This window comes from Crassostrea angulata, chromosome 2, assembly GCF_025612915.1.
Source record: "Crassostrea angulata isolate pt1a10 chromosome 2, ASM2561291v2, whole genome shotgun sequence".
NCBI lineage: Eukaryota > Metazoa > Mollusca > Bivalvia > Ostreida > Ostreidae > Magallana > Magallana angulata.
This window is the reverse complement of record NC_069112.1, coordinates 34,154,839-34,276,734: the sequence shown is the minus strand read 5'-3', so window position 1 is coordinate 34,276,734 and position 121,896 is coordinate 34,154,839. Positions and strand designations below refer to the sequence as shown.

General features: G+C 32.4%; 5 protein-coding genes and 1 pseudogene across 8 annotated transcripts; 4 read left to right on the top strand and 2 right to left on the bottom strand.

Annotated features, from left to right (window-relative positions):
- The first annotated feature begins 232 nt into the window (after positions 1–232).
- LOC128172303 (uncharacterized) lies at positions 233–27,165 on the top strand. The gene is made up of 27 exons (XM_052838100.1): positions 233–317; positions 2,666–2,727; positions 3,750–3,827; positions 4,237–4,311; positions 4,561–4,668; positions 4,806–4,887; positions 5,133–5,259; positions 6,880–6,961; positions 7,374–7,556; positions 9,982–10,105; positions 10,318–10,434; positions 10,633–10,760; positions 10,998–11,122; positions 12,749–12,891; positions 13,626–13,742; positions 14,278–14,372; positions 15,210–15,339; positions 15,518–15,693; positions 16,591–16,672; positions 17,149–17,271; positions 17,861–17,977; positions 18,083–18,316; positions 22,503–22,604; positions 23,028–23,156; positions 23,752–23,874; positions 24,041–24,274; positions 26,397–27,165. Exons 1-27 carry the CDS (start codon positions 233–235, stop codon positions 26,642–26,644), a joined length of 3,429 nt encoding a protein of 1,142 aa, XP_052694060.1. The 3' UTR covers positions 26,645–27,165.
- Positions 18,594–22,466, bottom strand: LOC128172302 (zinc finger protein 862-like). 4 transcript variants are annotated; one of them, XM_052838096.1, is made up of 6 exons: positions 21,164–21,288; positions 20,821–21,044; positions 20,418–20,641; positions 19,900–20,117; positions 19,568–19,691; positions 18,594–19,463 (listed from the first exon to the last, which is right to left on the bottom strand). In XM_052838096.1, exons 2-6 carry the CDS (start codon positions 20,932–20,934, stop codon positions 18,974–18,976), a joined length of 1,170 nt encoding a protein of 389 aa, XP_052694056.1. In that variant the 5' UTR covers positions 20,935–21,044; positions 21,164–21,288; the 3' UTR covers positions 18,594–18,973. The 4 variants fall into 4 exon arrangements, 3 of the variants coding, with proteins under 3 accessions (XP_052694056.1, XP_052694057.1, XP_052694059.1); XM_052838097.1 differs by having other exon boundaries at positions 20,418–20,512; XM_052838099.1 differs by lacking the exons at positions 19,900–20,117; positions 21,164–21,288 and having other exon boundaries at positions 20,418–20,512; positions 20,821–20,958.
- Positions 27,166–31,637: 4,472 nt separating the features above from the next.
- Positions 31,638–68,384, top strand: LOC128172301 (uncharacterized). The gene is made up of 43 exons (XM_052838095.1): positions 31,638–31,753; positions 35,061–35,122; positions 35,353–35,421; positions 36,288–36,362; positions 36,575–36,682; positions 37,151–37,232; positions 37,489–37,615; positions 37,898–37,979; positions 38,658–38,840; positions 39,171–39,294; positions 39,503–39,619; positions 39,793–39,920; positions 40,137–40,261; positions 41,068–41,210; positions 41,688–41,804; positions 42,172–42,266; positions 42,750–42,879; positions 43,011–43,186; positions 43,408–43,489; positions 43,687–43,809; positions 46,284–46,400; positions 47,523–47,756; positions 48,200–48,301; positions 48,747–48,875; positions 49,034–49,156; positions 49,332–49,565; positions 51,553–51,679; positions 60,334–60,410; positions 60,515–60,822; positions 60,959–61,046; positions 61,374–61,438; positions 61,543–61,579; positions 61,671–61,768; positions 61,879–62,007; positions 62,230–62,378; positions 63,421–63,556; positions 63,883–64,029; positions 64,455–64,542; positions 64,648–64,721; positions 64,831–64,965; positions 65,273–65,418; positions 67,472–67,607; positions 68,130–68,384. The coding sequence occupies exons 1-43, from the start codon at positions 31,669–31,671 to the stop codon at positions 68,208–68,210; spliced, it is 5,193 nt and encodes a 1,730-aa protein (XP_052694055.1). The 5' UTR covers positions 31,638–31,668; the 3' UTR covers positions 68,211–68,384.
- Positions 68,385–80,252: 11,868 nt separating this feature from the next.
- Positions 80,253–81,293, top strand: LOC128173506 (uncharacterized). The gene is made up of 3 exons (XM_052839208.1): positions 80,253–80,517; positions 80,619–80,759; positions 80,890–81,293. The coding sequence occupies exons 1-3, from the start codon at positions 80,304–80,306 to the stop codon at positions 81,081–81,083; spliced, it is 549 nt and encodes a 182-aa protein (XP_052695168.1). The 5' UTR covers positions 80,253–80,303; the 3' UTR covers positions 81,084–81,293.
- Positions 81,294–84,793: 3,500 nt separating this feature from the next.
- Positions 84,794–92,518, bottom strand: LOC128172869 (octopressin receptor-like). The gene is made up of 2 exons (XM_052838578.1): positions 92,441–92,518; positions 84,794–87,767 (listed from the first exon to the last, which is right to left on the bottom strand). The coding sequence occupies exon 2, from the start codon at positions 87,736–87,738 to the stop codon at positions 86,644–86,646; it is 1,095 nt and encodes a 364-aa protein (XP_052694538.1). The 5' UTR covers positions 87,739–87,767; positions 92,441–92,518; the 3' UTR covers positions 84,794–86,643.
- Positions 92,519–107,913: 15,395 nt separating this feature from the next.
- On the top strand, positions 107,914–113,919 carry LOC128173803 (uncharacterized; annotated as a pseudogene).
- Positions 113,920–121,896: the final 7,977 nt, after the last annotated feature.

Here is a 121,896-nt window from a genome sequence, read left to right as displayed (position 1 = left end):
GTGTAACTTTCCTCTGACAATTTTTCCACATCGTTAAATGACTAAAATCAGCAACAAAAAATTAACAAAGGAAAAAAATGCAGATTTTAGACACCTAAGTATGTTTACTTTGAAAATTAAAACGAAATCTACATGTAGCCCGATTATATCTATCCTTGAACTTCTCCGGTTCAGTCGATTTGTTAATAGTATAAATTAAACTTAATCGCGGGCATCAATAATAGTCGGCAAGATGTGGAGAGCAATCTTGCTCACGGCGATTCCGCTGCTTTTACTTGGGCTAATTATTCCGTCTTCAGAAAATGCTTATCTAAGCGGTGAGTTTAAAGCATTAAGATATCATTAAAGTAAAGTAATTTGCTTTAAAGTAAGAAAATATTCCGTTTTCATTTATTTACTTATTCATGTAGGAAAGATCTAATTTCATTAAATATTTTCCTTCTAAAACATCAGATATCCTAACAAATAGTTCTAATTTAAAATGTGCTAAAGGACATATTTTCTTTTTCTATTTACTATTTGGTATTTAACATATTTTGATTTAACAGATGTAATATAGTTTTGTTGGAAAATAACAGTAGAAACAAGAAATATATATACTCTATAACATTACATATTGAATAAATGAAGAAATAGCTGTCTTAGAAATAAAAAATATAAGAGAAATAAAGGCAGTTCTTTTTTCTCATTTTTTTTGTTTTTTGTTTTGTTTAAAGTAGATCCGGTGTTCTGTGATGTCATACTTTATTGTAAAACTTTGAATTCTTTAAAATTTGTGCAAAATAGTTTTATTTACTTTATGAGAATACAATCACATGGATGTAATTAGAAATAATCTTATGTTCAAGATATTTTTGCAGCTAAATTTTATCCTAAATTTTCAATTTTTTAAAAACATTTTATCTATGCTAAGGGGAAATAACTCTTTTTCTGACTTTTCTTTCAGTTGTATATCTGAATGCTACAATTTTTTCTAATCCCAACAACCAATATTAAAATGTGTTCGTAGTTTTAGTTTTCTAACACAGTTGACAAAAAAATTAAAAAAGATAAACAAGTTTCTGCCTACAAAGATTTTACTTTTAACCAAAAAGTACGGTTTTCTTATGCTAAAATATGCTCTAGTTCATGTTTATCTGACTTCTTAAAAAGTGTGATGACATATATATTTTTCCTAACAATTGATGAAATTTAAGTCCATTAAGTTGAAATCAGTTCTTTTTTCAACTTTCATCAGAGAATTTTACGAGTATGAAATTGCCTTAAAAGAGATATCTGATCAATTTAAATAAAATTTTTAAAGCTGTGAAATCAGTGTAATAACATTAGTAATATTTTTTTTTCTCGGAGAAGTTAACAATATAACAGCCAATTTGAGTCAATCTACGAAAAAAAAACCTAGAAAACCTGCATGGATATCTAAACTGGTCTTTATCGATGTAATTTTTTATCCACACAATAATATCTTTTACTAATGTAACTCTCGATGCAACAGAGTTTTGTTTTTTTAACCAACAAGGTGAAAATATCCAAAAATTAACAACACTTGCAACGTTGTTTGCGTTTACTTATATTTTCTATTGCTTGTAATTACATATGCGTGTAAGGTGCATGTATATCGGGAAAATGATAACCCTACCTTTACAATTTGTGCAATACTGAAAGAGAGTTTACAATTGTTTTCAGATGTGTAACGTTGATGCTAATTTGTAACCACAAATAAAGGAAAATGTGACATTCACCATAATTTTGCAAATTTAACGCAAAAATAATGCTCTATTGCGTGGCGAAATAGGTTTAATTGGTTGAGAAAGTGCTTTGGTAATATAATCATGTAGATTTTTTTTAAAGTTATGAGTATTTACCGAGATTATGGATAGAAGAAAGATTCTACGCCAATCAAACATTTTATTAAGTTTTTTTGATATATTCGATGCCGTAGATAACGTCTTTTAAATTCATAATATTAAAAATAAAACAAAAAACTATTAAGTGTATGTATATTAAAATCTACATTTTGAACGATTTGAGACTATTTTGTTTTGCTTACAATGGGATTCTTTTTATGTTTACACATTTTTCTTTCTATCCCTTTTGTTTTTAAAAAAATCGCTCAGTCAATTCAAATTATTTTATGTCGGGAGGGGATTGTTTTCAATGTATTTTATTATGAATAAGCTTAATTTTTTTATGTTTTTTAAACCTTGTAGTATTATCATTTTTGAGACCGTTGAAATGAAAAAAAATATTGTTTCAGCAGATTTTGGAAAGCAGTCGGCCTAATTTGTTTGTCACCTTGAAAACTTTATAAAATGCACGCAGATGCGGTTATGTAATCATACTGCAATTGGGCACTCTTAATATCTTTTCATTTAAATTATTTGGGCTTATCAAAAAATACATTTAAAAAAATGCATCAACAACATAATAAAGAGTTTTGCAAACCATACAAATGTCATTAGAAATGTTTTGTTATTTTTTTTTTTACAAAAGAGACACTTTGCATATTCTACACAAGCAAATGGTTTGATAAATAGTCGCAATGTCTACAGAAAAATTACATAACATTTTGCCGATCCAATCAAAAATTTAATGTTTCACGAATAGGATAACAATTATATAAGATATTATCAAGCTAAAAAAAATCGTGTATATTTTTTTGTAGGTGAAAGAAGAGAACTATTCAAAGAAATAGAGCGAGAATTGGAAAGATACGACTTTTTCAAGGTAAAATGTTTTACACATTAAACGAGAACACGACAATTTGTCACGGTTTATTTGCATATACATGTTACATTAGGTAGTAAAAACCTATTTTGTATATCAAAATAGATGACTATACGTAATGTTAAAATGCACTTGCTTTTTAAAATGTTAACATACTTCAAATAAGCTCAAACTTTCGATTGAAATAATGTATGAATAATAACAAATTTGAATTTAAACTGTCTCAGGATACCTATATCCTAGCTCCAACTTCTAGCCTGTAAGTTCATAAAAAAAGGATTGGGGAAAAAGAATGATCATTATTTTGTTCATATTTTTTTCCTTCACTGTAAACCAACTTTTATTCACGACGATATTAATCTACGCTTCAGTGGACATCAACTGGTTCGCGACGACAAATTTTAGCGAGTAAGCCTTGTAAGACATGTACTGTTATAATAACCATACGACAAGGGCTGCTTCGCGGCAAGTAATTTTCGCGACGAAAATATTCAATTACATTTGACTTTCCTTTGTTTTTTAAACTCGGAATATTTCTGCAGTAATCTGACTCACGGTATTCGATTCAAATTCTTTGATCTATGATTTGTTTACAATCAAGAAAAATGCATCGCCTTAAAAAAAGGTACATTCAAATGCATATACCTATTTACTGACTACTGTGGGCTCATTAGATTTTAGTGTTGGCTTAATTTTCGTAGGATTCGTTGGTATCTCTCATCCACGAATTAACGTCCTAAACGAATTAATAGATTAGGGTTATAAAGTCATATTTCTTTTTTTAGGAATAAGATAAAGCACAAAATTACGTCCCCACTAACCTGTAAAACTTCAGTAATCTACTGAAATTTGGCTCCACAGTATACGATAGCAATTATTGTTTCCATTCGACAGCATTCATTGCTGTCTCATGGTAAAATAAACATGCTATCGTCCTCATTTCTAGTTATAATCTATTCTGAATGTCATTTTATGTTTTATCATAACTGATCAATTTTGCTATTTTATTGCATTCTTTACAGAGGGAGAATAGCGAAGATAACGAAGATGAGAAAAAAGAAGGTGACAATGACGAGAATGCAAGTGTTATAGATGATGAGGTATGTTGTTGTAGTTGAATATTATGTTGTGATATAGTATACAACAGCAGCTATCCTTAAAGTTTACAACTGTCTTTTGAAAAATTCTTTACTCATTTTTAGTTTGATAAGAAAGAAGTTACAGTAAAACACCCTCATAACGAAGTGTCAGGGAGGGATGATTGTTCCTTAATAAATAATGCTTAACAAAATCATAGCCAGGATTGATGCACCATGCTTTTAAAAGGAGAATCATCTCTTCTTTTTCAATAAGATAAACTTACCATATCATATTAGATACATGTACATACATTTAATTCATTACTACATGTACCAGTTATTCAACATTTAGTCACTGAACTCCAAATTGTCATTATTTCAAAACGATTATACACTCAGAAATAAAATCTTTCATTTTTCTTAATTTAAGGATGTCGACCCCGATGATCCAGATATGCAACTTTTACTAAGCATGGGAGTTGTTGAGAACGGAGTTCTAAAACATGTAAGCTTCATTCTGATATCTTGAACGTAAATGCAATGTGAAACAGTTTATAGGAATGTAACTGTTTATATATAAAATTTTATAGATTGTTTTTACCAATTAATATATTTTTAAATATATTCGTTTGATTTTTTAAAAACAATCGTTTTAGGAATGACTGATTACAGCTTTTGCAATGCCTTCAAAGAGTGTTATAATATTTAATTGATAACAACAATCTATAATTGTCTATAATCTTTAATTGTCCAGCCTGAAGGACTTCACCCTGAGGAATCAAAAAGGGTCAAAGCAGAGGGTTTATATAGAACAATCGAAACAGAGGAAGAAAAAGATAAAGAAGGGGAGCCGGGAAAAGAGGTTCATATGTTTGATTTGTTATTACCTACATTTTTTGTATTATCTTGTCTATGCTATTGTTAAAATGATATAGCAGTTACAATAATTCTGTAGGAAGAGAATGTCTTTTTTTGAATTGATCTGAAAAATTGTTTTAGAAACGCAAGAAAAGAAACTTTGGGCCAAATTGGCCAAACTGGCCCAAGGGGATAGTTCCATTTGTAATAGATTCCAGTCTAGGTGAGTACAAAATTCTTGCGGTGACTGAAACCATGAATATTTCTCACAAATCGAACAATCTTAAAAATGAAGAACACTAATACATTGTAGTCATGATGTGTTAGGTAAAAAAAAAATTCTTGTTATATACATGCAAATTGTATATACTGGGCATAAATTTTCAATGCAAATTAAAAGAAAAGTGAGTTAAAACTAACGGATTTTCAACACAACGAAATTGTATTTTATTGTTTAAAACTGTTTAGTTGCCAATAGAAAGTATTTTCTACAAGCGGTCGAGCTTTTTCATAACTTGACCTGCATCCGGTGGAAGCCGAGATCACCGGAAGTGGAAGCTGAAGTTGGACACAAAGGATACACTCTCGTCAGAAAGTATGGGAGTATCAAGTTTCATTAGAAATCATTACTTTTTAAACCCAATGATGTTCAAAACGAAATAAAGAAAATTTATATGATATGGTTAAAGGGCTGCCCCCAATTTTAACCAATTTTTAGAAAATATCGTAAGAGAATAAAATCTTCATTAATCATTGTACAGAGGATGCTTATCTTTGTAATCTTGATTTAAATCATCATTGCCCTTTTGCTGTTTATCTTTGACGTCACCTTAACCAATTTCTGCAATTTTGCAAACAAATAAAAATTATTGTCATTTTTTTCCTTATATTCTGTATTCGGAAACATAGAGTGCATGTCTGCTAAGTACGATTTTAACATATGTTTTTTCTTCATATAATGATAAAAATCATTATAAAAAATGATACTTGAGTAAGCCTGCTCTCGATGTTTCCCAGACGAAAAACCAATTTACCAAAATAAGACATAATTCATGACGTTATTTCAATATCATTACGTCACTGTGGTGATAACCTTTTACACATTTATTTTTGATTACATGTAAGAAATAAACAGCAATTTAAAAAGTTCACCGGAATATGAAGTTGGTTTGTCACGTGATCAAATCCTGTGAAGCCTCAAAACATTGCTGTTTATTGCTATTGCTCTTATTTACGTTTGAAAAAGACAAATCGTCCAGAAATGTTGAAATAACCGAGATTTCATTACCATTGTGACGTCATGAAAAGTTTATACAGAATGAAACGTTTTGCTATTCTTAAAGGGGTATGGTCACGATTTTGGTCAAATTTTATTTTTCTGTTTTTATTATTTACAATGCTTTATGAATGCATTTCTAATGATCAAATGAAATTTGGGTGCCCGTCGATGAGTTTTAAGCAAGATACAGGGCCCACAATTCTTCGTCATGTAAACAAGGCTCGTTCCCTGTTTTTGTTTACATAGGTTCAACATACCAGTAAAAAATCTTTTTCAAGATGATTTGTATATATTCTTATTCATTTATGCATAAATAAAAAGTTCCTAACGATTGCCACATTTATTTAAGGTCTAAAACTGTAATTTTCACTTCAACATTCAAAATGTAAACAAAAGCTTTGTTTACATGGCGAGGAATTATAAGCTCTGTAACTCGCTTATATCTCAACAAATGACACTCAAATTTCGGTTGCCTATTAAAAATGCCTTACTGAAGCATTATAAACATTAAAATCGAAAAAATAATTTTTGACCAAAATCATGACCATGCCCCTTTAAGGTTCATATAAGGAAACATACTTGCAAATGTAAATATTAAGATTTAAACTTACTTCCACACTTTTTTTTTTAAAATTCTTTATAATACTTTATTTTTGGGGCAAAAAAATTTTACCGACACATTTTTGTAAACATATTTTACATGTATTTAATTGATGTATTCTAAATTTTGATTTTGAAAATGAACATTGAAAGTGTAGATGCTTTACAAAATTACTTGTCTACATAATATCTTCCAAATACGTTTGTCAATAACCAAATTAGATTTAACAAATGTCATTTTAAAACTAGGGATCTCATAGTTTAACTATTTCTCTATTTAAACAGTATTTTAAGACTTTAATATTAAATTATTGAAATCACTTTTTCCTATCATAGTCGAACAAGCTGTAGTTCTGGTGTTGGATTCTCTGGTGACGGTGAGCATATAATCAACTTGATGGAGCCAGGCTGTGGATCGGTAATCATTAAGAATGAAACAAACTCTTTGTTATAATATCGAATTATAAAATAAACTACAAGCCATATGAAGTACGTGTAACTTCGTTTTCTCTCCAGAGATTTCAACCATCTAATAATTTTTTTTTTAATTCTTGGCTCTTTTAACTGATTTCTTTGTCCAACAATAAATGATACAAATCTGTATCTTAAATATTACTTAATTTTCTATTGATGTAATATGTTTTATGAAGTTTCTTTTTCCTAATTCAAAATGCATCTTTCACGCATTGAATGTGTTTTAACTGAAGACAAAACTATTTTAGTGTCTATTCATTAAATGTTGTGTAAATATTGAAAATACTACTATTTAACAAAATAAGAGCAATTACATGTATAATCATAAATAAGAAGTACATACATTTATTCAATAGGTGGGTGTGGCAGTTCATGAAATGTTACATCGAATAGGGCAGAGGCATGAACATACTCGAAGTGATCGCGATCGGTATGTACAAATTAGATGGGACAGGATCGATCAAAAGAATCAGTACAACTATCATCGACGACTTACGTACAACAGAAACCCCTATGATATCGGGAGTATAATGCAATATGTAAGTATTTTACTGCAAGACTATTTTTTTGTGCTTCATAGTAACAGGAAAGGTAATTATAACCTTCATTAGTCAATAGTTGCAATTATCTAATTTTAGCTCTTTTAGTGATTCTAGTAATTGGGGAAACCTTTTCCTTTATTGTTTGCTATGATGCACTTCTTGAATCGTAAACAATTGCTGACACAAATCAGATTTAGTAATACAGTGACAAAAAATATATAGGTTATGAGATTTCTTTTTCCATGATTTAAAAAATGGTCAGAGACTTATTTATTTTAAAACTGTAAAATACAAGGAACAAATAAATGATGAAGGCATTAATAATGAATTACTAGAACGATGCTCTGAAATCGTATACTAGGTCTTCATTTTCATTAAAACTTAACATAAAATTATTCATGTCGAGTCGGACTTTGCTAAAAATAAAGTCCTGATTATAGGCATTCAAATCACCAGTGTTTCTATAAACAGCACAATTGTAACAATAAATGAAACACCTGACTGAAACTATTCATGTTGAGTCGGACTTTGCTAAAAGCAAGGTCATGGCTGTAGGCATGCAAATCACAAGTGTCCCTATAGATAGCACAATTGTAGCAGTAAACAAAACACCTAACTAAATTAGACGCTTCCGATATCCTTTATATTCACACAGAGAGACATGCATTTGCTACTTAATGTCTAATGACTTTCTAACCAATTACCAGGGTTCAGCTGGCCATGGGTTTTCTGGAGTGTGGGTTTTAGTTTCCCTGCAATTGACCTCTTTTTATGCTACGGCTATAAAGAATAATCACACTCAAGCCAAGCTGATTTTGCCTTCTGGCGTATTTATTGCTATATTTTTATCGAGAGGTCACACCTCGTACTTGTAAAAGCATGCACTTGAATTGATTCAAAGATATATGACTTGTGAAACAGAACACTTTTACCGGAAAGGGACACTGATGGTAGCCTACCGACAAATCTGGATGATAAACGCAATGACTCCAATCTTTCTATTGTTAACTTTCCTTACTTTTGTAGCAGTATACCTTCATCACCTGCATATGGAGTTTGTCTATCAGTATTTTCGGTAAGCAAGGGTACAGTCAGTTCAAGCATATCTTTTACAACATACACCATAGCATAGCATAGCATAGCATTGAAATCTCATAGCATAGCATTGGAATCTCATAGCATAGCATTGGAATCTCATACCATAGCATACAACCTCATAGAATCGCATTCGTCATATCATACTATAGCATATCATAGCATAACATACAACATTATTTTAACTCGGTTTTAAATGTTTTTATTCGAAAAAATAAATGTTCATTTGATATATTTGTGGTGAACTTTGGCTTCTTATTATTTCACTTCGAAATGTGTGGAACTCTTCTGTGTATGGAGGCGTTTTTGTTCAAATCTCATAGCATACCATAGCATAGCATAGCATACCATATCATTAAGCCCTTCATTTCAATTTCTCATAGCATAGCATACAAATCTCATAGCATACCATGCAAATCTCATAGCATATCATTAAAATCGCATACCATAGCATAGCATTAAATTGTAAAAGATATGCATGAAATGACTGTATGCTCTACGTAGGAACAGTTTCTAAGACAAGGCATGCTACATGTGTACTGACAAGTTGACAAAACAGGACTATCAACAGTCTCGATTGGAGTAAGACTTTTGGTATGCTTTATGGTCGAGGAAACGACCTTGTCGGGAAATAAAATCTTCCACTTGGTTGCATGCTGACATACTTTTTCAGCCTTGTTGTTAGACTATAGGTAATTAGCTAATTGTTTACGGATTTTGGCGTTCTTCATGATTACGACAAAGAGCACACGGCAGTTGTGACCAGTCAGCAGAGGATGCTCAATCCTTCATGCCACCTGATCTCTTATTCACATGTATGCTTGTTGCTCTGTTCCTGTTTTGTATTTCTCTAAACTTTGATTTCGAACATTGTTTGTTATCACCATATGTCATTTAGAATAAATATCCTTTTTTTCTGTAACATAAAACTGACTTATATGGGACCTGATCCTACCTCTATGTTTGTGGAGGTCCGTGTTTGTTCTGCTCCTGTTTTATATTTTTCTTGTGGATTTTTTATTTTGAACAGTTTGTTCTCACTACATGTCATTTAGAAAGAAATCTTCCCTCCTGAAACTTAAAACCGACGTATTCACAAAATTTGCATCCATAAAATTAAGTATCAAAAACCTTTAATCAATTAAAATTGACCCCTTCAGATTTAAATGATTCCCAACAATTATTTAAGAAAACAGTTCGTCGAACAAAATGTAGTATTGTTCTGCTGCATCATTTGTTATCATGCATTCGTTTACTTACTATAGGTTGTACTATATATCATTCCCTGTTGTTAATTGCAATAATACAAGCAGAATATATCAAACAGGGATATGGAGCGGGTCATGCCGTTGAACTGAGGGATAAAAATCTGCTTTTTCTGGTTTTTCCAAGCAACCAGCTGCTGTCCTTCTACGATATCAAAGACGTTTTGGATCAATACGATTGCACAGGTACATATAACAGCCATCGTAAAGCGTGAGAGAAAAGTATTCAAACATAGAACTATATGAATATAAAATTGTTATCATTTATACCTGTTAAATATCTATGATTTTGTATCAAATACATCAAGAAATAATGCAAATAAATATTATTACATACATATATTTTATATCAATTTTTTTGTTCAATGAGCTAGAACGACAATTTTCATTTTTTTAAGCTCACTGTAAAACTCCACAGAGATGTCAAAACGAAGGTTATGTCAATGCAGAATGCAAATGTACATGCCCGATGGGATTTACTGGGACAACTTGTGAAACAATCATCACAGACCCTGGTTTGTAGTTTTTTGTCAGCTGTGCTTTTGTTATCATTTTTGTCTATTCGTCAAAGGCAGTGTTAAACAATGTAACATGCCATTCTAATTCCAGTACATGTAGTAACCTTTTAGGTTTGAAAACTATTGGTCAGGTAAGTTAGATACATCGTTGAACAGTCAGTTGGACATTCTTGTTTTTTTTTTACTTTTTCCAAGATTGTGGTGGATTTGTACAACTGCAAGAAACTGATCCTTCCCTAGAACGAGATAAAGATATCACTGTTACGTCTCCAAATTACCCGGGCCCAGTTGGTCAGGACAAAATTTGTAGATGGGCCATAAAGGTTACAATTTTTATCAAAAAATAAATGTTGAATATTTTGTTTCATATGACTGCTGTGTTTCTACGTTTTGAGTAAGATTATTAATTTGTTTCCCCTATAGTCTGCAGAATATAATCATTATCGATATCATAAAATTGTTTTTATCTACAATCACGGAAAAATAGACCTCTTGAATAGTCACTGTGATTTGTTATATTATACTTTTTATCATTATGTACTTTGATGTTCAAACCATAGGCACCTGCTGGCTACATTATCAAGATGACGATAGATGACCTCCACATGGCCTATAACCCGGATACACTCCGTTGTTACCACTGGCTGGAGATTCAATACAACCTGCCTGGCCAGCCAGGAGTGAGGTATAGTTTTGCTTAGCCACAGGTCTGTAGCTCCCGTTCTGAAAAAAAATATGAACGACCTGGGAGCTCTAGTGCCATTTATTGAAACAAATTATACTTATTTCGCACAAAAAACGTACGCTAGTTTTGGACTAATTAACATTATCTTTACGCAAATTCAATGAAAACAATTGATACCATTGAATTAATCATGCATTGTACTACAGATATCGTCCCTGTACTTCGTGAAGACACTACACACTTCGGAAAATTAAGTATGTTAATTATATTGATTCGGGAATCGTCATTTTAACATGTTAACAAACTGCACCACTTAACTTTACGGGCCAGATGATGGTGTTTAAAAGAATACCAGATGCAAGTAAAGAGAGGATATTGGTAGTAAAATCCATTTTACGCAATAAATACAAAATTTTTTATCAAAGGCGGCAATTTAGCTCCAAGGTCGTCAATCCGAATTTCTTTCAGACCGAGAGCTGCAGACCTGCAGCTAAGTCTGCTTATTATAACTTTGTTTTATATTCTTGTCATTTGACAATAATTATTAAGATTATCCTGGTATTTAAATAAGGCTTAGTATTCTGCTAGATTTATGTTAAAATATAATGTAAAGACTAACCAAATGAGTAAGATGTTATTAAACGGTATTGTCATAATGGTCGATGTCTAGTACATATATAAAAAAGAAAATGGGGGGGCCTGGTCAATTGTAATGTCAAAGTGCATATACAGGGAAATATCCTTCCCTTTTTTTCGCCCCATTGGCCCTCGTCGTCGGAGAGCAAATTTGAGACTCGGCGAATATCAATATCTCAAGTTATCATTCTTTAAACTCAACGGTGTCTGGGCGAATTTGAGACGTGGCAAAACTGTTTGCAAGTGTAGAAGGGTGAACATTACACTGTTGGAAATAACCCTGTATACAGTGATTGAATTGATTTCCTTTATTTTCTACATTTTTCAGCTACAATGAATATATCTTTACATTAAAAAACTGTTTTTTGTTTCATTTTGAAACATTACCAAAGTAATAGATATAACTGAATTCATACTTTAAGAAGCAGATCAAAAGCAAGTATAAAGTATAAAGTAAAGACTATATGTTTCTTGATATTCATTTTGACTTTTAAACTTGATTTACAAAAATATCTATACCTAAAGTAAATCTAGCAATGGCATGTTTGTGCTGTTTTTGAGAATTACACTTAAACAACTGTTTTTGTTTCATTTTGAAACATTACCAAAGTAATAGATATAACTGTATTCATACTTTAGGAAGCAGATCAAAAGCAAGTATAGTATAAAGTAAGGACTATATGTTTCTTGATATTCATTTTGACTTTTAAACTTGATTTACAAAAATATCTATACCTAAAGTAAATCTAGCAATGGCATGTTTGTGCTGTTTTTGAGAATTACACTTAAACAGATCAACATTTTTTAAATATATGTTTACCACCATTTGGTATATACAATTTTAAGTCAAATCTGATACATGTAAATATATTTTTTTACCACCGATTTTCTTTAATACAGATAGCTTACAAGAAAAGAAACATTCATTGTATTAAATCAAAAGGTAAAAAAAGTAAGGGCAGCCTTTACCACATCTTGTTTCTGTTGTAGACGATGTGGTGACATTGTGGGTGAAAAATTCTTTACATCAGTGGACTCCCCAACATTGATGATTGTAACCATGGATACAAAATTCGCCGGGCACAAAGCCTCGCATAAAGGTTTCAAGCTTCATTTTGAGAAGGAAAGAGAAGGTATTCATTGTAGCAACGCACTTTGAAAAAAAATACGTAATTTGATTTTTTTTTAAAGTGCGTTAAATGTAGCATAAAATTAACGGACTGAAGAAAAAAATCAAAGTCTGCTATAAAGGTAAATCAGTATATTTTTCATTATCGAGATACTTAACGCACTTTGAAAAAAATATGTATAAATCACGCATTATGGAACTAAATTTCTAATTTGTAGCTAGTATGATCATTTGTTTACACTAGTGAATCTCATTTAACAATTTACATCCGTTAAATATAGCCTATTGAACGAAACAATTTAAAAATAATCATTTATGTTGTATAAAAGTATTATTTTTTTCTACTAAACACTAAACTTTTTTTTCCAAAGTGCGTTAATATCGACGATATCATTGCACTTTGAAAAAAGAAAAAAACATAAAAAGTTCATTGACTTAGTCTAAAATCAATGCACCTGCAGACGAATTCTTATTAATTCACGTTATATATATATATATATATATATATATATATATATATATATATATATATATATATATATATATATATATATATATATATAAACACCTTTTAAAATAAATGGATTAAAAAAACAGCGTCAGAGAAAACATATGTATTTTAAACACAAAAGTTAACTTTCATTAACTTTTAGATCAATAATATTTCATTTAGTTAAAATTAAAACATGCTGTGAATTACGCAAGCATTTTTTTTACTTGAATATTTTCTTTGATTAGTCTGCAGAGGCAACCCTTGTGTGTACGGTGTGTGTGTTCCAACTGAAACTAAGGCTTGTCAGTATAAATGTGTCTGTCAGTCCGGTTACACAGGAGAGAAGTGTGGTCAAGTTATTGGTGAGTCGATCTGATATTTTATTTTTTCATGAAATTTGATGTGATGCAATTTAGGTAAATCAGACACTTTATATTAATTAGATAAAAATGAATTGAATTATTCCTCGTTTTTCTTCAATATAAAAGTAAGAATTATATATTAACATCACTAGCTGTTTGCAGGAAGAGTAATCTTTTAGAAATCTTATTTCATAGGTTTATAACTGTTAACAAAATCTTGTGTTTTTTTTTTATTAAGAATTTTGATAGCTTACTTTCTGTTTAGATTCCGAAAATTACCGATGATTAAAACATATAGATGTAAATGTTATCCTCCTCTATTGTATGTATTGGGTTTTTATTATTTAGACCCCCCCCCCCAAAAAAAAAAATTGAAAATTTTTGTATTAAATTGCATTACGGGTTGATTACCGAAATTTTATTGTTATATACATTTCTCAGCTTATGGATTTTAGATAAGATCTTTTTATTTGGTAAAAATAAATATGTTGTCATGGCTTTGTTTACAATTTTCAAATACCTTTATTTATTCTAGAAAATGCAAAACTGAAATGTACATTTGAAAGATTCGAGAAATGTTTCTTCGACAATGTACAGCACGGAGATGATTTTGAATGGGGGCAAGGCTTTGTAAGTAGCAGTTAAAAGTAATAATAATAATAATAATTTTACGCATTGATTTTAAATTCCTGATCAAAATTCAACGTGAGTTTTACATACAACTTTACACCTAAAATTTTGGAAATATTGAATAGTCATTACACATTATAATACATTACAAATTAGAATGTAAGTAGCATATGCATCTTCATGTTCAGTTCTAAAAATATATCATATTTGGAAGGGACGTGCTGAAATATAGAAAAATAAATATGTTGTACAAAAGATTTGGTTATCTTGTTACAAAGGAGACTGTTCTGATCAATGGCTTATGTGACATGCATTGTTAAATTTTATTATGCTGCTTTATTGATCTTTTTACATCGGTTTTTGGCTGACTGTTAATTATATACACTATAAAACGTGTACAAAAAAATTTTAAAACACAACTGCTTAAAGGAGAATCCATGATATTGTAAAATATACCCATATTTTCTAGAAGACGATTTGAAAATTCCTTAATACAATTTGTGTACTTCAATATATGTATATTTATTTTGACATATGTATATCTATATATTAGTTATGTTTCTATAGAGTTCTGTATCTAGATTTTTAAGTATCGTTCCATGCTCAAAATGGCTATGTAAAATGTCCCTTTCACTGAATACCATAATTTAACTGAAGATTTTGAGATATATTTGATTTTCCTTTCTAATGTTTTTGATGGGTTCATTTCTTCAAGTAACAGTATTAAATGATTCTTTCTTTCTTGTGAATAACATCTTTTGCATAGAACTTCTTGAAATAGAGTAGCTGCACATGCATCAGCTTTTTAAATTTAAGTGTACCTTTTAAATTCAAAAGAGACACACCATATCTGAAGGAACAGGTCCAGAGGACGCTTTCAGGGGAGAGCGCTTCTTGTATGCTGAAATGTCGTTACCCAGAGTTTCTGGCAACAAAGCCATTCTACAGACAAGTGTCCCATTACCAGGTGCATAAACTAGTGTCAGTAATAAAGTATTACACAATTGAAAATATGATGAAAGATTGTTTTTTGTCAAGCCTATACAGAAGTTTTATCTAATTTTTTAATTTTAAAAGAAATTGACATATTTTTTGTAAATATGTGATATCCGTCACTAGCATTAAACTTTCTCTATCGGTTTTAGCAAAAGCAGGTTGCCTTTCTTTTGCATACAATATGTTTGGTCGTACTGTGAAGAGACTGACGTTGTATGCCGAAGGAACAAGCTCTGTCAAAAATGTTTTGTGGTCAAAGGAAGGTAATCAGGGTTCTGATTGGTTGACGGCGACAGTAGATGTCTCAGGAACCGAAGGAATGAAGGTAATTATGTTAAAGGTGTAATTAGTAGTATAAATGTACTAATGACCAACTGACACCTGAAGTGAAGGTCATTTATACAGTACGGGTAAGTCTTAGGAACTTGTGCAATGATCAAAACCTAATTAATATCGTTATGGGAAAAATGTCACGAATTAACGGATGTTTGTTAAAGAGACTGTGAAATAATTTATTTGGTGGTGGCCAATTAATATGGATTCTTGGATCTTTGCTTTAACGTGGGGATGTCATTTTTGTGGATGCGTAAGGTTTCACATAAATGTTGAACAAGTATTCCTTTTAAAGAAATGATGGGCATGTATTATCTTTGATCAGCTTAGTAAATGTAGCGCGAAAGCATTGCTGACCATGCAGTAAACATGATAAAAATGAAATATATCGCACCATTTTATTGATTTCCGAAATAGAAAGGCATGAATAGACTTTACTTTTAGTACGCGAATTATACTTTCAATTAATATTCTTACACATGTAAAGAAAAACGTGATTTGATTCATCATGTATGTAACTGTGTAAATATTTACCTTCACGGCAAATGCATTAGAATAATGTTTTAGTAATCTACATGTAGTTAAAGACTAACATGAAGCTACCATTGTAAAGTAAATAAAGTAGTGCAAGGCAAAATGCGTGCGCAAACAGTAAAATTTGCCGGATGCCTAACACAGATACATCTGTGATCCGCCGAAGCTGATCACAAAACGGACTACTTTAGGATTAGTTATCGCCCAAGTTGCAAAGTCCGGGGTAAGGGCCACCCACATATACCACAAAGACTGAGCAAACAACAAATTCTGATAACTCCACAGTACTAATCATGATAAAATAAACCTTAAACATGGTCTGATGACATCATATTTTTAATTGATATCATTACAGCTGTCCTTTGAGGCCATAACAGGAGAATCATGGGACAGTGACGTTGCTTTAGATGAGATCACGTGGGAAATTGGTTCATGTAGTGAGCAAGCATCTACTTTCAAGATATAGTTTAATTTTCTACTATTTAATATATTAATGAAGCCATTGATTTCCCCAAACAAGTTTGATATTTACTTGTTTACAGGAATTGGGTCAATTACAACGGAAAGTATTTAATTGAATTATCATTAAATGCTATTTAGCAAATTTAGCAAATCATACATAACTTTTTATTGCAGCAAAATTTGTTAATAATTACACTTGATTACTATTAAAAATTACCATTACCCCATCCATGTTTGCTCATATTGGGGAAACATACAAATTTAATTCATAAGAGTTGAAACGGGATTTTTCATTCTATTCAAGTTATTGAACATTTTCGTAAAGAAATAGAATGATATTGAAAATTTACACAAAACATGTTTAGTCATTTTGTTCTACCTTCCTTTTTCACATAACGAAGTCTTCTGTACTTATACATATTAGATGCAACAAATTAATATTTATTCTCAGGGGCCGACCTATTCAGTGATTGTGTGGTAGCTGGAAAAGAATATACAGGGACACGAAACTACACTAGGAAGGGTGTGACATGCCAAGCCTGGTCCTCTAATACACCTCATCAGGTGTATTCAGGTACGACATGTTTTAGATTATTATTCATACATCAGGAACAAACCCACAATTAATGCAAATAAGTTCAATAAAATAAGGTATCTTTAAAAGTCATAATATTTGATATTAAGGTACAATAGGATTTTTCGGTTCATTGCTTTATTGAAAATTTTTCTTAAAAATCATGTTCTAGTATGACGTCAGGGACCACGTTATATCGTTTTTGAGCACAATGTGTACAGTCTTTTAAATTGTATTTGTTTCTGATAACGTTATCTTACAACACAATCTCTGCTTACATTTATAAGTCGCATTATTCTTTTAAAAACAGTAATCTGACAACCAACCCCTTTGGTAACGTGTTTTGAAGCTGTTTATTTCTTATATTTACTTTTAAGAAATTTAAATCCTTCAAAAGTATTTACATATCGCATTGTATTGCTAACAATGATGTTACCGCCAAAATAATCAGACAGTTAGGTAATCATTGTGACGTTTGAATTGAAATAAACCTTTTTATATTTAAAAAAAAAAAATCATTTTTGGAAAGCTGTTTGCAAGTGCTTAATATTGCAGTTTATTTCTCTTACTTGTATGTCATTTATGTCAGCGTACTCCTATCTGGCATCTGAGTCGAACTACTGCCGTATAGCTGACGAGCCAAGCCCTTGGTGTTACACAATGGATAATGGCACTCGTTGGGACTGGTGTAGTGTACCGTATTGCCGTGAGTCTTATTCAATCCAAATGACACTTTTCTTTTATTTTTATACATAGAGTACGTCTATTCATAAAACACATAATTGTTTATCAACATATGCTTATTTGCCAGTTGCGACAGAGTGTACCTATACCCTCACCGGCAAGGAGTACACAGGGACTGTTAGCAACACAAAGACCGGTATTCCCTGTCAGAGGTGGGACTCCAAAACCCCCCACGCCCACGACTTAAATAACCTGTTTAAAGACGAAAACTACTGCAGGAACCCTGACGGGAGTGCAGGACCCTGGTGTTTTACCATGGACCCTGATATACGTTGGGAGCTTTGTGATGTACCAAAATGTGGTAAGAAGTTCATAACATAATTATAACCTAATTTTAGTGGCATCTAGAGACACCGTGTTGTTTCGCAAAAACATTGGACTATCTTCCTTCCAGTGTATTTCGTTTCTCTTTAATATTTATAAAATGTCAAAAGTAGTGTTTGACATATCTTGTAAAAGATTGCTGTCCCTTAGTTCTGGTAAAAAGTATGTAATGGAAGAACACGAGTTTGAAGATTGTTATATTTGCAGTAATTCAAAATATGGCTTAATTCATCTAGGTATTTTTATTTTGTTCATTGTTAATGTTATGATTATGAACATTCAATAATTATGGCTTGGTTACTTTAAAATACATTTGTAGCACAGCCACTGGAAATTTAAACCTTTTACACAGTATTTGAAACCATATCTAAGCATAACCCAAAGAATGCATATTTTTAAGATTTACATCCTTTTATGCACTTTAACTATTCATCTCTATAATTATAAATCATCTTATTATTGACGAGGAATACAAGACATTTGATGAAATGTTATAATTTTTTTAATCAATAATAAAATTACATTGTCAAAATTCAAAAACTCAAAATGAAGTGTTGTTAGTGTTAATCCATTTCATTTATTTATGATATTATACAATACTTCTAATAGATGAAGCTTTTATTGTAAATTTGTTTTAATCATATTCTTCGGAATCACAACTGTCATCATCTAAATCTGAAAAGTCTGAAGTGTAGTCTGAGTCATCCAAGTCCGAGTGTTCTTTCTCCCCTCTTTCTCCCTCTGCTTCTTCTGCAGTTTCTTCTGACTCCTCCTGCTCATCTAATTCCAAGATTTCTCTCTGAATGGAAACAGGCCTTTTCCTAGATTCCATAAAACAGGGTCTTCTCTTTGCATTTCGGTTCCAATGAAATATAGACTTTCCTGGATTCCATTCAGCTACACTTTCAGAGTTAAGCTGAATTGTCATCAAGAGAGTCATTGAGGATGACTTAAGCTTGTTCCTCCACTGACTTTTAATGATTTTCATCTGAGAAAAGCCCCTTTCACACTCTGAGGTCCCTGCTGGCAGTGACAAAACAAGGTCCACTAGGCTTAGAATGTTAGGAACACGGCTGATGTACAGATCATTTACTGTACTCCAGGACAGTCCATGAACTCTATGGCTATAAAAGGTAATGTTGATTTTAATTCATCAATATAAAAATTTACAAGAAATTTTCAATAAATTTCAAACATAAAGACTTAACTTTAGTAAATTCAAACATACTTGTTATACAAAACATTTCTTAACACTGTCCATTCTGATTCAATGAGTCCCACATCAAGCTCTTTTTCCAGCAGTTGTTGGCGGTAATGATCAACCAAAGTCTGCACCATCTCATCACCAAAATCTACAAAATTGAAAAAGAATCACATTATTTAGAAATATTTATAAAATTTCACTTCTATCCATAAGCTTACTTTAAATGATTTCTGATAATTTTGTGTATTCTGATATACCAATTTTGATTATTTGTTGTAATAAAAGCAAGCTACAGGAAGGAATATCTGCTTATTATTAGTCCTTCAATTTAATTTACACATTTAATAGTTTAATACCAGTAGCCTCTTCCAGTGATGCAGGCCAAGATGTGAGATCAGCAATTTTGGTTGCATTTTTCACTCCATCATTCACATCACTGAACCTGCCCTCCAAACTATCTGTCAAACCTTTCAACACTCTTTTTATTTGATCAGATGATAAATCGTTTCCAATGAGTGTCTCCCCTCCAAACTGATCTCCAGCATCAACAATTTTTCTAAGTTCAGGACCAGGCCTAGAAAGGTGAATGACTGGCATGCTTAGATATGAAAGCAGAAAAGCTGTGCAACTGTACATCCAATATTAGTTTGATTAGATCTTGCACTCTACTAAAGTAGTTTTAGTTATACTGGACTTTGAAAGTTATAAAAGAAGCTATGACTAAGTGGAACACACACGATTACATAATGCATGATATAGTACAAACATACATAAAATGTGCAAGCAAGCAGTGAGACAGTGAAAGGTTGCCAATGTTATATATTAATCAGCAAGGGTAAACACATATGCATGCAAGGACATACAGAAAATTTACCTGTTTTCGAGCTTCTTAATGTTCGCAATGGTACACTGTAGCTCCTGATGGACTTCATAAAAACATGTTGCTCTCTTTTGTAGACACATGGAGAACTGGGTTAGAAAACCAACAAGATCAGTCAGGAAATGGGCAAAGATAATAACATCCTTAGACCGCAGAAGTTTGACCAAATACTTTGCCTTTGACTGTGTTGCCGACTGGCCACTTCTTTTTAATGCAACCTGCATGTTAATTTTTTAAACCTCAGCAAAAATTAAAATTCTAACTTGTAAATGGGTGTACAATTTAATTAAAAATCTTAAAACTGATATTGTCACTTTGATAGCATTATTAAAATTAAAAACAAATAACCCAACATGCATAAAGAATACAACTAAATGTCTTAATTATCATTCCAAACCTGGCTAAGGTGTGTGGCGAAAGCTTTATAGCCTTTCCACAAGCTCTTTAATGCAGTCTGCACATGGCCCAACCACCTTGTTCCGCCTATTCTTGTTGGCAGCCTTTGGGACATGCCCAGGGCAATGAAAGTGTTTTTAGATCTTTGGTTTGCTTGGCACTTTTGTGATAAAATTTGAATAGTTCATCCAACAAACCATGTACTTTGGTAAAAACGGGTGCTACCTATAAATGTACATAAAACTTTTGAGCTGTTACAAGAAATTAAATAATTTAATTAAATATAATTTTCTTTAGGTAAATTAGTATATTACTGATCAAAAATTTTTTTTTAATACTCTTACCTTCAGAGCAGCTTTATAAGCCAGCTCAACTCTGTGAGACATGCACTGGACCATGATGATGGACGGACTAACATTCCTGCGAAAATGTGCTATTACACCATTTAGATGACTTGTATTCACTGATGCACCATCCCCAGCAAATGCAATAGTTTTCTTAAGAACACTATCCACAGAAATGTTTTTAAAATGCAATGCCTCTTTAATGGCATTGTAAATTCCTTCTGAATTTGCCGATTCACATTCAATCAATCCAAGAAAATAGCAATATGGAACACCTCTGTGAGCAAAATGAATGTACACTATCTCATTTTCAGAAACTGAAACGTCTGTTGACCCATCGGACATAATTGTGCAGAATTTAACTTCAGCTAATTTTTCTTCTATCTTGTATCTTTCAACCTCGGCTATGGAGACCATAAACTCCTTACAACTTTTGTGGTTTTTGTATGTACTACCCAAATCAACACCTTTCTGTTCATCGAGTTCACATAACCACACATAATCTTTGATAGGTCTAGACTTCTTTGCTACGGCATGTGCATTTCGAAAAAGTTTCTCTAATTTTGAAACAGTAGCTTTGTTTAATGAGTGAAGTATTTTTTTTGCAGAACTTTCGCCTTGTGGCTTGTTCCTTGAAGCTGTAATTTCAACAGCATATTTGTGACCTTCTGACTTTTCATGCGTTGTAAGGGCATCATGCTTGAGGTTTGTTGAACCTACCACAAACGGTCCATTTGCATATCGCTTTATTTTGTCGGATGCAGTCTTTCTGATGGCTAGGGGTCCATATACCCCCCTACATTGTTGACAGTACAGTTTCCCACTATTCGTCGCCGTTTCATCACTTATTAACCATTTAAACTCTTCTTTCCAGCTTGGAACAATCGTCCGTCGTCTTTTGTTTTTATCATAGTCTTTGTTTTTTTCCTTGGTGTCAACGATGGTTCGCTTTGCGGGAATCGGCAATCCTAGCCACTTGTGCATCTCGCACGTTAACCTTCATTAGAATCTTGCCGAACAAAATTTATATTGCAAACGCTGGTTGGCTGTGATATTCATATTGGCCAATGAGCGAATAGATTACATTTTTTACATCGTACCTAATTCACAACGATACCTAACAAATAAATAGCGTCTGTACTTTTTATGAAAGAGGTAAACGATTTAAAAATAGTAATACTCGGTTTAAAAATAGAACCCGGCTATTAAAATTTACCCGACCACCGGGCTGTCATCTGAGGTTTTGCCCCCGCCCGCCTGAGAAACTGACCGCCTCGGGCGGTCGAGCGGGCTATAATTTCCAACCCTGGATTAATGAATTTTGTAATTTTGTTAACAGAGAAGATTAGTCGAGAATGCGTAATTACAGGAAGGGGACTAGACTACTTTGGAAAGAAGAATGTCTCTAAGAACGGAAAAACATGTCTCTCTTGGAAAGGCGGTATGTGTGAAAATAATGATTAAAATAATGATTAAAGACAAAATTATTGTTTGCCCATCAAATATTTCATCATTCAGAGCTAATGTGTTTTGTAAAATCCATTTAGTTTTCTTTGTAAACATTCTCTTACAGTGTAAACCAGCAGATGTTGTAATAAGTTATTATTCCAAACTTTCAATAAATGCGCGGCCACAACATTACACTTATGAAATTTTCAACCAATTTAATTGTGTACCAAAAAGAAAGAAATATATTTTCATGTTCGTTTAAGTGGGATCAACAAAACATAAACGAGTTTCTCCATGAACGAGTGTCTTAACATTTACGCATAATAGCATTACACTAAGCATTTAAATAGATTACCTAGGCGGGTGCAATATTTCATTACAAAAAATATTGTTAAATCTGTTTGTATACTACTAGCGTATCAGCCAGTATCGATGGAGGAAGATGCTAACTACTGCAGAAATCCGGACTACTCGTCCAAACCATGGTGTTACGTTCAAGGAGATACCGGACCTGTAAAAGAATACTGTGCAATTCCATCTTGTGGTCAGTGGATATTATATAATATTATATAAATAGTGCCTGTTTGGGAGGGTACATGTAACTTTTGAAATTGACACACCGTGAAAACCATTGTCAATCTCCGCTTCGCGTCGGTTGACAATGGTTTTTGAGGGGTGTCAATTTCAAAAGTTACCCTCCCAAACAGGCACTATTAATTTTATTATACTGAATGTCTTAATTTTAAAGAAAATTTAACTGCTTTTATATAGAAATGAAGTGCATTTTAAAGCAAACCGTACGCGCATAATTTACGCGCATGTAATAATTTGTTGTGTTACCCGTTGCCAAGTGTGTTGCTAACACTGAGGGTAATTGAATGGATTACCAACTGCGGGTAATCCAATCAGATTACTGTATTTAACATGAAAGTATAATAAAATAAATGAGCGACGCATGGACATAAAATGTTTAATTTGTGAATGCGATATATCATTTCTATTTATTGTCCTATTATTATACATAGGAAAGTTGATAATGTTTATGTCTGTAAAAACTAAAGGCTTGTTTTCAATATTTTCTATATAAAGGGCTAACTAATTTTCAAAGGGCTAAGTTGGTTTCTTTTTTTCCAAAACAGCTGATTCTCCATGTTTTCCAAGTCCTTGCAAAAACAGAGGACAATGTAAGGTGGAGGGAACCTCGTTCTTCTGCTCTTGTTTACAAGGATTCTCGGGCGACAAATGTGAGATACAAAAAACTGGTTAGTGAAATATACGTGATTTTGGTTGCACGGTCTTATCAAAGTTAAAATTTCTTTTTTTAATGCACTTTCCTATGAATCATATTTAAAATAATTACAAAATATGTTACAAAGTTACAGAGTCGTTATTGTACACACATCTATTTCAAAGTGTTTTACCTAATAGGTCTTGTTGAGGAGGAATGTAAAAGATCGAGAATAGGTTATGATTATACAGGAAAGGTTCACGTCACACAATCCGGAAAAACCTGTCAGGCATGGAGTTCTCAGATTCCGCATTCACACTCCCATACCAGTCTCCCTGAGAACTATTGCAGGAACCCGGATCTTGAACCTGCTCCTTGGTGCTACACTACAGATCCGAACAAGCGCTGGGAACTGTGCAACATTTCAGACTGTGGTAATTTCTTGTTGGTCTTGTATCTAGAAATCTGCAACATCTCTGATGTGTTAAAAATAAGTTATACTACATGATATTCCTGGTCAGATCTGTAATCTGTAAATTTTCTTAAATTGTATCAATACGTCACAAAATAACGTCAGAAGTGATCTAGGCGTTATAATAAAACCATGATATGTAAACCTTTTTGGCCTACATGCCAAAGAAATCAAACACACTTTAATGTTATCTATTAACAGCGGTTACTCCGCTAATCACATATTAACCTCACAAAATGAGAACATTCTTAGTCCATTTGAAATTGCAAAAACTATTTCAAAATATTTAATGTTATATATTTACAGCGCTTACTCCGCTAATCACATATTAACCTCACAAAAAAAGAACATTCTTAGTCCACTTGAAATTGCAAAAACTATTTGAAAATATCTTTACTCAATAAAAACTGCTTTAAGAATTTAGGTGGCTCACTACAACTTGAAATATGTTCTCAAATCAGCACAAAACTACTTAATTATAATAAATATAATATAACACAAGTAGGCAAAAAAATCGGCAATATTCGATGAAAAATTACATTTTCGAAAACTTAATTCAGTAAACATGAGCAAATGCTCCAGACGAACTCGAACTAAAGATCTGCAGTTCAGAAGCCCAATACTTTAACCACTGAGCTACGACACTGCACTAGCCATTTGTACGATATAAACAGTTTAACTAAAGATTTAAATCACCATTTTGTGACGTAATGTCTTAAAAAGTATAAATCTAAGTGTAGTGGAGTACCCTTAACTATAAAATGAAACAAAATTCACTACTTTACAATTAGAAAAAGATGATAAATAGATGCTATTTAGTTGCAATTTTAAAATACCGATAGTGATCAAAATTACTTGGCAAACTCCAAAATATAATACTATATATTATATTACATAATAGTCGAGACTAAAATGTGTACATGTATGTGGATCTAGACAATGAAAGTCTGGAGCTTGGTGTAGTATAAGGTGTCCGTTAGATTATCCTTAACGAGGCCGGGTCTAATTTGCTTTGCCCTAGATTTTTGGATGAAATTTTTTACATTATTTTCTAATGATATAATTATTATTTTAAGATTACAAAATAAGACATTTACCACACCGTTTGTTTAGGGGGTCATCCCAAAGTTTGTTCATCTTTAACATAGGACCCTATGGGATTTTGCTTGAAATGTATCAATTTTGCTTTTTTTTTTTTTTTTACATTTTTTCAAAACTTCTGCCCTAGGGATTTCTTTTTCTGTTCTACATATTAAAGTTATTGCTAAAAGGCATCAAATTGTCAAATAAAAAAAGCTTTTTTACCTCCTGGTTTGTTCCAGGGGTCTTATCAAAGTTGATTTTTGTATGCCCAATTCCCCAGATTCGTCAGATAATAGCTATTTTTTATTTGACAAAGGCGGAGAAGGTGTTCTTTTTAGTATTATTAAAACATTCAGACATATTTAAGTAATAAAAAAATATATAACATCACATATTAAGGGTCATTAATATAAAATACATGGTAACTGTCTTGAAATATATGAATTAAGCTATATTTAGGCGGGTTAAGAAAACGTGACAGAGGGCTAGGATTGCTGAACCCTCTTCACGTTTTCGACCCGAGCCCAAATATAGCTTATACATGTACTTCGAGATATTTATTTTTATTCCACAATATAACATTATTTTTACGCATCAAACGAGATATTTTCAACAATTTTTGCTGAATATCTGCAGTTGAAACTATCACGCCATGGCGTCAACCAAGCAAAAAGATAACGTCACAATACAAATGAAACGCTGCGCGAAAGCGTGCTCGTTCTGTACTCGTCCTCGTTAAGAGGTCTTTGGCAATCTCCAGAAGAAAAAGAGTCCTTTTTCTCTTTTTTTCAAAATTTGACATTAATAGGAAGTGAATATTTATAAATTTTTGTATTTAACTTGCAGTAAATTAAAAGTACACTTGTTAAAATTTCCAGAAAATTGGTGCATCTAAAACAATATGTAACGATTTGAGCATGTCAAAAATATTCTCAAGTCGTGAAGTATTTGGTTATCATCTTTTCTTTTACTTTATATTAACTCTATTTTTCTACCCACAGTAACACCTCCACTGCAATGCCTTCCAACCAATGATCCTAAAGGCAAGAAATACTTTGGATCTATGACCGTGACAATAAAAGGCGACCCGTGTCAGCGCTGGGATTCACAAACACCACATACACACCGGTTTGGTGGGCTGGCTGATCAAGATAACTATTGTAGGAATCCAGACGGCGAAAAGGTCCCTTGGTGTTACACAACTAATCCAAAAAACAAATACGATTACTGCGCAATTCCACATTGTTGATCATGACTGCAAGCACATGCTTTGCCGGATATATACCAGTACTTAAAGATTAATGTTTATCTCTAAAATACTGTTTATATTAACTCAAGTTATCGCTTCTGTATTTTGAAGCTTCTATGTTAATAAGCGATGCTTGCTCAATAATTATAAATATGTCTTATGTATATTATATTTCATATATTACTTTGATTGTTACACAACAACTATAAAAACATTAGATAAGTTTCGAGATTAAAAATTGACGAACACCAACAAATATCAGATAATAGTTTTGGTGAAAAAAGATAGAAACTACACGTAACTAACAGTAAATGCTGTCGAGTAAAACGCATATTTGTCATTGGAGTTTAATATAGATAAATACCCAAACGATGTAATTATTTTGAATATAAGTAATAACATGATAAAGTTTGAAATTATTTCTGTATAACCATTTTAACAAATAGTAATTCGGCATTAGTTGCCGTTTTTGAGTCAACCTCAAAACAAGATTATGAAATATGGTGGTAGTTCAAAATATGAATAAATACATTGCAGAAGGGACAACTAACTTTGGAATACTGTAAATACAGACCGGAAAACAAGTATTCTATTATTACTTACTAGGTTTGTTACTGACTCACTACGGAAATATATTGGGTTGATCAATCTCATAGATGGTGAGGCGAAGCCGAGCCGTCTATGAGATTGGTCAACCCAATATATTTTCGTAGTGAGTCAGTAACTAACCTAATAAGTGTTTTGTTTTCCCCAGGACTATCAAGCGACATATTTATTCACAAATAGCGTCCAATTTAACTCATTTAAAAACTCTTCAAAATTTTCAATCTCACCTTTCAAATACTCTTTAAAAATCTTGGCATCACCCATGTTTACTTACAATGTTTTGTTCTTATTCAATTTTAAATGTTTTCTCCCTTTCCTCTCCAAAGATTTGAGCAAATTTCGACGCTGCCATTTTGTTCTGCTCAAGACAAAACAATGTGACGTCAATATTCTAAGGGCAACTACTCTAATTTTAAAGAATTTTAAAGGGCAACTACTCCAAATACTTTACGAACTTACGGCATGCAGTTTATGTATTAAATACTATGAAATGTCGAAATGAGTAAGCGAAGCGTCGGCCAATGACGGCCATATTGCCTAATATTATTTCTCACCGAACAAGTATAGAGATATATGAGGCAATCACGTGCAATGTTTAAACCAATGAAAGTGTGACATTTCAGTCCAAGGGAAAACAATGTTCTATATAAGTCCTTGTTGTGAGTGTTACAATATAGTAGGATTATCGTACACTTGTATAATAAAAAGAATATTGCAACTAAATGACTTCTAGATGTGATGTATCTTTGTAATTTTCAGACGATAATGATCACAACAACGTTATAAAGCATCTGAAGGAGTTGAAAACAATAAGACACTCAACAAAATTAGTTTTTTCTTTAAAATTTAACACAATGGTTTCTGTACCATGTTTGAAAAGAAAAAAAGTGAAGAGTCGTGAATATAGAATTTTCTATTCATGTTTGACCACTCAATGTAAGATGAAAGTACACTAAAATAAAATTGTGTCACATAATGTGAAAACTTGTGAATATGTTGTTAATTTTGAGTTACAATAAGAGACCTAGTTATTGTAATGGGTATATGTAAAATGTTAAACAAACCTTGAACCATGTGATAGAAGCATGACATTTCATATTTGTTTACCGATATCTTTGAATACTTCGCAGAATATAGTGTTTTTGGACAGTACATGACACAAAAAGAGGTATGTCAACGTTTGACAACAAATTACTTACAGTAGTATTTACTCCTAATCGGTTTGGCAGAAAAAACACTGACAAATCTCCCATTTGGATTTGTTTCAAGCAATTATGATGACATTTATAAATGAATAACCATCGGCATGTTTTATTCTTTAAAAAGAATTCAACGGGTATTTTGAAGAAATATCGTTTTTAGTTACTAGAGTATATGCACAAAAATAAAATACAAGGTTGAACACATTTTTTTTAACTCATGAATCAATATAACATGTAGCCAGCTGTATATATTACATGTTTAACATGTTCTTTAAAAAAATTAAAATACTTTGGGTTTGAATACTACAACCAAACACATCAATAAAAAATTCTTAAGCTAGAACATTTTATTTAAAAATCGCAAACTTATTGAAAATGTCCATCGAAGGATATATTATGTTCCTATCGTAAAAAGCTCAGGTTTACACTTATCAATTAAGTATGAATAAAAACTAAAATGCAAACACAATTTAAAAGCAGTTTTAAGCATTATTTCTGTCTTTAAAAACGCATATCATTTATTTAAATGCATTATAAAACAAATAACAAAGGAAAAATTCGCATGTATTTTTATCAGAACACATTTTCTTTTTCTCTTAAATCCTTTTTATGATGTGTATGATTGTTTTGGGGCATATTTTTAAATCATTCAATGTATAGGTGTTTAAGTGACAAGTTTCTTTGACAGATAAAAAAATATTTCAGATGTAAGCTATAATTTCTAACAATTTCACGGATATTTACATAAGACTGCGGACAGCACACTATGATTTAACTTTGAAAATTCAACTCCTTCATAAAAATTGCAAGAACTGTTTATATGAATTATTAAGTATTTCAAACAGGCAACGTACGGTTCTCAACAATTTATTAATTTTAGTTAACAAAACAATATTGAATCGGATTGAAAAGGATTTGTCGATTACTCCAAAATGACTTGAATACATTAGTTAAATATTACAAACATTCACAAATTACACCTAATTCGAAATGTTAAGCTCACTAGCTGTGCTTTGCTTGTCGTGAATTGTTCCTTACTTTATTTTTCAATAGCACATCCATAAGATAATTAAAAAGCCTGATCACATTTGCATTAACTCTTTATATTTCCTCTACTTTTTAAATCATTGTAATTAACTACCTGTTTGCAAATGAATATAGATACTGTAGAACGAAAAACCCTTAAAATTAAGTCACCACTACTGAACTTGACCTATTTCTCGATCAACATCAATTCTACACAAAAAGCGCGAACCCCGAATGTTTGCCCGGACTGACCAAATACCGGCGAGTAAGTACTGCGTTTTAGGTTTTCTAGTAACATTTACACCTAACGGAGGTTTAAAGAAAGAATTTTGCTGCTCAGATATTTCACTATCTTCTAATAAATGTTGCATAATAATTTGTTTCTCTCTTAAGGTATTTGGGATGGTTTGGGGATAAACGTTGAATTTATTTGGTGATAAACTTGCAATGTAGGTTAAGTTATAGACAACTCGGTAAACAGTGAGACAGATTTTGCGTCAGAAAAAAAAACATGTATTCAATATTCACGTTATGTTATGACTAGATAGTGCTCAAGGTAAAAATTGATTGTGTAATTGTATTCCATTCTATGTGTGTGTTTATTTAATGGAACTTAACTCTAAAAATAAGGGGGGGGGGTCAGCATATAGCAATTCAGTATTAAAAGTCGATCGCAATAACAAACTTAATCTAGGTCAATGGCTCCAGAGCTTATTCACCTTACCTTGAGTTTTTTTTGAATTTCAAATTTCGTGGAAAACCGAACGTTTCGGGGAAAACTTTTTCTATGACATTGTGTGGACTAACCTTGCATAACAAATATATAAATTTACGTATAGATAAAATATAAAAACAGGTTTTTAAATTTTCCATATAGATGATACTCCCAACCTAAAGTTTCAATATTTACTGCGTCGTAGTTCGTTTGCTGCGCAAGTGCATTAATTTTGATTATTTTAAATGCCTCCGATGTTATGCATTGGTTTGAATAGGACAAAACTTACATCTTATTAAATTTTATCAAATTTCTACAATTGAACATCTGAAGACCAGAATCCGCTCACTTACTACTTTGGAAACACATTTATTTAGTGTCTTAATGTAATGACCTAACGATTGCCGATCCTCAGCAATATTAGATAACTCTAAATTATCTGGATTTTTTTTATCCTTACCATAAATCTGCATTTTGTATAGACAAATTAAATAAGTCTTGAAATGTTAATATTACCATAAGCCATTCAACGATCTACTTTACTTAGTGGCTCCACGGAGACCTACTACATAGAGGTAAAGGATTTCGAGCCACCGTTGCACCGATACTTTTTTTTTTATCTAATCGGATCTCAGTATGCACATTTATACGTTATTTATTCCATTATATTCATCGTGGCCAAAATTGCAATAACTTAGTAAAATGCATGGATACAATCGAAAACTTCTTTTTATTTCATTTATAAAGTTTGAGGGATAAATAACATTTTAAAGATGAAGGATGTAAAGAATACTTTGAGGCGGAGGATTGGATAACCTTAATCAAAAATGTATTTAAAAGTAATATCATACCAGAAGTTGAAAGCATACGAAAAACAAAACTAAATCTATTCAACTTTGTAACTTTATCAAAACAACAAATGCAAATACAACCAATAATAAAGGTTCCAGTATCCTATTTATATACTAAGACATTTTTTTCACCCAAGTATGTGCATGCATGTACTTTATCGGTATATACCAAAAACGGCTATTGAAACATTTGTTACTTTCAAATTAGAATATATGCATGTAACTGTGTGTTGTGTAACTCAATCAACACACACACATTCTCTCCCCCTCTCTCTTTTTTTTTTAAATATCCAATACATTAATGAACATCTGCATAACGTCTCTTTAGCTCAATGATCATAAAGGTATATGTCCTGTTCGATTAAAAAAATGTTGAAAAGTATTTACAAACTCACAGATTGTGACAATTTTCCCAAATCAGTAAATGATAAACCACAGCAAAAGAAAGAAAAAAAAACACAAAAAAGAGTGGGATTTTACCCACCTAATTTGTGCTAAATTTTATACTGAGACGAAATTCGCTGAAATCAGATAACATACGTCCTTTTAATTCTCCGGTTCAGTAAATTTTTAACAGTATAAATAAAATGAAGTAGCTAGCTGGAATCAATTCAGTTTGCCAAGATGCATAGATCAATGTCCTTCACGGTGTTTACCCTGCTTCTTCTGTGGCTTGTCCATCCGTCTTCAGAAAAGGCTTATTCAAAAGGTGAGTATTAAGCACTGATAAATATATATATATATATATATATATATATATATATATATATATATATATATATATATATATATATATATATATATATATATATATATATACCCTTTTGTTTTCAGAGGGCGATCTAAGACCGTGCGAATTCTCTGTTGCAAATAATATCTCTGCTATCGCAACTGCATCTGGGCGAATTCAAGACGGGGAGCAAAAGCTCGCGAGTGTAGAAGGCCGAAAATAATCCTGTATACATTATCCAATATTCCTACAAAAAAGAAAAAAAACAATATTTTCACTAGTTGATTTAAAGATTAATGTAAGATGAATTTAGTTTCATTGTTTTTTTTTCCTCATGAAACATTTGGTACTTTACCAATACATACTTTGGTATGTTGTTCCAATTAAAAATCTTCAATTGATGACAGACATATTTTTAATTTGCTTGTTTGTTTGTTTTTATAACTTGATTTATGAATTTATTCGGAAATTAACGACGATTTAAATAACATATATTAAATTTATGAAGGAGTATCACTTTTATACATAACAATTTATAAGAAAAGAAGTTTTTTTTATCGAAAACTCATCTTAATTTTAGCAATAAAAATTGCAAAAAGTGCATTCGTTCATGTCTTTAAAACATCTACTTTTATGTTTTACATCTGGCTACAGAAAATGCATTACAAAAGCAATTTCGTTGACATCAAAATATATATATGGGTAAAGAATAAACGATTGTTTTCCTCAATATCAAGTGGCACAGTATTCTCAAGATGTATGATTCTGTAGTCGTTGCTTACGTTATGCCATGATGTTCACTGTTTTAAAGAATTAATGCACACATATTGAGACCTTTTAAACGTGGGATAAATGCTGTTTAAATGTTTATCGTGAACAAATGAAAAAGAAACATCCATTTCAATCTATTTCTTAATACTATTTATTGCGTTTATCAAAAAACACATCTGATATGGTTGCCCTCAGAGAGATACATTTAAAAGCAGTTTCTTTTAAACCACAATCACAAAAGAGCCATGTATATCTTAAATATTTCAGGGTAAAATTTGTCTTACATTGAAACATAAAAGATGGGGTTTTTTTTAATGAATTTTATTTACATGCAAAACAACATTTTCACTATCATTTGTTTTCTTTTCCTTCCGGCTCTCTATTAAGATTTTTCTTGTTAATCATTTAAAAAGAATGCATCAACTAGCCAGACATAGAGATCACTTTGCTTATGTCAAAGTCAAAATGAACGTTTGTCGATATTAAAAGGGGTAAGATAGATCTATGACCAGACAACTATTTATCAAGATACTGATCATGTCGGCCATCAGTTTATTACATAAGAGGTGTAACTGAAAAAAAACCTTGTGTTTTTAGACCTTTTATTCTTTCCTGAATATAACAAATCGCATCTGAGTGTATTTGTATCAAAATTCACATTTTAAACGACTGGTTATTACATTAATTTTGGGGCTTGCAGTTTGTTTCTATAATGTTTAAATGTATCTTGTTTTATGGGTTTTTAATGGTCTATTGAAATGATTTCTTCTGGGTCAAATGTGTATTATAATGCGTTAGCTCAAACCATTCCCTTTTATACTGTAAAATACTTCTGAAATGATTGAGACCTTGAACTGAATTAAGTTAAGTTCAAGCGCACTTGTTTTTCACCTTGATTTGTTTTTCACCGTGAAAACGTAAAAATATGTTCAAAGAGACGCTTTTAAAATTACACAAATCGCAAATAGCATTAACAACTTGAAAGGTGATCAGAGAACCAAAGAAAATAATTTAAAATGTTTTGTTATGCGTGATATATTTTAAGGATTGTTTAATTTACACCAACAGGAGCCAATTTGCTAAACTGTATAATATTTGGTGTGATAATGCGTCGTAATGCCCATAAAGAAATCAAATATCATTATGCTCAACTACCTCCCGAGTACCCAAAACTCCGTCACCATAAGCAGAAAACCTCTTGCGTTTCTCTGTAAATTATTTTTTGTGGTTTTTTATCATTTGCAATCACTAAATATAATCTGAAACAACATAATTAAAAAAAATTATTAACAAAAATATGTTTATTTTTATTCAAATAAGCCCTCTGAATTCGACGTTTATCACGCGTGCTTATTATATCTTATGAACCTAACTCTGTCACCCACATGCTCTATGATATGGCAGGGAATGAAGACACATTAACAATTTAGTTAAAACCCAATTTGCATCAAGGCTAAGTTATAATAACTACAAATGGTGCATACAATTTAAATTGTATTTAATTTCATCGAAATGAAATGATCTCCAGAAAAAAAATGGGTCCATGTAACAACAATCACAATGGCCTTCTTAGAATGTACGCGTTTGATTTCTGACCTTACATATTTCAAATATTTTATAATATTAATTAATATATTACTTATTATATTATTTATTTATTACATTTTTAGAAATGTAGCATATTCTAAATAGCGATATACCGGATATATCTATACCATGTATAAGGCAAAAATTACGGCATGAGCGATTTGACGTTATCATCAAGTGTTGTGTATATAGGCTATTGCGGACTGAAAAAATGTATTAATAACCTTTAAAAAATGTATAACGTGTGAAATGTTTTATCTTTACCTCTCTAAAAATGGCTGACCACCGTAAATGATCGAATGGGCCTGCATGTCATAAATATCGATGTATTAGTGCACCCGTGAAAAAGTTTTAGCTGATTTCACACAATTAATGGTGCATAAAAAGAACAAGGTTTATTTCTTTTAATTTTGACACATTCTTAAATTTAACCATTGCAATTTGTTGACATCGGATTAAAGATTTTTGACATATAAAAAATGACGTTATAACCGCACTTGATTTCAAACGGCGAAGAGTTTCCCGAAAGTGACGGAGTTAGGGTAGTGACGGAGTTAGGGGGCCATCCGATAATTATTCTACAAAAGAGTCTTTATAAACAAACAATTTTCCCATCGATATATAGGGCTCATAAACAATTTCAGTACAAATATCGCATCAACAACATTAAAGATATAAGTGGTTCAAAAACCAGAGCAACACTTTTCTGTGTTTTTCTGGCAGCTGCATGTACCTAGTTACAGTTTTTAAAATCTTCATAAACAAAAACGTCACTGTATAACACCAATGCAAAAAGTGTTGATACAATGTTGTTATGTCTACAAATGTTTTACATCTTTCTGCTCAACCAGACGAAAATTCCTCACACAAAGGATGAAAGTTAAAATTAAAAATTTGCATAAGCTATAGAAACATTATTATTTTTCAGCTGAAAGACGACAACTTATTGATGAAATACAGAGAGATTTGGAAAGATATGAGTTTGTCAAGGTAAAGTGACACATTGACATTTTGAAAAAAAATGACAACTTTCACGTATAAAGTGCTTTTTACTTAAAGTGTTAATACTTTTTTTAATTATAAAAGAAAACTACATGAAAGTGATGATGCATACTATTTTTAAGTTGTTGTACAGTGAACATGATATACAAATATATTTTGTAAGTGTAGTTATTTTTTTATCATTCCAATTAATTTCCGATTTATTCCGTACTCGATAGAGTGAAAATCAGGAAGATGACAAGAAAGAAGACAACAGTGAGGAAAACACTAAAGTTTTGGATGATGAGGTTTGTTGTCAAAAATTAAGTAACAGTTTACTTTAAACACTGTTACTTTTAAAAACAAAGTAATATATATTAAATGAGAAACAAAAATGTTCCCCTAAACATATATATTTTTATGTCCCCTCCCCCTTTGATGAAGGGAGGGCATATTACTTTCCTGCTGTCCGTCTGTCTGTCTGTCTGTCTGTCTGTCTGGGTCTGTCTGTCTGTCTGTTGGTATGTCGGTCGTTCGGTCCACCAATGATTTCTGTTCATTTTCTTCACAGAGGTTGCATGTATTGAGATAAAATTTGATATACAGTTTTATTATAATAATATCTAGGTCAAGTTTGATTTTGGGTACGATCAAGCTATTTTCGAAAGGGTTATACCCCTTGGCTTAGTTAAATTCCACTTACTAGCAGTTTCCGTTCATTTTCATCGCAGAGCTTTGACGTATTGAATTGAAATTTATTATAAAGATTTATCATTATAATACACTGTATCTAAGTCAAGTTTTTTTTGGGTAAGATCAAGCAATTTTAGACAGAATTATGCCCCTTAGACTTAGAAAAATTCGAATTATTTGCAGTGTCCGTTCGTGGATATTTCCAAAGGAAGGGGGTATCAGGGTCTCACAAACGTCTTCTGTTTTTAATGTAGTTGCAATTAATATATTTAAATTTTATAATTAAATATCATGATCTGCCAGTTTTGAAAGGATAGGTAATAAAGGTTTTAAAATTGACCATCTTTTGAAACGGAAACATTGACCCTGATAGTAAATAACAGAGTTATAAAACTGTCTTATATATATATATATATATATATATATATATATATATATATATATATATATATATATCAGAAAAAACACATTTCTCTTTTAGGATGTCGATCCCGATGATCCAGATATGCGACTATTACTGAGCATGGGAGTCGTTGAGGACGGTGTTGTTAAACATGTAAGAAATATTATTTTTTTATTGCGATAAATATAAAGACAAACGGTGAACAATGGTATGGTAGTTGTAAACCAAGATACCGTAATTTTAGGTCGATTAGATTTAAAGTGAAAGAAAACGGCTCAATTTACAATTTATTAAAATGATTGATTAGACCTTACTATGAATGCAAACAAATAATTGTAAATGATATAGAAATCACTTAAAATTAGCCCAAAGGACTACACCCTGATGATTCAAAAAAGGTCAAAGCTGAGAACTTGGACAGAACAATTGAGACCGAGGAAGAAAGAAAAAAAGAAGGGGAGCCTGGAAAACAGGTTAAAATGACTGATTATTATTGACGTGCATTGCTTTTATCAATATATGCATTGTACAATAATAAAATTCAACTTTAATTTGATGAATGATCGTTAAGTAGTTTCATTACCTTGCTATACTGCATATCGTTCAAAGATTAAGACTCACTATTTATGAAAATTTGCTTAAATTTTATTTAATATGATCTTACTTACTAAAAACAATACCGATATTTTTTATTGGTTAATCGATACTCACGTGCAAATCAAATAGTATATATCATATTTACGACTCTCTTGGCTGTCAATTACATATTTAGTTTGCTGCAAACGATACATATATACATGTATATACAGAACCGTACTATAACTCAAAAAGTACGTTAAACTATTATTTTTTGAAGGATTTTTTTATCTTTATTTTCTTTGGGGGGGGGGGGGGGGGGCTGGGTTGTTGTTTATCATTTACATTACTCTAAAATCTTTTAGAAACGCAAGAAAAGAAACTTTGGACCGAATTGGCCAAACTGGCCCAAGGGGATAGTTCCGTATGTGTTTGATTCCAGTCTGTGTAAGTAAAGATCATTGCGATAATTAATAGCATAACTTTTGTATTAATCACCAAACATACAACACTCTATAATAACTACGAATCACGTTGTGTTAAAATAATAACTTCGTGTTTTGTACAAAAGAATGCCATATGCTGCGTTCATTTTGAGACTATTTAAAAGAAAAGCGAGTGAGCCAAAATAAAGAACATTTTAAAATAAGCAGGGTAATTATTGAAATGAAAATAACATTAAACTATATACATGTATGTTTAGTTGCCAACAGAAAGTATTTCCTTCAAGCGGCGGATCTTTTCCATAAACTAACTTGTATTCGATGGAAGCCGAGATCGTCGAAAGTGGAAGCTGAAGTCGGACATCGAGGATACACTTTAGTTAGAAAGTACGGAATAAACAAGTTTCATAAGAAATCATATCTTAGATCAACTGATAAAGTTTAAAATCAAAACTTCTTATCAAATGATTTAGAGAAAATCTAATAAAATAATAACCAGCACCTGTAACAATCCTCATGTTACTGTGTATATAACTATTTTTCAAAGATATTTTTTTTTCATTTTCTTATTTAATACGGATATTTAGTATAGAAAAATTTTTGTCCATGTTTGTCGATTAACAAATATCGTTTGATAGTTCATTATCTGTGCAATAATTTTTTTCAAAGTCACACAAGCTGTAGTTCTGGTGTTGGTTTTGGGGGTGACGGTGAGCATATCGTGAACTTGATGGAGCCAGGCTGTGGATCGGTAATAACTAGGAATTCGAAAAATGGTTTATAATTTCGGTTTTTAATAATAAAAAACCCCAAACCTTTCAATGTTAAATGGTTATTGTTTTCTTTTTTTCTGCAGATAATTTTTTGCATTTATCTTAAAAGCTTTTATCCCTTCAAATGTAGTTTTGATTGTCAAACGATAGTTAATAATTGCTTGAATCTTAAATGCCCCTTGGTTTTCTTGATATATAATGTCTTTTTGATGAAGCTTTCTCCCTGTTGAAAGTAACATTTCTTTTACACAATTGTGTTTTCTCATTGTTAGTGCATGTAAAGGTCATTTAGAACGCACTTTCTATTTTGTTAAATTGGTATGAATATAAGGAAATTAGAATGAACAAAAAAAAATAGCATTTATAAGAATCAATCAAGAATACAATGCCTTATTTTAGGTGGGTATAGCAGCTCATGAAATGTTACAATATTAAAAGCTTTTTTCCCTTCAAATCGTTGTTTTAGGCTTTCATTGTCAAACGATAGTTTACAATTGCTTGTACTTTAGATGTCCCTTGGTTTTGTTTATTTATAATTTACTTTTAATTAACCTTTTTCCATGTTGAAAGTAGCGTTTTTTCTTCACAATTGTGTTTTCTCATTGGTGTTAAAGGTAATTTAAACGTTCAATCAAGAAAACAATGCCTTATTTAAGGTTGGGATAGCAGCTCATGAAATGTTACATCGACTAGGACAAAGGCATGAACAAAGTCGTAGTGATCGGGATCGGTATGTACAAATTAGATGGGACCGGATCAATCCTGACTTCCAATACAACTATTATCGACGATTAACGTACAACAGAAACCCGTATGACATCGGGAGTGTAATGCAATATGTAAGTATTTCACAAATACCGCATTTATCTTTGTGTTTAATGTGTGTATGAAGGTTTCTGATTTTGAAACAGTAATATTTCGTTCATTTTAGTATTGTTACTGTTTGTGTTTTTATCGAATTTTAGTTGGTTTCATATACTTATAAAAAATTGATCTAAATGGCCTAAAAAATGAAGTAGATTAAATAAACACCACCTTTATTTTTTAAAAAAAAATAACAGTTGCAAGAAGAAAATGCAGCAAAATATGTATTAATGATTTTGTTTAGAACATGGTAATCCTTGTTAGAAAACTAAATTAAACCAGATTTTTTTCTGTATTTCTATCAGGGATATGGAACAGGGGGAGCCATTGAATTGAGGGATAAAAATTTGCTTTATTTGGAATTTCCAGGAAACGAAGTGTTGTCTTTCTACGATATCAAGGATGTCTTAGATCAATACGACTGCACAGGTTACAAACGTGATTGAAATCCGGAGTTAAACAAATTAATGTTTGTTATATAAAAAGATCAAGAAAGTTTTCAAATTCATATTGTTGACTCAATATCTAAAACAAAACTAATATACTGTACAATAACTGATATTGTTAACATTTTACAAATTCGAAATAATGCACGATTACCATACCTTTAAATTGTTATGCCTTTTAACTTTTTAAGCTCATTGCACGTCTCCACCAAAATGTCAAAACGAAGGCTATGTCAATGTAGAATGCAAGTGTGCATGCCCTGAAGGGTTTACTGGGACATTTTGTGAAACAATAATCACAGACCCTGGTTTGTAGTTTTTATCAGTTGTCTGTTCTTAATATTTGTTCCCATTGAACAACCCTTGATCAAGTCTATTGCTATACTTTTTGTTGAACTAAACTTTAAAGTTCTTTTGAAATGTATTGAGATGTCATTTAATAGTTAAATTTAACAGTATAAGACTTTTTTTCTTATTTAAGATTGTGGTGGATTTATACACCTTAAACAAAACGACCCTTCCCTAGAACGAGATAGAGATATCAGTGTCATATCGCCAAATTACCCGGGGCCAGTTGGCCAGGGAAAAATCTGTAGATGGGCAATAACGGTAGTATTTTTTTTTTAATTCAAAAATCAACTTAAAATGTTCTTTTCGCTATGAATGTTCTTGACGATCTTTTTTTCTGTGTTGGTGTTCCCTTCCCAATCTTCCAAATACAATAAACATATATGTAGTTTATACTTTTAAAGAATTATAATTTTTGAGACTGAGATAGAGGTGAAAAAATCAGGGTTTTTTTTGTTCCTTTGTTTTTTAACATAGGCACCTGCTGGCTACATTATCAAGATGACGATAGATGACCTCCACATGTCCTATAACCCGGATACACTCCGTTGTTACCACTGGCTGGAGATTCAGTACAACCTGCCTGGCCAGCCAGGAGTCAGGTGTGATCTTGCTTTTAACTTTATTAAATAATAATTGATTAGAAATTAAATGATAAAAAAAAATTGGCTTAGTAGTTTTGAAATGTCATTCAATGACTAACCAACTGGAAGCAATGGTTAATTGTAGAAGTGATAGATATCCAGTTGTTACTATTGCTAGGTATTACCCTAAATACAGAGCTAGAATCTAACAATCATATTAAATGAGTTTTGTGTATGGTTTAATTCATAATTTGACATGTTGTCAAAAGTCCTTTAGGCCAAAGTCTGCAGCTAGAAAATGGATTCTTTAAGGAAAGTTGTTGGTGTCTAATCTATTATGCCTTTAATTTGATATGGGTTTTTTTTCCCATAGATTAGATGTATGGCCATAAAGGAAATAATTAAAAAAAAAACAATTTATTTTCACTTAATATCAAATCATGGGAAACGAAACCCAGATAACTATATTCAATTGATATCATTTCAAAAAATAAAACAAGAGTAATTTTAATACTGTTAAAACAGAGATTGTTTGTATCCTAGATATCTCAACATGTCATCATGAAATTTGAGATATGTTTTTTTTTAGATTTCAAGTCTACTGTACTGTAAAAGAAGATATAAGTACTCAAGTTCTATGGTCAAAACATTACGCTTGGGTATTAAATACGCAGATGCGTGTTTTTTCACATTTAATATTCCATTTGGGGGGGGGGGGGGTGTATTTTAGCCTGTTCTCAGCTTACCGCATATTTAGTGTATATTTCCCACACCTGTAAAAAAAACCACTGTACCACTACTTTAGTTTTTTTTTGCTGTTTTAGGCGTTGTGGTGATATTGTCGGTGAAACTTTCCTAACATCAGTGGACTCTCCAAATTTTATGATTGTAACAATGGATACGAAATTCGCTGGACACAAAGCCTCACACAAAGGATTTAAGCTTCACTTTGAAAAAGAAAAAGAAGGTATGCATAAAACCGGTTTTGCAGAAGAATTCTAATTGATTTATTTGATACATATGTATTAAATGAACTTTTATGATAAAAGGACAGAAAAGAACACCCGATGAGAAAACATGTACTGTAAATTTTCTAATTAAACGCGGGGGATTAATATCCGCGTAAAATCGCGAGAAGAACTCTTCGCGGAATTTAAAATATCGTTTTTGTTTTCTGAGATTTGCGCATTTTAAGAAATTAGGATAAATGTTCCGCTTTCGCGATTCTATATTCTCGCGTTTTGATACAAAACACTGGGATCTCGGAATTAGGTACTCACATAAATTAAGGAAACTACAGTTTATTTCTTAACCTAATCTTTAACTTTCACGACATACTTTTAGATCAATCGTATCTCTATTTAGGTTTAAAGATGCAATATGTAAAGCATATTGTGTTTCATAGAAACGAAACTTTTTTTTTACTTTATCATTTTTTTAACAGCTTGCAGAGACAACACGTGTCTGTACGGTGTGTGTGTTCCAAGTGAAGCTAAGGCTTGTCAGTATAAGTGTGTCTGTCAGTCCGGTTACACAGGAGAGAAGTGTGATCAAGTTATTGGTGAGTAGTTTTCCGAAATGAAAGCTCAAAGAGATTAGATAGATGTGTGTGCTTGTGCCTGAAACTTCTCAACAAACATACTTTTTGATATTTAATATTGTTTTCTTTTAACTCTTAAAGTTTTAAGTTTCTAGATTTAAAGACGTATATGATTGAAAGTAATATTTACTTTCATGAAAAATCATCATGAAGAATTAACTTCCTTAGGTGAATAATGACGGCACAAATATATAGTTTTTTTTTTTAAATACACACTTGAAGACGACTGTAGATTTTTGAGTTTTATAACATAGGTTTTTGATGTTTAGGAAAATAAATAAATTATAACTACACTTATAATTTTTTAAAACTCTGTGATCTATTTTAGAGGATGCAAAACTGAAATGCACATTTGAAAGATTCGAGAGATGTTTCTTTGACAATGTACAGCAAGGAGATGACTTTGAATGGGGCCAGGGCTTTGTAAGTAGCAGTTTGAATTTTAAATAATGCTTTAGTCAATGAATTGTTCCGTAACAGATTCAATGTGATTCTTATATCAAGTTTTACAACTTAGTAGTTACAATCGCAAAATGACTAGAAGTTGAATATATTCAGACATAATTATAAACAAATGTTAATTAGCAAGTTTTATGTCAGAAACGAATCGATCAGATCAAAACTAGATAGATAGATAGATAGATAGATAGATAGATAGATAGATAGATAGATAGATAGATAGATAGATAATCAACTTTTTAAGCAAAAAGAAAACAATTTATCTAAATCTACATGTAATAGAATTCCTAAACAGGATCCAAATTAAGATTTTGTCAGACTTCATCATCAACAGATATGACGAAGAATAAACATACCATTTGCTTCAATGTTTTATATCATTTTAATTTATTTACCAGCACAAGAATTGGCTATTTTTTCAATTAAATATTGCCTTTAATTTTATAGAGACATACTATCTCAAACGAGACGGGTCCAGAGGACGCTTTTAGGGGAGAACGTTTTCTGTTTACCGAAATGTCGTTACCCAGAGTTCCTGGCGACAAAGCCATTTTACAGACAACTGTTCCCCTTCCAGGTAAAAAATGATAATAACTGGAAATATAGTAAAAACTGTTTTTTGTTAAATCATTATAACGAAAGATTTTTTAAAAATTGATACGTTATTTGGTGAACATGTGCTACATTTACTCTCTTTGTCGGTATTAGCCAAAGCTGGTTGCCTTTCATTTGCATACAATATGTTTGGTCGCACCGTCAATAAGCTGTCGTTATACGCCGAGGGACCAGGCTCTGGCAGAGAAGTTCTGTGGTCAAAGGAAGGTAACCAAGGATCCGATTGGTTGACGGCGACAGTGGATGTCACGGCGACCGAAGGAATGAAGGTAAACATGTTTATGATTGAAAGAGAGTAATGTATAATATGTACTGCTGCTGGACTAGCTACTGATTTTAAGATTATTTACACAGTAAGAATAATTCTAAGGAGTTCTACAATGTATTTAAACAAACTTTACCCTGTAGTTGTTTAAGAAACTAACAATTAAAAGATAAGATAAAAAGTTATATGGTTTAATAGCATAGATTATCTTTCATATCATTGTAGCTGTCATTTGAGGCCATAACCGGAGAGTCCTGGGACAGTGACGTTGCATTAGATGAGATCACGTGGGAAGTTGGTTCATGTAGTAAGTAAACCTTTCATTTAAAGATAAACTGTAAATCTTCTTTTATATGGATATTTTTCATGACGACCTCGGGGAAACAAAACAAAATATTTTTTAAATAAAAAACAGAATAATATTGAAAACTTGCAAAACTTTTCCAGTGATTTGCTCTACTTTAATATTGTTCATTATCAAAATAAGTGATCGTTTATTTTCAGGAGATGACATATTCAGTGATTGTGTGGTAGCTGGAAAAGAATATACAGGGACACGTGACTACACTTGGAAGGGTGTGACTTGCCAAGCCTGGTCCTCTGACACCCCTCATCAGAAAACCCCAAGTACAGTTTGTTTTAAGATGATTAGTAAAACAACACATTTTTTAAGAACACATTACTTACTATAAGTATAAATATGTTACACGTGGATTTTTTTGCTTTGTTTGTTTTTTGAGATACTTGTTCCAAAAAAGATTTGGAAATTATTTGTAAAGATTTACATTTTTATTCATTTTTCAAGATGAGTTCACATAACCTTATAAGATTCCATAGATTGATATATTAAGTAGTTTAATTACTGACATAATTATTTATAGGCACAATAGGTCTTTCTGATTCAAAAAATAGAAAGGTTTAGCATTTGAAGATGTACGTGTACGAGTACCTGTAACAAGGGAAATTCCCTAGTTTTATATGTATTACGTCATAATTTCTGCTTACCGTGTAATTCTACAAGTTGTACAAAACGTGTATAATCAATCGTACACGGATGTGAAAAACGTAACATTTTTTTTAAAAAAGTATAAAAAAAAAAATAGATTTGTGTATATCAAACGGCGTTTTTTTTTTGTAAAGCAGACGATAAATTGAGGACGTCATTTGGTTATATCAAATTCATAGAATGTTTTCATAAGCAGTAAGAGAAACTGAACATGAAAAAAAATGTTCAAATTGCTAACAGATACAGTTTATCAAACATACCCTAAATTTTGGTACGTATACGTGTAAAAATACTTGTAGCTTCACGCTTACCAATAGACGTACAGGTTCAAATGCTTAACGCAGCAATGTGAAGGCTGCCCGGAGCTAAGTTTATATCGGAAAACGATTCTGTTTTAATTATCGAAAAAATACTTTAACAGAGCGAGTTTCTTTAATCAATATGATCAATATAATGATCAATATAAATCGCATTGACGCAAGATAATAATGACAGAATATCAAAATAATTTTTATGCAAAATCCTGCAATAATTAATGTATTTTGCAGTTCTTGCTGGGATTCATATAATCATATTTTTCATTTCAAATTGTGTCAAAACATTTTGCACTATCATCGAAATTAGGCACATTTTTACATTTCAAGCTCCATTTACACAAAATTGGATCAATTGGTAGGTTTCCCGAGCATATTTTACATTGATATGTATTTGCACTCCCAATTTCACTCGAACATACTAAGATTATACTGATGTTTCACTCGCGCCAAGCTGTTTTTTTTATTTTAAATGCATCAAAATATTCACTATTTTACATGTAGCAGGGAATATATTAAAACTTTTTGTTTAAAAATAAGTATTTACCTAATATAAAACTTTAAAATTGCTGATTTGTTGGTACTCAATATTGAAATTTGTATCCTTATTATTTACAAAAACGTCCATATAAAGGAATCAAGTAGTTTTATAATGTTATAAAAACTCACTCAGTACGTTACGATACATTACCCGAGAATGATGAAAGGGAATGTAGAACGTAACGTCAAAGTTATTTTATATCATCATAATTATAAAGGACAGACAAGTGACTTCGTACACATTGTGGTTAAATCCAATGGACAGCCTGAACATACCCACACACATCTTTAATTAAATGGTAACATTATGAACGTCTTGTTCTTTTTAATGACGTTATGGACCAAGTATGATCGATTTTAAGCAACCTTTTACAGTCTAATTCATGGAATTATTTTTTGGGGATTTGATTTTAATCAACTCTCCTATGCAGTTACTCTGGCAAACCGAAAGTGAAACAGTGTTTGGACCTAAGCACAAAGGAAACTTATCTATAAACACTTTGAAAATAGTAATATTTTATATTATACGAACAATTTAGATATTTTTGCTGTTTTATGTGTTCTTACGCCAGAGTTTAATCTAGTCTTGTTCAACCAGACACTCGGCTGTCTCCGTAAATCTTCGACAAGCAGAGAGGATCTCTTGCTTGTGGGAGATTAACGGAGACAGCCGAGCGACTGGTTGGACGAGACTAGAGTTCGATATCAATAGTGCCTGGATCCATACGATTCTTAGAATTGTTTCGATTACTAATACATAGTTTGAAATCTATCTTCAAATATTACACAACATGATTCATATGGAGTTTCTCGAAATTGTTCTCGGAAAAGTCTGAAAATTCATACAATAAAAAAAAGGGTAATTCAAATACCGACTAGAAACTAATTGTCATGCAAGATAAGTTGATTTTAAAATAAATGATAATCGATAAAATCAACTCCCGTCAGTACTTCAGTACTTTGACTAAAAAAGATATCTTACCACAAACTCCTATGTAACATCAAAATCAAATGAATCTTTAAAATGTTTAAATGTTAATTGGGACATAAACTTGGTAGGTTAAATGATCAAATCTTGTAAAAAGTTGTTAATTATTTATATTTACCTTTGAGAAAAGCACATAGTTAAAAAGTAATTACATCATTGTATTTGAACCTGCTTGATATTCTATAAATTCATATTGTGTTTGCAGATGGTGTCTTTACCGCATATTTCACCTACAATGTATATCATTTTTCAGAGTACTCCTACCTCGCATCGGAGTCGAACTACTGCCGTATAGCTGACGAGCCCAGCCCGTGGTGTTACACAATGGACAATGGTACTCGGTGGGACTGGTGCAGTGTACCGTACTGCTGTAAGGTTTTTCAAAGCAAACGACACGTGTGTGTTATGTGCCATTTGTTTATGACCAATGTTTGTTTGTATCTTTCTGTCAATATAACCGTTTACATGAAACCTATGTTACGGTGGTATGGGACATCTGTCGATATTTATGTAAATAAAAGAACATTATAATTGAAATACTATCAACGGTTTAGAATTTTCAAATTTTACAACATTTAAAGAAATAAAAAGCTTTTTAAAATATTTGGAGAGGTAAAAATTGTAAAACCCCGAAGGGGATTCGAACTTATGACTAACAGATTAGTAGTAAACTCTCTAACCTACTGCACTACGCTGTTAGGTGACAATTTTGTGAAAGAAAATAATTATGTAATTACTCTTCATTCTATTGTTTATTTCGATCAACAATATTAATAGGTCACAACATGGAAATGTTCAATACCACCTTCAGTGTGCATATAAACACGTTTTTGAAAAGAAACATGATCCATTTTATCTTGAGGATTTAAAATATATTTTAAACGAAGCGTTTGACATAATATAGAAGGATAAGTGAATCCTGTTGCAAATTAGAGTGATCGTCTACTGTCGTCATTTAGTATTCGTACAAGATTTGCATATTTTCCTTACATTATACACATAAGATATAGTGCCGATCAGACCTAACCTAACAAAAAGTAAACCCCAACATAACCCTGGGTTTAAATTCTGGGTTTACTTTGGGTTTACCTGAGTGGACCCAGAGTAATCCCAAATTAAACCCAGAATGGATACACGGTAAACTTCGATCAGAAGTATAACCCTAAAAGCCGACGCGTGCATGAGTATTTGGAATATACAAGGGGAATGTTTATAGGCACCAAGATGGTAAGATAAACTACGGTTCTGCTTCACACTTCAGTATGTACAATTGACCCTAAGAGCCATGCCCGAGTAAACCCAAAGTAAAGCCCTTTTAAACCCAAAGTAAACCACGAGTGGACCCAAATCCCAAGAGTAAACCCCAAATAAACCACAAAAGTAAACCTGGGTTAAAGTTAGGGTTTACTCTGGTGTTAAATTGGGTCTGATCGGTACTGTTTATATCGTAAAACACAGTAGTGTTTATCATCAACTGCTTATATGCCTTCAGTTGCAACAGAGTGCACCTATACTCTTACTGGTGAGGAGTATACGGGAACTGTCAGCCACACTAATACAGGTATTCCTTGTCAGCGATGGGACTCTCAAACTCCCCACAAACACAACTCAGATCACCTGTTTAAAGATGAAAATTACTGTAGGAACACGGACAATAGTGCTGGACCATGGTGTTACACCATGGACCCTGATATACGCTGGGAGCTCTGCGATGTACCAAAATGTGGTAGGTGGTTTTATTTTTATTTTAAATCTTTGTAACTACCATTCACAAAATGGTATCTTAACGATCCGTACAGTTTAGAGATGCATTGGACTATCTCGTTTTTCCAGCGTTTATTTTATTTTTATTTTTTTATATGCAATTTTGTCAAGCTATTGCATGGTTAATTTTGTCATAAATTGTACCTTAATTCTAGTAAAGAGTATCTAATGGCAAAACACGGGCTTGGAGATAGGAATGTTTTCTTTTATTAAAAATAATGTTAAATATGTGTATTATTGTCATGTTACTTATATATAGAGACGTTACTTTCATCCTTTTAAAATTTCTTTCTTAAATATACTATTCCTTCCTTCAGTAGAACCTTGGGTATTAGGCACGCAACAATAGCGTTTTGAATTAAATAATGCGAAAGTAATTATAAATGATTTTTTTACTATTTATAGAAAAGATCGAGCGAGAATGTCTAATGACAGGAAGGGGACTGGACTATTTTGGAAAAAAAAGCGTTTCTCAGAGCGGAAAAACCTGTCTCTCTTGGGCAAGTTGTATGTGTAAAAATATTATTTTAAGACAAAATAATAACCATTTTCCGTTCAATATTCAGTTAGATATTTAATAAAGAATAAATCAAGATTTTTTTTTGGGGGGGGGGGGGTGGGGGGATAATGATTTTTTTCTATTTTTTTTTTAATTGAAAGTGTAAATCACTGGGTTGGTGTTTTCGTTGTTACATGTTACCTACTTACACACTTTAAGTAAATGTTAGCATATAAACTTACACTGATTCATTCAGCTTCAAGCGAAATGTGATGCAAAAATCTTTAAAAAAAAGTGTATGCCTATGCTTTTTAAAGTTCATTATTAATAAAATATATGTTTCTTAACATTTCATCAAAATTTTAAAGTATACCTTTACATAAAAAAAAACCAAGTGAACTGAAATTAAATATTTTGCAAATCATAATAATTCATGTACTGGTTTATTCAAAGCATATCTGTCTGTATCGATGGAACATGATGCTAACTTCTGCAGAAATCCTGACTACTCGTCTAAACCATGGTGTTACGTTCAAGGAGAGACCGGGCCTGAAAAAGAACACTGTGACATCCCGTCTTGTGGTCAGTAAATATTAAATGAGAAACACGGATAATTATTTTTTTATCAGTACCTGCCCCTTTTATACAATTATATCAATTTAAATAGGGGAGTTACTAAGATGTATTACTGTACACACTCAAGAGTTTTTGAAAAGACTAAGTTTTTTTTTCTATGACAGCTGATTCTCAATGCTTTCCAAATCCTTGCAAAAACAGAGGACAGTGCACTGTAGAGGGAACCTCTTTTTCCTGCTCTTGTTTGCATGGATTCTCAGGCAATAACTGCGAGATACAAGCAATTGGTTAGTCAATTGTACAAAACTGAATTTAAGTTTGGTTTCACGGTATTATCAAAGTTCACATCTTTTTTTTCTTTAAATGAACTGTGTTATGAATCAGATTTAAAACATTTCAAAATATGTTATAGGCCTATATATTCGTTATTTTACACAAATATATAAGTATTTTGCATTATAGAATCTGCTGAAGGAGATTGCAAAAGATCGAGTTCAGGTTACGATTATACAGGAAAGGTCCACATCACACAGTCCGGGAGAACATGTCAGGCATGGAGTTCGCAGACTCCGCATTCACACTCCCTGACCAGTCTCCCAGAAAACTATTGCAGGAACCCAGATGGTGAGCCCGCCCCTTGGTGCTACACTACAGATCCATACAAGCGATGGGAAATCTGCAACATTTCAGATTGTGGTACCAAACGTTTTATTTATTTTTTTTTAAATAACTTGAACTTATCATATATGTGGAATTGGTAAAAAAAATATGTTATTTCTGAAATTCATCAATCGTCTTGAAATTTTGAAATTATCCATACGTCACGAAAAAATGTCATACGTACTTCACGCGTTATTACGTCTTGTCCGTGCCCGATCTAATTCAGACCTAAACCATGCATTTTAAAAGGTAACCATGCTAACCTAAAATTCATTTAATTATAATAAAATCTAAACGCAAGTGACTGTTCTGAAATCTTTAAACATATGACAATAAAAGGTTAGAAACATACATGTATCCACATTCTGACCAAGGTCGATTCCAGTGCAAAAAGTAGATAAACACACAGGGAATTTTTTTTACATACTTCTCAATGCTATTTAATCTGTATTCTTTACGCTTATCAACGAGAAGAAATATTTTTCCCCAAAAAATTACTTTCAGAATTTAACTGGCGTGTAAAGAAAAAAATATGTTATTCTAAAACATTTTTTTAAAGCAGTAAAAATGTTGAATAGAGCTTTTCTCTTGAAATTATATCAATTAGTTAGTGTTATTTGAGTATGTTGCCGCAAATTCTAAATACTGATTTCAATCCATAATATTTATCGATATCCAAAGAATCATGTTATGCAATTTAAATAAAAAATGATAAATTAACTGTTTCTTCAAATTATATTCATGATAAGATAAACATATCTTAAAGGGATGGAATAATTAACCAATACAAAGTTGGAATTTTACGAACTTTTCTAAGAAAGAATATTTTAAAGATTTTTTTCCCGAAGAATGCACCCATATGAGGTGCTGAAAGGCATGTGCTTAAAAAAAATTAATTTTAAGAGCCCTGAGGGGTAAAAAATACCAATATATTCTTAACAGAAATGAAATTACAAGAGCCTTCGTTCTCTTTGAAAATTTGTTTTATTTTATCTTACGTGTACTAGACTAAACTTAACTAAATTAGCCATTTATTATTTTAAAAAGGGGAGTGTAACATAAAATCATTACTTTTGATTTTTGAAAAATATTTTGAAAACTTTTGAAAAATAATGTTTACGTTGGAAATCAGTCAAAAAGTATTTTATGGAAGTCAATTTCAGGCTTACACCCATATTCTTAATGTTAAAGAAAAGCAAAAGTTTCCGCCATCTCTATATTTATAACAGCGGTCCTAGCTTTAAGAGTACCAAAGGATCAGGCAAGTTGGTAAAAAGGCTAGATATATATCATTTCAAAACAAATTTGGGAAATATGAAATATATTCTGTAAATATTTTATTTATGTTGTTAGATAAAGGGCATTACCTTGAAAAGCCCTATTTTAAGACATATAAATATATCATGCAGATCTTTAGATCACGCGTTTAGTGTAGATTGAGGTGTTTGATTGGTTGTCTTTATGAGGTCTTTAGCCAACAGGGGAAAATCCCCAGAACCTTTCTCTGAAAAATATATATTTTTGATTTCACCATGTCCTGTTATTATGATTTATTTACATTTAATTTCAGCTGAAATCACCTTTGTGATATATAATTTGATATTAAACTTAAATGACGACAAAGTAAATGGTACTCTTTATCGTTGAGGTTTAAAAAATCGGTGTCTCTAAATTGAATACAGGGGTACATTACGATTTATAACATGTCAACAAACTTATGGTATAAAATGTTAATTATTTTTTATATTCATTTTACTGTACAATTAGAAATATTCATCATAGTTTTCTTGTTTGCCCATTTCCCTCTCCTTTTCAGCGGACCAATTTAAGACTGGAATGATTCAAACATTTCAAATAACTATGTTAATTAGACAGAGTTGATATAAATATATGTTTTTATGTATGGCCAAATTGAAAACGGGGCGAAACTATTTGCAAGTGTAGAAGAGCAGAAATAACACGGGGTGAAAATAACTCTATATACAGGATTATTTCTATCATGTCTGTGTTGTCTTGCCCACAGGAACACCTGCATTGGAATGCCTTCCAACCAACGACCCCAAGGGCAAGAAATACTTTGGAACTATGACTGTGACATTGACCGGGGACCCGTGTCAGCGCTGGGACTCCCAAACACCACATACACACCGGTTTGGTGGGCTGGCTGATCAGGATAACTATTGTAGGAATCCTGACGGTGAAAGCGCTCCTTGGTGCTATACGACGAATGTCAACAACCGATGGGAGCTCTGCGCTATTCCACGTTGTTAAAGTATGACAGAGACAATTGCTATGTAAAATATAGACGAGTAGTTTAAGATACATGTTTACTTCTAGAATAGCGTAAGTATTTTAGTCAAAGCAAAATGTTTGTAATAAAAGAGGACGCATTTTCATCTTTCTTCAAATTTTTTTTTTCATATTTGCAGACAAAGAGTTAAAAAAAAGTAACGAATCAAGTAACTTATAGAGGTTCACAATGATTAGTTGATAAACAAGTAATTCTAGATATGTTATCAGCAATGAAAGGTGAGCTGCATTGATTATCCTTTATAAAACAAGATATTAAAAATGAGATCAACGTATATTTGTTTTTTTATTAAAATCTTGGGAAATGCTTAAGTTTTTGATTGTATGTAAACAACCTAACTTCATATTACATCAATTATAAAGTTCCATTTCACATTTTCAACACATTATCGTCTTTTGCAGGTTTAGGCTTCTTTATTAAAAAGAGATACTTCGATCATTATAGACATTTGAGATATTTTCAATTTGTTTACAATTTATTTTCGGCTTATCACATTCAATTGTTTCTCCATTCAATACATAAACACATAAAAAGTTTACGAAGATCTGAACATTTTTAGTGTATACGTATAAATTAGATAAAGTTATTTCATGAAACGCCACCTGTTGACAAAATATACCTATTCCATATTCATTTTGCAAAACAAGTTCTGATTAGACGAAGGCGGGGTCAAAATATCCTTGTAGTGCCGTGTGTATAGTAACGGTCGCAATACATTGTGAATAAATCCTCACATAAAGATTAGGTGTCACCATATAACACGTATTATTTGAGCCTTCCAATAATCAATGTAATAAAATTTGTAAATCAGATGTTTTATCACTCAGATAAAATCAATTCTGAACAAATATTTACCTTTGTGTTCTTTAAATGCTCTACGATTGTGCATGTAAATATACAAATATTAGAGAGTTTAAAAAATGAAAACAAAAAACTAAAAAAACAAATATCGTATTTTAAGCTTAATCTCGACACATCCAAGTGCAGAAAAGCACTTGTTATTATACCACTGAGTAAATTTTTTATGCAGATTAACAACAGATAAACATGAAATTTGATGTAACTGTCAAATAGTGCTTGTGCTAGTTGCCCGGGTGAAAAATCATAGAAACCATTTACTAGAGGCATTCAATTTGCCCCGTTATTTGTATCAGAATGACAGAATAAATTTAAAGTTCGATAACTCTTATTGTTTTACAGCATTGCCGACAATTTTATATAAAGTTTTCATCGGTATATTCAATTACCTATCCACTAATTATTCGGACGATCGCACGTTTATTGTTCCCGTCGACAGCAACTTTTTTCATCGGTTTGCCTTGTATAATAGTTGATGTCTCGGGGGGGGGGGGGGGGGGGGGGCAAGAAACTCATAGCGGATAAACAGGTAGATAAATAAAAGTAAGGCGTAAAATGAAGATGTGAAGAAAGAATTGAAGGAATTAGTATCCAAGATTGACAAGTTAGAACAGAATATTAATTTTCAGTAATACAATTATCAAGAGTTATCAGAAAAGTTAAATAACCTTGAATTGCCAAAAAAGCAAAGTGAATACAATGTCTTTTAATGTAGAACGAGGTTGCACAGACCTTTCGGGGGTAGATATAGAGGCATCAGTAGAAGCGAAGCCAAAGTAGAGGATTATATGAAAAACAGAGGTCAAGGCAATTAGTGGCCAATGTAATTCTGGCACTAGTCAGATGACACAAAATGATGTTAAAGTTACCTTTAAAGTTTTAATCAAAACAGTTAAGTCAAGACAAGGAAGAATTTCAGAAGAAACGAGATATCTGTGAGCCAATGCTCACTAGTGTTACCCCCGCTCTAATCTAATATGCAAAATAAGCAAAGTCGATATTTAATAGAAAGTTGACGTCTGGTTGGTACAAAAATATATCCAACAATATGACATGCCTAAACAAATAGTGTGATAAAATTACAAGCATATGCGATAAATAGTTGCTGAGAAAAATGCGACAAAATTTTTTTTACGGACGGACAGACAGACAGAAGGACAGACAGACAGACAGACACACACACATGGGTAAAACAGTATACCCCCTTCTCCTTCGGAGCGGGGGTATCAAAATGCTAGCCTAGCTACTTTATTACGGACGCTAGTGCTCTCTAGTGCTAACTCTATATATGTACACTACTATATTAAAATAATAGACTCGAGAAATCGGAAGAGTGCTGTCTTTTGTTTTATATATTTTAAACACAATTGGTACTTGAAGATACCAATTTGTTTTTGTTTTTTCTCAATCAAGCTTCGCGGATTAAATATCAACAAACAATCCTTTAAAATTTCCGGTAATCATCTGAATTTTCTGGATTTTACAATTTTGCGCATGCGCATTACATTCACGCTAAATCACGGAATTAAGAATCTTCATTTTATGTTTCCTTAATATCACATTTGCATGGATTAACTCAAAAACGATAATACAAATGCGTGTAAATTTTCATTGGAAATTTGCTATATATTCTATTCATCAAAGAAATTACGGGAGATACCTCTAACTCAGTGAATTTAATATGAAAAATAGCGAGAGTTGCGAATTTCAACATGGTTTGTAATGAATAATTTGACTGTTAATTTCAATGCAGTTTCATTAATTTTCCCCAAAATCGTTTCTAAGCGATTCTGCAAGTTTCTGCTACATTTCGGGTGTATGGGTGGCATTTTAACAGTGGTGAATGCCTCGAGACACAGTTCCCTTATTTAACTAAGCAGAATGTAGGGAAATTTTTTTATAGCATTATTGAAGGCTTAAAGCTTGGTTATATATTACCCTTAGCGTAGGCAACACACTTTAAAACGGGTAACGCAACGAATTGTTACATGCACGTAAATTATGCGCGTACGGTTCGCCGTAACATTCACGTCATTTCTATATTAAAGCAGTAAACAATTCTCTAAAATTAAGACATTCAGTATAATAAGATAAATAGTGCCTGTTTGGGAGGATAACAGTTGAAATTGACACCCCTCGAAAACCATTGTCAAACTCCGTTTTGCGTCGGTTGACATTGATTTCCTCGGGGTGTCAATTCAACTGTTACCCTCCCAAACAGGCACTATTTCTATAGTGTCGATGTATCTATTCTGTAAATGTCGGATATCATATGCAATGTCAACCTGTGCACGCACGGGTCACAATCTAGTATATTATCATATGAATATAATGGGAATTCGATACAACAAGATTTCAATTATAAAGGACAAAGGTTGGTATACGACCAAATAATTGTTGCGTTTGAAAAAAAAACCGGATCATGATCATTTTTATGAAGAAAAAAAACTTAAACTTTTTCACTTTACAAGTAATAAAACTCAGAATTTATTTTCAAAAAAGGGAGAGAGAGAGAGAGAGAGAATAAAATAGTTCCGTGGTTTAATTATTCCAGTCACAATAGGCAATGCAAGTAATTATTTTGAAAAGAGAGACTACAGGTAAAGCTAAAAAAAATTTTTTATATGTGCCAAAAGCGTAAGTCCATTATTTGATGTGCATTTTGATATCCCATTCAAATTACTTGTAATAAACTACATAAGTTTTCTTACTTTCTTATTTTTCACCAGGAAGATATACACAGTATATGCTCATTTATTTGTTACAGAAGATGACATAGGATATATACTGGCAAGCCAATCTTATGATTGCCTACAGGGAAATATATAAATTAATTTTGATAAGGACCTATTATAGCAGGTCCACTTTCTTCCCCTTTTTTAACTTATCAAGTTATAATATATCTTATCTGCTTAAACATATGATTAGGCGTACCATTATGGGAGATGTGCATTTGTGTCATTGAGCTATGTATAAAAAATATATATACTATTGACAACTTGTTATTTAAATTTTAAGACACACAAATATAGAAGATGCAAATGGGCATTACGAACTTCCTGAATTGTATAGAAGGAGGAAATACAAAATGTAAATGTAAATTTATAAACATATTATTTGTCCCAATTATTATTGAATTAAAAAACAAACAAACGAATTATCCAAACAAGTGTTATAAGGGCAGATTGGGTTTTTTCTAATTCTGTTGTCGTTTTACGTGCGTCGGTCGCCTTTTTCTGTATTCTATTATCGAGCTGATACGAGCAACAATAACTAGTATATTTTTGCTCGTCGTATTTCTGATTGAGATTATGAGGCATTGTTTATTCGCCATTTTCACGGTTCAAATTGTGATATACACAGATCAACTCCTTGTCTCGGGTAAGTTTAACATTAATCGGTCAGTAGCGGATTTGTCGAAAAGGACTATTTATATTTTTTTTAATTTGATAAAAGATTATATCTATGAATATTAATGAAGCAGTAGAGAGTTTTTGAAAGTTGTATTATGATGTACCTGGAAAATTTTACACATCATTCTTGTCTTTCAAATGCATACATGTAATACTAGATTTAAAAATACAAATCATAGTAAATACGATTATGATTTTCAATCGACTAAATTTTTGTGCATTTTCTTCAATAGGAAATAATTCATCATTCCCTTCAAACTATACGGTAAACTGTACGAAATGGGGATTTGATCTCAATACTTGTCCCTGTCTGAGGTGCGTTTCAGGATACCTTCGCTTAAGTTGTAGTCATGGTATGTTTTCCATTATCTTTGCAGAATTAATTGTATCAGAGCTTGCTCAAATTAATCGAAAGTCGGTGACTGATGTCTAATTTTTTTTAACGAAAATGTTAAATATTGTTTTAAGAGATTGTGCTATATAAATAGGTCATATTTTATTGTTTAAATGATTTTTATTTAATATGGTGTTGCATTATTGCATTTATAATATATTATATTGCAACTCTACAAAAAGGGGTAATTTTTGCATTCAACACATTACAGCGGGTGCATTTATTTGTTTATAATTGCTTTGTCTTTTTTTTCAATTTTGAGAGCGTGCTTCTGTAATAAACACTTACACACCAATACTAAATGTAAGAAACTAAAGGTAGACTTACTTTAAAGAACATGATTCAACGATCCGTTTTATTCTATTTGTTATTTCATTGTAGATTTTATACATTTTTTTAATATTTAGACAAAAAATGTGAAGTAAGCTACGACAACTGTAGTAACAATGATTTTTAAACTTTGTGTCTCTCTGTCAACGGGTCATGCTTTACCAAATGTTCTTCCGTGTATCAGGGACCTTTCTACAATATATGTAAATAATATTTGTATCTAAAAAAAATTCAATGCTTTCATCTAATGTTTTACAAAGGTATACAGGAAAAAATAAAACACGACCCACATCATTCATGTCCGTTTATCTCAAAACCAATAAAAGTGCGAAATAAAAGTTAAATATTGTACCAACATAAAATTCTTTTTAAATGTTTATTTTTTTTTCTCAATAATCATCGATGCATGGCGTATATCATAGATTGTCACGGGATATTTTTGCCGCATTTTTACTTGTTAGCTCACCTGAGCTGAAAGTTCAAGTGAGCTATTCTGATCACATTTTGACCGTCGTCCGTCCGTTTGTCTGTCCGTCTGTCTGTCTGTCTGTCCGTCTGTAAACTTTTAACATTTTGAACTTCTTCTCTAAAACTGCTTATCCAATATCAACCAAATTTGGCACAAAACATCCTTATGGGTGGGCGAATATAAATTGCAGAAATGAAAGTCCGATCTGTCTTCATAGCGGAGAAAACCTTGAAACTGTAGAAAAAGGGGGGGGTGCATTTTTAAAAATCTTCTTCTCAAGAACTACTGATTCCAATTCAACGTAGTTTAGCATAAATTATCCTAATGGGAAGGAAAATATAAATTGCTAAAATTTCTGTTTCAAATCTGAGTTATTACGAAAAAAATAATAAGGAAAGGCGTGTTTCAATCAGTTTAATAGCTTCGGGTTCGGCATCCGGTAAAATGGGTAGGCAAGACTTGGCCTTGGCAAAACAAAAGATTGGCACTTATTAATCTGCCAATCTCATTAAAATTTCAGGATATTTGATGGACCAGTATATTTGTATTCGCTGTAAATATTGCTGCAAAATAATGCGTGTTTGGAATTGACAATTGCCGATCTGCCCCGGCTTTTATTTTGCCACGGCCCGGGTTTGCATACCCATTTTACCAAGACTCGTATTCCATACTTCTAAAACGAGGTTCTTTGTTTAAAGCAGCCATGACATTATACGAAAAAGGGTCGATCTGACTATGATGAATTTGCTTGTTGTGCAACAGTTCGCGTATGAAGGGAAATTTTTGAAACATGCAAAATATATTGGTGCCGATTTTGTGAAGTAAATTGAGGCTAAATATTTCAATGCGTTGACAGTTTTCACACATGACGTTGGTGTTAGCTTGTTCTGATTTTCGTTTCGTTTTCAATATTACTGCTTTGTAACCTGGGAACTATCGTCTGTATTTCGTGATTTTTACGTATCAAATCAAACAGAGACTTCGGTAAATCAAACAGTTAACTGTTTACCTGAACAAATTAAGCAAAATCTGATGTATCAAAAAAGTACTGAAATACAATTCATTCTATCGGTAATTCGGCATTATCTTTTTGCGTAATGGTAGATTAATGCAATAGGTTTTGTTGGGATGCTCGGCATTTTCTCGAGTTTATTCAGTTTAAATAGAGTTTGATATCGCTGACGGAAATATGTAGGTATATATACATGTATATATATGATTCATTTCGAAAAAATAAAATGTGTTCTTTATTTGTTATAGTGCATGTTTCTTGTGTTTAATTGTTTACAATTTCTATTTACTAACAATATTTGATTGTTAAGCTTCGAATTATAGGCATTATAAGCAAGATACAGAGATTTGCTCACAATTCTATGTTTGTACACAGATCTAAAAAACTTAAGATTAAAAAAGTAAAAAATTTGTCAATATTTATTAAGATAATTTTTAAAGTCTGTTCTTCCAGAAACCAACTTTATCAACTTATTGTATTGTAAACCTAACCTTTTTTCGTCATTATTACTCCTACTGTACATGTGATCCTTGACTGTGTGTGTGTACATTTGTACAGGCACGTAGCATCGTGAAAAGGGGGGGGGGGGGGGGGGGGGGGAGTCATCCATAAAATCTAACAAGCAAAAAAAAAAAAAAAAAAAAAAAAAAAAGATTTTCCCAAAATCTTCAAAATCCTAATCATGGGGGGGGGGGAGAGATTTTTAACATCCTCCAAAAAAGGGGGGGCCAACTCCATGATAATTCAATTTTTTATATGTAAATTTACAAAAATCAGTTGCTGCGAGAAAAAGTGGGGGTGGGGGCGGGGGGGGGGGGGGGGCAGACAAGAGTAAATAAAAACGACATCTTTAAACAGTTTCCATAGTTCTGACACATTTCTGTTGCGGGGATAAAGTAATTATCGCTTTTTATAAGAAAATATCACAGCGGAAAATTATCCTGGTTTGTACGCGAGGTAAATAACAGTCATTTAATTATAATGGAGAAGACAAATTTTTGAATGTTTTTAATTTGAGGAATTGAGCATATTGAGGTACAATTTTCTTCTTCACATCTATACATGTAGGGTTTTTTAAAATAAAAAACAATAACTATAATATTTTTTTTTAAATACAATAACTAGTAAGTAGTTGATGAAAAAAATGTACCTATATGCTCTCATATATTTTGATCGCTTTACAAAGTGTGGGGGGGGGGGGGGCAGAGCGAAAATATAGGGAATTGGAAGGTAACAACTTAACAGTGTACCCCTACCAAATGTTTAGTTTTATATCTTGCGTAGGATTTTCTTATTCTGATAAAAAATAGTATTTCATGAAGGTACAATGTCAAAGATTACGTGTATGCAAAAATAAGTGTAAAATTCGAATACTTTACAATATTCTTTTTTTTGTTATTCTACCGAGGGACCATATGGCACAATATCTTTTGAACGCCCATTGTTGCTCAGGTGAGCGATGTGGCCCCATGGGCCTCTTGTTCTATTTATAAATGCATCTTGGTTCAGACGATGTTTATTTAATAGCATGATCATATCTAAAGATTTCCCCTTTAAAACGCTTTAATTCATTCATCTTAGCATGCCGCGACCTATTTTATGGACTCAACTGCACAAACCAATTCAACAAAAGTTATGGCAATCACTCCTTTGACAACCTGACCACTAAATTTGACATTGATTGTCAGGTAATGTATATATATAACAGATTAAAACACATATTTACACGAATAAAGCTATAAAATCAAATGCATTTCTATTGTCACTCTTTTCAATGCTACTGTACATATTTTTATATAATCGTATTTCGTATCAGCCATACAACATAACAAACCAGCTGCCAGCGATATACGTCATAGGAGGATATATTGCAGTTATCGTTACACCACTCCTAATTATTGGTTTCCTTAGCATTTGTACACGGTATTAACGACTTACTTTGACTTAATGTTGATGGGTACCTTTAGATTTCATATAAGTTGACTGATCATTTTAAATGTTATTCACATAGTTCTAGATCTCGAGGCTCGACGAAGGGCGAAGATAGTGAGAGAGAAATTGAAGATACGAACACAGTTTCAATTAACCAAAATGGTAAGCATATAATGCAAACTAATAAAAAAAACTTTTTTTTTTAAATTTTAATGACACGGGTCAGAAGAGGAGAGTACGAAAATTATAGATATTGTTTCCTTTAGCAGTTCCCCCTATCCTGGTTCCAAAGTATTCAAACGTGTATCAGAATGTTAACATAGAATTTAACCAAGGTCCATTGAGTACAACGACGGCAACTATAGAAATCCAGGATAAAACACCATTGGGCGTGGATCCTGACATTTCAATGGAGGAGGATATTGACATCGATGACAAAATACATGATGAAAATCCTTATGGAAATTTACCCGCGAGCAACAAGCAAATTCCTGACATCTCTTTGAGAAACTTGGAAAACGAAATTCTAGAAAAATCGAAAGAGGAAAATGATGGCTTTAAGAAAGAATATGCGGTGGGTATCAAATGTGCTTAACAATTTATAAGAGATACGAACGTCACAAAATATAGGGTTTTAATTCATCAATATGAAAAGATTGTTTTCGATTCTAAGATTAGATATTTTTGATAAATTTACCGAAATTTTCTAGACTTTACAATACGGAGAGAGGTACCCTTGTGAAGTAGGAAAACTTCCAGAAAACCTGTCTAAAAATCGATTCAAATATATATTTCCATGTAAGTACCGGTTTAAACAGATGTATTGATCAGTACTAAAATGCTTTGATTGTTTTTATAATTTTTAAACATTTTTAAAGTGAATTACTAATTACTATGTGATAATTACTTCTTATTCAAAAATATTGCGATTAATATATTACGATCCTTAGTAATTGAAGCGGTAACAATAAATGGCAACCTTATCTCATTCTTTCATCAACTACACAAATACAATAATTGTTTTTTAAAATTTCATTTATATTCCATAAGCATAAGAATTACTGTTGTTTTAATATTTTGTATCCATCATTACTACGTGTTTTCTTTTAAATGAAAATTATTTAGACGACCATTCAAGAGTGATATTGGCAAACAGATCTCGGGACTATATAAACGCTAATTATATTGATGTAAGTATGCAATCATTTTTCGATAAAATTCAGTTTGACTTATATATAAAAATAGTGTTAAAACAGAATTAAATGTTATCCCTTATGTCATAATTATCTTTAAGGGTCTCAAGAAGAAAAATCAGTTCATTGCATGTCAAGGTTAGTTTATTTCATTTAATATTGCTTTATTAAGAACACAAGAAGAAATAATGTTATTGTTCTTCTATTTTTCCCCCTTTTATTCAAACAGGACCTACACCTAACACACTTGTGGATTTTTGGTCGATGGTTTGGCAAGAAAGAGTAGACCAGATTGTAATGTTAACAAATCTTAAGGAAGGAACAAGGGTAATTTGTGCTATTTTTCCTGATTACACAAATACAATTATGATAAGAACTATCATATTGCATAATCTTCTTTTGAAAGCGTAAAATCTTGTCTTTTATTTATTTGATAGACGAAGTGTGACCAATATTGGCCAAATTTAGAAACATCAATGACTTTGGGCGACAACAGTGTACATACATTAGACGAAAAACAATATGCAAACTATGTAATTCGCAAAATGAAATTGACGAACCAAAAGGTAAAATAGTGTAACCATTAATAAAATGTAGCATCAAAAACTTTGCATTTAAAAATTGTTTTTGTTATAGTAATATGTTTAAAGTTGTTATGGCATGATTTGAATAATACATTTAAAATATATGATGTTCAACTATTTTTAAAAATAGATTTTTGAAAAGTAATGTTTTTCTTCTAATTATCTAAAATATTTATTTTGTAATGAAACCTGTTTAATTCTCAGCTTAAATGCAGTAAAATAATAATCCAGTACCATTACACTGCGTGGCCGGATCACAGTACACCGTATCCACTCTGTCTTTTATTTTTCCACGATCATGTGATGAGATCAAAATGTAAAAGTCAAGATGGCCCCACACTGGTTCATTGCAGGTATATATATATATATATATATATATATATATATATATATATATATATATATATATATATATATATAAATATATATATATATATATATATATATATAAACGATATTGTAAAATAAAATCATTTGTTCTGTGTACTGAAATAAATAAAACTTATTTACATGTATATAGTATATACTAGCCTACTATTTTTCGTTCCACACTAACATCTAAAAACAGGTTTCTAGTGTTAATTCATGTAGATCTCTTTTATTTTTGAAAATTGAGGTAGGGCTTATCAAATACACATATCACACGTTTGGTGTACAAGTATTTTATTTTTTATGTTTAAATGACCAAGTAACGTCCAAAAAAGTCCTCAAAACAAAATCATGAATTCATAAAAATGCTCTTTTATTTTTGGTAGGATTCCTCATTATTAAATGTCGTATTATCGTATCTTGATTAATTTTGTTTAAAAATAATTCACTGAATGTGAGCATTCATGTATTACATTCATAGCATGCTTCAAAAGTTAGAAATTGCATTGACACGAATAATTTTTGTAGCATGAATGTAATAATATTACATATATATTTAAGTAATATTATTGGTTTATTATCATTTTTTTTCAGATTTTTTTTAACATTCTTATTAAACAGACATAATGCACAAAAACCTGCATTTAATTCCTGGTGATTTTCTTCTTATACAGAATTTAGGGGGGAAAATGTAATATTGTTTAACCGAACGTTATTAATCACCAGAATTCCTCTCTCTAATGTTAAATGACATTTATCCAAATAATAAAAGAAAATTTTATCCATCTATAATTGGAAAAGAGATGCACTATTTAACAATTTTGTACATTTGTCCTTATAACTTTTCTTTTAAGTTAGCCTAATATATATTTGGCGACTGACTAGATAAACAAAATAATGTCAAACAATTCGCAATTTATTAGATAATGTGATGATGATAAATGAGTATCAACATACAATTTTTATGATCATACTGAACGTGTTTGCATGGCCATAAATATGAAATTTGTTTATTGTTATATCTAGCGCTGGGATTGGCAGAACAGGTACATACATAGCAATAGATGTACTTTTCGAAGCTGGAAAAATAGAAAATAAAATCAATATCGCAGAATTTGTCAAGAAAATGAGAAGAAACAGGATGAATATGGTTCAAACATATGTGAGTCTTATTTTGTTATGTTATCACTCTTTATTTTTCTGTATGGTGGGAGTTGGTGTGGTGTTTTTTCATTTCTTTTTAAAATATATTTGTTTTTTGCTTTTTTTTCTTTTCTTTTTTTTTTGGGGGGGGGGGTGATGTTTGCATTTGTTTTGTGTTTATTTTACATGATTTTTTGGTGGGTAGGGTGGAGTGGAATTTGTCAAGTAAATTATAAGAAATAGTATAAATACAATCTAGTCTACTGAGAAACAATTTTTTATTCAGTTTGAGAGAATTGGTACTATTTATATCAAAATCATTATACAGTACAATTTTATCACCAGGAACAATACAAGACTATATTTCTGACGCTCAATGAAATGTTTAAAGCACCCGCTGCGGCGCTAAATACCATGGCACTTCTTAAAAAACTGAAGCCGTCAAGTAATAGAACAACTGCGAGTGAATCTCCACTAAGAAAAGAGTTTCAGGTAATTTGACCTGCATCCAAATTTGAGATATATTCATTGAATGTATGTACATGTCTGTAGCACAAACAAGGACGTCTATTATCTTTATATTTCTTCCAAAACTATGTTTTAAAAAACTTGGTTAGATTAGTAGCCATTGAAACTGTTCTGGATTTTTTTTTTTATTTTAAATGAAGAAATGCCCATTAATTTACAAAAATCAGAGAAAGCAAATCTGCCATTCGGTCATCTGAAAAATGATTGGCAAAAAGATAAAAGGTGACTAAATGACATACTTTTGCCATTTAATCATCATTCCAGAAATTTCGGTTAACATTCAGTTTACCGAATTGCATATTTAATATTTGTGAGATGTTATTAGAGTGTCAATCATTTCTATTTGTTTTAATCTCATTAAATCGAGTATTTTTTGTTCTCTATATCAGAAACTTCAGGCCATTCGACCCCGTTATACAGAAGCAGATTACACGATGGCATCAGAATGTGGGGATTTCTCATCATCCATTCGCCCCCGTAAGTAATTTGATACGTTATCCAATCGTGTCCAACCATGTGAAACTTTCTAATATAAATTATATATTTTTAAGGAATTAAAATAAAATGATTTCAATGTTGTAGTTGATAAATACATCCTGTACCTGATGCCAACTTTCCCGGAACGAGGAAACTACATTAATGCCATAACCATCCCTGTAAGTTTCACCATATATTTCAATATGTTTCTATTTGTTTCAGTTATTTTACTTCTACTGTATTTTCCCACTATAATCATAAATTGGTGTGGGTTTATTTTTTTTTTAGTCTACGACCAAACAGTTTGCGTTCATCATCACTAAGTACCCACAACCGGAGACCATCGTAGATTTCCTACGGCTGATTATTGATTATGACTCTGAAGTTGTTGTCTGTATGGAACCTCTCAGCAGTATTGAATCTGTACGATTTTCAATATTTAAAAGAAAGTCCTATGGAATTGCTAACGAATTTTTGAAATTTTATTCATGAAAGTCGTGTATTTTTTTTTTTCAAAATTTAGGCAAATTATTGGATGCCATCTTCTTCAAAACCTTTGTCAGTTTCTCCTTTTACACTAAATGTAGAACAACAACAGGACTCAGAAATAAGGATTTGTAAAATAAATATTTCGGTAAGAGATGTGAGTTTATGAACACAGTAAAATATCTCTATTCTTATATATGGATATGAGTGGAATTTTATGCATTTATTCTTCCACTTTGCTTAGAAAAGCGACGAGACATGGTCTGTCAATATATCAGATCCCACCAGCCTTCTGACGTTGGACAACTCAGAAACGGTCGCCAAATTCCTTGCCCTAGTGTCGTTTGTCCAAAAGACGGAAACAAAGAATCCGATTATCGTTATCAGCAGGTATTGATTATATACAAGTGGCATAGTTACAATTAAAGCTAGAAATTTCCATTTTATATTTCTATTCCCTTTATTGATATAATTATAATTTACAAACATGTGATTTGTATAGTCTGTACATAAATGTTTTCTTATAAAACACATTCACAATGCCAAGACGGGTCACAAAAATTCCAGGGGTTAGACAATGTGTACCTTTTTTTTAATTACTTACTATATTATGCCATTTTAATGACGTCTTTTAAACTAAATCGTTCATTATATCGTCATTTGAGAGATACATTCATGTCCAAGAGAAAAAGACATGAATCAGAACCGGCTGGCTATGTGGCAACACATTTTAAAAAATTATGCACTTTGAACAAAATTAAAAAGTGCGTTAAATTTTGTACAATATCAACGCACTTTGAATTTTTTTTAAAGTGTGTTAAATTTTGGACAAGGTTAACCCACTTTAAAATAATTTTTCAATGTGCGTTATGAAGGTACATCGACATATTTTAGTATCGAGACACTTAACACACTATGAAAAACATATGTATAAATCTGAAATTCTGGAATTAAATTCTTAATTTGTTGATAGTATGATAATTTGTTAACACTTATGAATCTGATTGACCGTCTTTAAAAACGGGGATAGAAGTGGGAGTGGGGGTTAACCAAAGGTACAGGTCAATTATCAGTACTTCATTTCATTGATTACAGGAGAAAGGTCCCCTACCCCTCTTTTTTCCTTCTAAAACATAAATGATATTCAGCAACTAAGAGGAAATGTATAAAATCAGGAAAAGAAATACCCTTTGTTGTAAATTAAGTATACTGATTTTGAAAAAAGAAACTAGCTGCTCAAACAATAATTTCTCTAACGGTATATTAAAGAATCTATAGCTGTTTCAACATAAACTCTCTTTTGAAATTCTAATCAAATTAATCACTTCATTATAAAAAATACATGTACGTTGACAAACATTAAATTATTATAAACTTAAAAGTAAGCATTAGGGCGTGAGGTTTTTTTTTTCTCGCGCTGGTCCTCTAAAAGATCATATTGTTTATGATATTATAACTAAGTATCCTTTTCTCACATTATGCTTGTTTATGAGCATATGCAATTGAAGACAGTTGAAATATATTTTACGTGTTCTCCATTATAAATAAATAAAAAAAAATTTCGTTTCTGGCACAGCACAATGTACCAGATAATTAGTAAGTTTGCTGCATACACAAAAAAGAAAGAAAATGAATTTGCTAAGCGATGCACTTTATGTCATATTTGGATAATTCAAATCTCCCAAGCTGTTCTAACTGTAAATTGTCAACCTCCGTAGGCTGAGGAAAGGGAAAAAAATTCTAATCTAGAAACTGTTTATCAAGTTAGCCGAGAATGCAGTGGGTTCTTTCTAAAATATATCCCACTATGCCACACAAGGTTAAAACAATTATTTATTGTATCTTAAATTATATATTATTTCGACTAAACCCTTTCAAAGTCCGTTAATATCGACGATATAAGCGCACTTTGAATTTTTTTTCAAAGTGCATTGACTTGGTCCAAAAATTAACACACTTTGAAAAAAAATTTCAAAGTGCGTAATCTTTCAAAGTGCGTTGTAACACAGCTAAGTATGACAAAGGCAGACGATTTAAGTTCGTCCTCAGTTAAGTTAAAGATTTCCTGTTTACGTTTTTTTTTCACCAAAATTACAGATTTTTTGTCGAAAGTCTTATACATATTTTGATTTAGAATCTTATCACACGTATGAAATATTCATGCCATTTTTATGATAAACAAAATCTTCTGTGTCGGCTCATTGTCATGTGGAGAAGGCTTGTGTCGTGTTTGTATTTGCATAAATCGTTACCATACCACTTAAGGGAGTAAAATTTCTAATATTAAAAACTTCATTTTACCACCCTCACATCACCATAAAACATTGTTAGTAATACTCTTAAGTTACAAAAGAAAAACAATCAGTATGTTTTCTATTCCGTAATATTCAATATAAACAAAATAGATAATTTCCTTGATGATAAAATGTTATTTCCTTGTCAGGGATGGAGCTGCTCTATGCGGTGTGTTCTGTGCTCTATACAACCTGATACAACAACTGACAATGGACGAGGAGATAGACGTGTTTTCTGTGGTCAGACTCCTACAGACACGACGTCCGGAACTGTGCTCAACCTTGGTAACGTTTGTGTGGTTACACAATACACTGATAGATCGACTTGTGATTTAAATTAAAACTGAGACTTGAATGCATGTACAATGCACATACACTGTACTAGACCATGTCTACAATATATATTTCATACTTTATAGTACTTTTTTGTAAATGTAATAACTTCAATCTGAGAAAGTCATTTGGTAGAAATACAACGTTTTTTGGACTCACATTAGATGTTAATTGTATCAACAGCCCAAAAGACAACTATTTGCAAATGGGAAAATTAATGAACCATTCATCTTTAATTTTACAAAGGTCGAATGAAAAAAAAATTACATGAAAAAAACTAATTTGTCTTCTTTTTAAATAAACACAAAGGCATGTACATACGCAAACAATACAAATTTATCATTTTTTAAAAAGATTTTTACATAAAAGAAATACAAATACAATACGGTGCGCATATAATAGGCAAGTACTATATTGTAATACTACATCAATCAATCAATATATTGAAGAATGTGTTTATCTTATTCTTATTAGGAAGAATATACACTGATCCATGACATCTTGATGAGTTTTATTCGCTCGCGAATGGGAGAACACGTCTACTACAATCAATGAACGTACACCTTGGCATTTTATGACAATGGCTTTGAAGAGAAGCGATCTGAAACAAACTATCCAAAGTCGATCTACTCTATATGGATAAATTTTTTATCTGATCGGAGACCTGAGTTTGATTTCAAACACCATTTGAGAAATAAGACGAAAAACACCTTTTGCGACTCGTGTTCAGTCAAAACATCGCTGTACAAGGAGTGTTTTCTAAACAGTTGATTTATTTTTCTTGTAATAATTTCTGCACTTTGTTTGCACTTATTTTTTTTAACGAATTTGTTTTTTTTTAATGATTTACATTGCATATGATTTGCATTGCTGTGTCATTTTTTTTTTTTCTGTAGAAAAGTCTATAAGAGTCATATTTTTACCTTAGGATTATAAGATATTTTATAATAACTTAAACGATTTCTCCAAAACTGAAACCCGTCTTTTGTTTTGTCACACAATTATTATTTTTATACGAGCAGATACCTATGTGAAGTTGTTTCATTACCTTTGTTTGTTCCTAAAATTTTTATCTCTGTTGTTTCTATTTTTACTACGTAAGTTAATTTTTGTGTAATTCTCAGCAATGTACTACAAATCATATTACAATTTAAGTATATTAAATGGCTAAAAAAATTGTCGCATTAAACAGATTTATTCAATCGTAAGCTTGTTTTAAAAACCTCTGTTTAAATCAAAAGATTCCAATTCATTCGATCAAATCGACTTTTTATTAGTCCAAACCTGATTGGTACAAGGCAGAAATGAAAAGTCTTTATCAATTTTGAATCATCAAGATGATACAGGTCACCGCATTAAAATTTATCCTTGTCATTTTCATTATCAACTGAGCGTAGAGTCACAGTATACACGAAGAGTTTTTTTCCCCTTATGAATCGTTTTAACAAATGTAAGTGCAAATAGGCTATGCCACAAGGAATTCGCATAATAAAAAACTAAAGAAATATTTTAAAAGTTTTATGAGCGTTCATTTGACTGGTCATTGACTGATTCCATTATTGATTTTACATGTACCACTACACTGTGAGGTGGAAATCATGGATTTGAAATTGAAAACGTGATTTTTGTTATTGAAATTTCAAAGCAATGGTTCCAGTGGAGTATTTGATCGCTTGCTGTTTTTTGTGGGTTTTTTTTGTTTGTGAATTTTTTTTTTTTTTGGGGGGGGGGGGGGGGGGGGGGGGGGCAGAGAACCCGTTCGATTTCAAGGAAATTCATATCATGTTTTCCCTTTTCAGTTTAATTTTTGAAACAGTGTATGATTTTCTTTTCCGCTTTAATTTTTGATAACTTGCAAAAATATCGCGTTCTTCCCGCGTAGAGATGGACCGTTTAAATTACAAAAAAAGAAAAAGTTCAAAGGTGATGGAAAATAAAGCTGTTGTAGTGCACTTTCAATAATTTCAGTTCTCATTTCCGTTCATCGGTCACGTCCAACTGGTTTTTTTTTTCTTGTACAGAGTTTTTCGGCGACTCAATTAAACGGAATGCGGATTTAGCATACCTTATAAAAAGGACCATATCTGGAACTCCAATGATTGGACTTACCAGCACTGATAATTTCTTTTTTCAAGCTTTAGGTCATTTGAGTCCACAAGATTTTTGCACTAGAATATTATCTGTGTGTCTTACATTTAGACACCCGCGGGTTGTAGTAATCACCAGGAGCAACTGAGCTGGAACATAATTAGAGCAATACAGCAATGGAATAAAGAGAACTAAAACAAGATGAGGTTTGACTTGAGCAGAAATTCCCTAACGTGTAGTCAAGTTGTTATATAAATTACAAACCGTGGCTATTGTCCAAGAAGTGGGTTTGTGTATTTCGTGTGATCCGATTCGGACAGTTAATCATGATATTAAGATAAAAGAGTTACGTCTCGTTGTTTATATACATACTTTCTTGATTATTTTTAAAAATTTATACATGTATGCGTAGTTTATATACTTTTCAAACAGAAATCTGACCGTTGAGATAATTCAAATAGATATTGGGAGTTATTTGTCCTTGCACTTCACTTATATATCAGAACACTGCAGTCCAATTTCAAATCCACGAGCAAGTCAGTAAGTACTTTTTTGTCGTGAAATATTAAAATCATCGTTATCAAATAAATAAAGGTATCGCGCGTCGTAAGCTAATCCAATGTTTGCCCTGCCATTGACCGCCTTTGAAAGTACATGTACAGTAAATTCTGAAAGTTTTCTTAATCCTGAATCTACAGGGAAGTTGTATACATCTGAGGTAAATACAACCTGTTCAGAAATCTATGTATTGTTGTAATTTAAAATGCATTCTACCCTTATTGTGGTCGAAAGTCTGTAAGTATGTATAGTTAAGTTGATGGGTAATGTATTTAATACGTAAAAAATTTCATTGCATTTTAGCAGCAGAAAAATCGCTCTTTACAGAATGAGTAAAAAAGATCATTACATAAAGTATCTCTAGTGGGAAATACAACAGTTTTAGAATCTAACGACTGATTTTATTATCTCCCCGCTCCAAAGGAGAAAGGGGGGTATACTATTTTACCCTTGTGTGTCTGTCTGTCTGTCTGTCTGTCGGTCCGTCCGCCCGCCTGTCTGTCTGTCTGTCCGTAACTAACATTCTCTTGCATTTTTCTTAGCAACTATTCATCACATATGCTTGAAATTTTGACACACTATTTGTTTCAGCATGTCATATCGTGGGATATATATTTGTACCAATCGAACGTCAATTTCCTGTTTAATGACGACTTTGCGTATTTTGCACATTCACATCAGAGCGGTTGCACATGTATTACTAGTGAGCATTGACTCACAGATATCTTGTTACAAGTTTTTGTCCATACATCGGGTCACATGTTAAGGCAGGAAAAACAACTGCGAATAAAAAGTTATCCACAAAAAAGAATCGCATTAAAATCTTGAAGATATGTGTTTTGATTTGGTTAGTAGTTTAAATTACTTTTCCAAACCGACAATGCACTTTTAGTTGAACATAATTATCTGGTTGCCGGGGAGAGTCCTTTTCAATCTCTAGAAATTTCAATTAGTAAAAAAAACACCATTTAAAAATGTTTGCATAGTTTAAGTACACATGGAGAAACAATCAACCACACCCTTTTTATTGATTATTAAATTAGATATAACATTAAATATGCGATTTTGCGCGAGTGCGGGTGTGTAATCTTCGGGGGTGAAAGGCTTCTCCTACCTGATAATGTTATCAATAATGTGACATTGACCGATTAAGATTCGTTCTTTGTGTGCACGTAGTGTAAAGACATTTATTGAATTATGAATCAATTCATCTCTAAAATGGGAAAATTTGCATCCTGTGAATACCACAATGTTTTTTTTTTCAGAGCAGTTGTATTCCTTGTTGAAAAAGAAGACATTGATGTATTATTTTCAAAATATTTATATAGGGAAAAAATAATAGATCACTTGAGTGTAGCGAAGAATTCGCTAACTGCACAAGACCAGTGTAGTTCTTAGCTTCAGAAAAAAGTTTCAATTTTATTGAATTTTTTTCAAGGGAAGATGTCAAGGCCTCCTAACGGCGACTGGGGCGTTTACACGGAACTCCCACGGCGTGTAACTGCGTTTCTTTCGAGTTCTATTTCGCGATTGACTGCGCATCGCTAAGTATCCTACAGCGTTAATTACGTGCTACGAGTTTTCTACCTCGCGTTTACGGCGTGCTATGCGCGCTGACTGCGTGCTCAAGTCGCTCTTTTCTTAATGATATTTAAAGAGACAGTACGGCACATCTTATCAAAAACCCAACTTGAAAACATTTTCCGATGGGGTTCGGAATTTTTGTACTCCTCATGAATGTATAAACTTTCAGAAAATTACAAAGTTGTCCATGAAATAAATTTAATTATTTCATTAAAATTAATAATTACGTATAACCTATCACATATTTACATCACAACGTGTTATGGGGTACAGCCTTCTATACTATAACGCATGCGTATTTACCGTATACAAAACACATGCAGGGCTCGCGAAGATTCTCCTGGACATTTTTGTTGAAAAAAAAGTATTTTCGTCTTTTCCCAGGTAGGATTTGTTCAGAGTTTTTTTTTAAATAATCAGAATTATTTTTTGGTAATCATATATCTTTCGTGTTTATCATAGGAGTTGCTACAACCTTAATTCATTTTTGTAAATGAGGCCCCTTGAGAGGTTATTTGACATATTTATGTCTTTTCATTTTAAAATGAACCGAAATTGGTAAACCATTTATAAATTATCGAGTAATTGAAGATGTGTTCCGTTTAGAGAGTCCCTTTAACCTCGTATGACCGTAGTCGGACGAAGATCTTGTAGTTTTCAGCACGTGTCAATTACTGTCAATTAAAGTCCACGTGGTACAAATAAACGATATGATGATTCCGGTTTGTACGACCCTTAAATTTCCGGAAGGTCATAATAACGTTAATTAAGTATGAGAAAGGCATTTTTTTTATGTATTTCAACTAATACAATCAACGTTATTTCTTATTTCCTAACGATACAATAGGTAAATCTGAAGTTATTCACACATATGTTTTCAGCTGTACTGTCTCTTTAAATTTAAATTGTACAATTTTACGGGAAAGACACAAGATTATTGAAATCTATAACTAGCAAATAAGACAGTTTAAACCCTAAAGAACGCAAAAGAAACGTCAAGACAGTGCGATGATTGTAACAACGGCTCTTTGGGTTCGCTTTGATAACGCAGCAAAATGAAAAACAACATGTTCAAACGCTGTGAATGCGCTGAAAGAGCACCTTAATGACGCAGTGACATCACAGAATAGGGGTCCCTATGCAAGCACAATCGACTTAATCTGCCGTTAAACTGTGCTTATGTCATTAAAATGAGCACGCCAACGGAACTATCTAGTGGCGCTGTTGTTTATTTTACGGCGCTGTCACGGCGACCCTTATTTGTTTTTACTGCTTGTTTATCATAACGAAGAGCCATGGTGCCTACTTCTTGCATTCTCAAAGTGTGTATCGTCGCATGGCGTTATGCAATGTTCTAGGAGATCCACCATGACGACTGAACATGCCGTTGCGTTATTTTGTTCCTGTAGGAGACTTCACCCTTCAGCATTTTGTCGCATATCCATGACAGTAGACGCAAACTGATGGGAATTTTTTTTATTAAAAACAGATGTGAACCGTCGTTTGTATGGTATTGAAGCTCCGATCGGGAGACAGGGAGGGTCGCAAAATAGTTTCACCGATGAGTTTTAAGCAAACTTTCCATCTGAAGTGACAGTTTGAAATAAATCCAAGATGTCGGCGATGGGTATCTTGTATAATTAGGCATATGACATTTATTTTTAATATAAGAAAAAGATTAATAACTAGAGCAGAGCTCGTGGCAAAGCCCCGAGTAGGTCTTCCGTTGTTGCTGCGAGTTGAAAATATATGTTATATGGTGTCAAACGATTATAATGACTATATTTTCTGTTCTGCTTTTGTTATAAAAACGTGTTGTGATTGAAAGCCTGTATATAAAACGTGTTTTGAAAAAAGAAAGGAAGAAAATATTTTAGGAAAACTATTTGTCGAGCAGAGTTTATGTAATCGTTTCAAACATTCTTTAAAAAATGAGATGTTTAATGGCTAGTTAAATTTTCAAAGGGTAGCAAGCATTGTTATAAACAGTATGTACTCGTGATTCATGTCAGGAATTGTATTTCTTTTTAAACTAAACGTGCCTACAAAACACGTAAACTTTTCACAAAGATAACTTCTATATTAAAATATTTCTAAATTTTTGAAGACTATGTGCAAGTTTAGAATTGCGTGCTGACAAAATTTACAGACCCTAAAACGTACTACTACACCAAAAAGCGTGCGACCTACGTGCGAGAAACGTTTCGTGTAAACCTTTCAGAGTTTCGTGTAAACCGTTTAGCGTTTCGGGCAAAGCGTGCGAGAACCGTGTGAAACGTTCATCAGATTTCATTCGGAACTCCCTGACAAGTTAATTGTTTCAAAATGGCGCCCGTGTTTTACATTACTTTAACAAAATTGAACGAATTTTTAACAAACAAAAGAAAGGTATATGTATTAAAAGACGACTAGTTACAGAGTACATGTATATTTAACGTTTTCATGCGATGTTTCAGTACTGAAACAATATTAAAATTCGCTATACATAAAAAATATTAAATACAGTTAGTGAAACATGATTTCTATTGGAACAAACCTAAATCAACTTGCACGATCATGTTTTGATAGGCATGTATTTTTATTATTTATTTACATCGATAACTCTTACTGATAACTCTTACTGAGACCATTCGGCTGTGTACAAGCAGCACACATAACCTCGGACATCGGGTAAGACCTGCACCTGGCTGAACCTGTCAATCAAACTCTGTGTATTTGTTTTCATTGGATGGTCAGGCGTCTCTCTTTTGTCAAAAGCCAATGGAAAATTAATGACTTCAAGGTAATCGGAATCAGTATTTGATGAAGCACACAATTTATATGATAGAAAATTTATTAATTATTTGAAGAAAATTAAATGTAAACATAGAAAGGAAATAAAAAAATTAATTATTATGGGAATATATACGCATGATACTCAATTCAAATAGATTATATTATGATTTTATTATTTTATGTGGTAAAATCACCCTTCCAACTGTTACTCAATTACATAACAATTGATGACCTGGGGCTATAAATGTTCTGAGCTGTGTGCGCTGAAGCGACACAAGATTTTCGGTCGCATGCGGCAATTAAATTAACACAGACTGGCCGAATAAACAAAGGGGTGGGAAAGTGAAACAAAATGTTACACATAAGAAGAAACCACCAAAAATGATTTTTGACAGATCTTGCTATCTTTTCTCCAATTCAAAAAAAAAAAATTCAACGCGAGCACCTGTCAGCGGGGCGGGTGGAGCTGGGAGGGGGGGGGGGGCAGCAATGAGTTCGTTTCCACAATGAAACTACAGAAGTGATTAATATGTGACCGATAGAACCTAATCTAAAGTTGTTTAAACTCATGTGAATATTTTTTTAAATAATCATCGAATGCCTCAATTCAGGGCATTCCTTTATCGTGCTAGCACCTACCGCAAACATGGAACTTTGATTATAATTTGATTTCATTTTTAAACTATCTTGTACGCTATCGTATAAATCAATGCTTAATCAACTGTACAAGTAAAATAAATTTATCTTTTCATCTTAAACCAATATAATAGTTGAAAACATAATAAAATATAGTTGTGTCCGTGCAAAATATGAAACATAAACGCGTCATAAGGAACATGTACAAAAACACGAACCGACCGCGGATCACTTATCCACTCGCGCCGGATCTCCTCAGCCATGTGCGAGGGATGATCATCATTTAAAGGTTTAATATTTGAAGGGGGTTGTTGATTTAAAACATTAATTGTACAGTTTTTAAAGTACTTTACCTAAATAAACCAACCATTAGTTGTCTAACGATTTTTCCGATTTGGAGTAATATCGTTCGTTAATATTCATTTAAACTCAAATATTTAATTAAATATATATACCAGTAGGACAAACTTTTATAACATAAAATTAAAACAGTTCTTGTATATACGGCTTTATTAACTCAAACACGTTCATATGCATGTAAGTGTAAGTCGCGGTGTGCGAATCTTGTGTATTAAATAACCGCTTACCGCTAAGTAATGCAGCCGTGGCTGATCTCCTCGGCCGTGGGCGAAGAATAGATTACGTAAAGGTACAACGCACAGAAACGCACAGCTCAGAACCAAGGAAGATCTGAAAAGTTTGCAGTATAATGACCTTACTCTATCAAATAGAAGTTATATATTTTAAACTTAAACCCCACAATTGATCTATGTCTATTATTGCTTTAGAGAATGACATAAATGTTGCTTTTATTAATTAAATGAACTATTTCTTACTTGACATCCAATCGTTTAATCCACAAAAGATTTTGTGTAATCAAAACTAAAACAATTCTTGAGTTCGCGGCTAAATAAACTCATATATGAGAGACGCAATTCTCGTGTATTAGATAACCGCTGACCGCTAGGTAGTCCAGCCGCGAGCATGGTAACCGATTTTCTCGGCCGAGGGCAAGGGAGAGCTTACATAATGGTACACACACATGCAGCTCTGATTCAAAGTAGATTTTAAATGCATGGAGTTAATAACTAAAATATAATGCATAGAGTTTTTTAATTCCATATTTTGTGGTTTACTAGAAAAGAAAAAGAATGTTTTGTTTTCCAATTGCCGTTTTTAATGATTGTGCACTATAAGAACTTAACAACAATGACTTTAACTCCTAAAGGAAAAGCTTATACTCCAACAACAAAAAAATTCTTATGAATTAATGCCTCCTGTATAAACCAGCATACTTTCTGCGGCAACTTTATGCCAGTTGTACGCACAAAGACTTTCGTTAACTTGTCAAATGACAACAGGTACATGTCAACATGTAAAGCTTTTTACACTCATACTACACAAATCACTTATAAAATAACATTGTTACGACCTTTATGAGATCCCAACAAACAACTTTTCCAGCAACAGCCATATCAAAATCCTAACCGTTTTTGAGTTATTAAGCAAAAACTTTTAGGGGCTATTGGCCCTTAATTTAAGGGGCCAGCCCTTTTTTATTGGTGTTAAATGAAAGCCCTTGATATTCTGCACAACTTTTATTCAACATGTCTTAACAAAATATTTTTCGTTAAAAAGATATAAAGGAAAATATGTCTAAATTTTTGCACTTTTTGGAATCCTGTTTTTTGACCCCTACCTTTTCCTAAATAAAAAACGTAATCTAAAAACAAAAACTAATGTGCACCACTACAATCTTTCTGCTATTCAAATTCGTTGGATTCCCATTCCCTGCTATCATAGTCTCGGAGCCTTTGTCTGGAAACCAAAGGCCCTAAAAAATTTTAAAAGGGGAATAACTCGTTACCGGAAAGGGAATTCTATATTTTATGAATTGAGGAAGATAGTGTTTTGTAAAGTCCATTACCCCTGAAAATTTGAGCAAAAACTGTTCACAAATGAGAACGATATGAAACCATTCGGCTGTGTACAAGCAGCACACATAACCTCGGACATCGGGTAAGACCTGCACCTGGCTGAACCTGTCAATCAAACTCTGTGTATTTGTTTTCATTGGATGGTCAGGCGTCTCTCTTTTGTCAAAAGCCAATGGAAAATTAATGACTTCAAGGTAATCGGAATCAGTATTTGATGAGGCACACAATTTATATGATAGAAAATTTATTAATTATTTGAAGAAAATTAAATGTAAACATAGAAAGGAAATAAAAAAATTAATTATTATGGGAATATATACGCATGATACTCAATTCAAATAGATTATATTATGATTTTATTATTTTATGTGGTAAAATCACCCTTCCAACTGTTACTCAATTACATAACAATTGATGACCTGGGGCTATAAATGTTCTGAGCTGTGTGCGCTGAAGCGACACAAGATTTTCGGTCGCATGCGGCAATTAAATTAACACAGACTGGCCGAATAAACAAAGGGGTGGGAAAGTGAAACAAAATGTTACACATAAGAAGAAACCACCAAAAATGATTTTTGACAGATCTTGCTATCTTTTCTCCAATTCAAAAAAAAAAAATTCAACGCGAGCACCTGTCAGCGGGGCGGGTGGAGCTGGGGGGGGGGGGGCAGCAATGAGTTCGTTTCCACAATGAAACTACAGAAGTGATTAATATGTGACCGATAGAACCTAATCTAAAGTTGTTTAAACTCATGTGAATATTTTTTTAAATAATCATCGAATGCCTCAATTCAGGGCATTCCTTTATCGTGCTAGCACCTACCGCAAACACGGAACTTTGATTATAATTTGATTTCATTTTTAAACTATCTTGTACGCTATCGTATAAATCAATGCTTAATCAACTGTACAAGTAAAATAAATTTATCTTTTCATCTTAAACCAATATAATAGTTGAAAACATAATAAAATATAGTTGTGTCCGTGCAAAATATGAAACATAAACGCGTCATAAGGAACATGTACAAAAACACGAACCGACCGCGGATCACTTATCCACTCGCGCCGGATCTCCTCAGCCATGTGCGAGGGATGATCATCATTTAAAGGTTTAATATTTGAAGGGGGTTGTTGATTTAAAACATTAATTGTACAGTTTTTAAAGTACTTTACCTAAATAAACCAACCATTAGTTGTCTAACGATTTTTCCGATTTGGAGTAATATCGTTCGTTAATATTCATTTAAACTCAAATATTTAATTAAATATATATACCAGTAGGACAAACTTTTATAACATAAAATTAAAACAGTTCTTGTATATACGGCTTTATTAACTCAAACACGTTCATATGCATGTAAGTGTAAGTCGCGGTGTGCGAATCTTGTGTATTAAATAACCGCTTACCGCTAAGTAATGCAGCCGTGGCTGATCTCCTCGGCCGTGGGCGAAGAATAGATTACGTAAAGGTACAACGCACAGAAACGCACAGCTCAGAACCAAGGAAGATCTGAAAAGTTTGCAGTATAATGACCTTACTCTATCAAATAGAAGTTATATATTTTAAACTTAAACCCCACAATTGATCTATGTCTATTATTGCTTTAGAGAATGACATAAATGTTGCTTTTATTAATTAAATGAACTATTTCTTACTTGACATCCAATCGTTTAATCCACAAAAGATTTTGTGTAATCAAAACTAAAACAATTCTTGAGTTCGCGGCTAAATAAACTCATATATGAGAGACGCAATTCTCGTGTATTAGATAACCGCTGACCGCTAGGTAGTCCAGCCGCGAGCATGGTAACCGATTTTCTCGGCCGAGGGCAAGGGAGAGCTTACATAATGGTACACACACATGCAGCTCTGATTCAAAGTAGATTTTAAATGCATGGAGTTAATAACTAAAATATAATGCATAGAGTTTTTTAATTCCATATTTTGTGGTTTACTAGAAAAGAAAAAGAATGTTTTGTTTTCCAATTGCCGTTTTTAATGATTGTGCACTATAAGAACTTAACAACAATGACTTTAACTCCTAAAGGAAAAGCTTATACTCCAACAACAAAAAAATTCTTATGAATTAATGCCTCCTGTATAAACCAGCATACTTTCTGCGGCAACTTTATGCCAGTTGTACGCACAAAGACTTTCGTTAACTTGTCAAATGACAACAGGTACATGTCAACATGTAAAGCTTTTTACACTCATACTACACAAATCACTTATAAAATAACATTGTTACGACCTTTATGAGATCCCAACAAACAACTTTTCCAGCAACAGCCATATCAAAATCCTAACCGTTTTTGAGTTATTAAGCAAAAACTTTTAGGGGCTATTGGCCCTTAATTTAAGGGGCCAGCCCTTTTTTATTGGTGTTAAATGAAAGCCCTTGATATTCTGCACAACTTTTATTCAACATGTCTTAACAAAATATTTTTCGTTAAAAAGATATAAAGGAAAATATGTCTAAATTTTTGCACTTTTTGGAATCCTGTTTTTTGACCCCCTACCTTTTCCTAAATAAAAAACGTAATCTAAAAACAAAAACTAATGTGCACCACTACAATCTTTCTGCTATTCAAATTCGTTGGATTCCCATTCCCTGCTATCATAGTCTCGGAGCCTTTGTCTGGAAACCAAAGGCCCTAAAAAATTTTAAAAGGGGAATAACTCGTTACCGGAAAGGGAATTCTATATTTTATGAATTGAGGAAGATAGTGTTTTGTAAAGTCCATTACCCCTGAAAATTTGAGCAAAAACTGTTCACAAATGAGCACGATATGAAGCCTCAAAGTTCGCGTCTAGGAAGAAAAAAAAGAAAAAAGAAAAATAAGAATAATCTTAACCAGCACAATAATAGAAAGGTCTTCCGTTGGAAACGGAAGACCTTAAATATCAGACTATACTTCAGCTAGGCGTCTTACATTAATTAGTAGCGCAGCAGGATCGCCTAGAGAACACGGCCGCCCGGTGTGACAGGGGTTTAAGGGACGTGCATAATTTTAACAACTATACTTGTATTCTAAATATTTATAATCCCATAGGATTAATTGTTACATCATGGCATGCGGCGGAAATTCCTGCTTTTATGGATTTGGATTGTCCCTGCTCATTCTAGGATTTGTAATTGATGTAATCGGAGTAGCCTCTCCATACTGGATTTTAGGTGAAGCTGGCGGGGAAAAGGCATATGTAGGATTGTGGCAGATATGCAGTTCCGGATCAATTGACACTCATTCAGTTACCGAATGTATCGACGTTGCTGAGGTCCCAGGTACAATTACTAAAACAATTTAAAGTTCTGAAGATTGCTTATTACAGATCTCGATAAAAGTTTTAAAAAAATGGGTTTTTTGTCATTTAATTCTTTTCAAGATTGGTTAAAAGCCGTGCGAGGTTTTGGAATACTGGGAATTATCCTCCTGCTGATCGCCGTCTTGGGTGCGTTTTTCAGAATTTGTCTGAAGGAAAGAGCATGGGTACTGGTCCTTGCCATTGTGCTGTCCTTTATGGCAGGTAATTATAAAATATAAATCAATTATATGTTTTTAGTGAAAATCGTTTTTTCGTGCAATTAATTAGTTTGAATTTGAATGTTTAAAATACAATCAATACTGATGAAAGGTCAATAATTTCGTTTAATTAGCCATTTGCATTGTGATATCTGTATCGGTCTTCGGAGAAAAATTCCACGAGATCGTCAAAGACAGCAGTATCTTCACCTTTCACTTTGCCTTCGTTTTCTGCATTCTTTCAACCATCATTACGGGAATCGCTGGAATATTCCTGATAGTTGAAGTCGCAAAAAGATCTTCCTACACTTCAATAAACGGACGATAAAACAGTTCCTTATTGACATGACACAAAAACATTAGATTTACTCGTGAAAGAGTAAATAATACATTTTTTCTAGTATACTAATTGTTATTACAAAAATTATATGAAATAATTTTGCAGTACAAAACAAAAGTTTTCAGTTTAAATATGACTTCCAATGTACATGCTCATGATATATCATATAATAAAATGTATAACTAACGGTTCGATCAATGTTTCTTATTTTTCTGATAAAGCAGATAAGAGAGAGATAGAGATAAAGAAACAGGGAAGAGATAGACGGGTATTCACTATAGCCTTTAGATGGCCCTGTCAGGGAGTCCCATATTTGCATTTTCAGCTTTATCATGAAGTCTTAACCTTATTTTGAGACTCCTCTTACTGTTACCCCTTGGACTTTTTGCTGTTTAATAAAAACATCAATTCATTTAAAGGGTGGGGCAAGAGTCAAAGGATTCTCGAATTATACTTATCTAGATCTAGGGGCAAAACTTGTAATTGTTTTTTTTTAAATAGACCTGCAGGGCTTTACTGGTCAATCTTATAGTATTCAGAATTCTGACTACTAATGCAACTTTTTTTTTCATTATTAGTGGTCACTGTTTCTTAAGTTATTCGATGTATAACGACCACATTTTGTACCTTATAAATGAATGGTGCTTTATTTTTATCCATGATATCATTTTGAAGGTGTTATAGAGTAAAAATACTCAACCAAAGGAATTTTCAGAATTTTGATTATGGTCCAACTAATTACACCTTTAATTTTTCATTGAAGTCTATTGGCAACGTATGTTTTATTAAAATATTGTATAAAGTAACTTAAAATTCGTAAAACTCTCCTGGTTAATAAATGCATTAACATTTTCTTTATCAAAATATGAAATAAAACAACGAATCATTTACCGCAGATGTTTTGACGAAATTAATTTTTTTAAGGGGAGATAACTCTTTAAAAAAATTAAGGTGCAAAATGACCGGCTCTTTATATGTTGTCTGTCGTGTGAATTTGGTTCATTTTACCCTCATAGTTATCAGTTTAAAATGATTTAAAATTGTTCAATCCATTTGTATTCCTTCATTATTCATGGAAAACCTTAAGCGATTGCCACATAACACACTTTATTCCCATAAAAAGTCTGCGTTGTTAGGCAGTAGCTCGGTTGTCGTAGACTATACCAACAAACGACTGATTTTCTGTTCATTTAAATAAGGTACAAATGTATGGTAATAATATTGTTGAATTTTTACTAATCACACTGGTAGTATAGCCTGAATAAATCGACCTAATTCTAACCACCATAATCTTCACTTAAAAATGAGGACATTTTGCCAATGAACTACGGATTGCCTGCACCAGAGCAACAGCTTACATGTACACCTTTTCTTTGGTATATTTTAGGTTTTCTTTTGTACAGGTGTGAGATGATGTCTTTAAACTATAACTGAATTTACCTGATCTGTAATTAATGTGAAATTCATTAAAAACTTACTTTCATTTTCGATAAACCAGTCAAGAAAAGCACATATAAGTGTAAGGTGGTGGACACGGTTTCGCGGATCCTGGTCATTTGGTGTTTTATCAACATGTATACAATATAATATTGAATTACAACGTAGATTGAATATACATATACTTACCAAATACTTGTTTAAAGTATACATGTACACTGAGAAATGTTAATTAAATATTTATCCAATTCTTTTTTTTTCTTGGAATGGAAGCTATTAAGCTTAAATCGAAAACAAATTCCAGAACGGTGTAATGCGGACTGACTACATTGTAATTAACATCATGGTTGAAAACGAGGGCGTATTCATCATGCATCTGTTAGAAACCTTGAACCGGAGAACTGTGGTTAAAATGTATAAATATTAGGATAAACATAAGCATGGACTGGCGTTTTTTACGAAAAGGACTGTTCACTGGGATATGACTTGGTTGGTCATGTGATTAAATATTGTGAGGCCATACGGAATTAGATCACTTGAACAACCAAGTTCATACCCCGGTGAACTTTTTAGTATGCTGTTTAATAATAATATTTACCTTTTTGAGAATGGCAAATCCTTCTGAACTTATTTAAAAACTGCGTTTATATGTTTACGACACTCCAACCGTCAAATGATAAGCGCGTTCGTTAATCTTGGCGACGTCATTAAAAAGTTCACAAAGAATTGAATTGTTTCGTTATTCTATAGATTATTTTAAGGATATAGATTTGCAAATATAAATATATATTCAATAAACTTTTAGACCACTGACAGATTAGTAGTAAATATTGTATTTTAATTTATGACCCATGAACAAATAGATTTGACAGATCAATAGTATATATGAAATTGTAATAGGATTCGAGAAAAGAGCATATAAATACATTAAAAACATACGACTGGACGGAGAATTGAACCCGGGATCCCTGAAACTCTAGTCAGGATCTCTACCTATGAGCTTTCCAGGCTGATATTCACGGTACATAAAGCCCTAACTGCTACAAAATCTTATGAATATTCATAAATTATTTATGAACTAATATAATTATTAACTGTTCTTTACCTAAAATTTACATTTTTTTGTTTGTGTGGAGCTTCCATCTTAAAAGTATGGTCGGAAATTCTGTTGGAGTACGGTGATTAAACTGACGTGGATTGGTTTAAATATTTTCTGTTATTCTTTACTCATAGTTACGTTAACTGTAAAAGATTAAGCTATATTTTTTATTTAATTTAACTTGTGTTAAAACGCAGAGATACTTTATTTTTTTAACTAAATATATACGGTCCATTTTATTAATTAGAATTTGTATTAAACGTCAAATGTACCTGTTTATAACTGTTATACCTGTTAATAGCTGGTGTGAAATAAAGTAGTAGTCAAAAGCGTTTTCCCAATGATTCATCATAACAAATTTAAGTGCAAATATTATGCCAGTTTATTTAGCGAAATTCATTATTATATTAGCATATATGAACGATTCGTATACAGTTTAAGCGTATATGAAGATTTCGCGATCTGTTGTGTATTTTGATGGTCAATTCTGGTCGTATACAGCCCATAGTAGCAGATATGCAGCTATTATTAATATGAAGCAATCCTCCGGTGTAAATGTGCGATATCTGTCTCCTCTGAATTTTGGACTAGGTTTATTCTAAGTACTACGGGAAAAAATTGTTTGAAATTCGACTGCTTGTTTTGATTTTTTTGACTTAAGTCTCTTGCCGGCTTTAACTTTCACCTATGGGCAATATGCTAACCCTCAATTACCACAAAAAGTTGGGTTTTTTTTTAACCTTAACTAGATTTAAATCCCAAAGACTATCAAATGTCATTTGAACTGCATACGGTACTGATTTACTCCAAGTCGTAAATAAAATTACCGGAAATGTCTATCGTCAAGTCGTCCATAATTTTACTGTTTGATATGGTTATTTATTCAAATTAGACCTAGAAACATGGCTCAAGGTCACTGCACACAATTTACATAAAGGCACTCTCTGAACTAGGGGAGAAAGATAATGCTACAAACAAGAGATCTCAGACGGACGGACGGACGGACACTGGTCACTTTTGGGCGCCCGCAAAACTTAAAGGTTCTAAAGCGGTTTAGAGATTTTCAGCAACTCTTAGTTCTATCTGAAGCTTTCATGTGTATACATTTTTCTAATGTTGCAAACAAAAAAAGAAAAATTGAAAAGAAATACCACAACAAAAAACGCATATTTTATTTTACACTTTTTGTTATCATATAACGAATTCCGTGTGGATATAATTAAAACATTACTTGCATGTAATACATTAAAAATCTAATACCGTATATCCGGTAATTTTCGCAATGACCTAATTTTCGCTTTCTTCACAATCTCTTTTAAATCGCAAATCATTGAATTCGTATTATTATATCTTATATCATTTTCTTTAAGAAAAGTTTTAAATTGCTAAAAAGTAAATGACGCGAACAAAAACTGTTACAGATTTTACCCATTTTCGCATATTTTGTGACACGCGAAAAAAAACCCTCGGATATACGGTATATTTATTACACAAGTATCATCAACAACATACATGATCGTGTAGGTTTTAAAGAATGTTTACGCAAATAAGAAGAGATACAGTCAAAAATTGAAAACTTAGAAATTAATGTCCAAATAGGAGAACTTAAGAATAAATGTCCTGTTGTGAGAAATTATTGTCCAGTTCCGGGGAATAACAACAAAAGACAAGAATTCACTGACAGTCTCTCTACTGCGGTCTTCTTATTGTCACTCCGGAATTCTCCTTTTTTATGTTTGTCCATGTACTTGGAGATGATCTTTAACAGATGAACTGCATTGCCCATGTATTTGGATATGATCTGCATTCTTTCCACCCAGAATCAAGAACCAAATATCCGTTCTTGTCCAGAAACAGTATTAGTGGTCCGAGTTTGGAATTAAATTGTGTATTCTTCACCCCAAAATTATTAAAGTTATACAATAAAGCTATTCTGCATTACTGCCACAGACGTGCTCTATTAAGTTATTCTGAAATTAATGTGGTCTACTAAACTATTGTTTAATTATTTATTTCACAATGTTTAATGACCTATCAATCAATCACAAGAGATATACCCGAGTTTAAGAAAAATATTCATAAAGTGATTTAAAAGTGGTACACATCATTAACTTAGTAACAATCAAAATACCGATTCTATTTCGCCATACATCATGAAGGAATCTACAGATAACATTAACTAGCTTTAGGATTATTATGCCTTCGCTTGTTTTATCTACTGATCTAATACACTGACAATGTTAGCTTTTTTAAAAAGCTAAGAAAATCAGCCAGCGGAATATTCATTTTCAGATCTAAAGTGAACGCACTATCTGTATGTGAGGAAACCAGCGTGTAGAGATAAATCCTTTTTAAAGTAATCTACAGCAACTGTGCATGTTGTATTTTTAAATTTTAACTTTGCAGAGACTGTTCTTTGAAATATAAGTCCCTCGTCGAAAACCACTGTCATAAACTCTCGGACCCAAAACCGTAGCTGCAGACGATACCCGTGGAACGTCTTCCATTACGGAAGCGTGACTAGAGTCGCGCAGTTTGACCTAAAACTTATCAGTTTCATTACTTATTCGAATTTCTCAAACACTGACTGTCTATTATTCCTTCCCAGAATTCCAATTTACGCAAGCGCATTTGAAGTTTTGTCCTAACTTAACAGCCCGCGGGCTGACTAATTAATACAACGAAAATACAACGAAGTAGAGTGTAGACATCAATTGTGTTACAATATTGTTCTGCCGAGACATTTTTTCTTTGTTTTCGAAAGGAAAAGAACGGACAATTTGCTCTTTTCGTAAAATTTAATTTTTTTATGCTTGTTCTGTTCCGTTTAGTTTCTTACGCGATTACTATTCTTTGATTTCTTTAGCGAGAAACAATGAATCAATGAATAATTGGTATTAAATTAGAGACTGTCTAATTAGTCAGGTTATATAATAATATTTATCTATTTTTCTATCGTGGCATTGTTAGACTCATCATACATTAAACTATCTTTATCAAAAAGCATATCAGTTATCGTCGGAACATACTTTTAACTTCCTTTTTAAATTTTAAGTCTGTGAAGAAGTACACAAAGGGATTTAATGCCCCGTTAACCGTGGCAATGTCTGGAAAATATATGTTGAATAGGTCGCGATTCCAAGATATGTTGTCCTCAGGGTAAACAAACCTCGAGGCTGCTAAAACGGCATGGTACATGAACAATGCTTGAAAACTGATTATCAAGAGTGCAGTAATAATGCTAAAAGTGATTGTAACTCTAACAGCTTGATTCTCCTCACTTGAGGTTTTTGATCGCGATTTCAACGCGGCTTTCTTTCCATTTTTTAACTTGTTAATTGAACGCGGATTTGTAATAGCGCTCACTTGCATTGTCTCAACATCTTCGACAACTGTATCTTGGGTATTATCAGATGATGAAAAGGAGGTGGTGAATTTTTCCTTTTTGATTTCCTGAATATTCTTCCTCTTTTTTTTCATCGCAGACTGGCGCAAAACAACCACTCTGATTTTGCACTGTATAACAACAATCACAATCACTACAGACAAAACTAAGGCGTTCAGAATTCCAAAATGAATAACTGGAAGCAGATTTTGATCGTATGCCTTGATCATACAGCATCTCGTGGCGTTAAATCCCCCAATTGTCAGGCTTCTTGTACCAAAAATTATAAATATAGGTATATTCAAGATGGCCCCGGCAAAGATGGCGACAGCACAAATAACGCTTGACTGCTTAACTGTAAATTGAGACTTAAACGGAGTGCAAATTTTCTTGTATCGTTCGACAGCTATGAACAGTACCATGAAAATATTCCCCATGCCAATAGAATGCCCTACGTAATTCATGATGGGACAAAGGATGGATACGCCTCCAAAGAATACTACTCTTCGCCTGAATTGCTCCTTAATAACATGAAAGATTGCAATTGCCATGTCAAACGATGCCAAAAGCAGAACAAAGAGACGATAGTTAGATTCGCGGTCATATTTTCTACGAAATACGTGTAATACGACTGTATTACCGAAAATACAACAACAGTTTAAAACGATCGAAACAACAGTCAGGGGTACCCTCATCATTATGACTATTGATTCCTGGTCCATGTTGTTTCCCGTCTTGTTAAAGGTTAAATCTGTAACAGAGTAATTAAATTTGCTGTTGAAACAACGTGATATCCATTTTAAACTCCAAATATTATTGGCTTGCAACATTAAAATATATGGACGGCCTAACAGTTTGTTTTTTTGTAAATACGGTATAAATGAGTCGGGTATTCGAATAAATAAAATAGAAATATTCGACTTTACTTGGGAAAATACGCACATTTGTTGACCAAACAAAACAACAACAAACAACCAACCAGCCCCAACAGAAAAATCTATAGAAGAATCGAAATATAAAAAATAAATCAAATTATATCGTTATTATAAACAGGAAAAATTTGTATATTAGATCTCATTAAGGCAATAATATTGTCCAGAGGGCCAAGAGCTAATGTGTGCTGATGGCTTATCTACAATGTTAAGGGGTATGTACTTTATTTTCGCTATATACTTACATCAAACTTTAAACCTCTGTTTTAATGTGTGTATGGGGGGGGGGGGGAGCAATATGTTAGAAAGCTTAAATCTTAATATTGTCATTCATTACAGCACTGGAAGCTATACTAAAAAAAAAATACGACATTTTGCAAATTAACTGCCATATGCATACACAAGAGAAACTGCTTACACCTTTAGCATTCTAATACGTGTGAGATTTTCGTAAGAGATGATTGGATTTTAACTGAAAAGTAATTATTGTGAAATTAAATAAAACCTATTTTCATTTTCTAAAAACAAGCCCGTAATTGCAAAATTGATAATAAGGTGGTCGACACGCTTTGGCGGACGTAAGTCATGGGTAGTTTGCATAAAAATATATACATGTACTTGCAATGAAACTATATTGAATGATTACGTAAACATATATTCATATGAATATATTTACCTGAAATACATACATGTAGAAGCGAACGTAGAAGTTAAGAATTGACAAATGTTGATAATAAAATGAGCTGATTTGTATTATTAATGGCCAATTTTAGTTTCGCAAAGCTCGCTCTCTGGTGAGTGAATGGGATAGAATTTTCTGGAATGGGGTAACAAAGAACGCGGGTTGACTAATTAACGAAAAATTGTAGGACGAGTACATCATTCACTTCGGGCAGATACATTGGATCAGCCCCCGATTATAGACGTTGTTACTCAGGGTTTGAGTTATCAAAGTCGGATTGTTATATAGTTCAATATCATGAGTAAAATTTATTCTAAAATCCAAAATATTTTATGAAATGAATTATTATTGACAAAACATTCAAAATTTTTACTTTATTATGGAATTGGGCCACAAACAGTTTGACTTTTAGCAAAACCGAGAAAATTCGAACTAATTTTTTCAAATTTTGTTTTTCACTGAAATATTTTTGTTACAGTCCCTGAAAAGTTCTACTTTCCCACTTGAACGTTGAGAGCACGCTGAACGGAATTTGGTGAACGCTAATGAACGGTGGACGATGAGCGAACGCAGAGCGCAAAGTGAACGGTAAACGATATGTGAACGCTTTGTAAACGCAAGATGAACGAATTATTCGGAGAGCCTCGGGGGTTATCCTTACAATGTTTTTCGTCGGTAATCAGGACAAAAAGCGAATGAACTAATGAACATGTACATTTCTCATACATGTATCGTGAAAGTTGACAAAACAATCCTATCCTATCCGATATCCTACAAATATTTATCCTATTCTATTTCACAGGATAAATCTCTGCCATTCAGTCAACTGAATGATAACTGAATGGTCTGGAAAGGTGACTGAATGGCACACATATGCCATTCAGTCACATTTCAGTCACCTTTCAATTGACTGAATGGCAGAGATTCATCCTGTGTTTTATATAATACCATTTATGTTTAGGAATAACAGTTAAATAAAACCAACTTTAAGACAATGATATTTTCAACAAATAATCGAGGTATGAAATAATAAAAACATCTTATAAATACCTAAAACCGAAAATCTTTCGAAGAGGTAACTTAAATACCTGTGCATCGGAAATATTAAATCGTACGCGGGGCGTACACAATTACGTAAATAAACAAATTAGCGATTTAATTTTTGTTTTCATTAAATAAATGTATTATAACAAAATTAAAAAAAAAGATTACGAACTTTTATTTATTGTTTAAACAAACATTCACATCAATTTTTTCCCTTATCATATAATAATTCAATGAGTTTATCGGTAATCGGCTGATTCGTTCGGCGAAATATGTAAACACTATTCTGAAAATTATAATTACTTAATAAATCATTTAAAAGGCATCACATTTATTGATAGAGTATTTGTACTTGTTGTTAATCTATACATTTACACGCATACATAGAAAGTTTTGATTTCTTAATTTGATATGTTCAGTTTATTGCCGAGCATGGATACGTTTGTGATCGGACATGAAAGGAATTATATGAATCGTGAAAAGTACACAAATACAATACCCGTTTAATTTGATATGTTCAGTTTATTGCCGAGCATGGATACGTTTGTGATCGGACATGAAAGGAATTATATGAATCGTGAAAAGTACACAAATACAATGCCCGTTTCTTATTTTTCATTTCTATTTTTATATGTGTCGAATCGTTTGTTGATTAAATTCTTTTTTTTAAAACGACTGAAGTCTTTAAATGTATCAATAAATATTGTTTGTGTACTAATTTATCGCTGTATGAAGTCATAAAAAACAACGAAAATACGGACCTGCTCTAGAATGTATACTTTAAATTCTTCGTATTAAATTCTTATTAAACTGATGTTTTATGAGTGATATAAGATTCCTCCAACCTTTAATTTTTTGATGTGAATCGCAAAGACCGATCCTTTCATTTTGGAGTTCCGAATGAAAATGAAAGAAAACAGACTGAACGAGAAGTAAACGCAGAACGAACGATGAACGTTTTGTGAACGAAGAGCGCGAGCGGAGCGGAGAGCGCAAGTGAACGCACGGTAAGCGCATGGTAAATGCACGAAAAAATGGGAAAGTAGGACGTTTCAGGGACTGTTGTACTGTAATATTCAAAGTTAAGATTCTATTTGCTAGTCAACATAATATTTTTTCTGTTGGTTTAATCTCACTTTTTCATTTAGATAATTGTATGGCACACACTACAAAATATTGAATAATGCCTAAAAACAATAAAGACACCATATCTCTAAATTTTGATCATTGACCTAACATAAATTAAATGCAAGCAGAGTAAGGTCAATATACTTAGTTTTATACTATAAAAATTAAGTATTATCATCATTCACTTTTTTGTTAATTTGAATAAAAAATGGGTAGGGATTTGAAAACTGATAGAGGAAATTCGGACTGGAATATTTTTAAAAATTGTGAATGAAAACTTAATGCTTTGTATCTATTTCGTGTTACTGTCATTCTTAAACTGTATTTCATTTTTTAAAAAGAAGCAATTTGTAATATTTTCACAAGTAAGAAAATCTCAATCATAGTCTAAAATTTCTAGGGATGTTTCTTAAATTTTCAAAAAATGTTCAATGGCCATCAACTCAAAAAGTAGGCATATTTCTTTTAAAATGAAAAATAACTCTAACATGAAAGGACTATGACACACAATAGATGTTTTTTTTTCATTATCATCAGTGGAATTTTTTTCCATTCTGAGTAAACGAATACCTTAATACAATAAGTACAAAAACTCATATTGACACAAGCGTTAAAACATAAATGTGTATGAATCATCATTGGTTGTTTACATAAAAAAACTCACCACAAAGAATAACAAAGAATAATCATTTGGTTGTACTAATTTTTATGGTCAATTTTAATTTATTTTCAGCAACACGTTTTGAAGTTTAACATTTCACTATCAATATTAAGTTCGTTACTGTAAGCACTTCTAACGGTAGTTGTATAACCATTGCCACAGTATGAAGTAATGGAGAACACAAAGATTTGTACAGTATTCTAATACAAAGTTCAATTCATCATTATTCTCTTGGAGATTATGTATTAGTACAACCAACTTATTTTTTTCTTTCTTTGAGGTGTGTTTTTGATGTATAAACAACACTGATGATTAAAACAACAATTATATTTTTATGGCCCATTTGACGCTTGCGTTAATATGTTTTCTTGTTACTACCATTGAATACACATTTTATTTCACAACCGGAGTTATTCTTGAAGCGCAAGTCAAACAGGACTAATTAATTTTGTTTCCACACATGAAGTGGAAATATTTAGTGCAGATGAATTCTTAATACAATTACCTTCTGATGCCGTCTCCTTACATGCCCCCTACGTTTTAGCACACATGTGTAAATTTACTCGAAGAAAAAATACGTAAATTCACGTGCAAATCTTTAGATTCTCTGAATATTTTTTGTAAAATCATGCAAACAATTTTATAATGATGAAGTGTGCCAAATCTAGTTGAAGCTTCCCAGGTGATCGTGACAAAAAATTCAAACACAGACGGACGAATGGATAGACAAACGCCGGACAGAAAGTGATCATAAAAGCTCAGTTGAGCTTTTAGCTCATGTAAGCTTTAACTAATCATTCTTGGTCTGATTATAATAGTGTTATGAGTAAACTTAAAGCAATATGAGCTGTATTTCTCTGAATATTATTATACTGCAGACATACTTAAAAACTATAAAAATAAACTTGCATATATGAGTTACGAGAAAACTTGGTTCCCCGGGCTACAGTTAATAGAAATTAATTTAAATTACTCACCAATAGTCTATGAACGAATCTTGATGCATAAAAATCAAATCTGTAGGTAAAACGTATGGAGAGGTTTCTTCATAAAACGAGGTCTAGGAATGGCTATTGGGAAAGACAGAATTAATCTTATACTGTATGAGCGACATGTACGTAGGCGGTCTTGGGCGCTGCTTGTTATATTGATAGTCAGTACTATCGTTTTATACTTACCTTTGCTTCTGATGAGTGAAAAAATGATTGTTCTGACACACACATCAAACCTAACAATGAGATGTCTGCATTGCATACGAGCAAAAGCACCAAATATACATGAATCATTACTCAGCGATTAAGTTTACAATAATGTCTAATTAAAATACAATTTTGTTGTGTTTAAAACATTACAAATTTAATTAGAATACAAGTTGCATGTTAATAATGAATTTGCCTGTTGTGTTATATTTAATTTGCGCAAAAGAGTATTGTGTTAACTTTGTTAGCGCAACGACGTCTGCCTTTTTCTATTTGCCCGACAGCGTGTTATGCATTTGTTGTGTTAGCACGGCGACTAAGTTTACATGCTAGTGTTCTTCCAAGATCCCTTACATATTTGATTTACGACAGCCAGTCCAGATTTTATCAATTTATGCACGTATTGATTAAAATTGGTATGTCTTTAGTTAAAGTCTGTGCCCATCTGTTTCTCTTATAATTAGAAATATGGTTGCATTCAAAACAGCGCTCTTTTGAAGACAAAGTCTTATTGACAACTCAAAATAGATAACCTGAAAACATACATATCCAATATACGATCACGAATAATCAGCAGACATTTTTTTTAATAAATCTTCTTTCTAAAAAGTCACTGAGTAGGATGAATACCTCTGAATAAAGCCTGAATAGATTGATGTCGCGTTTAATTACATACACTGACAAATGCAGCATACCATTTTTGAGTCGTATAGGGAAACTGACAGCCACATCGTAGTTATTAAATTACAAAATGTTACGCAGAAATATTGAAACACTGTAGTTTAATCAAATGCTGATCGTATTTGACTTAATTCAAAATTGTACCTTCCATAATTATGATGCTTATTTTTATAAGCAAAGGAAAATCATGATAGTCAATTAACGACCGCCGAAATCATGTTGATTAATATTCCTTTAACGAGATTTGTGAATATAATGTGAAAAAACCCTCTTGCGGATTTAATTAAATAAGCAACCATTGTAAACACGAAGATTTACTTAATTGGTTGCTTTTAGCCTTTGGGCGTACATGTACAATGAACTATTGTTATAACGTAACAAAGAAAAGAAACTACTCCGTATGTCCTGCTATTTAATATCAAATTAAGGAAATACAAGTTCTTGTCCTCAAAATAACCTGAACATGAACATTAAATGGGAATGGATCAAAGTTCTTATATATCGTTAATGATATAAGCATGTACATTGTATTGACTAGATCTGTTCTCCAATAGCATTATTATTATAGCATGAAGATATTTCTTCGGTGAGTTCTATCGTTATTGCTGCATCAAACAAAATTGGTAGTATCATTTCTCGTCATTACTTTGCAATTTAAAGCAATTTTCTTTCTAACCTCAAGAAACTGCTCTCTTTCTCTCTCCCTATCTCTAAGTCTAAATCTCTCTCTTTCTCTCATATCTTGCTGACTGGCATTCAATTACGATTCTAACCGAAGTAATAAAGCTGTGGTTATTTTAAAGATAGAAACTAAGACACCTGACTATGTCCAAAAAAATAAAGGCATATGCATAAACACATATCTACGAAAGACAGAATACGTTCTCTTTCTCTAGAAATACCAACCATAGTTTCTAATTAATTTTGCAAGGTCATCTCTATATATTTTTAAGCTCACTAGAAAAATCATCGCTACATGCAGTTGACTTTGTTATCTTTTTTTAATTCTGCATAGGTCCTTTGAATAACGAAAGAAAAAAATTACTATAAATTCATCGTTTTGGATAATTTTAAAATTATTTATTTTTGCGAAATTGCTTCTACACTTTTACCGATAAACTTTTCGTTAAAGTTTTTTTTCTTTTCATTGTCCTATTGTATGATCACATAATGATTTATCCTTTTGTATGTGTTTGATGTTTGTTTCTGTGAAATGTTTTCGTTTCTTAACTGCAATATATTTTACACTTTGATTTAACAAATTGGCATAAACGTTCTCATTTCTGTTAATTTAGTTTTATTATTAAAAATGATCTGGCAATTATTCATTTTCCTGGTTTTGCTTTTTGCATTTTTTTAGGGGGGGGGGGGGGGTGGTGTTAAATTGGAATTTTTACCTTCTTTACTTTGATGTTCACAATGCCAATGACTTTTCTCTAATTTGCACTTGAATTGTTTCCAGAAATAATTGGTCGTAATCAAGGTACATTGTCCAACTTTTAAGAACGGAAATTAATTCCCTGTTCTAGACTTAAACTTCCAACTCGTACTTAAACCTCGAAAATCTTCTCTTTGATACGCTGAACATATCTTTATAACCCAGTAGACTTCTTAAATGCATTTGTTCTTAAGGATTTACATATCTGGTGAATGATCAGATCGATTTGTGTGTCCAACCTATAAAAGATAAAACAAGCAAAAGAATCAAAAGAGAAAGAGCATCAACGATTTAATAGGATTGTTTCTGTAAGGTATGAAATCAATCAGATTAAAAACTATCCATTACAATTAATCTTCTTTATGCGAATTTAGGATTATTTTCCTGTTTTCCATTAAAGCTAACTCCCGATTGAAACTTATCTTATAGTAAATTGAAAAATCCAGCTTTTTAAACTTAATGTGTATATATCAATTGGAGTAAATGTCCTCAAGTTTTTTTTTTTAAGTTTTGAATAAAACTATAGGACATCTTGCAATAAGGCCTTTAATGTAAATGAGATTTAAAAAGAAAGGATAATGTATTTCCACTTTAACGTAAATGTTAAATTAAAAATTGTTAATAAATGTTATCTTTTTAATTCCTAAAATCCTGTCTTTTTTCTTATTTTGTAAAACGTGAATCTGATATATCAAAAATATTTTGCTACATGTAAAAACATAATAAATATGGAACCAAGTACTTTAAGGTCTGACCTAATATCCGATCATGATTTGAACGACCTTGTGAATTTACAGTCTGAGGATGCTTACAAACAAATTACAATTTTCTAGCCATCTGGTTTTTGAGAATTTTTTTTTTTAAATTTATTTAGGTTTTGTTGAAATTAGCCTGGAAAAGAAGATGAAAATAATAAAACTTTATAACAACAACGAAGACAATTTGAGCCTTCGGTTCAGGTGAGCTAAAATATGATTTAAAAAAATACGTAAATTTATCGGATCCAAATTAGTTCAGGTGAGCTAAAACATGATTTTTAAAAAATACGTAAATTCATCAGAACCAAATTATATCTGGCTACTAAATCCGAACGAACGACCGGAATAGCATGTAGAGTGAAGAGTCATACATATTAATGACCTTAGCTGACAACACATACTGGGATTTACAATTTCACATTGGTGAAGATAATGATCTCCGTATCAATGGAGAAAAAAAACAATTAAAAACGGTTATACGATATCAAATTTTCATGAATTGACAAAAAGGGATAAAATTGAACAGCTGTTTACCGGCCCTGCTCGTATCAAGTAACAATTAACTAGGTCAATCCACAGTACATGTGCACAACGTATATACTCATATTACTGACGTACGCACATAACGGAAAAAAGGGTTACATAAATATCTATTTGCTAATTACGGGCCGCCAGAAGGCGGTCCGTTATTTGATATACATTTAGATATTGTAACTGCGTTTCTGCGGGATAGGTTTTTTTTAATAGAATTAATATTATGCATATCTTTTAATGAATTAAATGTAAATTTGCATGTAGAAATATGTTTTATTCCTTTAGAAAATATTACACATTTTTTGTTTACTTGTAAATGTATTACACATTTTTTGTTTTACTTGTAAATGTATTTAGGTCATAGACTGTGAGACTATAATTTATTCGGAGTTTTTCATTCTTTTCAAAACAATGTATCGGTATACGGGACATACTAAAAACCTTAAATACTAAAGACCTCAATGACATGAAATTTTATATAAATGATAACTTTGAATCATGAAATGACATCCATATCAATTATTAACGCAAAAATATGAAAGACCAGAAAATTTGAGCTGAGCTGACCTGATTGAACCCCATGCAATTAAATAAGCATGATTATCTTCATAAACTTAATTGTAGATACTCTATAAAATAATTCGGAATATTTCGGAGTTTTTCACATACTAAAGACCTAAATGACATGAAATTTTATATGAATAATACATTTAAACTTCTGTGTGCTGCGTCAAATAAAATGACTTTGTGTATTTGTGTTTATTATAAATCCATGTGAAATGTGGTAGAAAAATACATCCATATCAATTATTTACGCGATAATTTGAAAGAACTGAAATTTTACTTTTTAAATTGTGCAGATTTCTTCCGGATGATCATGATCTTACATGTACATGTACCTTTAAAAAGATCCTTTTCTTTTTTATTATATGGTCCCTTGAATTCATAAAAAAGTTTTAATTCAATACAATGCAAAAAAAAAGCAAAATGGTTTGAGATACATAATCTTTAAGAGAATAATGCTTTGTTGAACATTAATTTAGAATAATGTACAAATCAATGTGTTCTCCTTTACTCCATACTAGGGCAATGATTATACAATTACGTTAGAAATGCTTACAGTAAAGAACTCGATACTTAATAATAATAGTAAAATGTGAAATTTCAAAACGTGTTGCTGAAAATATATTAAAATTTACCTTAAAAATTATAGAAACGAACTCATTATTTTCTTCTTTGTGGTGTGATTTTTTGTACACAACCACTGATGATTCATAGACATTTATGTTTTTTGCGGCCCATTCGACGCTTGCGTCAATATGATTTCTTGTGTGGTATTATAAAAGGGAAAAAACAGTAAGTAATGAATCTTTTCCTTGTCTGTTTTCACTTTAACGAGGCCGGGTCTAATTTTTTCTGCCCCAGATTTTTGAATGAAATTTTTTACATTAATTTCTACTGATATAATTATTATATAATTATTATTTTAAGATAAAAAAAATAAGACATTTACCACACCGTTTGTTTAAGGGGTCATCTTAAAGTTTGTTAATTTTTAACATAGGACCCTATGGGATTTTGCTTGAAATGTATCAATTTTGCACATTTTTTAAACTTCTGCCCTAGGGATTTCCTTTTCTGTTCTACATATTAAAGTTATTGCTATAAGGCATCAAATGGTCAAATAAAAAACCTCCTGGTTTGTTCCAGGGGTCTTATCAAAGTTGTTTTGGTATGCCCAATTTGTCAGGTAATGGCTATTTTTATTTGACAGAGACGTAAATGATGATCTTTATAGTAGTATTAAAACATTCAGACATATTTAAGTAAAAAATAAATATATAACATCACATATTAAGGGTCATCAATATAAAATACATGGATACTGTCTTGAGATATATGGATTAAGCTATATTTAGGCGGGTTAAGAAAACGTGAGAGGGCTAGGCTTGCTGAACCCTCTTCACGTTTTCGACACGAGCCCAAAAATAGCTTATACTTTGAGATACTTTTGTTTATTCTACAATATAAAATCAATTTTTCGCATCAAACGAGCTATTTTCAACAATTTCGCTGAATATCTGCAGTTGAACCATGGCGTCAACAAAGCAAAAAAATGACGTCAAAATGCAAATGAAACGCTGCGCGAAAGCGTGCGTACTCGTTCTGTACTCGGCCTCGTTAAGTTAAAAAGTCTTCAAAAGAGATATTAATAAAAGACCTGCCATGTCAAACTTTTTTTTTATATTTCAATAAACCAAAGTTTCATTTTTACAATTTTTAACGTAATAACTTTTTTTAAAATTACTAAAGTTTCATTTTTACAATTTTTGACGTTATAACGTGGTTAATAAGAAAAAAATAAACTGTCCAAAGTAAGGGTAGGCTCAAAAAATATTTTGATAAACATTTTTTTTTTCATTATAAGTTTTCTCCTTCTAACTTAATTAAAGATGTTTTACTTTTTAGAAGAAAAGTTCTGAGCAAATTGCGTATATTTTTTTAAACCGATTAAACGGACATGCGCTGCATTCCAGGGGAGAATTTACAACCTAATGGAGATTTTAAAGTTTCTTATAGACGTAAAGTTTGTTTGACAGAGGATCATAGACACGGATGACTTTTCAGACTTTTACATTTTCCAGAAGAATCAATATGCAACACCTTACCCGACGGGACACTGCAACCTCAGTCTCAAACATAGCAAACAGCCAGAACAAACGATAAGAGTACAATCATGCAAAATTAAAACAAAGTTAGTAACAAAGAAAATGAATTTAGAGAGAAAATCCTACATAAAAAGAAATGAAAATAACATTTAAAAAAGTAAATAAAAAAGATCTTCAAACATCCCCCCTCTTAAAATAGAACTACATCCACGTCATGTGGTCTGAGTTTTACTTCTACGTTTGGGATTTTATTTTAATCAACTCTCCTATGCAGTTACTCTGGCAAACCGAAAGTGAAACAGTGTTTGGACCTAAGCACAAATCATCACCGCTATCAAGACGTAAATGTTGAAAATAATAGATAAATTCGGTGTACTGTATGCTGTACCCTTGTTTTTTAAAAGAAACGTATTTATTAATACCTTGAAAATAGTTAGATTTTATATAGTACAAACAATTTAATTGTTTTTTGTAGTTGTATATATTCCTACGCCAGAGTTCAATATAGTCTCGTTCAACCAGACGCTCGGCTGTCTCCGTAAATCTCCGACAAGCAGAGAGTCTCTCTTGGTAGTCGGAGAATAACGGAGACAGCCAAGCGTCTGGTTAAACGAGACTAGAGTTCAATATTGCTTGGACCCAGACTTGTACAATATTTAGACACATTTCGATTACTGTTACACAGGTTGATGTTTTTAATTCGATTACTAATACACAGTTTGATGGAATTAATCCTATCTTTAAATATTACACAACATGATTCATAGGGGGTTTTCTCAAAATTCTTGTCGGAAAAGTTCGAGAATTCATATTATAAAAATGTGCGTAATTCAAATATAGATAAGAAACTACTTGCCAGGCAAAATAACATATCGTTGATTATAAAATTGATAATAATCAATAAAACCAACTCCCGATAGTACTTCAGTACTTTGATTTTTAATTCATTAATATTTTTAACATTCATAAAACATGTTTAAAAGAATGGTACACTGATTAATAATTGTATACACGGTCTTATAGCAGAGCAACACTTCTTGTGTGCTAAAAACCTTTTTTGTTAAAGTTCCTTTAAAAAAAGTTTAAAACCTAAACTTTATTACAAATAACTGACATACAATCATTTATCATTAAACAAGAGGCCCAGTCGACACATCGCTCACCTGTGCAACAACAGATTTATCAAAATCAGCTTTATGGAATCATATACAAAATATCTTAACAATGTCGTATAATAAATTCCCCCGCATACTCTATGTTTATCATTGAGCCCCTGTAACAGGACGATTGTGAAGTCATATCACTAGTGAGCATTGCAGTTCCAGAGAAGATGATCAGACTATATATAGATTGTAGCAAGCGCAGCTCGCCGGCGCGAAGCGAGCTCCTCCGGCAGGGCGTGTGTGAATAGAAAATTCGGACTAGTTGCACATTCTTTAAACGGATTTTTTTTTGTGTCAGTAAATCGGACCAGTAATGCATTGTTTTAATCATCTCATTAGTTCCCTGTAATCATGAGAATTTTTATCATTTCACATTCAATCATCTATTATATACAGTCACATAATTATTCAATCATACACAAATGCTTAAATAATTTTAATCGGGAAGTACTCTAGCCTCGCCTTCTATAAAAGTAAAGTTAAGCTACATGTTTATTCGGAAAACAACAAAACATTATAAATTATGGCATATGATGCATGCTGTAGTTTCGGCATAATATTACCTTAATCGAGTGACGTTACAAAGGTTTACACATTGATCCGATAGATTTTTTCGGCGTCAGTAAATTTTGACCAACAATTCAAAGTAACAATGGTTTCCAACCTCACGTTCTCGCGAAAACTGAAGAAAAACTTTTGAGAGGCATATAGGATATGTAATTTTGAGAAGCATATAGGATGTGTAATTTTAAGAACATCATGCTTCTTGAATAAATAAAACAGTATACTTTGCGTACTTTAATTTCTCAGGGGAGATTTAAAGAGTCAGTCGACACTTAACCAACGTGGAATTTGGCGTCAAAACAAGGGGATATAACTCTAACTGAAAACTGCTAAAATAACACAAAATCCTTTCAAAATCTTGCAAAGCTAAAGAATGAGGACATTTTTCTAGATATAGGAAACAGTTGTAACTTGCACTTATTTGGATGAATGTTTACATTTATTAGGGCTTTTCGACTTTCGGTCGAAAAGACCTATTGTTTTTGTTCTGTTTTATTATTATTTTAATTATTCTCGACAAACTTTCGTCAGCGATTTTTTGAAAACGGAAAGACATATTGAATTAATGATGAAATAGTCTTAAAGCATTTGTTAATGACACGCGTATGTCTTGTTTTGGACTTAAGGTTTCGGTACTTCCGATTTACACAAGCAAAATACCAGAAATTAAAAGAATCGATATATTGTTTTTTTTTTTTTTGAAGAGGTTCGTTAAAATTTTAGAATTAGATTCATCTTATCCAGATGTACAAAAAAGTTTAGTGTCGGCGAGTTTCTATCTCTTACCAGTTTTGAGATTTTAGGCCTCAAACTTGAGAAAAGGGGGGGGGGGATGAAAAAACAAAAAAACTCAGAAAAGCTTTTTAATGTTATAAAACGCATAGATATTGTTAAAATAGACGTAATAAAGATATATTCCAAGTTTCAATGAAAAGTATTGAGTACTTCCGGTTTAATGAGCCGATGAAAATCGTCAATGGGAGTTTCTATGTTAAATTAAAATCACGCGTGTAACGTTTTCTCAAAATGTTTTCAAGCAAATATATTTATATTTTGTATTTGCAATCAGGGACCTAGTGCGCAGACAGGAAAAGGTCTTGGGGAAAATAAATCAGAAAAATAAGGGATCTGTAGGAGTCAGTATTAAATACAGCCCTTTAACTGTAACTTTTTTATTATTCATCCGATTTTCACAATATTTTCGGTTTATAGTTTAGAATAAAGAGTACAATTTAAAAAATATGGTCAGAGGGGCCACTTTTTGACTCCTTATAGAGGTTTTAAGGGTCTGAAAATGATATCTTTATCACAATTCAAAAAAATTAAATTTCAAGAGTTATCTCGCTTTGCTCAATAAATGATTAGGATAGATATTGTTTAGATAGACGTAATTAAGATATATTCAAAGTTTCATTGAATAGTATCGAGTACTTCCGGTTTTATGAGCCGATGAAAATTGTCTATGGGAGTTTCTATGTTAAATTGAATTCACGCATGTAACGTTTTCTCAAACAGTTATCAAGCAAATATATTATATATTTTGTATTTGTAATGAGGGACTAAATGCGCAGACCGGAAAAGGTCTTAAGAAAAAAATTCAAAAAAATAAGGGACCTGAAGGGGTCAGTATTAAAAACAGCCCTTTAGCTTTAACTTTTTTATTACTCATCCGATTTTCAAACTCTTTTCGATTATTAGTTTAGAATAAAGAGAACAATTTAAAAAGTATGGTCCAAAGGCCCACTTTTTGACTCCTTATAGGGGTTTTAAGGGTCTGAAAATGATAACTTTATCACATTAAAAAAAATAAAAATTCAAGAGTTATCTCGCTTTGCTCAATGAATGATTAGCATTAGAGCCTTTGGCATACCAAAACTCTTGAATCTTAAATTAATACTTTCTTAAATATGAATTTTTATAACAAACGATATAGTTGGATAAAAAATTCTGCAGTTGTCTTTCTTTGGGCATTTAATTTTTTAAATGTTACCGTGTGGGTATATGCTCATGATATTTTTCTAATTTTTAATATACAGATTTGGAGAGAAAATATAATAAATTTAAATAAGGGGTTTTAAGGGCTGTCGAAAAGCCCTTCCTTTTTGTTGGAGACAAAAACAGGTCTAGTTTTATTCACTATAATTATGGTAATTTCCAGGATGGTACACGTAGCATCATTTTTAAAAGGGGGAATGGCAGCCTCATCCAAAAAATCTTTACAAGCAAAACAAAAAAATGATAATTCTTTTGATCATAAAAGTTCTAATCCCTCATAGCAGTTCAATGGTTTCTATATTTTCACTTCCATTTATTTATATGTGCTCTCAATCCCAAGGGGGGGGGGGGGGGCAATACCATGTCCCTTTATTATGATAAGCAACTCGATATTCCCTTAAGGTCAGACGACACGTTCTTCAAGTTTAGATAACTTTTTCCAGGAATTTTTTAATGGTTTACTACTACTTTGACAAACTTACTTGCAAAAAATTAGGGTACCTTACCAGGCTTTTCTGCAAAATACTTGAGTATGCAATTTCCTATATAATCTTCTTGAAAATACACTTGAATTGCTGATATAAAATAAATACATATACAGCACAGCGAATTTCACTATATAAGAATTATATCTCCGCCGGGGCAAGGTTTTGAACTCACGACCTCTAGAACCTATACACTTCCGGTAGTGTGCGGCCACGGTTCTAACTACTCGACCATCTAGACACGTAACCAAATCCAAATAAATTTTGAACATTTTTAAAGTAATTATAAAATTAATATTTTTTATTGGAACTCTTTATTACGAGGAGATAGAAAAAAGATTCTCGAGGAACGTGTCGTCTGACCTTAATATGATCAGCACGTATTTTAAGCGGAAATTAAAAAAAAAATAAAAATTAATAAGAAAAAAATGTCTACTGGAAGAAAGGGCATGAACTGACTTTACAATCACTTTAAAAGAGGAGATGCAGTGCAATGAACATTTGTATAAAAATCTCTATTATTCAACAACATTGTTTCTAAAATTAAACTATTGTTCCACTTGTAAATAAATAATTAATAACAAAACTATGAGTAATTAAAAATTACTAAAAAATAGATGTGTTTTATTTTTCAATCGAATTCATTTACGTTGTACATTTTTGTTTATTGATATATCATAATTCATAAATTGAGCACATGCTGCGCTCGCCCCAACGGTTGCACCGTAAAACATATTAAACCTACATCAAAATTTGAATCCTTTGTGAGGTCCAAGAATTGTCAAGGGGCCAGAGTAAAACAATTTTATAGAATCAACAATATGTCAAAATGCTTGCATATTAATAAAACCATACAAAAAGCATTTGAATTTTTAAGAACAATTTAAGGGTTTTCCTTTGAAAAATTGACCCCCCCCCCCCCCAATGTGACCAAACCCTACTCCTAAAAAATGATTTTGTCAAATTTTAATCTAGACTATTTGAAGACTGAACTGAAGTTTTTCTAGACAGTTTGTGTTTTACAAGATTTTCCCCAAAATATTCTTATGCAAAAATTTTACACCCCTTCCAATTGTGGTCCCACCCTACCCCCAGGGATCATGATTTGAACAATTTAAATCTTCCCTACCTAAAGATGGTTCCACACAAGTTTCAGCTATTCAGTTTCAGAGAAGAAGTTTTTCTGTATATTCAAATTCGACCCACCCCCCAAAGGTTCTAGCTGCTGGTCTGCATCTCCCGGTCTAAAAAAATCGGATGGACGAAGATATATTTTTAATAGTACAGGACATTTAGTGTTAAAATTTGGGTTCTTTTCCTTTTCGCTTAAAAAATCTGTAGCTGTTATGTCGCATAAGTCAATTATCTTTTAGCATTATATTTTGTAATTATAAATTATGTTTAATTTCAATTTTAGATATTTAGTTGACACGCGATGAAAAAAAAATGTAAAATAAAAATTAACCAATACTTGAGTGCATATCTAAAAATGGGGCCTCAGGCCTTGATGGTCACTAAACTACCTCTTACATCACCCACATTTCATTATTGTAAAGGCATTGTCCTCATAGCAAGTTGAGTCAAATTCTCTCAATGTACCAATCTTTACGTGATTAATTACCATTATTGTATGGAGCCGTTTGTTCACTGACCTGCAGTGAAATTTAACGTCGTCAATATAAGACATTGTCACCACCATTCGGGGAAAAATGCCCAAAAGTCTGGAACACGCAAGAGAAATTAATAAAGCTAGAGAGGTAATTCTTTCGATGTTTTAAAATAACTACATCGTGATGACTAGATAGGTTGATGTGCGAGGTTACTCGCTTATCCTAGGTCAACTCTGGTCACAGAGTTGTTTATTTTTGGTACGCAAATTATAACTACAGTTGATTTAAATGTTAGGTCTCGGTGGTTTTCGGAGTTCGCCTAGGATACGCAATTTAATTATTTGAATCATTAAATTTATTCAAACGTGATTTTACAATGTAAGGTTTCTCTTATATCCAAGGTCGTTTCGAATTACATGGTTGAATGAATGAATAAGATACGTGTCCATCTTTCTTTACCTCAGTATACTTACACAAGTGATTGCTCTTAGACCGTGTATGAACACTCGGTGTACAGTTACCAAAGGTCAATCTATCTGTAACGATTACACCTCTCCCTTAATTGCAATTGATTCCCTTCATTTGTCTCCTTTAAGCATTACATCGTCATCAAAAAATACTTTTTTTAATACCCCAGTCTATTGTTAAATACCCCCGGTAGTATAACGATAACTACCTCTAAAAAGGGTATCCCCCTTTCCACATTCAAGTGCCATTTCATATCGGATATTCCCTTACCCTCATTGTTTTATCATTTAAGGGTATCATATTACCTTTCACATTGTTCAAAGAACAATAGCTCTTTTGTTTAATGGACCCTTTCACTGAAACTGCGGTATTACTGTCTTGCAGGGCAAATTGATACACTTTGCCGAAGTTTTAGTAGGTAGAACGGGTCTGTACCCTAGGTAGGGTCGCTTTGACTACTTCCATATAACATTTTTTAAATTAATAAATTCGTAATTTTTTAACCTGTGTAAAGTACAGGTATTTTATATAATATATTGTGACTGGCAGAGTGATAAAAAACACACATAAACAAATAAATTAAATGACTTGAAAAGAGCAAGATCTACAAAGAACTGAATACGAAGACAATAAATCACACAAGAGTTTGTTTCAAATATATATTAGTCAAAATCAAGAGGACTTGAGCAGCCGTAAAGAAAATCTGGAACCCAGTGCACCACATGTCAGTGTGATACTCGGTGTGGATTTGTTTATCTCTACTGAAACATGTCCCATCAACTACCTTACCATCGGTACTTTCTGAAAACTTGATATCTCATGTGTCATCTCTCTTTGCATTCCAGATTTCACAGGATAAAAATCTGCTATACTTAAGAAGTCCTTGGGCAAACGCGACTTTTTCAACAACACAGTGGCAATTACGACATCAGCGACCATTTTCTACTCTGTCTCTGAGAGTAATTACTTTCGTATTGCTCGTGCTATGACAACGAAAATTTGGTATATTAATATGTTGGTCAGGTATATATACATTCATTAAATTGCACATTTCACCACTGCATAGAATTATAACTTTTCTCCATGTACAACACAATGCAATAAACATATGCATTCACTGTAATGATCTTGTCATACTTTTTTTTTCATTTTAGGTAAATGAAAATGGCTGCTTTCACCGGGACAAGTCACCAGTGCATAAAAAATATCCCACAAATTTCAGGGAGTCCATTGTTTGCATTTTAAGCTTTATTTAAACATTGAATGATTATGTTAATATTCATACTGTTGATTCTATGTGTATCGTCGCTTCGCTGTAATGCCATTAAATAATTTCGCTCTCAGTCAAGGGTATGAAACATACATGAAACATCCATATTAACATATAATTTAGTACGCTTCCGCATTTAAATATACAGTGCCAGAATCTTTGTAGGGAAAAATCTTTATAATTAAGGAGTGGGTATAATTTCATGATTAATTTTTAAAGTAAATATCGAATTGGTTATGTAAGGTTTAATGTTTCATTTAATCTTACAAAATAAATACACTCAAAACAAGTGGTGTTGTTTATATTTCAGCTCCTGACGAAGGAATTAGTAAAGTGTATTCATTGGAAATTGAACGTCGCAGATTTCCAATGCAAAGGTAAGGGGAAATATAGAATGAATGTAAATATTTTGAAGTCTAAATACTAATCTAAGACTCCTCTTAGTGTTACCCTGTTTGATGTTTGAAAAAGATTCATTCATCAAAAAGGGCACTTGGTGTTTAAGACGTCAACGAATCTCGGGTTAACTATACTTCAGCTTCAGGGGTAAACATTTTTGGTAATAGAGAAATGCGGGTCAGGAGTTCAGGCTGTCGGAGGCGGGGGCATATAATGTTTAAACATCTTTTTCTCTTCAGACTACTTGCATTAGCGAACGAGTCTTATTGAACGATGGCGAATGAATACATATTCAAGTTATTCGTACCGTTTAAAATCTGACATTTTATAAATAAGTTTCCTAATTGGAACATGTACTTCAGGCATCGCTTTTTCTTGCGAATGTATGGAACGCCATAGCTGCCTTATGTGGTTATTTAACGAGAAGGCGGTGCTTTATTATGTTATGCTGTGGTTATTTCATGTGAAGATGGTGCTTTATTATATGAAGATGGTGCTTTATTATATGAAGATGGTGCTTTATTATATGAAGGTGGTGCTTTATTATATGAAGGTGGTGCTTTATTATATGAAGATGGTGCTTTATAATATGAAGGTGGTGCTTTATTATATGAAGGTGGTGCTTTATTATATGAAGGTGGTGCTTTATTATATGAAGGTGGTGCTTTATTATATGAAGATGGTGCTTTATTATATGAAGATGGTGCTTTAATATATGAAGGTGGTGCTTTATTATATGAAGGTGGTGCTTTATTATATGAAGGTGGTGCTTTAATATATGAAGATGGTGCTTTAATATATGAAGGTGGTGCTTTATTATATGAAGGTGGTGCTTTATTATATGAAGGTGGTGCTTTAATATATGAAGGTGGTGCTTTATTATATTATGCTGTGGTTATTTCATATGAAGATGGTGCTTTATTATATGAAGATGGTGCTTTATTATATGAAGATGGTGCTTTATTATATGAAGATGGTGCTTTATTATGTGAAGATGGTGCTTTTTTATGTGATGGTGATCACTCGGAACTCCTCTTATTTTGACGACTGAGTTTAAACGCTATTTTTCAAAATTTTGAAAGTTAAACAAAAGAATTAATCTTATTTAAATGTAGTTAATACACAATTGCTAGCTCCTCTTCTTCTTTGCGTAGTAAGTATATACGCCAACGAGATGATCTGTGTTCATGTACGACTTGACTTCAACCGAACGTACCATTATTGACGAAAATGGCGGAACCGACAAACTCAATCATGCCGATGAAGAAAATATTAGAAGAACTTAAGTTAAGTAACCTAATCCCGACCTTTGAGTCCGAAAAAATTGATAGTTATAATTTTTTGAGTTTGAGCGAAGAGCAAGTAATTATATTAGGGGTAACTGCCCTAGGAGACAGGATAAAACTGGAAGAAAAAGTACGGGAAAATCAGAGGGAAAAAAAGAAAAATTTAGCTGATCTTATAAAGTCACAACGAGATGTCCTTTTTATTGGTAAAAGAAAAGGGAAAAAGCAAAGAAATACTAGCAAGATATCCTCATCTAATAAAAAGCCGCGTGGAATAGGTAATAGACGTTGGACTGTTACAGTTGTATGTTTACCAAACAAAGATTCAAATTCTATTCCAACTGCACTGCAGAAGGAAACAAATTTCAAGGCTGGCCTTGGACCGAAAAAAATCTGCCTATCAACCAATGACACTGAATCTGAGGTAATGGCAAAAATATCATCAGATGCTATAGATGAGAATTCTGAGAATTTGGGAATTCCTCAGTTACAGACTTGTGGAGGGTTTGAGCTTTTAAAATGCAGACAGAATTGTCGTGACTTAACATTGATTGACTGTGAATGGAATGCAATGACTTTAAAGAAGTTTTTGGGAAATCAAGCAAAAATATACGTCAGACCAATTCAGAGAAGCTTGTCGACAGATCCAGTAAATGAACATAGCGAGCAGGAACAATCGAAAGCCCACTGTCATTACTGCAGGCAGATGTTTAGTGTTCGGGAACTTAGAGAACATTTACATGCATGTGAACTCCGGTCTAATCTAATTAGTGAAAGTGAGGATGAATTACCTGACCCACACCTGACACAAGATTTTTCCAATAAAAAAAGTGACTTTGAAGAAGTGATAGATCAGAAAACTGCTCTTGAACAAGTTGAGGATTTTGTCAGTGATAAGAGTCCAGAAAGTCCTGAACAATTAAGAACTGGCCACTTGACCGTGCCTGAGAATACCAGTTCTGGTGATTTATTTGTTGATAGAAGTTCCGTTCAAACAGAATTTTCATCTCAAATCTTAAATCAGACAGTCATTAATGATGTCACCCCTGCTGAAGACATGGAAGATGACAGTCAAGGAACCACATCTGATGCATGTGGAGGCCCGATGGACTTTATCATAGCAAAAGCCATAGACTATTGTATTTCTGAAAGCATCCAGGACCCTGTAGAAATTCTGAGATACTTGCAGTCTGTTATTGTTTGTGGCAGACAATTGGAAATCACAGACACAACACAATGTGATGAAGGAGACACAAATTTCATCATAGTGGACAGAAACAACATATTGGAGACAGGATTCGAAGAGGTCAATTCCATATCAAATCTACAAAAGACACTTGAAGTGCAGTTTTATGATGAGGTAAATGAGAAAATTTTATTGTATTAATTTCATTTCAAAATAGCTATCCTTGCATATATGCACTGTCCAAAAATTTGATTATCAGTTAAATTTAATTTGTGTATGAAAGTAATATAACCCTAATTCTATTTTTTTTAAACATGTTTATGTTTTCCTTGTCATGTTCATAACAATTTAAAGCAAAATTGGCAGATTTAAAAAAAAGGTCCCTTTTTTTTTGGCAGACAGCCATTGATCAAGGAGGCCCCAGAAAAGAGTTTCTGGCCCTAATTTTATCAGCCATAAAAGAGAAATATTTTGACAAAGGACTTCGAGAGTTCATGGCTGCTGACTATACTGTGATCGGAAAACTCATAGGTGAGTATGTATTGTAAATCAATTATCAAAAACATAAAGAAAATATAACATGAATTAAATATACAGTTTAATAGATAAATTATTCAGAAGTTAGCATCTAGACTATTAGTTATCCAGGTTCAATCAAGGGTTTACGAGGATTAAAATGAACATAAATAAATTTACACCTGGTGTATTTTTTAATCACGTGAAAGTAATAAAATCCAAAATGCACACCTTTAAATTAATTGCAAATACATTTAATTTTGTTAATGCATATGAAAGCAGTTTCTGTTCTGATAGTAATATGATAAAAAATGTGTTTACATATACTATATAGTGAGTTTCATTAATTACATTAATTAGATTAATGCTTAGATCATATACAATATTAGAAGGGCAAAGCTTTTTTGCATGTACGTGAGTTTCATATATTTCCAAATGTAAATTACATATTTCCAGGTTTAAGTATGCTACAGAATGGACCCGTGCCAAAATTCTTTGATGAAAGCACTCTAAACAGGCTTTTTTCAAACAACAGCTCAGAAGAATTTGAATCAGCATGTGTTCACAATTTGAAGAAAGGTTTAGATTGTCTTGGTCTGATCAAGGTAAATGATGATAAATTGTGTGGAATCTGTTGTCTCCTCCATCAAACTCATATTAGTAATAAAAATTGATATACATATTATCATTAATTTTATAAAAAAAAGTTACATATGTTTGGTAAATACATGAATGTATATTTAATAAACATGACAATTTTAGGTTGGCTGTGTTTTGCCAATGTTCCGCCATCTTTTTCGACCAAGCAGTTGTACACTCACAATTAAAGCTGTGATACAGCTTTTGCAGCCAAAATTTTCAGAGGAGGGATCAAACAGCAAACGATATGAGAGTGCAGTTTATACATTATTTCTGAAATATTTGAGAGCAGTTGCAAGTAAGCTTTTTATAACTCTTCCATCCTTCAAATCTTAGGAAAAAACTAAGTTGGTGAAGACATTTGATGTGTCTTTTTGTTTGTAGATATTTCAATTTACAAATTGATATAAGAAACTGATTTTTGGTTGGTTAAAATGTTTAAATCTTTGTATGTTACAGTATTATTATTCAACAACGTTACACGCAAAGAATATGTGGAATGTAAATATAAAAGATTGACCACTAAAGGCATGCAAGTCTCTTTTTACTAAAACTTTAGAATTGTTGACCCCTGAAGCTAGGGTATAAATAATCTGATCATCATCTAATGAACATCTGACCCCCTACCCCTTTTTAATGTATTGATGTTTGTAAAGAGCAAATAGTACAAGTGGAAGAGTCTTGGATTAGGGTTAAGACTCCTAAATGAAGCTTAAAAATAAATATGAAAATACGAGACCCCTGACAGGTCCATCTAAGGGCTATGGTGACTGTCAAGGCGGTGGGCCTCTTGGATTTTGATAATGCAAAACATTTAGTGCAATTTAACTCCTAAATTGCAAAATGAAATTCAAGTTGGTTGGGGGTTCATGTATCTCATTTTCACTAGGCCTATAAAAAAAAATTGTGTGTTTAGGGTAACATTAATGAAAAAATTAGGTTAGGTAGGTAGGGATATTTTTTTATTTTATCATATTTTTTTCTGCATGAATCCTAAGAATGTTTGTTTGTGTGACATACTTAAAACCAGATTTTTTAATAGAAATAATATAAAATCACAATCGGATAAAAACAGACATCTAAAAATGGTAGGATCAGGGCATTTTTGTAGGTTAGGTCGGGTTACACTAAACTTACAACTTTTTTTTATAGCAGGGACTTGGTATAATATTCAACCATTTTCCATGAACACAGAAAGTCAAATTTAAAACAGTAGTAAAAGTGCAATATGTGTATAAATTCTATGACTTAATATGAGAAATTAAGAACATTGTTAAAGAGGAAAAACCACAATTGGCAGCAAAAATATGTATACCACAATGCTTCCTTAAGAAATTTATATTTTATGTTTTAATTTATAGAAATATATTTATCCATTTTGTTCGGAAACTGTTTTGTAGGTGGTAGAAGGGGAACTGTTGGTCTCAGGGATGTACTGCAGTTTGCTACTGGAGCAACAGAAGAACCTGTTCTTGGTTTTGTCCTGCATCCATCCATTGAATTTGTGGAAAGCACACCGGGCACCTCCTTTATTCCAACTGCAAGCACTTGTACCAACACTTTGAAAATACCCAGACCATCTGCTGAAATTCCCCTCCCACAAGAAAAGGATCTTTTCTCGTACTACGATTATGCATTTTCAAATGCATATTTTGGTCTTATGTAACTTGAAAGAACTATTTCTAAAATTGATTCAGCACATCACATCGCAGAACCAACATTGCTACATGTAACACTTTGATGGAGTAACATTCTCTTATAATATGAAATGCATGTAAGGCCAAGGTGTAAAAGAATGTGAATAATTAAAAGATGTCTTTATTACAGGTTTTGAATAATGTGTGGTAATTGATTAATTTGGACTCATTGATCTGCGAACACCTTGTAATTTTTTTCATTGAGTTGTTGAACAGATCAGCGTGTATTCTTTTTACCGGTATATGATTTTGCATATTTAGTTTTTAGCTCCCCTGAGCATCATTTTGTCTGCCACTGGTTTGTCTGTCTTTGAACTTTTAACATTTGAGTATTTTCTAGAACCATTTTATTTTTTCGCTAAAACCATATGGCAAAAGCAATTGACACTTATGTGGAAACATCCTCAGTTTGGGTAGATTTAATTTCATTCAAATCATGATCCCCAGGGGATAGGATGATGACACTATGGGATTGGGGTGTTATTATTTTTACACAGATGTTTTTCAAAATGTGTGTTCCATTTTAAAATATGTGTGGAATTTTAGATATTAACTATTTGAAAAAAAACATGACATGCTATTTTTTATAGAAATTTCTGTTTTTCACTTTTTAAAGCTGCTTGAAGTATCCTTATCATTTGACTGATGTTTCTCATGTGAGAGTGAGGATTGTGGCCCCTGCTAGTTTTGCATTTTTTTAAAGCAGTAGTTCTTAGTCATTAAGGTGTTAAGTTTGATTTATTTGTTTTAGCTAATACTCATATGTGAACACATTTTCTAGAATGTATTACTTCAAAGAGAAGTGAAATATGTGTGATTTGTTATGGTAATTATACCCCCGCTCCGAAGGAGAGGGGGTATACTGTTTTACCCTTGTGTGTCTGTCTGTCCGTCCGTCTGTCTGTCTGTCTGTCTGTCTGTCTGTCTGTCTGTCTGTCTGTCTGTCTGTCTGTCTGTCTGTCCGTCCGTAACAAAAATTTCTGTCGCATTTATCTCAGAAATTATTTATCGCAGATGCTTGAAATTTTAACACAGTGTTTGTTAAGGCATGCCATATCGTGGTATATATTTTTGTACTAATCGGACGTCAACTTCCTGTTAAATGACGACTTCGCTTATTTTTTAACCAAAATTTTCAAACAAATTTTCGTCAAAGATTTCTCAGCAACTATTTATCGCAGATGCTTGAAATTTTAACACAGTATTTGTATAGGCATGCCATATCGTGGGATGTATTTTTGTACCAATCAGACGTCAACTTCCTGTTAAATGACAACTTTGTTTATTTTTTGCCAAAATTTTCAAACAAATTTCCGTCAAAGAATTCTCAGCAACTATTTATCGCAGATGCTTGAAATTTTAACACACTATTTGTTTAGGCATGCCATATTGTGGGATATATTTTTGTATCAATCGGACATGAACTTCCTGTTAAATGACTTTGCTTATTTTTTAACCAAAATTTTCAAACAAATTTTCGTCAAAGATTTCTCAGCAACTATTTATCGCAGATGCTTGAAATTTTTACACAATATTTGTATAGGCATGCCATATAGTGGGATATATTTCTGTACCAATTGGGTGTCAACTTCCTGTTAAATGACGACTTTGTTTATTTTTAGCCAAAATTTTCAAACAAATTTTCGTCAAAGATTTCTCAGCAGCTATTTATCGCAGATGCTTGAAATTTTAACACAATATTTGTTTTGGCATGCCATATTGTGGGATATATTTCTGTACCAATCGGATGCCAGCTTTCTGTTAAATGTCGACTTTGCTTATTTTGCATATTCACATCAGAGCGGGGGTATCACTAGTGAGCATTGGCTCACAGATATCTTGTTTTCTTTTATTGTTAATGGTAAAGAACCTTCACATTTAAATAAAACATTTCACGACTTTCTTGGTTATTTTAGATTTATGTCAAGCATCAGTGTGCCCATCTTTTTTTTAAACTTTCACCCTTTAATAAGGGAGATAATTATAAAGAAGTTCTCAGAGACAAGAGGTATTGAGAAGCAAGTTACTTATGATTAATACAGGAAGTTTTTAATATGCTCATAAAGCTCGACCAGGGTAATAAAGTGATCATAGAAGGTATAATGATGTACTGGTAAATTAAGGTAAAATAATATTGTTTTTTCTGCAGTCTGTAATGAAGCATTATACACCAATCTACAAAGTATGACAGTCCAAAACTGTCCTTTTAAATGTTTTGATTTATTTCACAAAATATTTGAACTTGAATTAGATGTGGTACAATTGCTTGTATCTGTTAATCTGTTGGGGCGTTTCTTTCAATGATTTCCAAACATTTCAGATAATAGTCTATTCCAAAGTTAATTGTATGCCTAGGTGGTTCCATTGACAATTCTAGCCTGCAGTGATCACTTATCCTGTGATCAAAGGGCTGGAAGATTGGTCTACCACTCTCTTCTTCATTGCTGTTTTCATCAATGTACCCTTCAGTTCCAAAGTCCTGCAGATTTGATCCTAAAATTCCAGTGGGGTGTTGAAGTTGTCCACTTGTCCACAAACTCATAGGAGAGGATTTTACAGTTCTTAACTTATGTCGAGCCCACGCTTCTTGCCAGAATTGCAATTTTCTATTTATTTCAGACAAGAAAACATAATGTAAAGAAGTTGTGTGGATCAAATTTAAAGGATCAAGAAAACCTTGATCTTCCATGAAATAGAACAGATTGTAGAAGAAACTAAGCACGCCTTCAAATACATCTCTCCATAATCTCTCAATCCTCTGATTGTGAGTGCTCTTCCCTGTAATCATACTATTTTGTCCGTTTTGATTCAACATAAAGTCAGCTACAGAAACATTTTCAAGCCCTTTGTCTGATCTGACTTTATTTGGTATCCCATATTTTTCAACTCCAGACAAGAAGCAATCTAGTATTGTTTTTGACGTATTGTTGTCAGTGCATTTTAAAAATGTTACTAAGCGGCTAAAACCGTCAATACCCCCAACTATAACAAATCTCCAACGAACAAGTTTGTGATTTGTGTCAATATGCCACAGGTAATTTGGACCAGGGACATCGTATACTCGTCTATGAAGTCTTCCAGTACGTCTGTCGTGCACGCCTTGATCATCCATCCTATGAATACTATCTCTTAGCCTCCATCTTTGAATTCTTATTCCTTTTAATATAAGCATTTGTCGCAACATAGTTTCACCACACAAAGGAAACTCTTTCACAATTTCGCCTAGTTTAAGGTCTAAATTATCGTCGTCAATTTCTGAGAAGGTCATTTTGCTCAAACCAAACTCTGACATTCTTCTATAAACAGTTCTTTCAGACACAGAAAGTAGTTTAGAAATATCTGAAATTTGCATGTCATTTTCTAGGGCATTTTGAAGGAATGATTTGGGTATTTCAAATTTTGGAGCACCACAATTTGTAAATACTTTTGGGGGCAAAATTGCTCCATATTTAATACATTCAGTCCTTAATTTCATCATTTCTGTCCTGTTTGAAATGCCCAAACTTTCCAATTGATAAGCTGATAATCTACAAACAACGTCTGTACTAATTTTCTCCCTCTCAAAATTTGGGATTGCATGGTCCAAGTTTAATCTTTGTAGAATCTGTTGCAAATCTGCTGATCTAGAAGCCATTGTAGCTCTTCCAAAGAAGAAAGATTAGGATTAAAGGGGTTCCGAATGTTATTATTATTCACCTAAATACAATCACATTACAACCGAACCATAACCACAGCATAATATAAAAAAGCACCTTCATATCAAAATGCACCTTAACATAATAAAGCACCTTCACATAAAAAAGCACCACCTTCACATAAAAAAGCACCACCTTCATATAATAAAGCACCACCTTCACATAATAAAGCACCTTCATATAATAAAGCATCATCTTCATATAATAAAGCACCTTCATATAATAAAGCACCACCTTCATATAATAAAGCACCACCTTCATATAATAAAGCACCATCTTCACATGAAATAACCACAGCATAACATAATAAAGCACCACCTTCATATAATAAAGCACCACCTTCATATAATAAAGCACCACCTTCATATAATAAAGCACCACCTTCATATAATAAAGCACCACCTTCATATAATAAAGCACCACCTTCATATAATAAAGCACCATCTTCATATAATAAAGCACCATCTTCATATAATAAAGCACCATCTTCATATAATAAAGCACCATCTTCACATGAAATAACCACAGCATAATATAATAAACCACCATCTACATATAAAATAGCCACATAAGGCAGCTATGGCGTTCCATACGAATGCCTCTTCTGATGCAAAAAATCAGAGCTTACAAAACAAGTATCCTACTGAAACAATCTCCATGTACGGTACAATCTCCATGTTGCTGGGGTCTATATTTTAGAAGGAAAGAAGTTACATTGTTCCAGGAGCAAGAAGAACCAGATCAGCTGAATCCAAAGTATCTTGGATCATTTGGATCCTGCTACCAGATGTAATTGTCCTATCAATGTTATACCAGACGTTTAAAAGACGAATTAATTCGAAGTACATTTATTTTTGCCTGATAAGACAGTCCAGGCATTCCATATGAAAGACTGTAATTTGGTATGGGGGGGGGGGGGGGTATAGGCGATGAGCAAGTTGTCAGAAATTAAAGGGAAATAATGCATATTTATGAATTTATGTGAGCTTTAATCAGTTTTGAAGTAGTCGGTGTAAAATCCTTGATAAAATTTAAAACGAGTCAACTCACGTAAATGTTGAAAATAAAAGATGGTAAGCGTCCCATGTTCCAGGACAGTACATGGTGCACCAATGTGGTTTGGGTGAGACTTTAATTGTAGTAGAATTTAATTTTCTAATCAAGTTTTTTTTATTTGTTAAAAGGGAATCGTTCATCAATGTGTATTACTAGGAGGAGACAAACCACATCGATGAACTTAAAGCTGCCATCACTTCTACTTTCCGGACAATTCTTTAGATTATCTCAAAAATTAAGTTAGATTTACCTACGAGTCTCTTAATGTTTATTATTTTTTATAATTATATTGTTGAATAAGAGCATTTAAAAAAAGAACAAAAACAAACTTTGTAATGTGACAAAGAAGTTGGCTAGTCAATCTGCAAAGACTGCCTATTTGGCAGCTAACACCAGCAACGAGATCGGTAATGTCCATAGCGTGACATAACAGCAAGTAAAGACACCGGGTTGGAATCCATGACTGCGGGTACTCTCCCAATATGCAAATATGCCACCCTAGTTCGTCAGTTCGTTGATAGTCACTGCTGTGGAGCCTCCCAACTCATGAGTTGAAGTAGTCAGTGTAAACTCCCTAATGAAATTTAAAACTAGGCTTATCACTAAATGTTGAAAATGAACGATGGTAAGCATTCTATGTTCCAGGGTAGTGTACATGATGCACCAATGCGGTTTGGGTGGGACTTTAATTGTAACAGAATTTATTTTAATTTTCTAATCAAGATTTTTTTATTTGTTAAGGTAGCTCCATACTCGTAAAGTTGAAAAACTGAACTGATTTCGACTTAATAGACTTTAATGTCATCAATTGTTAGAAAAAATATACATGTCATCACACTTTTTGAGATGCCAGATAACTGAGAGAAAAGTCAGAAAAAGAGTTATTTCCCCTTTGCATAGATAAAATATATAAAAATTTGGAAATTTAGTATAAAATTAAGTGCGAAAATATCTTGAACCTACCAATAATTCTAATTACATCCCTGTGATTATATTCACATAAAATAAATAAAACTATCTTGCACAATTTTTAAAGAATTCAAAGTTTTACAAAAAAGTGTGACGTCACAGAACACTGGATCTACTTTAAAATGGAAAAGTGCCATACAGCTACAGAAAAAAAATCAGCAAGCTGCACACCTCAGATTGGGCACCTTGCATCGTACATTACTTACAAGACTTTCTGTAGCTGCCAGGTTCAGACTACAGTTCCCAAGCACATTTTTAAAAACACCGAAACAGCTCCATGTGCCAAAATATTCATGGTTCATGAATGTGTAATCTTAGGAGTAGACAGACCACATCCATGCACTTAAAGCTGCCATTGCCTTTACTTTCCGGAAAATTCTTAAGATTTACTCAACAAAAAAAGTGAGATTAACCTACCTGTCTCTCAGTGTCTATTATTTTTATGTTTATATTGTACAATAAGTGCATTTAAAAAAAAAACAAAAGAGAAACTTTGTAATTTTGAATGTAAGAGGTGACAAAGTTGGCTAGTCAACCTGCAAGGACCGTCTCTTTGGCGGCTAACATTACCAATGAGATCGGCTATGTCCGACAGAGTGTGATGACAACAGGTAAAGACCCCGGGCTGGAATCCATGGATGCGGGTACTGACCCACGTGAAAATAAATAACACATAAATATCAACGGCGTTACCTTGCATCAACCTACATGCAAGTCATAAATCGTCGGAAGAAGAAGGGTAGCCTCGTTACATGAATACGTATGAAGGTGTGTGTGCACCTTATGTGTTGTTTATACCATTAAACTGTGTTTAAATTAAATATTTACGTATATATCGAGTAATTGCATAGTTCGTGTATATTGTAAATCAACCATATTTCACTAACGAAAAAATGTGGCAGGCAAGCACGAGAGTGACCAAAGAAATGAAGAAAAAAAAATTCAAAGGAGTCCAACTAAGTGTATGGCCTATACTTGGCTTCCAGGTAAAGTTGCATCAATTAAAACATATACTTATTATGCAAGGAGAAACTATCAATGTTCCCAAGTGAAGTACCGACAAAATCAAGATAACATTGTTCAGCACTAGATGTATAAGAACAACCATCAGAATTATTCTGTGGAATTAAAATACAGAAGAAACGTAAATCATGAACCATCATTCAAAGAAAGAACAAAATAAGCGACTCGAAACAGAAACCATTCTAAGACAGAGATCCGTAAACTACATATAGACAAGACTCGAGAGGAGTTTTGTAAACTGCGTCGATACGCATCTTGTGGAGTCCTTTAACAATGCCCTTCTTATTTAACACGATTTAAGAATAAAATTTGGTGATAAGAAGTACAAATGGAAGTCAGAAATGGCTTGAAAATTTGGACCTCGTACATAAAATATATTAATTTGCACTGTCTTTGTGGGACGTAAAGAAAAATCTAAGTTATTGTAATTTAATTAATTACTTTCCGTTGTCATTGACCCCATCCCCGTAACATGTAAAGATAATATAATTAATACCTGTTTCTTTTACGAGCAATAATGTCAGGGTCACAGGTGCTTGAGGACAGGATCGACCACCCCCCCCCCCCCAGATTATAGACCCCCGGGACTTTATTATTATTTTTTTTATTAAATTATCTTTTTATGACATAATTCTAATCTAATTTATACATTCATTGCCCAAAATTACCTAAAACAAATATTTTAAAAAAATCAGACCCTCTACTTATATAATACAAGAAAGTTGCTATCTTCGTCCATCTAGAACCAACGGAAGTAAAGGTTTATCGCAAGGAAGATAACTCGTAATAGATTTTTTTTTTATCTTTTATGTCTGTCTTCCATTGTTATACACTTAGTATGAGTGCCTTCTTTTAGATTTTCCAGTTCCAAAGACGATAAAAAAGTTTTCTCGGCTTGATTAGAATTCATATTTCTTATGAATTGTACTTTTTTCGAGTTTGCCATGCAATTTCATAAATCGCTCGGAGTTGTCTTCCTTGCGATAAACCTCACTTCCGTTGGTTCTAGATGAATCGGTTCAAAACTTGCAACTTGTCGGTGAAAATTGTCCTATTTACCTATTAAATGTATTTACACGGGCATGTCATGCAGATAATCAGTGAAGGGAATTATCGGGCTACGACAAGGTCACCGTTTTTACTGGTAGATGTAGTTTGATAGTACATTTTAACTAATATTCATCGGCTCTCTCATTCTCTCGGCTGGCAGACGAAGTTAGCAACCTTCTTGTATTATATGTACAGAGGGTCTGATTTTTTTTTTCAAAAATGTTTTTTTTATGTAATTTTGGGCAATGGATGAATAAATTAGATTAGAAATATGTCATAAAAGAATAATTTAATAAAAAAGAAAAATAAAGTCCCGGGGGTATATATATCTTGTGGCGGGGGGTGGGGGGGGGGGGGTCGATCCTGTCCTCAAGCACCTGTGGTCAGGGTTCCACCAATGTTGAATGTAAATTATGTAATGTCGTCCGATATTATGTCCTAAAAACCACATTTGATTGGTTGAAAGAAACACCTCATACACTACGTATAACACGTGAAATATGTCAGAAAACGCTATATCGGACATTGTGAATTTGTCATTAAAACTTAAAGATCTTCAACTAAAAAGTTTTAATAAACCGTTGTGAATGGAAAAGATTTATTCGCAGTGCTACCTACGGGATATCATAAAACTGTTTTATACTCACTTTTTACCAAACTACGATGTGAGACAAAAGAGAAAGTACGCTTTCCAGCTGACAGATATACATTACATTACAACAAACTTACCAATTATTTTTAAATTTTTAGACGGTGGCTATTTATAGCCACTGTCTATTGCTACGGTCCTGACCGGAAGGGTATTTCTCACAGGGACCCTAGCGGATAACGAACGATAACTCTGTTAGGTACATGTATGCAGTGTTTTATCTACGTGTCGATTTCAGTATGAGAACTCATTTTAATCTTATCAGATATTTTAAGCATTATAGCTGCTAATTATTTTGTACATACATTTAAATAATGTATGAAATTGGGTTTTATTTTAAATGAGCCGTTACCCTATCTGCTTACGCGGTATTAATAATATTAATTAAGGCTCAAACTGCCAGTTTTGACGGTTAACTCTGTATCAGGACTGCATATAAACTATATCACTGCGATAATTTGTCAAGAGATCTCACAATAATTGCTTCTTGTTTTTTATGATATAAATAATTGTCAGAAACACACTATTTAAACTGGTTTGCCATTTCATATTTCAGCAATTATGCTTCATCGATAAATTCAGCCATTTTCAACGCATTAGTTTTAGTTGAGCAGTATATTTTTTGTTGTTGAAGCTTATTCCAAAGAATTCACAACAGATACTGACAATGAATATTACATAAATTACATTTTCTTGAATTTCAACCGATCAATGGCACAGTTTCTTCTACAAGTGTGCATGTGTTTTCAAACACACAAAAACTTTAAATTTACGATACAAATGTGTTAAATTTTCGACTGACCTGTGATTTACAATGTACCTTATTTCGTACCTCACTCAGTCTGTAGAAACATAAATTTTATTACAGGCACCTCAATATTCATCAGACAATATTTACTGCAGATGTTGACGCTTTACTTGCTGCTGACTTTCTCTCAAACACGCTAATCGACGTCGGATTGTAAAATTCACGTGCAAATCGAGTCCCCATTTTAAATGTTTATAAACTACATTTTACGATGTTTCAAAGATTTTTAGTTCAGATTTTTTTTTACATATGCTGTAAAACGTCTTGTGGATTTCACGGCGTGTCAGCTCGTCTATCTCTAATTTGCAGCAAATGCTAGCTTTTTTGTGAGAAAAAACATGCGATATTCCATATACATTTATGGTACATAATGAACGGTAATGTAAGAGAGCATCTTTTCTTTGGTTTGGGGGCATTTTTTCACTAACAGATAACATTATTTACATATGTACGTAAACATCGCCGCGTTTGTTCTCAAATGATTCTTAATTCGCGAGTACAACTCTATTATGAACTTTCTTCGACATTTGTTTCCAAGTGTTAGCATCATTTTGTCAACATGCATTTACAAATAGGCGAGCCTATATAAATGCGCCAGTTTGTTGCGACTCGCAATTGAAATACAC

Bases quoted from the DNA above. Each gene is read 5' to 3' on its own strand.
- LOC128172301 (XM_052838095.1), top strand. From the start codon at position 31,669: ATGCATAGATCAATGTCCTTCACGGTGTTTACCCTGCTTCTTCTGTGG. The intron at 37,233-37,488 runs GTAAGTAAAGAT...ATGTATGTTTAG, and splicing joins TGTGTTTGATTCCAGTCTGT to TTGCCAACAGAAAGTATTTC. The intron at 49,566-51,552 runs GTACCAAACGTT...TCTTGCCCACAG, and splicing joins CTGCAACATTTCAGATTGTG to GAACACCTGCATTGGAATGC.
- LOC128172303 (XM_052838100.1), top strand. From the start codon at position 233: ATGTGGAGAGCAATCTTGCTCACGGCGATTCCGCTGCTTTTACTTGGG. The intron at 10,106-10,317 runs GTACATATAACA...CATTTTTTTAAG, and splicing joins GGATCAATACGATTGCACAG to CTCACTGTAAAACTCCACAG. The intron at 18,317-22,502 runs GTAAGAAGTTCA...TTTTGTTAACAG, and splicing joins TTGTGATGTACCAAAATGTG to AGAAGATTAGTCGAGAATGC.
- LOC128173506 (XM_052839208.1), top strand. From the start codon at position 80,304: ATGGCATGCGGCGGAAATTCCTGCTTTTATGGATTTGGATTGTCCCTG. The intron at 80,518-80,618 runs GTACAATTACTA...ATTCTTTTCAAG, and splicing joins CGACGTTGCTGAGGTCCCAG to ATTGGTTAAAAGCCGTGCGA. The intron at 80,760-80,889 runs GTAATTATAAAA...TCGTTTAATTAG, and splicing joins TGTGCTGTCCTTTATGGCAG to CCATTTGCATTGTGATATCT.
- LOC128172869 (XM_052838578.1), bottom strand. From the start codon at position 87,738: ATGGACCAGGAATCAATAGTCATAATGATGAGGGTACCCCTGACTGTT.
- LOC128172302 (XM_052838096.1), bottom strand. From the start codon at position 20,934: ATGTCCCAAAGGCTGCCAACAAGAATAGGCGGAACAAGGTGGTTGGGC. The intron at 20,642-20,820 runs GTTTGGAATGAT...ATTAACATGCAG, and splicing joins TCGCCACACACCTTAGCCAG to GTTGCATTAAAAAGAAGTGG. The intron at 20,118-20,417 runs GTAAATTTTCTG...TCACCTTTCTAG, and splicing joins ATTAAGAAGCTCGAAAACAG to GCCTGGTCCTGAACTTAGAA.